The sequence below is a fragment of the Chiloscyllium plagiosum genome, unplaced genomic scaffold (assembly GCF_037043375.1).
Source record: "Chiloscyllium plagiosum isolate Xiang-an unplaced genomic scaffold, Cpla_swu_hap1 HiC_scaffold_31, whole genome shotgun sequence".
Lineage (NCBI taxonomy): Eukaryota > Metazoa > Chordata > Chondrichthyes > Orectolobiformes > Hemiscylliidae > Chiloscyllium > Chiloscyllium plagiosum.
In genome coordinates this window covers 11,539,735-11,653,038 of record NW_028270169.1, presented here as the reverse complement: position 1 = coordinate 11,653,038, position 113,304 = coordinate 11,539,735, and the positions used below count along the sequence as shown (strand labels likewise).

The following is a 113,304-nucleotide window of genomic DNA, read 5'->3' as shown; positions in this document are numbered from 1 at the left end:
CACCCTATCTCCTGCATATAAACTTACACTTTCCTAGCTACTATTAGTCTGAGGAAGGGTCACTGAACCCGAATCCTTAACTCTGATTTCTCTCCACAGATGCTGCCAGACCTGCTGAGCTTTTCCAGCAATTTCTGTTTTTGTTTCTGACTTCATTTTCACCAACCCCATCTCCACCACCACCCTCTTTCTCTCCCCCATGCAATAATGTACAGTAATTTTATCTTTCCTTTGGTTTTTAAAGGGGTAAAGTTCCAGTTTAATACATGTGGGACATTGTGGGGGATCACAGCACTGTCTGTTTTTCCACTTGTTGATCTCTTTGCTGACAGGGAAAAGTGGCACTGGGGCGTACCACGGTAAATTCAGCTTTGAAACCTTCAGCCACCGCCGCGCTTGTGTGTTGAAGTCGCTGGGTATGGAGAGAATGAACAGTGTCCGCTACGCACCAGCCACTGATTCCAAACGGAAATGGACCCTTTGGCTGCTGAAGAAACAAAGTTGTAAAATAATGTAACTGACAGTGAATCACAGGCTGCCAAATGAGGGTCAGTGTTTTTGGTTCACTCTCTGGGTGTGGGAATAAACAATATTTTACTAACCATCCCTAGTTAGCTTTGTTAGTGAAAGTAATCTACTGCAAGCTGTTTGAAGTATATTCCCAAAACACACAGGGTTGCCGTTACAATAATGGAATGCTGATCGTGTTTCTCAGTCGGGATTCAGAGATTCCCTACAATGTGGAAGCAGGTCTTTTGGCCCAGCATCCCACCCAGACCCACCTATCCCTGTAACATTGCATTTCCCATTGAGTGTGTTGCTGGAAAAGTACAGCAGGTCAGGCAGCATCCAAGGAGCAGGAGAATCAACGTTTTGGGCCAGAGCCCTTCATCACCAATGCATCTCCCATGGCTAATCCCGCTAACCTGCACATCCCTGAACACTATGGGCAGTTTCCCAAGGCCAGTCCACCGAATCTGCCCATCTTTGGATTGTGTGGGAGGAAACTGGAGCATCCAGAGGAAACCCACGCAGGCACTGGGGAAAATGTGCAAACTCCAGACAGACAGTCACCCAAGGCTGGAATTGACCCAGGTCCCTGATATTTTGAGGCAGCAGTGCTAACCACTGAGCTACCGTGTCTCTTGACGATGATGCTTGACCCTGGAGATTTGTGTTGCCATCTTACCTTTATCCTTCTAGTGAGTAGAGGTCACTGGGTTCTAGTTTTTCTCCATTCATTCATGGAATGTTGGAGTCTCTGGTTGGGCCAGTATTTATTACCTCTCCCACATTGCCTTTGGATGGAACTGAATAGTTGGCTGGAGCCATTTCAGAGAGCAGTCAAGAGTCAACCACACCATTTGTGAATCTGGAGTCACAGATAGGCCAGACCAGGTAAGGATAACCACTTCCTTTCCCTCCGGGACATTAGCAAACCAGATGGGTTTTTACACCAATCGGTAATAGTTTCATGGTGATCACAGAAGAAGGCTATTCAGCCCATCATGCCTGCACTAGCTTGATGACTGAGTCTTGCTGTATCCCCAGTGCTGATCTGCCTTTCCCCATATCCCTACACTCCACTTAGAGTCATAGAGATGTACAGCACAAACAGACCCTTCAGTCCAGTTTGTCCATGCCAACCAAATATCCCAACCCAATCTCATCTCACTTGCCAGCACCTGGCCAATATCCCTCTAAACCCTTCCTATTCATATACCCATACAGATGCCTTTTAAATGTTGTAATTGTACCAGCCTCCACCACTTTCTCTGGCAGCTTGTTCCATACACGCTCCAACCTCTATGAGAAAAAGTTGCCCCTTAGGCCCCTTTTAAATCTTTCCCCTCTCTCCCTAAACCTATGCCCTCTCGTTCTGGATTCACCCACCCCGGGTAAAAGACCTTGGTATAAACCTCTATAAGGTCACCCCTCAGCCTCTGACCATCCAATGCCCTCTTCAATACCTCAATTGAACTTGCCTCCACCACATTTCCAACCTATAGACTTCCAATTCCAGATTTGTTTTTGTTGAAAGTTGCATTTAGAGTTATAGAGATGTACATCATGGAAACAGACCCTTCGGTCCATGCCGACCAGATATCCCAACCCAATCTAGTCCCACCTGCCAGTACCTGGCCCATATCCCACCAAACCCTTCCTATTCATATACCCATCCAAATTCCTCTTAAATGTTGCAATTGTACCAGCCTCCACCACATCCTCTGGCAGCTCATTCCATACACATACCACTCTCTGCGTAAAGTTGCCCCTAACATCTCTTTTATATCTTTTCCCCTCTCACCCTGAACCTATGCCCTCTAGTTCTGGACTCCCCGACCCCAGGGAAAAGACCTTGTCTATTTACCCTATCCATGCCCCTCATAATTTTGTAAACCTCAATAAGGTCACCCCTCAGCCTCCGACGCTCCAGGGAAAACAGCCCCAGCCTGTTCAGCCTCTCCCTGTAGCTTAAATCCTCCAACCCTGGCAACATCCTTGTAAATCTTATCTGAACCTTTTCAAGTTTCACAACATCTTTCCGATAGGAAGGAGACCAGAATTGCACGCAATATTCCAACAGTGGCCTAACCAATGTCCTGTAGAGCCGCAACATAACCTCCCAACTCCTGTACTCAATACTCTGACCAATAAAGGAAAGCATACCAAACACCGCCTTCACTATCCTATCTACCTGCGACTCCACTTTCAGGGAGCTATGAACCTGCACTCTAAGGTCTCGAGATCTGAAACAAAAACAAGAGGACTGCAGAAACTCAGCAGGTCTCCCTCTCACTGGACTCTGTTTCTCTCTCCACAGATGTTGCCAGACCTGCTGAGTTTCTCCTTTTTTTTGTTTTATCTTTGGATTACTAGCCTAGCAACAACATCGCTAGCCCTATCATCTCCCTAATTAAGTTAACAAAGCCTTGGCAAGCTTGAGGTGGCACGGTGGCTCAGTGATTAGCACTGCTGCCTTACAGCACCAGCAACCTGGGTTTGGTTCCTCCACAGTCCAAATACGTGCAGGTCAGGTGGATCGCTCATGGGAACTGGAGGGTTACAGGGATGAGGGAGGATGGGATCCTCTTTTGGAGGGTCAGTCTGGACTCAATGGGTGGAATGGCCTGATTCCACACTGGTTCTAAGTTGCTTCGCTCCATTCTGCAGGTAGTATGCACTGCAATTAAGAAACCTTGCAGACGGGGAAGGAGAGACTGAGTGTCAGGGAAGTGTATTTCTTTGGGGATTGAATGTCCAAGGTTTGCTGATGCTCTAGTGTGAGCCATTGCAAGTCTGAACTCCTGAATGTAGAGCGACAGCTTCAGTTGAGGCCTGAGTCCTAGTGAGAGGCTGTCACATCAATAGCAAGACGAGAGTTTGTGTAGAAAACGGTTTTCTCTCCAATTCTGCATCTTTGTTTCTTCCAGATTTACTGCTTTGAAAGACATTGGAGCTAACACAGTTATGCACTTTGACCTCCTGGACACACCTGTGAGGCTGATTTATTTTTTTCCATGAGCCTTTGATTCACAGAGAATTGGGATAGATTTAAGTTCTCAGAACATTCTGACCAAAGTAATCTTGCAATTCGAGAATACTCCACTCAATAGCAGTGATGTGCCATCATCTTTCATGGGACAATGATGACCCTTGCACCAGCACAAGCACAATGGTCTGCATCAAAATTTATCTGATTCTTTATCTGTAAATATCCTGGGACTAATAATTACTCTGTTTTGAACTGTGGTTTTTATTTTTACAAAGATTTAAACACTGATTCACTTGTGATAAATTTAAGCTGCATTTCATTTGGTCTGTGTGTCTCTGTGTCATCTAGAATGTTTTTGTTTTGTGTGGATTGTGTGCGACCCTCTGTCAAATGTCCTCTAAAATGTTGGGCGAGTGCACCACTTGTGTTTCCTTCTCCATTTGGTGGAATATTCTAGCCAGCAAGCTGGAAGACATGTTGTCCAATTATGTATATGATCAAGTTTAATGGACTGCCTTTCGAATTAGATTTTGAATTAGATTACCTACAGTGTGGAAACAGGCCCTTCGGCCCAATAAGTCCACACCGACCCGCCGAAGCGTAACCCACCCAGACCCATTCTCCTACATTTACCCCTTACCTAACACTACGGGCAATTTAGCGTGGCCAATTCACCTAACCTGCACTTTTTTTTTTTGGATTGTGGGAGGAAACCCGGAGGAAACCCACGCAGTCACGGGGAGAATGTGCAAACTCCACACAGTCAGTCGCCTGAGGCGGGAATTGAACCCGGGTCTCTGGCGCTGTGAGGCTGCAGTGCTAACCACTGTGCCACCATGCCACCCACTTGCTTTTGCTTTTACTGATCTGTATACTTTGTAGCCTTTGGTCCAGGCATCCTGAAGCACTTTTTTTTTAAAGGATGTATCTTTCTTTTAAGTTTTGTTACATCTTCAATAGTTGCCCTTGATGATGGATAAATCTGAAATCAGAATACCTACAGTGCCAAGATCAACTCTTTCTAAACATACTGCAACATTGATAAAGTTGGCTGGTCTTCAAGGTTTGTCAGAAGCAGCTGTTTGAAGTGTCCTCCTGTTTTGAGCGTAGTCTCTGTCTGTGCATACCATAAATCAAACAGACCTATGGTTTTTTTGGGGGGGGGGGCGAGGGGCAGATAAAGACAAAGCAGTTGTTTATCTTTCAGGCTGACTGCATACTCAGCCTCCTGTGTGGCATCTTATTTCTAGTTGTTTTCCCAGTTGTCCTTCAGCTACTTATTGCTGCAGATGCCACACTGAACTTTAGACAGCGGTGTCAGTCTGTGAATAATCTCCAAAGGCTGTGGATCCACTCCAGAGATTTCAGCTCAAAACCAAGCCCAACCATCCCAATGCAGTGCTGAGGGAGTGCAGTGGAACCATATTTTGTTTGCTGTATTAAGCAGATTTGGCTTTTTTTTTTTAAGAACCTCCCATGGTCTTCGCAAGTTTTGTAGCTCAGGTTGAGGTTCTGGATGTAGGTTTGCTTGCTGAGCTGGAAGGTTCATTTCCAGGCATTTCGTCACAATACTAGGTAACATGATTAGATTACCTACAGTGTGGAAACAGGCCCTTCGGCCCAACTAGTCCACACCGACCCTCCGCAGAGTAACAAATCCAGTCCCATTTCCCTCTGCCTAATGCACCTAACACTGCAGGCAATTTAGCGTGGCCCATTCACCGGACCGGCACAGCTTTGGACTGTGGGAGGAAACCGGAGCACCCGAAGGAAACCCACACAGACACGGGGAGAATGTGCAAACTCCACATGGACGGTTGTCCGAGGCTGGAATTGAACCTGGGACCCTGAGGCAGCAGTACTAACCACTGAGCCACCGTGCCACTCGTTTATTACTGCAGCGCACACAATTATTTGTTACTCACTCACAGGATAAGGGCGTCGCTGGATAACCAGCACTTACTGCTGCTAAATCTTACCTAGTTGTTACCTAGTATGGTGATGAAACATCTGGAAATAAACCCTCCAGCTCAGCGAGCAAACCTACATCCAGAACCTCAACCTAAGCTACAAATCTTCTCAAAACTCGCTAAGACCTATGGGCGCAATACGCTAAAAATGGCCCGAAAATGGGAAACGAATGCCATCCGAGAGAGGGCCACCCGTGAACAGCTGTACTTCCTGCACGAATGCCTAAGGAAACAGGTCCTGCCTAAATGTCTTCAATACAAACCTCCCTTTAACACCCCACTCACCATAAGAATAACAGAACAAAATGGCTGCAGAATGCTTAGAGAAATGATCCCACAACAGACTTCGCAACTACAACCGGGAAAGTTTGCACCAAACATCTTTACTGACTCATGCAACAGACAGTGAATGGACAGACACAGTACAACAAGCCATAGATATTAGAACGTACCAAACACAGAAAATGAAAAAAACTAGACCTGCAAAAGAAACTAGACAAACTTACACAAAGTAACAAAAGTGACAATACTGACAACACTTACCTGACCGACCCTTAACAGACACTGAAAAATCCGTCTTAGTAAGAGGATTGCAACTGCCACAATGCGGACAAGAAAGATTTCTTAGCAGCGATAGAAACAACACTAAAAGACAATCAATTCACAGAAGAAACCCAACAAACCACCAGACAGGTAGTCGCACCAACATTAAGCAGAAAACAGAAAGGAGAAACAGTCAATGCACAAGAAAGAAAAGCACTGGAAAGATTTAAAAAAAGATAAAAACATTGTTATCATACCTGTAGACAAAGGACACTTGATAGTCATTCTAAATTGGAGAGACTACATTGAAAAAGTGAACGCACTACTTACAGATACCAACACTTAACAAGTGGTGGTAGACCCAATCCCACAACTAGAATCACAGCCCTACTCAAAGAATTTCAGAAAGCTGGAAAAATAAATAAGACCAACGTCCAAAAAAACGAAACCAGACAGATCCAACACGCCACGCTTCTACGGATTACCCAAAATTCACAAACCAGGAGCCCCCCTCAGACCCATAGTCTTGCTACCTGGAACACCAACTTGCAGATTAGCCAAGGAGCTAAACTAAAGACTAAAATACTTAGTAGAAGACTCACGTCACTCTATCCACTCCACCCAAGAATTCCTGAAGACCATCAAAGACACCAAGATAGAAGAGGATGAAATAATGGTCTCTTTTGATGTAATAGCCCTGTTTACATCAATTAACATTAACCTGGCCAAGGAAAGGCCTGACTACACTATTAGAAGACCCAAAGACACATACACCAAACACCACGAACTCCATCAGCAAGACAGTATCATCAAGCTACTGGACCTATGCCTTACCACACACTTCACCTTCAACAACAAAACCTACAGACAAACCGACGGAACACCCATGGGATCTCCGACATCAGGGTTCTGAGCAGATGCAGTAATGCAGATACTCGAACAAACAGCTCTGCCAACCATTCGACCCAGCATCTACAGGAAAACAACACATACGGACCAAATATTGAACTACAGAAGCAATCATCCCAACATTCACAAAAGAAACTGCATCAGAACATTATTTCAACGAGCCAACACATACTGCAGCATAGGGGAACTATGCAGAGCAGACGAAAATCACCTATACCGTGTATTCAAAAAGAATAGGTACCCAATGAACACAGTCTGCAGATTTCTCAGTAACAAATCCAAACAAGCAAACAAAACGTGTCCAGAAACCCTAGCCACTCTCCCCTACATCAAAGACATCTCAGAAATGACTGCCAGACTACTCAGACCCCTTGGCATCACAAAACCACTAACACCACCAACACACTAAAACAGCAGCTAATGGACTTGAAAGACCCTATACAGACAACAAGCAAAACTAATGTCATTTACAAAATACCTTGCAAGGACTGTAACAAACACTACATTGGACAAACAGGCAGAAAACTAGCCACCAGGATACATGAACACCAACTAGCCACAAAATGACATGACCCTCTCTCACTAGTATCCTCACATACGGATGAGGAAGGACACCACTTCGACTGGGACAATACGTTCATCCTAGGACAAGCCAAACAGAGACACGCATGAGAATTCCTCGAAGCATGGCATTCCAACCGGAACTCTATCAACAAACACATCGAATAAGACCCCATCTACCAACCTCTGAGAAAAAGAACAGGAAATGGCATCACCACAGGAAATGGCATCACCAACCCAAAGAAACCCAAACATATAAATTGGAAGCAGGAATCCTGTACAGTGCTTCACCTGAGGCCCACTGAAGATGTTACCTAGTAAGCTGACGAAACGTCTGGAAATAAACCTTCCAGCTCAGTGAGCAAACCTACATCCAGAACCTCCCATGGTGTTTTTGCTGCAGAAAAGCAGCTGAGATAGCCCTAGTGCTCTGACTAATATTTTTTCATCCATCAACATTGCAAAAACATATTACCTCATTGTTGTGAAGAAATTGATTGCTGTGTTTCATACATTACATCTGTGATTGACTGCAACAAAAATAAATAATTGAAATGCATTCAGAGTGCATTAGGAAGTTGTGATGGGTCCATTAAAAATGTAAGTCTCTGGTTTTGAAACAGCCTAATTCTAAATTCAGTGGGATGTGTTTTACCACCCCCTTCCCCCCAATCTCCCTTGCCTTATACCAATGTAGTTTCCTTTTCTGATCCTGTTCCCAGCCATTTTTGCTTTAAAGCTGTGAGCCAGCCCTTTTTTTTTAAGTAAAAAAGGCTGCATCTGTCACAGACACCCACACAAACACACATGAATAGAGCATTGTACAAACATGTATAAAATCTGTTTTAGTGCTACATCACGACCAAGCAACCAACTGGACAGCTCCCGAAAATCTCTGGCTCTTCTGTAATGACACATGTACCTTTTTCCTTCTACATTGAAAATCAGTTGTACAATTAATATATGTTTGATTTGGAAGTTTGAAGATGGGCTGAACTATGTAATTATCATGATTTTGTAGAATAGAATGAAATAAATAGCATTTATGTTCAGATCAAAGTGATGGTCTTGTGAATTTCACCCCATCCTTTGCACACGTTTCACATCAGGTGAACAGGGTGATCTGATCATCAAGAATCTGATGGATATTAAAGATTGATGAGAGAACACAGGACTGAACCCACACTAAACCTGATATAAGCTGAAACGTTGAGAAAAAATACAAATGTATATTCAATATTTTTTTCGAAAAGCTAGGTAAATGGATTGAGGAGCTTGTTAATTTTTAATTGTTGGAAGATAATGCATCTGATGGGACTGAGATGGTGCAGGAAGTCTGGATGCAGTTGGAAGGTTTTTTTGATTTGATTTATTATTGTCACATGCTCAGATTCAGTGAAAAGTTTTGTTTTGCACGCAGTACATGCAGATCATACCATAATAAGTGTATTAGAGTAACAGACCAGAGCGAGGAATATAATGTTATAGCAGCAGAGAAGGACCAGAAAGAGTGAGATCAACGTTAAATTTAAACTTTGAGTGGTCCATTCAGAAGACTAATAACAGCAGGGAAGAAGCTGTTCCTGAATCTGTTGGTGCATGTGTTTAAACGTTTTTATCTTCTGCCTGATGGAAGAGGGTGGACTAGAGTATAACTGGGGTGGGAGGGGTCTTTGACAATGTTGGTTGTTTACCCAAGGCAGTGGGAAGTATGGATGGAGTCAATGGATGGGAGGCTGGTTTTCGTGACAGACTGGGCTGTGTTCACAACCCTCTGTAGTTTCTTATAGTCTTGAGCAGAGCAGTTGCCGTACCAAGCCGTGATGCATCTGGATAAAGTGCTTTCTGATTTTTTTTCTAAAGGAAAAACAAATACACACAAAAAACAATAAAGAAAACCAAAAAGAACAAATACCCTCTCTGGAAAAAGGATTGGGGAGAAAGAATGAAAATCTCCTGCTCCAAAACACAGAAATGGGCAGCAGGAACACACTGACTGTAACACCAGCCAGCACAGTGTCAGTCCCCTAAACTGAGGGGACTTTAAATCTCCTGGTTTTTTTTTTTCTTTGTTTCTCTTCTTTTTAAAATTCTTTTTTTAAAATACATATATGAGAGGCATAGAGATGTACAGCATGGAAACAGACCCTTCAGTCCAACCCGTCCATGCCGACCAGATATCCCAACCCAATCTAGTCCCACCTGCCAGCACCCGGCGCATATCCCTCCAAACCAATCCTATTCATATACCCATATCTTTTTCTTCTTTACCCCCACGCTACCGCCTAACAGCAGTAGTGCTTATATTTTCCCCAGCACCCATGATGCATCTGTGTAGCTGTGCGACGTAGTGCAAGACAACAGGTGTACAAATCTTTATTCAATTTGCACCACCAGGAAGAAGGGAAAAAGCAGGGTGGCCAGTGACAAGCAATGCCCTTTTTAAAGTGCTTTCTATGGTCCTTCTGTAATAAGAAGGCAGCTAACAATTTTGTTGTCTCTCATTATTCTTTCGTGGGGTGTGCGTGTCGCTGGCAAGGCTGGAGCACTGGGGAGAGTTGAATCTGTACTGTCTACACCTGGACTGTACTGGGTCCAGTGTTTTGGTGAGTCATCTAATAAATGGGATGAGCAACCAAGTTAGGTAGGATAGTAAGTTATGAAGAGAACAGACGGGGTCTGCAACTGGATCAAGATAGGTGAAGAGTGGGTACAAAAATTGGGAGGTAGAGTATACCTTAAGAAAGGATGTAAATGCATACTTAACATAGTGTTGATTGTCTTGTGCGGAAGGGCTGGACAGGATAGACCTGTATCTATTGGAGATCAGGATGGAAGATGATTTTTTAAAAATATTTAAGATCTAACTGGATACATGCTGAAATGATGTGGGAGAGATGAGAATAAGGAACACAAAGTTTATAAATACAGTCAGTTCTATAATGCAGTGGTTCCATTCTCGTGCAACCCCGTGTTATAAGAAAATTGTGTAATAGCAGCACCATTTAAACTAATGGGGGTGGAATTGCGTTATAACCAAGTTACACTTTAAAAGTTCACACTTTAAAAACAGTGTCCCCAATTCATCAATTGCCTTACAGCATTAACGAAATGTGCAGTATAGCAGAACAACCTGTAAATGGTCTCCCATTTAAGATGGAGATGATAAATTCTTTTCATTGATGTTTTTTTTTCTGTGGACCTCTCTCCCCCAGACTTGTGGACGCAGATTTAATGAATATTGTTAAGATGCAGTTAGATATGTTGTCGATCAAAAAGAGAGTCCCAGGTTATTGGGGTAGAGAGAGAGAGAGAGAGAGAGAGTAGCTTTTTATTTGCCATTTCTACCATATACAACTGATACAGTAAAAAAAACAAGACAGCATTCCTCCAGGACCGAGAATGTGGAGATGAGGCCACACCAAATCAGTCAAGATCTTATTGAATGGGAGAGCAGGCTCCAGGGCTGGATCCACCTATTCTTTCACCTATTTAGTTGCATATTTTCACAGCCCTTCTTGAAATAGAGGTGCATCAACACACGATCATAAGAGATATCACTGGGCAGCGTCAGCTTGGACTTTATTTTGTAGGCTCCTTTAAAACTGTAGACACCATTTTTTGATAACCACTGTGCGAGGAGGTTTGTTCCATGTCCATAACCTGCACGCAATGCAGGTCCTTTATTAGGTCTCCAGGAGGTAGTAGTGAGCAGTGTTTTAGATTAGATTTCTTACAGTGTGGAAGCAGGCCCTTCAGCCCAACAAGTCCACACCGACCCTCTGAAGAGCAACCAACCGAGACCCATTCCCCTACACTTACCCCTTCATCTAACACTACGGGCAATTTAGCACTGCCAATTCACCTAACCTGCACATTTTTGGACTGTGGGAGGAAACCGGAGCACCCGAGCAGACACAGGGAGAATGTGCAAACTCCACACAGACAATTGCCTGAGGCGGGAATTGAACCCGGGTCCCTGTGAGGCAGCAGTGCTAACCACTGTGCCACCGTGCCACCCATTTAGACCCTTGTAGGAGTAAAGTTTGATAGTTCTGGATGAGGCAATGATGTGCCTCTAAGTTGGACAAAAAAAATCCGGTAGAGCTTTATTTGTCTTTGTTCCACGATCAACATTTCTAAAATAATAGAGTATTTCTGCTCTTTTTCAATGGTGTTTAGGGGACCATTGTGTGCAATTTGGCTGCTGTAATTCCCAACAGCAAAACAACTTGTATTTATGTAACACCTTTAACAATAAGTGTCAAGAGGCCTCCCAGGGACGTTATCGATCAAATTTTGACACCGAACCACATTAAAGATATTTTAGGACAGATAGGGTTTCAAGGAGCATCTTTAAAGGAAAAGAGTTCAACATCGCGAGGCCCCAGGCTGCCAGTGCTACAGCAATTTAAACATGGGCTGGGGTTGGAGGACTTCAAAACATCAGGTCAGAGGACATTAGAGATAAAGGAAAGGTGAAATCACAGAGGTTGGGAAGCACAGCTGAGAATTTTAAGATCGAGACAACGTTGGACTAAGATCCAGTGAGGACAGGGCTGATGGGTGAATGGGACCCAGATATGAGTTGGAATATTCCAGCAGTGTTTTGCAGAGGGTACATGTTAGGAGGCCAGAGGGAGAGCACTTGTGTCAGTGATAAAAGCTCTGATGAGGAGCTGAGACTGGGTGATGGTACCGAGATGGGAGTAGGCAGCCTCAATGATTTGTTGCCAGACCTGCTGCAACTTCTGATTTTGTTTCTGATTTGCAGCATCTGCAGTTCTTTTGGTTTTTAGTCACCATGATTTAACAGAAATGTGATCAAACGCTCAACTCTTTGTTAAATGCGACACCTTGGCATTTTGTTGATTCCAAAGCAGTTTGAGGTATCTTTAAGTTGTGAAATTATTATTCATGTGTGGAGAGGCTGTGGACCCGGAGCGGGGGTGAAATGGGCTGTGGGTCTGATCTGAATGTGGTTAGAGAGCCCGAAGTATTGGTGAGGGAAGGCCCCCAGCATTTGCAGCTTTGAGAGCAGGGAGCCTGAGGTTTCCCAGAGAGCAGGCCGAAGTGGAGGAGACTGATCCTTTGCAGGGAGTAAACTTCGGAAAGACTGTTGAACTTTTACTTTATTCCTTCATATTTGCATTTAATACCAGGAGGGACTGTAATGTTAACTTTATTTCTCTATTTTTTCACTTCTACTAAGACAAACGGTAATGCTTTACTTTTAACTTTGTCTCTCTGTTACCACTTGTGCCTAAGTTTTATACCTCGTACCTGAGGTGGTGACATTGCAACTTCTCACTGTACGTTTGTATCCCTGTACTGAAGTACACTTGATGATAAAGCAGAAATTGAAAAATGCAACTTGCTGTTTTGCTCTTTTGCAGTAGATGGCAGTATCCACTCAATCTTCTGCTTTATTCCTCACACGCACTTTGGAATATTGTAATTGTAAAGAGTTTAACTTCAACCTATGACCTGCATCAGGTCAAGTAAGGGTTCATTTTCAGGTGTGGGACAAGATAAGACCAGAATTGATGCAAGTATTATCCTCTGATCACAACCAGTTGCTAGAAGGAAGAGTGAATGCCCTGGAGTGAAGGTTTGTGAAAATTTTGAGTTTTGAGACATAATACTAATCTGATCCTGTCAAACCTCTTCGCTACTTTGTTGCAAAGACCAATTAATTTTGAATGGTTTAGGCTTTGTCAAAGTTACCGACCTTTCAACTGACCTTTTTCTCAAAAATCCTCAATTAGAGTTATAAAGTCATAGAAATGTACAGCACGGAATCAGACCCTTCAGTCCAACTCGTCCGTGCTGACCAGATATCCTACCCTAATCTAGTCCCATTTATAGAATCCCTACAGTGTAGAAACAGGCCCTTCAGCCCAACAAGTCCACACCAACTCTCTGAAAAGTATCCCACCCAGACCCATTCCCCTATCCTAATGCTCTATATTTAGTCCTGACTAATGCACCTAACCAACACGTCCCTGAACACTACGGGACAATTTAGTATGGTCAATTCACCCTAACCTGCATACCTTTGGGTGAAACTGGAGCACCTGGAGGAAATCCACACAGGGAGAATGTGCAAACTTGTGTGGCTTAGTATAAGTTTGCTTGCAGCGGAGAGACAGGGTTTCAGGGAAGGGTCTTGAATGTAGGTGCCTCACATCGAGAAGAACACAGAATTACCAGCACTTGGCCCATATCCCCCTGAACCCTTCCTACTCCTTTTAAATGCTGTAATTGCACCAGTCTCCACCACTTCCTCTGGCAGCTCATTCCATACACACACCACCCTCTGCATTAAAAAGGTGCCCCAAGATCCCTTTTGAATCTTTCTCCTCTCACCTTAAACCTAAGCCCTCTAGTTTTAGACTCCCCACCCTGGGAAAAAGACCTTGGTTATTCACCCTATCCATGCCAGTCATGATTTTATAAACCTCTATAATGTCACCCTTCAGCATCCATCGCTCCAAGGGAAACTAGCCCCAGCCTATTCAGCATCTCCCTATAGCCCAAAACCAAGAGTCACCGAGTCTGAAATGTAAACTCTGATTTCTCTTCATTGATGCTGCCAGATCTGCTGAGCTTTTCCAGCAATTTCTGTTTTTGTTTCTGATTTATAGCATCAACAGTTCTTTCAGTTTTTATTCCCTATAGCTCAAATCCTCCAACCCTGGCAACATCCTTGTAAATCTGTTCTGAGTCCTTTCAAGTTTCGCAACGTCCTATAGAAGAGAGAACAGAATTGCATGCAGTATTCCAAAAGTGGCCTAACCAATGTCCTGTACAGCTGCAACATGACCTCCCAATTCCTATAATCAATGCTCTGACCAATACAGGCAAGCATACCAAATGCCTTCTTCACTATCCGATCTACCTGCGACTCCACTTTCAAGGAGCTATGAACCCGCACTCCAAGGTCTCTTCATTCAGCAACACTCCCTAGGACCTTACGATGAAGTGGATAAGTCCTGCCTTGATTTGCCTTTCCAAAATGTAGCACCTCACATTTTTCTAAACTCCCATCTGCCACTCATCGGCCCATCTGATCAAAGTCCCATTGTATTCTGAGATAGCCTTCTTTGCTGTCCACTACACCTCAAATTTTGGTGTCATCTGCAAACTTACTAACCATACCTCCTATGCTCACATCCAAATCATTTATATAAATGACAAAAAGTAGAGGACCCAGCACCAATCCTTGTGGCACTACACTGGTCACAGGCCTCCAGTCTGAATAGAACCCTCCACCACCACCTTTTTACCTTTGAGCCAGTTCTGTATCCAAATGGTTAGTTCTCCCTGTATTCCGTGATATCTAAGCTGAAAATGTGTTGCTGGAAAAGCGCAGCAGGTCAGGTAGCATCCAGGGAACAGGAGAATCGACGTTTCGGGCATAAGCCCTTCTTCAGGAATGAGGAAAGTTTGTCCAGCAGGCTAAGATAAAAGGTAGGGAGGAGGGACTTGGGGGAGGGGCGTCGGAAATGTGATAGGTGGAAAGACGTCAAGGTGAGGGTGATAGGTCAGACTGGGGTGGGGGCGGAGAGGTCGGGAAGAAGATTGCAGGTTAGGAAGGCGGTGCTGAATTCGATGGATTTGACTGAGACAGGGTGGGGGGAGGGGAAATGAGGAAACTGGTGAAATCCCGACCCATTGTCTCCTGCCCCACCGAACTCATCTCCGCGTACCTTGACACCGTCCTGTCCCCCTTAGTCCAAGAACTCCCCACCTACGTTCGGGACACCACCCATGCCCTCCACCTGCTCCATGATTTTCGCTTCCCCGGTCCCCAACGCCTTATTTTCACCATGGACATCCAGTCCCTGTACACCTCCATTCCCCATCACGAAGGACTCAAAGCCCTCCGCTTCTTTCTTTCCCGCTGTACCGACCAGTACCCTTCCACTGACACCCTCCTTCGACTGACTGAACTGGTCCTCACACTGAACAACTTCTCTTTCCAATCCTCCCACTTCCTCCAAACGAAAGGAGTAGCCATGGGCACCCGCATGGGCCCCAGCTATGCCTGCCTCTTCGTAGGATATGTGGAACAATCCATCTTCCGCAACTACACTGGCCCCACCCCCCACCTTTTCCTCCGCTACATCGATGACTGTATCGGCGCCGCCTCATGCTCCCACGAGGAGGTTGAACAGTTCATCCACTTCACCAACACCTTCCACCCCGACCTCAAATTCACCTGGACAGTCTCAGATTCCTCCCTCCCCTTCCTCGACCTTTCTATTTCTATCTCAGGCGACCGAATCAACACGGACATCTACTACAAACCGACCGACTCCCACAGCTACCTGGACTACACCTCCTCCCATCCTGCCCCCTGTAAAAACACCATCCCATTCTCCCAATTCCTTTGACTCTGCCGCATCTGCTCCCAGGAGGACCAGTTCCAAAAACGCACAACCCAGATGGTCTCCTTCTTCAAGGACCGCAATTTCCCCCCCGACGTGGTCGACGATGCCCTCCACCGCATCTCTTCCACTTCTCGCTCCTCCGCTCTTGAACCCCGCCCCTCCAACCGCCACCAGGACAGAACCCCACTGGTCCTCACCTACCACCCCACCAATCTCCATGTACAGCGCATCATCCGCCGTCATTTCCGCCAGCTCCAAACGGACCCCACCACCAAGGATATATTTCCCTCCCCTCCCCTATCAGCATTCCGTAAAGACCACTCCCTCCGTGACTCCCTCGTCAGATCCACACCCCCCACCAACCCAACCTCCACTCCCGGCACCTTCCCCTGCAACCGCAGGAGGTGCAAGACTTGCGCCCACACCACCCCCCTCACCTCCCTCCAAGGCCCCAAAGGAAACTTCCATATTCGCCACAGATTCACCTGCACCTCCACACACATTATCTATTGCATCCTCTGCACCCGATGTGGCCTCCTCTATATTGGGGAGACAGGCCGGCTACTTGCGGAGCGTTTCAGAGAACACCTCTGGGACTCCCGGACCAACCAACCCAACCACCCTGTGGCTCAACATTTCAATTCCCCCTCCCACTCCACAAAGGATATGCAGGTCTTTGGACTCCTCCATCGTCAGACCACAACAAAACGACGGTTGGAGGAAGAACGCCTCATCTTCCGCCTAGGAACCCTCCAACCACAAGGGATGAACTCGGATTTCACCAGTTTCCTCATTTCCCCTCCCCCCACCCTGTCTCAGTCAAATCCATCGAATTCAGCACCGCCTTCCTAACCTGCAATCTTCTTCCCGACCTCTCCGCCCCCACCCCAGTCTGACCTATCACCCTCACCTTGACCTCTTTCCACCTATCACATTTCCGACGCCCCTCCCCCAAGTCCCTCCTCCCTACCTTTTATCTTAGCCTGCTGGACAAACTTTCCTCATTCCTGAAGAAGGGCTTATGCCCGAAACGTCGATTCTCCTGTTCCCTGGATGCTGCCTGACCTGCTGCGCTTTTCCAGCAACACATTTTCAGCTCTGATCTCCAGCATCTGCAGACCTCACTTTCTCCTTCCGTGATATCTAACCTTGCTAACCTGTATCCCATGAGAAACCTTGTCAAACACCTTACTGAAATCCATATAGAAAACGTCCACCTCTGTGCCTTCATCAATCCCCTTCATCACTTCTTCAAAAAAATGAAGCTAGTGAGACATGGTTTCCCAAGCATAAAGACTTGTTGACTATCACTAATCAGTCCTTGCCTTTCCCAATACAAATTGTTAGATGGAATGTCCCAAAACTGCTTACAGTCAAAGAAATATATTTTTCAAAGTCTGGTTACTGTTGTAATGTAGGCAATGAATTTAAGTGTAAACTCCTTCAACAAGCAATGAAGTGAATGACCAGATGATCTGTTTTTTTGTTGCACATGTTTGGGAATCAATAAGTATTTGGCCAATATGTTTTACCGCACAGCTTCATCCTTCTGAAGGCAGTTCAAGCTTGGGCAGTTAATGTAGGCAGTGTAGATTTCGGCAGTGGCTAATGCTGAGATTTCAACGTAGCATTGATGCTGAGCGTGAATACCAATCTAGTTCCCAATGCTCAGTTTCCTGATTAGCAATTGTACTTCAATACAATACAAATGATGGGAACTGAAAATTAATCTCATCCTCTTTTTCATTTATTTTCAGCCTCTGATCAATTCATTCTATTGAATTATTTATTTACTTTGGCTATTCCCTGTGCCCCCCTCTGAGGTTTTTTAATATTCACTCGCGCCTCCACACGTATCCTGCTGCTGCAAGTCCGTGGATGCTCGTGACTGTTGAAGCCAATCAAACTGTGAAGGTTTGGAGAGGTTTTTTATTTATTTCAAAAATACATTTTATTCATAAAAATAGCTTTGTATACATAAAGGTCACTATATCAGTTCGGTTCAGTCCAGCAGCAGATTGAAGAAACAAACATCAAAGTTTGACTCTACCCAGGAAACAAACCCCAAGACATTTGTTACTTAAACCAGACCAATATTTATATGTATTTGAGACACTGGGAGGGTCTGAAAACTGAATGGTCCTTCAGCAGGAAGACCTCAGAAGGTGGTCTTTCCGCACTGTGCCTTGTCAGCAGCTGCTCCAGGCTTTAGTGCATCCCTCAGCACATAGTCCTGGAGCTCGGAATGTGCCAGTCTGCAACACTCGGTCAGGGTCAACTCCTTGCTCTGGAAGACCAATAAGGTTCGGGCAGAACAAGGAGCGTCTTCCATCAAGGTGATGGTCCTCCAGGCACAGTCGATGTTTGTCTTGGTGTGTGTCCCAGGTAACAGCCCGTAGAGCACAGAGCTGTTTGGGATGAACATCGACACAAATCACTGCATCTTCCTCCAGGCTTCCTTCACAAAGGCACATTCCAGCAGGAACTGGGTGACAGTCTGTACCCCGTCCCCACCCAGCAGCTACCTCAAGACCGACTGGGCCTACATGAAGGGTCTCACAGGGAGTGCCCTTCTCACCACCAGCCAAGGATGTCTTGGTGCTTGTTGGAAAGTTCTGGAGGTGAGGCGTTTTGCCAAAAGACTTTGACAGTCTGCTCAGGGAACAACCTGACAGGATCCACCCTCTCCTTTCCCAGCAGGGTCTTGGTGACCTTACATGCTGACCACTTCCTGATGGACTTGTGGTCAAAGGTGTTTCTCTTTGCAAATGTCTCCGTGGGGAACAGGTGATATAGAACAGTCCAACTACTTGAAACAGCAACGAGGCCAGACCCATCCTTCACAACACTAGGGACAGGTAGATCCTCAGTACAGAGTGACACCTGGTGTTTGTGTACCGAGGGTCAACGCACAGCTTGATGCAGCCACAAAGGTAGCCATCAGGATGAAGGCTGTGTTGGGTACGTTCATCATCCCCTCTCCAGTTATCCAGAGTTTTGTACATGGTGTCCCTGCAGACCCAGTCGATCTTCGACCTCCAGATGAAATGGAAGATGGCTTGGGTGACTGCAGTAGTGCAGTTTGCACGAATTGGCCAAAGTTGCGCCACATACAACAATAGAGAGAATACCTCACACATGATGATCAGTGCAGAGAGTGTCCCACAGTTCACCCAAATTATAGGGATGCAGGGGGCTCCCTCAGTGACAAGACAGTGGGTGAACAAACATTGGGTAATTCTATAAACTCTCGAATTGGGTTTTAAAATTGCCAGTATTAACGTGTGTAGCATTAAATCTACTGTGATGTGACAAGTCTCCACATTGGCTTATCTGGCCGTTACCAGAGCAGACCTTCCTGTTTCTGCAGGAGTGTGGGATACCACACCTCAGCAATTACCGGAGATGGTCGAGGTTATGGTGAAGGTCTTGAGATACATGGGGTACCTCTGGGCCAAACACTCCAGGTTTGGATTCCACTTTTGAGGGCTTTCTTGCCAAGGAAGGAGCATTCACAACATGGCCAGTCAGGTTGATATGTAAATTCCACCGATGGTTGGTGGTAAGGGTGGGACAATCTCCTGGTGAGTTGTCCTGCATCACATTACCTAGCAGTATGTCTGACCCAATGGAAGTCCAACCCTCGGAAATGAGGACAGGAATTTAAAAATGGAGTCTGATGTTACTGTTCTGTTCTCCCGAGCCTGGGGCTCGTTCACTCCTTCCACTTCTCTTTTTTTTCATAGTTCATAGAGTTATATAGATGTACAGCACGGAAACAGACCCTTCGGTCCAACTCATCCATGCTGACCACATATCTTAACCTAATCTAGTTCCATTTGCCAGCACTTGGCCCATATCCCTCTAAACCCTTCCTATTCATATACCCATCCAATTACAGTCTTTTAAATGCTGTAATTGTACCAGCCTCCATCACTTTCTCTGACAGCTCATTCCATACATGCTTTCTGTGAAAAGCTTGCCCCTTAGGTCCCTTTTATATCCTTCCCCTCTCACCTAAGCCTATGCCCTGTAGTTCTGGACTCCCCGACTCCAGGGAAAAGACCTTGTCTATTTACCCTTTCCTGCCTCTCTTTAAGGTCACCCCTCCAATTGGTTCTTACTTTCTCTTTTCTTTTTTGTTTTTGCTCCTGCTTACCTTCCGGGGAAGAGCTCAGTCACAGCAGGATCGGCATCAACCAGGAAGGCAGTAGAGAGGTGTCTCCATTGGGGTTCGGAGCATGGCAGCTCTGAGTGGGACCCCGGGACCCGGGCGGAGGGTATCAAGGAGGCAGCAGGCAGAGGGGTGATCTGCAGGACCCAATATCATTGGCACAGGCGATGATGGCGAGGTAGGCCAAGCGATCGCCTGAGGAACAGTGATTTCGACTTTGTTTGGCAGCGATGGTGGAAGAGTTACAGACTGTCTTTAAACTATGTCTTTTTATTTTATCATTCTTGAACTATATCTGGGTTTTTTTACAATTCAAAATGGCACCGGATCAGAGCAACAGTTGAAACTTTTCACTGTAAAATACACTTGACAATAAAATCTTTCATTCATCCAAAAAGCCTGTTGGTGAACAATAGAATTGGAACCTGTGTTCAAACACATCCGTATTTGTTTAGAGTTACACGTTGCATGCATACATCACCCACCCCAATATTTTTTATTCGTTTCTAAGAGTTCAAGAAAATCTCCAGTTAATGCCTACCACCTACACACAATTAAATCCAATGAACAGGTGAACCAAGCAACAGGGGATCCATTTTGGCTCACAGCACACAACTGAGCAAGGGCTGTATTGTCAGAGATATCTTTCTGTTGAGATGTTAAGCCGAGACACTGACTGTCCTTTCAGGTGGCTGTATAAGGTCCCATGGCCTTACTCCAAAAACGAGCAGCTAAGCTCTCCTTGGGATCCCAGCCAGTCATTATCCCTTGATCTCCTACTTTATTGCAGTCCTTTGGAGTGAGGAGCAATGGTTGTCATGGAGTCCCAGAGTACAGAGAGGGCAGGAGAGGCTGTAAGAGACAGGGGTAAGGTCAGGGAGAGATCTAAGAAGTGGGAAAAGGAAAGTAAAACAAAAACAGGCAGAAATAGCACAAAAAACTTCAAACTCCACATCGACAGTCACTCATGAGTCACGCTCTTGTTCAGTCTGTGGTCAATGAGGTGCCACTTGCCTTCACCAGCTTTCCTCTTGCTCTCGCCCCTTTGGCCTTTGTCACCCACCTGCTTCAAAACCAGCTCCACCTCGGTGACGTGAGACTCACTATGAAGGGCGGTCCAGCACACCTTCTTCCCAAAGGTCAGGATCAAAGCCAACTTCCCACTCGGCAGCTTCCAGGGTACTGTTGAAGCATTGCCTCAGCCTGCCCCGTCAACATTGACCAGCCATGAGCGAGAGGGTAGAGCGGGCACACTTGGAAAGCAAGTGTTTAGCCGTCAGGTGCAGAGGCCTGTCCAGTGCAGTTAGTGTGCGGGAATGGTCACCACCATGGCAAGGACCAGCGATCAACAGCTATGAAACCGGGGAGACGGTGTGTGATTCCGTCAATAAACATCACGGGAGGGAAACACGGATTATCTGATCGTTAGCACATTGCTGGGATCTTGCAGTGCACTATTTGGCTGCTGCATTTCAGACATTACCACAGTGAATACCCTTCGAAAAGGTCCATTGTTGGATGTGAGCTGCTATGGGAAATTGTGAAAGGTGCGTCTCCATATCAGTCAGTCCTTCCTCTATGACCTTGAAGAATAAAGGCTTTATCATGTGTTTCCTCAGAATCCTCTCTCCCAGGTTTGAGGGTGCTGAGAGCCATCTGTTTGTTCCAGCGTTGGCACGCACCAAAGAATGAACAGTCAGATGGGTTGTCGGAACGGTACCCAATACCCACTTACTGCATAAGGCAGGGAATGGAGAGGGAAGAATGCACAAAAATCAAATTTCCTCGTTTTTAAATTGCACTTTTCATCTTCATGTGGCAAAACAGAGACCATTCGGCCTATCGCGTCAATACCTGCTGCGTTAGCTGCACAGCCCTGCTCTTTCGCAATACCTGGAAGCTGAGTAAACAGACTGCTGGGAGGATGGGAGTGACTGATTGACTAGAAAACACTGGCTGACCTAATACTGTCTGCTCTCAATGTTGTGCAGCTTACGTTGCAACAACTGGCGTCATACCGCACAGCTATTTGAAACTCCAATATCCTTCTGTTACCACAGATAACTGTACCAGCACCCAATCTCATACAGCAGACACACACAATCTCAGCTCAATCTGACACACATTCAAACTGCCAGCATTCTTTTCCCCCTGCTTCCTAAAACAAAATCAAGACCATCTCCTGACTCAGGCAGGGGCTCAGTTACCTTCCGTACCCCACCCCAGTGAAATCAGAGTCACAGAGTCATACAGCATGGAAACAGACCCTTCGGTCCAACCAGTCCATGCTGACCATAATCCCAAACCAAACCAGTCCCACCTGCCTGCTCCTGACCCATATCCTTTCCTATTCATGTACTTATCGAAGTGTCTCTTATAGCCACATTCACCATCTCCCCTTGAAGTCCACTCCACACATGAACCACCCTCTGTGTGAAAAGGTCGCCCCTCATGTCTTATTTAAACCTTTCTCCTCTCACCTTAAAAATATGCCCCTTGTCTTGAAATCCCCCACCCTCGGGAAAAGACTGACTGTTTACCTTATGTATACTCCTCATGATTTTATAAACCTCTACAAAATCACCCCTCAACTTTCAACGCTCCAGCCAATCCGGCCTCTCCTTATAACTCAAACCCGCCATTCCCAGCAACATCCTGATAAATTTTTACTGAACCCTCTCCAATTTAATAATATCCTTCCTATAGCAGGGTGACCAGAACTGAACACAGTATTCCAGAAGAGGCCTCACCAATGTCCTGTACACCCTCAACATGATTTGCCAACTGCTGTACTCAAAGGTCTGAGCAATGAAGGCAAGTGTGCAAAAGGCATTCTTAACCACCCTGTCTACATGTGACGCAAACTTCAAAGAATGATGTACCTGAACCCCTCGGCCCCCTCTCTTCGACACCACTACCGAAGGCTCTACTTGCTTTGTCATGACTGTTTGATTGAGGCTCATACTGTTCCTCACACAGGATTCAAGGGATGGCGACAACCAACAGTCAGAACCATTCCACCTCACCCTTGCCCCCAATAGTCAGAACTATCCCACCGCACCCCTGCCCCAACAGTTAGAACCATCCCACTACACCCCTGCCCCAACAGTTAGAACCATCCCACTGCACTCCTGCTCAACAGTTAGAACCATCCACTGCACCCCTGCTCCAACAATCAGAACCATCCCACGGCACCCCTGCTCCAACAATCAGAACTATCCCACCGCACCCCTGCCCCAACAGTTAGAACCATCCCACTGCACCCCTGCTCCAACAATCAGAACTATCCCACTGCACCCCTGCTCCAACAATCAGAACCATCCCACTGCAGCCCTGCTCCAACAATGAGAAACATCTCACCTCACCACTGCTCCAATATTCAGAAACATCTCACCTCACCCCTGCTCCAAAAATCAGAACCATCCCAATGCACCCCTGCTCCAACAATCAGAACCATGCCACTGCACCCCTGCCCCAACAGTTAGAACCATCCCACTGCACCCCTGCCCCAACAGTTAGAACCATCGCACCGCACCCCTGCCCCAACAATTATATCCATCCCACCACAGCCCTTCTGCAACAATCAGAAGCATCCAGTGCACCCTGCTCCAACAATCAGAACCATCCCACCACAGCCCTTCTGCAACAATCAGAAGCATCCAGTGCACCCTGCTCCAACAGTCAGAAACATCCAATGCACCCATGCTCCAACAATCAGAACAAACCATTGCACACCGCCCCAAAAGTCAGAACCATCCCACGGCACCCCTGCTCCAACAATCAGAACCATCCACTGCACCCTGCTCCAACAGTCAGAAACATCCCAATGCACCCATGCTCCAACAATCAGAACCATCCCACTGCACCCCTGCTCCAACAATCAGAAACATCTCACCTCACCCCTGCTCCAACAATCAGAACCATCCACTGCACCCCTACTCCAACAATCAGAACCCTCCCACTGCACCCCTGCTCCAACAATCAGAACCATCCCACTGCACCCCTGCTCCAACAATCAGAACCATCCCACTGCACCCCTACTCCAACAATCAGAACCATCACACTGCACCCCTGCTCTAACAATCAGAACCATCCACTGCACCCTGCTCCAACAGTCAGAAACATCCCACTGCACCCCTGCTCCAACAATCAGAACCATCCCACTGCAGCCCTGCTCCAACAATCAGAACCATCCCACTGCACCCCTGCTCCAACAATCAGAACCATCCCACTGCACCCCTGCTCCAACAATCAGAACCATCCCACTGCACCCCTGCTCCAACAATCAGAAACATCTCACCTCACCCCTGCTCCAACAATCTGAACCATCCACAGCACCCCTGCTCCAACAATCAGAACCATCCCACTGCACACCTGCTCCAACAGTCAGAAACATCTCATCGCCCCCCTGCTCCAACGATCAGAACCATCCACTTCACCCCTGTTCCAACAGTCGGAACCATCCCACTGCACCCCTACTCCAACAATCAGAACTATCCCACTGCACCCCTCCTCCAGCAATCAGAACCATCCCACTGCACCCCTGTTCCCACAGACAGAACCATCCCACCGCACCCTGCTCCAACAAACAGACCCATCCAACTGCACCCCTGCTCCAAAAAACAGAACCATCCCACTGCACCCCTGCTCCAACAATCAGAACCATCAAACAGCACCCCTGCCCTACCAATCAGAACTATCCCACTGCACCCCTGCTCCAACAGTTAGAACCATCCCACCACACCCCTGCTCCAACAATCAGAACCATCCCACCGCAACCTTGCTCCAACAATCAGAACCATCCCACTGCTCCCCTACTCCAACAAACAGAACCATTGCACTGCACCCCTGCTCCAACAATCAGAACCATCCACTGCAGCCCTGTTCCAACAATCAGAACCATCCCACTGCACCCCTGCACCAACAATCAGAACCATCCCACTGCGCCCCTGCTCCAACAGTCGGAACCATCCGACTGCACCCCTGTTCCAACAGTCAGAACCATCACACTGTACCCCTGCTCCAACAGTCAGAAACATCTCACCACACCCCTGCTCCAATTCAAACCATCCACTGCACCCCTGCTCCAACAGTCGGAACCATCCCACTGCACCCGCACACCAGCAATCAGAACAATCCCACCGCACCTCTGTTCCAACAATCAGAACCATCCCACTGCACCCCTGCTCCAACAATCAGAACCATGAACTGCACCCCTGCCCCACCAATCAGAACATTCCCACTGCACCCCTGCCCCAACAATCAGAACATCCCACAGCACCCCTGCTCCACCAATCAGAACCATCCCACTGTATCACTGCTCCAACAATCAGAACCATCCAATGCACCACTGCCCCAACAATCAGGTCCATCCCACTGCACCCCTGCTCCAACAAACAGAACCATCCCACTGCACCCCTGCTCCAACAATCAGAACCATCCACTGCACCCCTGCTCCAACACTCAGAACCATCCCCCTGCACCACTGCTCCAACAATCAGAACCATCCCACTGCACCCCTGCTCCAACAATCAGAACCATCCCACTGTATCACTGCTCCAACAATCAGAACCATCCAATGCACCACTGCCACCGGCAATCAGAACTATCCCATTGCACCCCTGCTCCAACAATCAGAACCAACCCACCGCACCCCTGCTCCAACAATCAGAACCATCCAATGCACCACTGCCCCACCAATCAGAACTATCCCATTGCACCCGCACACCAGCAATCAGAACCATCCCACTGCACCCCTGCTCAAACACTCAGAACCATCCCACTGCACCCATGCTCCAACAATCAGAACCATCACACTGCACCCCTGCTCCAACAGTCAGAACCATTGGACAGCACCCCTGCTCCAACAATCAGAACCATCCCACTGCTCCCCTGCACCAACAATCAGAACCATCCACTGCACCCCTGCACCGACAATCAGAACTATCCCATTGCACCCGCACACCAACAATCAGAACCATCCCACTGCCACCATGCTCCAACAATCAGAACCATCCCACTGCACCCCGGCTCCAACACTCAGAACCATCCACTGCACTCCTGCTCCAACAATCAGATCCATCCCACCGCACCCCTGCTCCAACAATCAGAACCATCACACTGCATGCCTGCTCCAACAATCAGAACCATCCCACAGCACCCCTGCTCCAACAATCAGAACCATCCCACTGCACCCCTGCTCCAACAATCAGAACCATGAACTGCATCCCTGCACCAGCAGTCATAAACACACCACTGCACCCCTGCTCCAACAATCAGAACCATCCCACTGCACCCCTGCTCCAACAAACAGAACCATCCCACTGCTCCCCTGCTCCAACAATCAGAACCATCCACTGCACCCCTGCTCCAACAATCAGAACCATCCCACTGCACCCCTGCTCCAACAATCAGAACCATCCCACTGCACCCCTGCTCCAACAAACAGAACCATCCCACTGCTCCCCTGCTCCAAAAATCAGAACCATCCACTGCACCCCTGCTCCAACAATCAGAACCATCCCACTGCACCCCTGCTCCAACAATCAGAACCATCCCACTGCATCACTGCTCCAACAATCAGAACCATGAACTGCACCCCTGCTCCAACAATCAGAACCATCCCACTGCACCCCTGCTCCAACAGTCATAACCACCCCACTGCACCCCTGCTCCAACAATCAGAACCAACCCACTGCACCCCTGCTCCCAAATTCAGAACCATCCCACTGCAACCCTGCTCCAACAGTCAGAACCATCCCAATGCATGCCTGCTCTAAAAATCAGAACCATCCCACTGCTCCCCTGCACCAACAATCAGAACCATCCACTGCACCCCTGCACCGACAATCAGAACTATCCCATTGCACCCGCACACCAGCAATCAGAACCATCCCACTGCACCCCTGCTCCAACAATCAGGACCATCCAATGCACCACTGCCCCACCAATCAGAACCATCCCACTGCACCCCTGCTCCCAAATTCAGAACCATCCCACTGCAACCCTGCTCCAACAGTCAGAACCATCCCAATGCATGCCTGCTCTAAAAATCAGAAACATCCCACTGCACCTCTGCTCCAACCGTCGGAACCATCCCACTGCTCCCCTGCTCCAACAATCAGAACCATCCACTGCAGCCCTGCACCGACAATCAGAACTATCCCATTGCACCCGCACACCAGCAATCAGAACCATCCCACAGCACCCCTGCTCCAACAAACAGAACCATCCCACTGCTCCCCTGCTCCAACAATCAGAACCATCACACTGCTCCCCTGCTCCAACAATCAGAACCATCCACTGCACCCCTGCTCCAACAATCAGAACCATCCACCGCACCCCTGCTCCAACAATCAGAACCATCCACTGCACCCCTGCTCCAACAGTCAAAACCACCCCAATACAACCCTGCTCCAACAATCAGAACCATGAACTGCATCCCTGCACCAGCAGTCATAAACACACCACTGCACCCCTGCTCCAACAATCAGAACCATCCCACTGCACCCCTGCTCCAACAAACAGAACCATCCCACTGCTCCCCTGCTCCAACAATCAGAACCATCCACTGCACCCCTGCTCCAACAATCAGAACCATCCCACTGCACCCCTGCTCCAACAATCAGAACCATCCCACTGCACCCCTGCTCCAACAAACAGAACCATCCCACTGCACCCCTGCTCCAACAAACAGAACCATCCCACTGCACCCCTGCTCCAACAAACAGAACCATCCCACTGCACCCCTGCTCCAACAATCAGAACCATCCCACTGCATCACTGCTCCAACAATCAGAACCATGAACTGCACCCCTGCTCCAACAAACAGAACCATCCCACTGCACCCCTGCTCCAACAGTCATAACCACCCCACTGCACCCCTGCTCCAACAATCAGAACCAACCCACTGCACCCCTGCTCCCAAATTCAGAACCATCCCACTGCAACCCTGCTCCAACAGTCAGAACCATCCCAATGCATGCCTGCTCTAAAAATCAGAACCATCCCACTGCTCCCCTGCTCCAACAATCAGAACCATCCACTGCACCCCTGCACCGACAATCAGAACTATCCCATTGCACCCGCACACCAACAATCAGAACCATCCCACTGCACCCATGCTCCAACAATCAGAACCATCCCACTGCACCCCTGCTCCAACAATCAGGACCATCCAATGCACCACTGCCCCACCAATCAGAACCATCCCACTGCACCCCTGCTCCCAAATTCAGAACCATCCCACTGCAACCCTGCTCCAACAGTCAGAACCATCCCAATGCATGCCTGCTCTAAAAATCAGAAACATCCCACTGCACCTCTGCTCCAACAGTCAGAACCATCGGACTGCACCCCTGCTCCAACCGTCGGAACCATCCCACTGCTCCCCTGCACCGACAATCAGAACTATCCCATTGCACCCGCACACCAGCAATCAGAACCATCCCACAGCACCCCTGCTCCAACAAACAGAACCATCCCACTGCTCCCCTGCTCCAACAATCAGAACCATCACACTGCTCCCCTGCTCCAACAATCAGAACCATCCACTGCACCCCTGCTCCAACAATCAGAACCATCACACTGCACCCCTGCTCCAACAATCAGAACCATCCACCGCACCCCTGCTCCAACAATCAGAACCATCCACTGCACCCCTGCTCCAACAGTCAAAACCACCCCAATACAACCCTGCTCCAACAATCAGAACCATCCCACTGCACCCCTGCTCCAACAATCAGAACCATCCCACTGCACCCCTGCTCCAACAATCAGAACCATCCCACTGCACCCCTGCTCCTACAATCAGAAACATCTCACGGCACCCCTGCTCCAACAATCAGAACCATCCCAATGCAACCATGATCCAACAGTCAGAAACATCCAACTACAGTCCTGCTCCAACACTCAGAACCATCACACTGCACCCCTGCTCCAACAGTCAGAACCATTCCACTGCACACCGGCCACACCAAACAGAACAATCCACTGCACCCCTGCACCAACAATCAGAACCATTCCACTGCATCCCTGCTCCAAAAGTTAGAACCATCAGACTGCACCCCTGTTCCAACAGTCAGAACCATCCACTGCACCCCTGTTCCAACAGTCGGAACCATCCCACTGCACACCGGCCACACCAAACAGAACAATCCACTGCACCCCTGCTCCAACAATCAGAACCATCCCACTACACCCCTGCTCCAACAGTCAGAAACATCTCACCGCGCCCCTGCTCCAACGATCAGAACCATCCACTGCACCCCTGTTCCAACAGTCGGAACCATCCCACTGCACCCCTACTCCAACATTCAGAACCATCCCACCGCACCCCTGCTCCAACAGTCAGAACCAACCCACTGCACCCCTCCTCCAGCAATCAGAACCATCACACTGCACCACTGTTCCCACAGACAGAACCATCCCACCGCACCCCTGCTCCAACAAACAGACCCATCCAACTGCACCCCTGCTCCAAAATACAGAACCATCCCACTGCACCCCTGCTCCAACAATCAGAACCATCCCACTGCACTCCTGCTCCAACAAACAGAACCATCCCACTGCTCCCCTGCTCCAATAATCAGAACCATCCACTGCACCCCTGCTCCAACAATCAGAACCATCCCACTGCACCCCTGCTCCAACAATCAGAACCATCCCACTGCACCCCTGCTCCAACAATCAGAACCATCACACTGCACCCCTGCTCCAACAGTCAGAACCATTGGACAGCACCCCTGCTCCAACAATCAGAAACATCCCACTGCATCACTGCTCCAACAATCAGAACCATGAACTGCACCCCTGCACCAGCAATCAGAACCATCCCACTGCACCCCTGCTCCACCAGTCATAACCACCCCACTGCACCCCTGCTCCAACAATCTGAACCATCCAATGCACCACTGCCCCACCAATCAGACCCATCCCACTGCACCCCTGCTCTCAAATTCAGAACCATCCCACTGCAACCCTGCTCCAACGGTCAGAACCATCCCAATGCATGCCTGCTCTAAAAATCAGAAACATCCCACTGCACCTCTGCTCCAACAGTCAGAACCATCGGACTGCACCGCTGCTCCAACCGTCGGAACCATCCCACTGCTCCCCTGCTCCAACAATCAGAACCATCCCACTGCACCCCTGCACCGACAATCAGAACTATCCCATTGCACCCGCACACCAGCAATCAGAACCATCCCACTGCACCCCTGCTCCAACAAACAGAACCATCCCACTGCTCCCCTGCTCCAACAATCAGAACCATCACACTGCTCCCCTGCTCCAACAATCAGAACCATCCACTGCACCCCTGCTCCAACAATCAGAACCATCCCACTGCACCCCTGCTCCAACAATCAGAACCATCCCACAGCACCCCCTTGCTCCAACAAACAGAACCATCCCACTGATCTGCTGCTCCAACAATCAGAACCATCCCACTGCACCCCTGCTCCAACAATCAGAACCATCCCACAGCACCCCCTTGCTCCAACAAACAGAACCATCCCACTGATCTGCAGCTCCAACAATCAGAACCATCCCACTGCACCCCTGCTCCAACAATCAGGACCATCCAATGCACCACTGCCCCACCAATCAGAACCATCCCACTGCACCCCTGCTCCCAAATTCAGAACCATCCCACTGCAACCCTGCTCCAACAGTCAGAACCATCCCAATGCATGCCTGCTCTAAAAATCAGAAACATCCCACTGCACCTCTGCTCCAACCGTCGGAACCATCCCACTGCACCTCTGCTCCAACAGTCAGAACCATCGGACTGCTCCCCTGCTCCAACAATCAGAACCATCCACTGCAGCCCTGCACCGACAATCAGAACTATCCCATTGCACCCGCACACCAGCAATCAGAACCATCCCACAGCACCCCTGCTCCAACAAACAGAACCATCCCACTGCTCCCCTGCTCCAACAATCAGAACCATCACACTGCTCCCCTGCTCCAACAATCAGAACCATCCACTGCACCCCTGCTCCAACAATCAGAACCATCCACCGCACCCCTGCTCCAACAATCAGAACCATCCACTGCACCCCTGCTCCAACAGTCAAAACCACCCCAATACAACCCTGCTCCAACAATCAGAACCATCCCACTGCACCCCTGCTCCAACAATCAGAACCATCCCACTGCACCCCTGCTCCAACAATCAGAACCATCCCACTGCACCCCTGCTCCTACAATCAGAAACATCTCACGGCACCCCTGCTCCAACAATCAGAACCATCCCAATGCAACCATGATCCAACAATCAGAAACATCCAACTACAGTCCTGCTCCAACACTCAGAACCATCACACTGCACCCCTGCTCCAACAGTCAGAACCATTCCACTGCACACCGGCCACACCAAACAGAACAATCCACTGCACCCCTGCACCAACAATCAGAACCATTCCACTGCATCCCTGCTCCAAAAGTCAGAACCATCAGACTGCACCCCTGTTCCAACAGTCAGAACCATCCACTGCACCCCTGTTCCAACAGTCGGAACCATCCCACTGCACACCGGCCACACCAAACAGAACCATCACACTGCTCCCCTGCTCCAACAATCAGAACCATCCCACTACAACCCTGCTCCAACAGTCAGAAACATCTCACCGCGCCCCTGCTCCAACGATCAGAACCATCCACTGCACCCCTGTTCCAACAGTCGGAACCATCCCACTGCACCCCTACTCCAACATTCAGAACCATCCCACCGCACCCCTGCTCCAACAGTCAGAACCAACCCACTGCACCCCTCCTCCAGCAATCAGAACCATCCCACTGCACCACTGTTCCCACAGACAGAACCATCCCACCGCACCCCTGCTCCAACAAACAGACCCATCCAACTGCACCCCTGCTCCAAAATACAGAACCATCCCACTGCACCCCTGCTCCAACAATCAGAACCATCCCACTGCACTCCTGCTCCAACAAACAGAACCATCCCACTGCTCCCCTGCTCCAATAATCAGAACCATCCACTGCACCCCTGCTCCAACAATCAGAACCATCCCACTGCACCCCTGCTCCAACAATCAGAACCATCCCACTGCACCCCTGCTCCAACAATCAGAACCATCACACTGCACCCCTGCTCCAACAGTCAGAACCATTGGACAGCACCCCTGCTCCAACAATCAGAACCATGAACTGCACCCCTGCACCAGCAATCAGAACCATCCCACTGCACCCCTGCTCCACCAGTCATAACCACCCCACTGCACCCCTGCTCCAACAATCTGAACCATCCAATGCACCACTGCCCCACCAATCAGACCCATCCCACTGCACCCCTGCTCCCAAATTCAGAACCATCCCACTGCAACCCTGCTCCAACGGTCAGAACCATCCCAATGCATGCCTGCTCTAAAAATCAGAAACATCCCACTACACCTCTGCTCCAACAGTCAGAACCATCGGACTGCACCGCTGCTCCAACCGTCGGAACCATCCCACTGCTCCCCTGCTCCAACAATCAGAACCATCCCCTGCACCCCTGCTCCAACAATCAGAACCATCCACTGCACCCCTGCTCCAACAATCAGAACCATCCCACTGCACCCCTGCTCCAACAATCAGAACCATCCCACTGCACCCCCTTGCTCCAACAAACAGAACCATCCCACTGATCTGCTGCTCCAACAATCAGAACCATCCACTGCACCGCAGCTCCAACAATCAGAACCATCCCACTGCACCCCTGCTCCAACAGTCAGAACCATCACACTGCACCCCTGCTTCAACAGTCAGAACCATTGGACAGCACCCCTGCTCCAACAATCAGAACCATCCCACTGCACCCCTGCTCCAACAATCAGAACCATCCACTGCACCCCTGCTCCAACAATCAGAACCATCCCACTGCAGCCCTGCTCCAACAATCAGAACCATCCCACTGCTCCCCTGCTCCAACAATCAGAACCATCCACTGCACCCCTGCTCCAACACTCAAAACCATCCCACTGCACTCCTGCTCCAACAATCAGAACCATCCCACTGCACTCCTGCTCCAACAATCAGAACCATCCCACTGCACCCCTGCTCCAACAATCAGAACCATCCCACTGCATCACTGCTCCAACAATCAGAACCATGAACTGCACCCCTGGACCAGCAATCAGAACCATCCAATGCACCACTGCCCCACCAATCAGAACCATCCCAATGCAACCATGATCCAACAGTCAGAAACATCCAACTACAGTCCTGCTCCAACACTCAGAACCATCACACTGCACCCCTGCTCCAACAGTCAGAACCATTCCACTGCACACCGGCCACACCAAACAGAACAATCCACTGCACCCCTGCTCCAACAATCAGAACCATCCCACTACACCCCTGCTCCAACAGTCAGAAACATCTCACCGCGCCCCTGCTCCAACGATCAGAACCATCCACTGCACCCCTGTTCCAACAGTCGGAACCATCCCACTGCACCCCTACTCCAACATTCAGAACCATCCCACCGCACCCCTGCTCCAACAGTCAGAACCAACCCACTGCACCCCTCCTCCAGCAATCAGAACCATCCCACTGCACCACTGTTCCCACAGACAGAACCATCCCACCGCACCCCTGCTCCAACAAACAGACCCATCCAACTGCACCCCTGCTCCAAAATACAGAACCATCCCACTGCACCCCTGCTCCAACAATCAGAACCATCCCACTGCACTCCTGCTCCAACAAACAGAACCATCCCACTGCTCCCCTGCTCCAATAATCAGAACCATCCACTGCACCCCTGCTCCAACAATCAGAACCATCCCACTGCACCCCTGCTCCAACAATCAGAACCATCCCACTGCACCCCTGCTCCAACAATCAGAACCATCACACTGCACCCCTGCTCCAACAGTCAGAACCATTGGACAGCACCCCTGCTCCAACAATCAGAAACATCCCACTGCATCACTGCTCCAACAATCAGAACCATGAACTGCACCCCTGCACCAGCAATCAGAACCATCCCACTGCACCCCTGCTCCACCAGTCATAACCACCCCACTGCACCCCTGCTCCAACAATCTGAACCATCCAATGCACCACTGCCCCACCAATCAGACCCATCCCACTGCACCCCTGCTCCCAAATTCAGAACCATCCCACTGCAACCCTGCTCCAACGGTCAGAACCATCCCAATGCATGCCTGCTCTAAAAATCAGAAACATCCCACTACACCTCTGCTCCAACAGTCAGAACCATCGGACTGCACCGCTGCTCCAACCGTCGGAACCATCCCACTGCTCCCCTGCTCCAACAATCAGAACCATCCACTGCACCCCTGCTCCAACAATCAGAACCATCCACTGCACCCCTGCTCCAACAATCAGAACCATCCCACTGCACCCCTGCTCCAACAATCAGAACCATCCCACTGCACCCCCTTGCTCCAACAAACAGAACCATCCCACTGATCTGCTGCTCCAACAATCAGAACCATCCACTGCACCGCAGCTCCAACAATCAGAACCATCCCACTGCACCCCTGCTCCAACAGTCAGAACCATCACACTGCACCCCTGCTTCAACAGTCAGAACCATTGGACAGCACCCCTGCTCCAACAATCAGAACCATCCCACTGCACCCCTGCTCCAACAATCAGAACCATCCACTGCACCCCTGCTCCAACAATCAGAACCATCCCACTGCAGCCCTGCTCCAACAATCAGAACCATCCCACTGCTCCCCTGCTCCAACAATCAGAACCATCCACTGCACCCCTGCTCCAACACTCAAAACCATCCCACTGCACTCCTGCTCCAACAATCAGAACCATCCCACTGCACTCCTGCTCCAACAATCAGAACCATCCCACTGCACCCCTGCTCCAACAATCAGAACCATCACACTGCACCCCTGCTCCAACAGTCAGAATCATTGGTCAGCACCCCTGCTCCAACAATCAGAACCATCCCACTGCATCACTGCTCCAACAATCAGAACCATGAACTGCACCCCTGGACCAGCAATCAGAACCATCCAATGCACCACTGCCCCACCAATCAGAACTATCCCATTGCACCCCTGCTCCAACAATCAGAACCAACCCACCGCACTCCTGCTCCAACAATCAGAACCATCCAATGCACCACTGCCCCACCAATCAGAACTATCCCATTGCACCCGCACACCAGCAATCAGAACCATCCCAATGCACCCCTGCTCCAACAAAATGAACCATCCCACTGCACCCCTGCTCAAACACTCAGAACCATCCATTGCACCCCTGCACAGACAATCAGAACTATCCCATTGCAGCCGCACACCAGCAATCAGAACCATCCCACTGCACTCCTGCTCCAACAAACAGAACCATCCCACTGTTCCCCTGCTCCAACAATCAGAACCATCACACTGCTCCCCTGCTCCAACAATCAGAACCATCCACTGCACCCCTGCTCCAACAATCAGAACCATCCTACTGCACCCCTGCTCCAACAATCAGAACCATCCCACTGCACCCCTGCTCCAACAATCAGAACCATCACACTGCACCCCTGCTCCAACAGTCAGAACCATTGGACAGCACCCCTGCTCCAACAATCAGAACCATCCCACTGCTCCCCTGCTCCAACAATCAGAACCATCCACTGCACCCCTGCACCGACAATCAGAACTATCCCATTGCACCCGCACACCAACAATCAGAACCATCCGACTGCACCCCTGCTCCAACAATCAGAACCATCCCACTGCACCCCTGCTCCAACAATCAGAACCATCCCACTGCACCCCTGCTCCAACAATCAGAACCATCCCACTGCACCCCGGCTCCAACAGTTGGCACCATCCCACTGCACCCCTGCTCCAACAGTTGGAACCATCCCACTGCACCCCTGCTCCATCAATTAGAACCACCCACTGCATCCCTGCTACAACAACCTGAACCATCCCACTCTACCCCTGTTCCAACAGTCAGAGCCGTCCCACTGCACCCTCGTGCTCCAACAATCAGAACCATCCCACGGCACCCCTGCTCCAACAATCAGAACCATCCATTGCACCCCTGCTCCTCCAATCTCAACCATCCACTGCACGCCTGCTCCAACAATCAGAACCATCCAATGCACCCCTGCTCCAACAAACAGATCCATCCCACTGCACCCCTGCTCCAACATTCAGAACCATCCACTGCACACCTGCTCCAACAATCAGAACCATCCAATGCACCCCTGCTCCAACAATCAGAATCATCCCACTGCATGCCTGCTCCATCAATCAGAACCATCCCACCGCACCCCTGCCATAACATTGCCCAGGTACCTAGGCCAGTTCCCAGCCCTTGCATTGACCAGGACTAACCAACACAATTCAGGTCAGCAATCAAGCCCAGCATCTATGGTTCGGTGGTGCACCAAGTGATATTTTAGTTCGAAAAACCATTTGTTGAGTTGTGTTCTTTAGTCCTGGTTGCTGGTTGGTGCTCCTTCCCAATAGTGACGTGGGTAAGCTCACTGTGGGGGTGCTGGTTTACAGAGGTGACAACCTCCCAGAAATCAGACCCCACCCTGAATTCCAACTCTGTAGCTTCTCCCTTATTCATCCTTAACCAGGTGCATTCCCTATCCTTCTGACAACACCACGCTTTGTTCTCCAGTAGATGCCAAGATTTGTTTCATAAAATCATTGAGTCATAGAATCATAGAGATGTACAGCACGGAAACAGACCCTTCGATCCAACTCGTCCATGCTGACCAGATATCCCAACCTAATCTCGTCCCATTTGCCAGCACTTGGCATATATCGCTCCAAACCCTTCCTATTCATATACCCATACAGATGCCTTTTAAATGTTGTAATTGTACCAGCCTCTACCACTTCCTCTGGCAGCTCATTCCATACACACACCACCCTCTGTGTGAAAACATTCCCTCTTATATCCCTTTTCCATCTTTCCCCTCTCACCCTAAACCTATGCTCTCTAGTTCTGGACGCCCCCACCTCAGGGAAAAGACTTTGTCTATTTATCCTAATCTATGCCCCTCATGATTTTGTAAACTTCTGTAAGGTCACCCCTCAGCCTCCGACGCTCCAGGGAAAACAGCTCCAGCCGATTCAACATCTCCTTATAGCTTAAACCCTCCAACCCTGGCAACATCCTTGTAAATCCTTTCTGAACCCTTTCAAGTTTCACAACATCTTTCCGATAGGAAGGAGACCAGAATTGCACGCAATATTCCAACAGTGACCTAAGCAATGTCCTGTACAGCAGCAACATGACCTCCCAACTCCGTAGTCAATACTCTGACCAATAAAGGACAGCATACCAAACACCTTCTTCACTATCCTATCTACCTGCGACTCCACTTTCAAGGGGCTATGAACCTGCACTCCAAGGTCTCTTTGTTCAGCAACACTCCCTAGGACATTACCATTAAGTGTATAAGTCCTGCTAAGATTTGCTTTCCCAAAATGCAGCACCTTGCATTTATCTAAATTAAACTCCATCTGCCACTTCTCAGCCCATTGGCCCATCTGGTCCAGATCTTGTTGTAATCTGAGGTAACGTTCTTCAATGTCCACTACACCCCCAAGTCATAGAATCCCTAGAGTGTGGAAGCAGGCCATTCAGCCCATCAAATTCACACTGACCCTCTGAAGAGCATCCCACCCAGCCCCCCAACCCCTTTAACCCAGCATTATCAATGACTCATCCAACTATTCTGTATATCTCTGAACACTATGGATAATTTCCTATAGCCAATCCAATTGACCTGCACATCTTTGGACTGTGGGAGGAAAGTGGAGTACCTGGAGTAAACCCAAGCAGACACTGGGAGATTGTGCAAACTTGACACAGATGGGTATCCAAGAATGGTGTCAAACGCAGGTCCCTGGTACTGTGAGGCAGCAGTGCTTACCACTGAGCCACAGTGCTGGTGTACAGATCAAGGTTGTACAGACCTTCTTCCTGACCATTTTAAATTGCCATCAACACCTCCCCTGCTCAGCTAACCCATCCTAGACCCCTCAAGAAAACATCTCCCACTATCAGGTTTAGTAGTTGAGTCCCATATTTGGCCTTACAGACTCCTGGCGAAGGGGTGAAGTGGACTAAACTCATCCCAAATGGCCTATTTCTTCAAAGACCGCAATTTCCCCTCCTGTGTGGTCGATGATGCCCTCCAGGACATATTCTCCACTAGCTGCACCTCTGCCCTTGAACCCCACACTTCCAATCACAACAATCACCAACCTCTGGATACATTGCATCATCCTCTGCTACTTCCACCACCGATAAACGGACCCCACCACTAGGGATATATTTCCCTCCCCATCCCTATCAGTGTTTTGGAGAGACCATTCCCATGTCAGACCTATGTCCCCACCAGCCCAGACTCCACTCCCTGCACCCACACCTCCCCCCTCACCTCCATCCAAGGACCCAAAGGATCCTTCCACATCAGACAGAGATTTACCTGCACCTCCACCCATGTTATCTACTGTACCTATTGCACCTGATGTGGTCTCCTCTACAGCGGGGAGACAGGACACCAACTTGCGCCAACATGTTTCATAGAGCATCTCTGGTACACCCACACCAACCAACCCCACTGCCCCTTGGCCAAACACTTCAACTCCCCCTCCCACTCCCCCCCAAAGGACCTCATCCACTGCCAAACCCTAACACCCGCTGCCTTGGGACCCTGCAACCACATGGGATCAATGTGGATTTCAACAGTTTCTTCATTTCCCCTCCTCTCCCATTATCCCAGTCCCAAGCCTCCATCTTGGCACCGCCCTCTTGACTTGTCCATCACCTATCCGCTCCACCCTCCCCTCTGACCTATCACCTCCCCCCCACCTTCATCTACCTATCACATTCTCAGCTACTTTGCCCCCAGCCCCACCCCCCCTCCCATTTATCTCTCAGCCCTCTTGACCCACAAGTCTCATTCCTGATGAAGGGTTTATGCCCAAAACATTGATTCTCCTGCTCCCCCCACTTATCTGTCAGCCCTGACCCACGAGCCTCATGGTGGCTCAGTGGTTAGCAGTGCTGCCTCACAGCACCAGGTCCCAGGTTCAATTCCAGCCTCGGGTGACTGTCTGTGTGGAGTTTGCACATTCTCCCCGTGTCTGCGTGGGTTTCCTCCGGGTGCTCTGGTTTCCTCCCACAGTTACAAAGATGTGCAGGTCAGGTGGATTGGCCATGCTAAATTGCACATAAAGTTCGGTGCATTAGTCAGAGGGAAATGGGTCTGGATGGGTTCCTCTTTGGAGGGTCAGTGCGGACTTGTTGGGCCGAAGGGCCTGTTTCCACACTGTAGGGAATCTAATCATTCCTGATGAAGGGCTTATGTCCAAAATGTCGATTCTCCAGCAGCACACTCTCTACTCTGATCTCCAGCATCTGCAGTCCTCACACTCTCCGTGGAATAAACTCACGCTGACGATCTCCAGGTTAGTTCTGTAGGTAATCGTGCAATAGCCAGGCCCTTAACTGCATGACGTGGGACCATCATGTTTTACTTTGTGGGGACAGAGCTGGTTCCTTCCTGAACTGCAGTAATGCTCCCAAGAGGAGCTGGTGATAAATTTATTCATGTGGTTGCAATGCCAGATTCCATTAGCAGCAGCCAAGTAGTGCATCTGGCGGAAAGAAAGAGTCAGAAGCAGCAGGAGGAGAGGCGAACAAAACAGAAGAATTGCTTTTCCAATGAATTAACAGTGAACTCAACACAGCTTCAAAAACAAAACAGCGAATTGACCATCTGCACAGTTCATTATACTGTGGTATTTTATCAGCCAGAATCGATAATCTTTTGAGTGCTGGTCTGATAACACTTATCTCGCAGCCCATGCATCTTAAGCTGCTAAGCTTCAGAGACGATTTTTATAGAAGGTAATGGATATGTGGAGAGGAGACTACATCCAGCTAACATGCACTCTGGAGACCGACACAAAGCAATATAACACACTGACGGGTTGAAATGATGTCTGCATTGTGCCTGGGATCTCAACCCAAAGATTTATTATTGCGCCATTGCACAGAATTTAGAAAGCGCTATTATTTATAGTACCAGGATTTCCCAGCACTTCAATTTTCTCTCCTCGTTTCATGAGTAGGTCTATGGGCATGGGCCCCATTCATGTTGTTGGTGTGTGGGTCCTGACAGTGAACGTGAAAGCAGGCAGGTGGTATCTTAGTTACACACCACACTCCTATAATCCCACGTGCAAAAGCAAAAAGGCACACACTCATACATACAGACATAATGCAAACAGTCTCAGTTGCAAAACCAACAGATGTAGAAGTCACACACACAATCGAGTGTCAGCCACTGGGAAGCAATCAGGAGTAGGATTCCTAACTGATTCTCCCATTCCTAGTTCTATCAGTCTTACAAAAGCTCCAACTGAGATCCATTAACTCAGCTCAGACCAGGCATGACCAGCTCCTGAGTATGACACCAGGCAATGTGTATTCACCCATTATTCTGTTTGAACAATCTCACTGCAATGCTCTTGCATGGGACAAAGACTCACAGTCAGCATCATGCAAGAACACAAGAAGTAGGAAGATGAGGAGACCATTCGACCCATCAAGCCTGCTCCATCATTCAATATAATTGTGGCTAACCTTCAGGGTCAATTTGAACTCCCTGCCCACTCCCTACTATCCCTCAATTACCTGAGACACCAAAGATCTGTCTATCCCAGAGTCATGGAGACATAGTGGAAGGTCCTTTAACCCATCACGTCCGCACCAGTCAGAAACCACCACATTCCATTTCTACATTGGAGTTTCCACATTCCAAAGATTCTCAAAGATTGAGCGAAATAATTTCTCCTCCTCTCAGTCCAAAATGATAGGCCCCTTATCCACAAAGTTTTAGATTCCCTAACCAGGAGAATGAGTTTTGATGAGGTCATGTCTCATTCTTCAATGGATTTAATTTGCTCAGCTTCTCCTCTCAGAAGGTTCCAGTCTCGCCAATATCGTGCAATTCCTTTATAATTCCGTTATAATTCGATACACCACAAATTCTTTTGTAGTGCAAAGGTCTCAAAATTTCCAAATGCGGTAAATCTTTATTTCATAAGTTTAAAAAAAAGGAGACATTTAGGTTTTTCTCATTAACGCAGTCCAGCTGTAACGCGGTTTCACTTTCTGGACCCCAGCAATCACAATAGATTTTTATTGCATGTCATTCCTTAAATACACAGACCAAAACTGCACACTGTACTCCAGATGTGGTCTCACCAATGCAGTGTATGTACAATTGGATCAAGACAGTTTTTCTCCCTATACTTTGATTCTTTTGTGATAATGGCCAACATGTCAGCTCCCTTCCTCATTACTTGGTGACCCTTCCTTAACCCCACCTCCTGGCTCCTCATCTGATTTCAGGGAGGGTACAAAGTCAAAAACGTAAGATGCTTTAATAAAAATGAGGTTAACTTATTCTCTCTCCATCCAATGAAGCACAATTTAGAGCCATAGAGTCATAGAGATGTACAGCACAGAATCAGACCCTTCGGTTCGACTAGTCCATGCCAACCAGATATCCCAACCTAATCTAGTCCCATTTCCCAGCACTTGGCCCATATCCCTCTAAACCCTTCCTACTCAAATGCCCACCCAGATGCCTTTTAAATGTTGCAATTGTACAAGCCGCTACCACTTCCTCTGGCAGCTCATTCCACACATGTGTCACCCTCTGGTGAAAAAGTTGCCCCTTAGGTCCCTTTTATATCTTTCAAACCTCTCATTCTAAACCTATGCCCTCTAGTTCTGGACTCCCCCAACCCAGGAAAAGACTTTGCCTATTTACCCTATCCATGCCCCTCATGATTTTATAAACCTCTATAAGGTCACCCCTCAGCCTCCGACGCTCCAGGGAGAACAGCTCCAGCCTATTCAGTCTCTCCCTACACCTTAAATCCTCCAACCCTGGCAACATCCTTGTAAATCTTTTCTGAACCCTTTCAAGTTTCATAACATCCTTCCGATAGGAGGGAGACCAGAATTGCACACAGGATTCCAAAACTTTCCATCCTTTTCCAATTTAATTTCCAAAGCAGCTGCCCAAAAGTCTGGCTGCAGGAGTGGAAACTGCTGGGAGTAGCCCAGGGTGTGGACTGACCCAACCATGAAGCTCTATGATTCGTCAAACAAATGAAGGTTCCTTGCTGGTTATATGTGGTGGGTATTATTCAATAGCAGCCAGCAGCTACTCCATTGCCTTGTCAGCTCTGGCTCAAAGGGTAGCAATGTTGTAATTGTACAGCCTCTACCACTTCCTGTGTTGTAATTGTACAGCGTCTACCACTTCCTGTGTTGTAACTGGACCCGCCTCTACCACGTCCTCATGCACACATTACCCTCTGTGTGGAAAAGTTACCCCCCTAGGTGTTTTTTAAATCTTTCCCCTCTCACCTTAAACCTATGCTCTATAATCTTGGAATACCCTATCCTGGGAAAAAGACCTTGGCTATTCGCCCTATCCCTTGTCCCTCATGATTTTATAAACCTGTATAAGGTCATCCCTCAGCCTCTGATGCTTGTGGGAAAACAGCCCCAGCCTGTTCAGCCTCTCCTAATAACTCAAACGTCTCTTTAATTCAGGGCTAAATGGAGGAATAAAGAGAGTTGTGAAACATGTTATGATTTCTGAGTGAAAACAAGCCAGATTGGCTTGGTTACTATGGGAACACAGCAGTCCAGGTTGATTTGCTGGGAAATTTGCTGGTCTTCAGTTCAGAACATTTCTGAAAACTGTCTTTCGATGGCCACTCGATTTTACAAGAGTGAATGCATCAGAAGTTGGGAGTGATGTTCCTGTGAAATTGATTGTTCTGTGAAAACAGCTGTACATAATAAAAGCAAAGTCACCATCGTCTTACTGAACCATAGTTCTGCCCTTGCACGAGGGAGAGGTTGATGTCTGGTGGCAAGCAACTCTTTGTAGCAGAATAGATTAGTACAAGCCCAGACACTGAAGTTCCTCTGACTGCAACATACCTACATACCAGGAACTGTAATAAATATTTGTTGAATCATTCAGCACCATGTTACTCACATCGAATGCTACAGGGGCTAACATAGGGCATCATCAGGTATGAATAAACACCCTGATGAAGACAAAAGCCTGCCATCGGGTAGGAGATCTCTTGTATGTATCTTGCCCCATAGTCACACATTTCAGGTCAATAGCATAAGTGGAGAGCTGTGAATGGCATCCCTTTGGAGGGGAACAGGTGTATGGAGGCAATTTGAAATATTGAGAAAGTTCTGTAATGTCCTTTTACAAATCCTACGATTTGGGTAAGACAGTAACTTGCACTGACCATCATTCAACAGGGACTCCATTCAAAAATCAGGAGAAAGAAATATAGAAAGATTACTGGTTTTAAATTGTGGCTTTCTGACCTCGAGAGTGCCTTGCTACCAATGACCTCGGATAAAAGTGCCAAAGAAATTCCACTCCCTGCAAAATCTGTTGTAAAGAGATTGTCAAAGCCAGACCAAAGCAGACACCATCTGGCAGCTCTTTCCTTGCTTTTAGACAAAATAACTACACCCTACACATGGAAATAATTAGCGATGGAAAGAAAAACGCTGCATCCTATCCGCTGCTGCACCAACTGCCCCTTTAAAGTAAGGAAGTCTCTCTCTCTCTCTCTCCAAACAGTACGTAACAGGGTCCTCCCCATTCTTAATGAATTGCAGTTGTTCTGGCCCAGCTCAGGGAATTCTTGTATGTCTGCCTTTAACCTTTGGGATTTATTTAGCCGATGGGGTCACGTCATGTTGTGCAACAGCTGTGATGTAAAAGAAAAAGATTAATTTGGAAAGTGGAGCTTTTTAAAGTCAGGTTTGGAGAGAGCAGACTGCTCTTTGCGTTTCGGACTGATAGGGAGGGTCCTCAAAAGGAAATTACAGACTTCTTTTACTTTATTTAAAAAAAAACAAACAGTGAGTGTTTGAAGAACGTAAAGATGATGTTTTCTTGGTTTAGATTTTTACTGTGTAGCCTGGATTTCGTCAGCACAGCAGCAGCAGTAGCTAGCTTCGATACTGGGCATATAATGCCAATTGAAAGCAACACTCTGACCAGAGAGCTCCATGTCCCTGACCTCGATGAGTATGACTACACTGAGCTTGAAGACTATGGCGATGATGAAGACAACTATGGCTTCGTAGAAGACATGTTTGTAAACAAGAAGCCATTTGCAGCACCCCAGAGCCCAGAGTCCATACGTAAGAAATTCAGGGGTAAATCTCGGATCCAACGCCTGTCCTTGGTCAACACCAATTTTGCATTTAACTTCTACAGGGCCTTGCTGAGGTCCCAGCCAGCTTCCAAGAACGTGGTCTTCTCTCCTTTCGGGCTCTCCAGCATGATGGCAATGGTCATGGTAGGAACTTCCAACAGGACACAGGAACAGATCTCCCAAGTTCTGGGCTTTGACCATTTTGTCACCTCCAAGCCAGGGGTTACAGGAAATGAGGTGCTGCAAGACATCTTCCATAAGCTCATCCACAGGCTCTTCAAGCACGATTTTGGATACACGCTAAAAGATTTCTCTGGCATCTTCGTCAGGGAAGGGCTGAAGATTCGGAAACCCTTCAGGGAGTGGTTGAAGAATTACTACGGGGCACACACACAGTCTGTGGACTTTTCGGACCCCCAGGCTCTCACCAAGCTCAATCAGCTGATTGTGAAGACCACCAAGGGGAAGCTTCAAGACGTGGTGGGAGACATTGACCCCCAGACTGTGATGCTCATTTATCAAGCATTACACTTCAAAGGTCAGTGTTGCAGGATAAATGGTTATTTAACCACTGATTCAGGTATATTTGCATAGATAGATATTGGGCCAGAATTGGCTGTCAAAATAACATTACGATTAATATTGCACCCTTGTATTTGTGTAAATAACTTCTGATCAGGGTTGAGTGCACTATAGAAAGTGTGTCTCCAATGCTTAATGTCTGTGTTATACTACACTGCTGTTAGCTTGCCATTACACTCTTTGTCTCTGAAATGTATCGAATGGAATTCAGCTGTTGCACTCTGTGGTAGACGTGAATTATTCCTGCTCCAGAAAGTTAAGTATTGTCCATTCCAGGGTAAGTACTTTTTAACAACGTGACAAGCGTTAATTGCTTTCAAACAACCTCCCTGGCACTGCAAATGATCTATTACATTCACGGAGTTGGATCTTTTAGGTTTTAATTATTGGGTATTTTAAACATGTCAAACTCTTAAAATTTCTATTATGTCTTTTTTCTCCCCTGTCTCTTGTAATCCAATCTTTCTTTCTCTCTCCATTTTTATTCCTGCATCTGATTTGACATTGAATTCATCCACTTTAATTTACACTTTCCTCTAGCTCTTGCACTATTAATTTACAATCCTTCAATCTTGATTACGGAGGTACAATTACTCACACTGATCACTCAGCTCTCCAGTTTCTGGCAGTGTTATGTTATCGGCTCTGACTTTCAGGAACTTGCCTTAAATGTACCCAGTCAACACTAAAATCCAGCAGACACTACAGCATGCCTAGCCACTGCACATGACTGTTAACAGGGTAGTGAGGGTACCTTTTCCTATATTGAGATTGTAGTAAGTGCACTGTAGAATGTAAAGTGCAACAATTCCCAGGCAGTATGACAGTTTAATAGCGTGAATCTATCATAGTACAAGGGATTCTATGTTTTTAAAATTATTTCATGGTGCCATATTGCTATTTGCTCATTAGAGAGAGAGAGCTGACTGGCAGTGGTCTAACCTAGGGGTCACCACCTTTCACTGATGATAAAGTACTAACTTCTAGTCCGTTTCCAAATTGAGAACATGCCCACTGGGCTTCAGAACACCAGGTCTTGCTGACTCTGCATGCTGGCGTCCGTCCGGGACACTTTCTGCTCCCCGCTCTGGGATCCTGCTCCAGGACTCACTCTGCTCCCTGCTCCGGGATTCTGTCTGTTCCCCCGCTCCAGGACTCTCTCTGCTCCCTGCTCCGGGACTCACTCTGTTCCCCGTTCCGGGACTCTCTCTGCTCCCCACTCAGGGACTCTCTCTGCTCCCCGTTCCGGGACTCTCTCTGCTCCCTGCTCCAGGACTCTCTCCGTTCCCCACTCCTGGTCTCTCTATGTTCCCCACTCCGGGACTCTCTCTGCTCCCCGCTCCGGGACTCTCTCTGCTCCCCGCTCCGGAACTCTCTCTGCTCCCCACTCCGGGACTTTCTCTGCTCCGGGACTTTCTCTGCTCCCTGCTCCAGGTCTCTCCTGTTCCCCACCCCGGGACTCACTCTGTTCCCCACTCCGGGTCTCTCTCTGCTCCCCGCTCCAGGACGTTCTTTGCTCCCTGCTCCAGGACTCTCATGTTCCCTACCCCGTGACTCTCTCTGTTCCCCGCTCCGGGACTCTCTCTGTTTCCTGCTCCGGGACTGACTCTGCTCCCCAGCTCCGGGACTCTCTCTGCTCCCGCTCCTAAACTCTCTCTGTTCCCCGTTCCGGGACTCACTCTGTTCCCCGCTCCGGGACTCTCCTGTTCCCCACCCCGGGACTCTCTCTGCTCCCCACTCTGAGACTCTCTCTGCTCCCCTCTCCGAGACTATCTCTGTTCCCCGCTCCGGGACTCTCCTGTTCCCCACTCCTGGTCTCTCTATGTTCCCCGCTGCGGGGCTCACTCGGCTCCCTGCTCTGCAACTGACTCTGTTCCCCGGTCCGGGATTGACTCTGTTTCCTGCTCCAGGACTCTCTCTGCTCCCTGCTCCGGGACTCTCTCTGCTCCCCGCTCCAGGATTCTCTATGTTCCCCGCTCCAGGACTCTCTCTGTTCCCCGCTCCAGGACTCACTCTGCTCCCCGCTCCAGGATTCTCTCTGTTCCCCGCTCCAGGACTCACTCTGCTCCCCGCTCCAGGATTCTCTCTGCTCCCCGCTCCAGGACTCTCTCTGCTCCCCGCTCCGGGACTCTCTCTGCTCCCCGCTCCGGGACTCACTCTGCTCCCCGCTCCAGGATTCTCTCTGTTCCCCGCTCCAGGATTCTCTCTGTTCCCCGCTCCAGGATTCTCTCTGTTCCCCGCTCCGGGACTCTCTCTGTTCCCCGCCCCAGGACTCTCTCTGCTCCCCGCTCCAGGATTCTCTCTTTTCCCCGCTCCAGGACTCTCTCTGCTCCCCGCCCCAGGACTCTCTCTGCTCCCCGCTCCGGGACTCACTCTGCTCCCCGCTCCAGGATTCTCTCTGTTCCCCGCTCCAGGATTCTCTCTGTTCCCCGCTCCAGGATTCTCTCTGTTCCCCGCTCCGGGACTCTCTCTGTTCCCCGCTCCGGGACTCTCTCTGCTCCCCGCTCCGGGACTCTCTCTGCTCCCCGCTCCGGGACACTCTCTGCTCCCCGCTCCGGGACTGTCTCTGCTCCCCGCTCCGGGACTGTCTCTGCTCCCCGCTCCGGGACTGTCTCTGCTCTCCGCTCCGGAACTCTCTCTGTTCCATGCTCCGGGACTCTCTCTGTTCCATGCTCCGGGACTCTCTCTGTTCCCCGCTCCGGGACACTGTCTGTTCCTCGCTCTGGGACTCTCTCTGCTCCCCGCTCCGGGACTCTCTCTGCTCCCCGCTCCGGGACTCTCTCTGCTCCCTGCTCCGGGACTCTCTCTGCTCCCCGCTCCGGGACTCTCTCTGTTCCCCGCTCCGGGATTCTCTCTGTTCCCCGCTCCGGGACTCTCTCTGCTCCCCGCTCCGGGACTCTCTCTGCTTCCCGCTCCGGGACACTCTCTATTACCCGCTCCAGGACTCTCTCTGCTCCCCGCTCCAGGGCTCTCTCTGCTCCCCGCTCCAGGATTCTCTCTGTTCCCCGCTCCAGGATTCTCTCTGTTCCCCGCTCCGGGATTCTCTCTGATCCCTGCTCCGGGACTCTCTCTGTTCCCCGCTCCGGGACTCTCTCTGCTCCCCGCTCCGGGACTCTCTCTGTTCCCCGCTCCAGGACACTCTCTGCTCCCGCTCCGGGACTGTCTCTGCTCCCCGCTCCGGGACTCTTTCTGCTCCCCGCTCCGGGACTCACTCTGTTCCCTGCTCCAGGACTCTCTCTGTTCCCTGCTCCGGGAATCTCTCTGTTCCCCGCTCCGGGACTCTCTCTGTTCCCCGCTCCGGGACTCTCTCTGTTCCCCACTCCGGGACTCTCTCTGTTCTCAATTCCAGGTTTCTCTCTGTTCCCCGCTCCGGGACTCTCTCTGCTCCCCACTCCGGGACTCTTTCTGCTCCCCGCTCCGGGACTCACTCTGTTCCCTGCTCCAGGACTCTCTCTGTTCCCTGCTCCGGGAATCTCTCTGTTCCCCGCTCCGGGACTCTCTCTGTTCCCCGCTCCGGGACTCTCTCTGTTCCCCACTCCGGGACTCTCTCTGTTCTCAATTCCAGGTTTCTCTCTGTTCCCCGCTCCGGGACTCTCTCTGTTCCCCGCTCCGGGACTCTCTCTGCTCCCCACTCCGGGACTCTCTCTGTTCCCCATTCCAGGTTTCTCTCTGTTCCCCGCTCCGGGACTCTCTCTGCTCCCCACTCCAGGACTCTCTCTGTTCCCCGCTCCGGGACTCTCTCTGTTCCCCATTCCAGGTTTCTCTCTGTTCCCCACTCCGGGACTCTCTCTGCTCCCCGCTCCGCGACTCTCTCTGCTCCCCGCTCCGCGACTCTCTCTGTTCCCCCCTCCGGGACTCGCTCTGCACCCTGCTCCGGGACTCTCTCTGCTCCCTGCTCCGGGACTCTCTCTACTCCCCGTTCCACGACTCTCTCTGTTCCCCGCTCCGGGACTCTCTCTGTTCCCCATTCCAGGTTTCTCTCTGTTCCCCGCTCCGGGACTCTCTCTGCACCCCGCTCCGGGACTCTCTCTGTTCCCCATTCCAGGTTTCTCTCTGTTCCCCACTCCGGGACTCTCTCTGCTCCCCGCTCCGCGACTCTCTCTGCTCCCCGCTCCGCGACTCTCTCTGCTCCCCATTCCGCGACTCTCTCTGCTCCCCGCTCCGGGACTCTCTCTGTTCCCCGCTCCGGGACTCTCTCTGCTCCCCACTCCAGGACTCTCTCTGTTCCCCGCTCCGGGACTCTCTCTGTTCCCCATTCCAGGTTTCTCTCTGTTCCCCGCTCCGGGACTCTCTCTGCTCCCCGCTCCGGGACTCTCTCTGCTCCCCGCTCCGGGACTCTCTCTGCTCCCCGCTCCGGAACTCGCTCTCTTCCCTGCTCCAGGACTCTCTCTGCTCCCCACTCCGGGACTGACTCTGTTCCCCGCTCCACGACTGACTGTGTTCCCTGCTCCGGGACTCTCTCTGCTCCCTGCTCCGGGACTCTCTCTGTTCCCCATTCCAGGTTTCTCTCTGTTCCCCGCTCCGGGACTCTCTCTGCTCCCCACTCCAGGACTCTCTCTGTTCCCCGCTCCGGGACTCTCTCTGTTCCCCATTCCAGGTTTCTCTCTGTTCCCCGCTCCGGGACTCTCTCTGCTCCCCACTCCAGGACTCTCTCTGTTCCCCGCTCCGGGACTCTCTCTGTTCCCCATTCCAGGTTTCTCTCTGTTCCCCACTCCGGGACTCTCTCTGCTCCCCGCTCCGCGACTCTCTCTGTTCCCCATTCCAGGTTTCTCTCTGTTCCCCACTCCAGGACTCTCTCTGCTCCCCGCTCCGGGACTCTCTCTGTTCCCCACTCCAGGACTCTCTCTGCTCCCCGCTCCGGGACTCTCTCTGCTCCCCGCTCCGGGACTCTCTCTGCTCCCCGCTCCAGGGCTCTCTCTGTTCCCCGCTCCGGGACTCTCTCTGTTCCCCGCTCCGGGACTCTCTCTGTTCCCTGCTCCGGGACACTCTCTGCTCCCCGCTCCGGGACTCTCTCTACTCCCCGCTCCAGGACTCACTCTGTTCCCCGCTCCGGGACTCTCTCTGCTCCCCGCTCCGGGACACTCTCTGCTCCCCGCTCCGGGACTCTCTCTACTCCCCGCTCCGGGACTCTCTCTACTCCCCGCTCCAGGACTCACTCTGTTCCCCGCTCCGGGACTCTCTCTGCTCCCCGCTCCAGGACTCTCTCTGTTCCCCACCCCGGACACACTCTGTTCTCTGCTCCTGGACTGACTGTGCACCCCGCTCCAGGACTCAGTCTGTTCCGTGCTCCGGGACTCTCTCTGCTTCAGGTTCCGGGACTGACCCTGCTCCCCCCTCCGGGACTAACTCTGCTCCCCCCTCCGGGACTCGCTCTGCTCCCCGCACCCGGACTCTCTCTGTTCCCCGCTCCGGGACTCTCTCTGTTCCCCGCTCCGGGACTCACTCTGCTCTCCGCTCCGGGACTCTCTCTGTTCCCCGCTCCGGGACTCTCTCTGTTCCCCGCTCCGGGACTCTCTCTGTTCCCCGCTCCGGGACACACTCTGCTCTCCGCTCCGGGACTCTCTCTGTTCCCCGCTCTGGGACTCTCTCTGTTCCCCGCTCCGGGACTCTCTCTGCTCCCCGCTCCGGGACTCTCTCTGTTCCCCGCTCCGGGACTCTCTCTGTTTCCCGCTCCGGGACTCACTCTGCTCTCCGCTCCGGGACTCTCTCTGCTCTCCGCTCCGGGACTCTCTCTGTTTCCCGCTCCAGGACTCTCTCTGTTCCCCACCCCGGACACACTCTGTTCTCTGCTCCTGGACTGACTGTGCACCCCGCTCCAGGACTCAGTCTGTTCCGTGCTCCGGGACTCTCTCTGCTCCAGGTTCCGGGACTGACCCTGCTCCCCCCTCCGGGACTAACTCTGCTCCCCCCTCCGGGACTCGCTCTGCTCCCCGCACCCGGACTCTCTCTGTTCCCCGCTCCGGGACTCTCTCGGTTCCCCGCTCCGGGACTCACTCTGCTCTCCGCTCCGGGACTCTCTCTGTTTCCCGCTCCGGGACTCTCTCTGCTCCCCGCTCCGGGACTCTCTCTGTTCCCCGCTCCGGGACTCTCTCTGTTTCCCGCTCCGGGACTCACTCTGCTCTCCGCTCCGGGACTCTCTCTGCTCTCCGCTCCGGGACTCTCTCTGTTTCCCGCTCCGGGACTCTCTCTGTTCCCCACTCCGGGACTCTCTCTGTTTCCCCGCTCCGGGACTCTCTCTATTCCCCGCTCCGGGACTGACTCTGCTCCCCGCTCTGGGACACTCTCTGCTCCCCGCTCCGGGACTCTCTCTCCTCTCTGCTCCAGGACTCTCCCTGCTCCCTGCTCCAGGAGTCTCTCTGTTCCCCCTCCCCCCGGGACTGACTCTGTTCCCCGCTCCGGGACACCTCTTTTCCCCGCTCCGGGACTCTCTCTGTTTCCCCGCTCCGGGACTCTCTCTATTCCCCGCTCCGGGACTCTCTCTGCTCCCCGCTCCGGGACACTCTCTGCTCCTCGCTCCGGGACACTCTCTGCTCCCCGCTCCGGGACTGACTGTGCACCCCGCTCCGGGACTCTCTCTGTTTCCCCGCTCCGGGACTCTCTCTATTCCCCGCTCCGGGACTCTCTCTGCTCCTCGCTCCGGGACACTCTCTGCTCCCCGCTCCGGGACTGACTGTGCACCCCGCTCCAGGACTCAGTCTGTTCCGTGCTCCGGGACTCTCTCTGCTCCACGCTCCGGGACTAACTCTGCTCCCCCCTCCGGGACTCGATCTGCTCCCCGCTCCAGGACTCTCTCTGCTCCCCGCTCCGGGACTCTCTCTACTCCCCGCTCCAGGACTCTCTCTGTTCTCCGCTCCGGGACTCTCTCTGCTCCCCGCTCCGGGACTCTCGCCGCTCCTCGCTCTGGGACTCTCTCTGCTCCCCGCACCCGGACTCTCTCTACTCCCCGCTCCGGGACTCTCTCTGCTCTCCGCTCCGGGACTCTCTCTGCTCCCCGCTCCGGGACTCTCTCTGTTCCCCGCTCCGGGACTCTCTCTGTTTCCCGCTCCGGGACTCTCTCTGTTCCCCGCTCCGGGACTCTCTCTGTTTCCCGCTCCGGGACTCTCTCTGTTCCCCGCTCCGGGACTCTCTCTGCTCCCCGCTCCGGGACTCTCTCTGTTCCCCGCTCTGGGACTGACTCTGCTCCCCGCTCCGGGACTCTCTCTGTTCCCCGCTCCGGGTCTCTCTCTGCTCCCCGCTCCGGGACTCTCTCTGTTTCCCGCTCCGGGACTCTCTCTATTCCCCGCTCCGGGACTCACTCTCCTCCCCGCCCTAGGACTCTCTCTGCTCCCCGCTCCAGGACTCTCTCTGTTCCCCACCCCGGACACACTCTGTTCTCTGCTCCGGTACTCACCTTGTTGCCCGCTCCGGGACTGACTCCGTTCCCCGCTCCGGAACTCTCTCTGCTCCCCGCTCCTGGACTCCTCTGTACCCCACTCCGGGTCTCTCTCTGTTCCCCGCTCCGGGACTCTCTCTGTTCCCGGCTTCTGGACTGTCTGTGTTCCCCGCTCTGGGATTCTCTCTGTTCCCCGATCCGGGACTCCTCTGTACCACGCTCCGGGACTCTCTCTGCTCCCCGTTCCGGGTCTCTCTCTGTTCTCCGCTCCAGGACTCTCTCTGTTCTCCGCTCCAGGACTCTCTCTGTTCCTCGCTCCGGGACTTTCTCTGCTCCCTGCTCCAGGACTCTCTCTGCTCCCCGCTCCATGACTCACTGTTCCCCGCTCCGGGGCTGGCTCTGCTCCCTGCTCCGGGACTCTCTCTGTTTCCCGCTCCGGGAATCTCTCTGCTCCCAGCTCCGGGACTTGCTCTGCTCCCTGATCCGGGACTCTCTCTGTTTCCCGCTCCGGGAATCTCTCTGCTCCCAGCTCCGGGACTTGCCCTGCTCCCTGCTCCAGGACTCTCTCTGCTCCCCGCTCCGGGACTGACCGTGTTCCTCGCTCCGGGACTCGCTCTGCTCCCTGCTCCAGGACTCTCGCTGCTCCTCGCTCTGGGACACTCTCTGCTCTCCGCTCCTGGACTGACTGTGCACCCCGCTCCAGGACTCAGTCTGTTCCGTGCTCCGGAACTCTCTCTGCTCCCCGCACCCGGACTCTCTCTACTCCCCGCCCCGGGACTCTCTCTGCTCCCCGCTCCGGGACTCTCTCTGCTCTCCGCTCCGGGACTCTCTCTGCTCCCCGCACCCGGACTCTCTCTGTTCCCCGCTCCGGGACTCTCTCTGTTCCCCGCTCCGGGACTCACTCTGCTCTCCGCTCCGGGACTCTCTCTGTTCCCCGCTCCGGGACTCTCTCTGTTTCCCGCTCCGGGACTCACTCTGCTCTCCGCTCCGGGACTCTCTCTGTTTCCCGCTCCGGGACTCTCTCTGTTCCCCACTCCGGGACTCTCTCTGTTTCCCCGCTCCGGGACTCTCTCTATTCCCCGCTCCGGGACTGACTCTGCTCCCCGCTCTGGGACACTCTCTGTTCCCCGCTCCGGGACTCTCTCTCCTCTCTGCTCCAGGACTCTCCCTGCTCCCTGCTCCAGGAGTCTCTCTGTTCCCCCTCCCCCCGGGACTGACTCTGTTCCCCGCTCCGGAACACTCTCTGCTCCTCGCTCCGGGACACTCTCTGCTCCCCGCTCCGGGACTGACTGTGCACCCCGCTCCAGGACTCAGTCTGTTCCGTGCTCCGGGACTCTCTCTGCTCCAGGTTCCGGGACTGACTCTGCTCCACGCTCCGGGACTAACTCTGCTCCCCCCTCCGGGACTCGATCTGCTCCCCGCTCCAGGACTCTCTCTGCTCCCCGCTCCGGGACTGACTGTGCACCCCGCTCCAGGACTCAGTCTGTTTCCCGCTTACGGAATCCTCTTCTCCCCGCTCCGGCTCTCTCTCTGCTCTCCGCTCCGGGACTCACTCAGCTCTCCGCTCCGGGACTCTCTCTGTTTCCCGCTCCGGGACTCTCTCTGTTCCCCGCTCCGGCTCTCTCTCTGTTCCCCGCTCCGGGACTCACTCAGCTCTCCGCTCCGGCTCTCTCTCTGTTCCCCGCTCCGGGACTCACTCAGCTCTCTGCTCCGGAACTCTCTCTGTTTCCCGCTCCGGGACTCTCTCTGCTCTCCGCTCCGGGACTCTCTCTGCTCTCCGCTCCGGGACTCTCTCTATTCCCCGCTCCGGGACTCTCTCTATTCCCCGCTCCGGGACTCTCTCTATTCCCCGCTCCGGGACTCACTCTGTTCTCTGCTCCAGTACTCACCTTGTTGCCCGCTCCGGGACAGACTCTGCTCCCCGCTCTGGGACACTCTCTGTTCCCCGCTCTGGGACTCTCTCTGTTCCCGGCTCCTGGACTGTCTGTGTTCCCCGCTCCGGGATTCTCTCTGTTACCCGCTCTGGGACTCCTCTGTTCCCCGCTCCGGGACTCTCTCTGTTCCCCGCTCCGGGACTCTCTCTGCTCCCCGCTCCTGGACTGACTGTGCACCCCGCTCCGGGACTCTCTCTGCTTCCCACTCCGGGACTGACTGTGCACCCCGCTCCAGGACTCAGTCTGTTCCGTGCTCCGGGACTCGCTCTGCTCCCCGCTCCAGGACTCTCTCTGCTCCCTGCTCCGGGACTCACTCTGTTTCCCACTCCAGGACTGACTCTGTTCCCCGCTTACGGAATCCTCTTTTCCCCGCTCCGGGACTGACTCTGCTCCCCGGTCCAGGACTTACTCATTTCCCCGCCTTCTCTCTCTGTTCCCCACTCCGGGACTCACTCTGCTCCCCGCTCCCAGACTCTCTCTGCTCCCCGCCCCCGGACTCTCTCTACTCCCCACTCCGGGACTCTCTCTGCTCCCCACTCCAGGATTCTTTCTGCTCCCCACTCCGGGACACTCTGCTCCCCGCTCTGGGACACTCTCTGCTCCCCGCTCCGGGACTCTCTCTCCTCTCTGCTCCAGGACTCACCCTGCTCCCTGCTCCAGGAGTCTCTCTGTTCCCCCTCCCCCCGGGACTGACTCTGTTCCCCACTCCGGGACACCTCTTTTCCCCGCTCCGGGACTCTCTCTGCTCCCCGCTCCGGGACACTCTCTGCTCCTCGCTCTGGGACACTCTCTGCTCCCCGCTCCGGGACTGACTGTGCACCCCGCTCCAGGACTCAGTCTGTTCCGTGCTCCGGGACTCTCTCTGCTCCAGGTTCCGGGACTGACCCTGCTCCCCCCTCCGGGACTCGATCTGCTCCCTGCTCCAGGACTCTCTCTGCTCCCTGCTCCGGGACTCACTCTGTTTCCCACTCCAGGACTGACTCTGTTCCCCGCTTACGGAATCCTCTTTTCCCCGCTCCGGGACTGACTCTGCTTCCCGGTCCAGGACTCACTCATTTCCCCGCCTTCTCTCTCTGCTCCCTCCTCCGGGACTCTCTCTACTCCCCACTCCGGGACCGACCATGTTCCCCACTCCGGGACTCTCTCTGCTCCCCGCTCCGGGACCGACCGTGTTCCCCGCTCCGGGACTCTCTCTGTTCCCCGCTCCGGGACTCTCTCTGCTCCCCGCTCCAGGACTCTCTCTGTTCCCCTCTCCAGGATTCTCTCTGCTCCCCGCTCCAGGACTCTCTCTGCTCCCCGCTCCAGGACTCTCTCTGCTCCCCGCTCCAGGACTCTCTCTGTTCCTCGCTCCGGCTCTCTGTGCTCCCCTCTCCGGGACTCTCTCTGTTCCCCTCTCCGGGACTCTCTCTGTTCCCCGCTCCAGGACTCTCTCTGTTCCCCGCTCCAGGACTCTCTCTGCTCTCCGCTCCGGGACTCTCTCTGCTCCCTCCTCCGGCACTCTCTCTGCTCCCCGCCCCCGGACTCTCTCTACTCCCCACTCCGGGACTCTCTCTGCTCCCCGCTCCGGGACCGACCGTGTTCCCCGCTCCGGGACTCTCTCTGTTCCCCGCTCCGGGACTCTCTCTGCTCCCCGCTCCGGGACTCTCTCTGTTCCCCGCTCCGGGACTCTCTCTGTTCCCCGCTCCGGGACTCTCTCTGTTCCCCGCTCCAGGACTCTCTCTGTTCCCCTCTCCGGGGCTCTCTCTGTTCCCCTCTCCGGGACTTTCTCTGCTCCCTGCTCCAGGACTGACTCTGTTCCCCACTCTGGGACCCCTCTTTTCCCCGCTCCGGGGCTGGCTCTGCTCCCTGCTCCTGGACTCTCTCTGTTTCCCGCTCCGGGAATCTCTCTGCTCCTCGCTCCAGGACTCTCTCTGCTCCCCGCTCCAGGACTCTCTCTGCTCTCCGCTCCAGGACTCACTGTTCCCCGCTCCGGGACTCGCTCTGCTCCCAGCTCCGGGACTTGCTCTGCTCCCTGCTCCGGGACTGACTCTGTTACCCGCTCCGGGAATCTCTCTGCTCCCAGCTCCGGGACTTGCTCTGCTCCCTGCTCCGGGACTCTCTCTGTTTCCCGCTCCGGGACTCTCTCTGCTTCCCGCTCCGGGACTCTCTCTGCTCCCCGCTCCGGGACTCTCTCTATTCCCCGCTCCGGGACTCTCTATTCCCCGCTCCGGGACTCACTCTCCTTCCCGCCCCAGGACTCTCTCTGTTCCTCGCTCCAGGACTCTCTCTGCTCCCCGCTCCGGGACTCTCTCTGTTCCCCGCTCCGGGACTCTCTCTGTTCCCCGCTCCGGGACTCTCTCTACTCCCCGCTCCAGGAGTCTCTCTGCTCCCCGCTCCGGGACTCTCTCTGTTCCCCGCTCTGGGACTCTCTCTACTCCCCGCTCCAGGACTCTCTCTGCTCCCGCTCCAGGACTCTCTCTGTTCCCCGCTCTGGGACTCTCTCTACTCCCCGCTCCAGGACTCTCTCTGCTCCCGCTCCAGGACTCTCTCTGTTCCCCGCTCCGGGACTCTCTCTGTTCCCCGCTCCGGGACTCTCTCTGTTCCCCGCTCTGGGACTCTCTCTACTCCCCGCTCCAGGACTCTCTCTGCTCCCGCTCCAGGACTCTCTCTGTTCCCCGCTCCGGGACTCTCTCTGTTCCCCGCTCCGGGACTCTCTCTGTTCCCCGCTCTGGGACTCTCTCTACTCCCCGCTCCGGGACTCTCTCTGTTCCCCGCTCCGGGACTCTCTCTGTTCCCCGCTCCGGGACTCTCTCTGCTCCCCGCTCCGGGACTGACTGTGCACCCCGCTCCAGGATTCTCTCTGCTCCCCGCTCCAGGATTCTCTCTGCTCCCCGCTCCGGGACTCTCTCTCCTCTCTGCTCCAGGACTCTCCCTGCTCCCTGCTCCAGGGGTCTCTCTGTTCCCCCTCCCCCCGGGACTGACTCTGTTCCCCGCTCCGGGACCCCTCTTTTCCCCGCTCCGGGGCTGGCTCTGCTCCCTGCTCCTGGACTCTCTCTGTTTCCCGCTCCGGGAATCTCTCTGCTCCCAGCTCCGGGACGTGCTCTGCTCCCTGCTCCAGGACTCTCTCTGCTTCCCGCTCCAGGACTGACCGTGTTCCTCGCTCCGGGACTCGCTCTGCTCCCTGCTCCAGGACTCACGCTGCTCCTCGCTCCAGGACTCTCTCTGCTCCCGCTCCGGGACTCTCTCTGTTCCCCGCTCCGGGACTCTCTCTGTTCCCCGCTCCAGGACTCTCTCTGCTCCCGCTCCGGGACTCTCTCTGTTCCCCGCTCCGGGACTCTCTCTGTTCCCCGCTCCAGGACTCTCTCTGTTCCCCGCTCCGGGACTCTCTCTGTTCCCCGCTCCGGGACTCTCTCTGTTCCCCGCTCTGGGACTCTCTCTACTCCCCGCTCCAGGACTCTCTCTGCTCCCGCTCCAGGACTCTCTCTGTTCCCCGCTCTGGGACTCTCTCTACTCCCCGCTCCGGGACTCTCTCTGTTCCCCGCTCCGGGACTCTCTCTGCTCCCAGCTCTGGGACTCTCTCTACTCCCCGCTCCGGGACTCTCTCTGTTCCCCGCTCCGGGACTCTCTCTGTTCCCCGCTCCGGGACTCTCTCTGCTCCCCGCTCTGGGACTCTCTCTACTCCCTGCTCCGGGACGTGCTCTGCTCCCTGCTCCAGGACTCTCTCTGCTTCCCGCTCCGGGACTGACTCTGTTCCCCGCTTACGGAATCCTCTTTTCCCCGCTCCAGGACTCTCTCTGCTCCCCGCTCTGGGACTGACTCTGCTCCCCGCTCCAGGACTCACTCTGCTCCCCACTCCGGGACTCACTATGCTCCCCGCTCCGGGACTCTCTCTGCTCCCCGCTCCAGGATTCTCTCTGCTCCCCGCTCCGGGACTCTCTCTCCTCTCTGCTCCAGGACTCTCCCTGCTCCCTGCTCCATGGGTCTCTCTGTTACCCCTCCCCCCGGGACTGACTCTGTTCCCCACTCCGGGACACCTCTTTTCCCCACTCCGGGACTCTCTCTGCTCCTCGCTCCGGGACACTCTCTGCTCCTCGCTCTGGGACTCTCTCTGCTCCCCGCTCCGGGACTGACTGTGCACCCCGCTCCAGGACTCAGTCTGTTCCGTGCTCCGGGACTCTCTCTGCTCCAGGTTCCGGGACTGACTCTGCTCCATGCTCCGGGACTAACTCTGCTCCCTGCTCCAGGACTCGATCTGCTCCCCGCTCCAGGACTCTCTCTGCTCCCCGCTCCGGGACTGACCGTGTTCCTCGCTCCGGGACTCGCTCTGCTCCCTGCTCCAGGACTCTCTCTGCTCCCTGCTCCAGGACTCTCTCTGCTCCTCGCTCCAGGACTCACTCTGCTCCTCGCTCCAGGACTCACTCTGCTCCTCGCTCCAGGACTCACTGATCCCCACTCCGGGACTGACTCTGTTACCCGCTCCGGGGATCTCTCTGCTCCCCCCTCCGGAACTCACTCTGCTCCCTGCTCCAGGACTCTCTCTGTTCCCCGCTCCGGGACTCTCTCTGTTCCCCGCTCTGGGACTCTCTCTACTCCCCGCTCCAGGACTCTCTCTGCTCCCCGCTCCGGGACTCTCTCTGTTCCCCGCTCCGGGACTCTCTCTGTTCCCCGCTCCAGGACTCACTCTGCTCCCCGCTCCGGGACTCTCTCTGTTCCCCGCTCCGGGACTCTCTCTGTTCCCCGCTCTGGGACTCTCTCTACTCCCCGCTCCAGGACTCTCTCTGCTCCCCGCTCCGGGACTCTCTCTGTTCCCCGCTCCGGGACTCTCTCTGTTCCCCGCTCCAGGACTCTCTCTGCTCCCCGCTCCGGGACTCTCTCTGTTCCCCGCTCCGGGACTCTCTCTGTTCCCCGCTCTGGGACTCTCTCTACTCCCCGCTCCAGGACTCTCTCTGCTCCCGCTCCAGGACTCTCTCTGTTCCCCGCTCTGGGACTCTCTCTACTCCCCGCTCCGGGACTCTCTCTGTTCCCAGCTCCGGGACTCTCTCTGTTCCCCGCTCCGGGACTGACTCTGTTCCCCGCTCCGGGACTCTCTCTGCTCCCCGCTCCGGGACTGACTGTGCACCCCGCTCCAGGATTCTCTCTGCTCCCCGCTCCGGGACTCTCTCTCCTCTCTGCTCCAGGACTCTCCCTGCTCCCTGCTCCAGGGGTCTCTCTGTTCCCCCTCCCCCCGGGACTGACTCTGTTCCCCGCTCCGGGACCCCTCTTTTCCCCGCTCCAGGGCTGGCTCTGCTCCCTGCTCCTGGACTCTCTCTGTTTCCCGCTCCGGGAATCTCTCTGCTCCCAGCTCCGGGACGTGCTCTGCTCCCTGCTCCAGGACTCTCTCTGCTTCCCGCTCCGGGACTGACCGTGTTCCTCGCTCCGGGACTCGCTCTGCTCCCTGCTCCAGGACTCTCTCTGTTCCCCGCTCCGGGACTCTCTCTGTTCCCCGCTCCAGGACTCACTCTGCTCCCCGCTCCGGGACTCTCTCTACTCCCCGCTCCGGGACTCTCTCTGCTCCCGCTCCGGGACTCTCTCTGCTCCCCGCTCCGGGACTCTCTCTGCTCCCCGCTCCAGGACTCACTCTGCTCCCCACTCCGGGACTCACTATGCTCCCCGCTCCAGGATTCTCTCTGCTCCCCGCTCCGGGACTCTCTCTCCTCTCTGCTCCAGGACTCTCCCTGCTCCCTGCTCCATGGGTCTCTCTGTTCCCCCTCCCCCCGGGACTGACTCTGTTCCCCGCTCCGGGACACCTCTTTTCCCCACTCCGGGACTCTCTCTGCTCCTCGCTCCGGGACACTCTCTGCTCCCCGCTCCGGGACTGACTGTGCACCCCGCTCCAGGACTCAGTCTGTTCCGTGCTCCGGGACTCTCTCTGCTCCAGGTTCCGGGACTGACTCTGCTCCATGCTCCGGGACTAACTCTGCTCCCTGCTCCAGGACTCTCTCTGCTTCCCCCTCCGGGACTGACCGTGTTCCTCGCTCCGGGACTCGCTCTGCTCCCCGCTCCAGGACTCTCTCTGCTCCCTGCTCCAGGACTCTCTCTGCTCCTCGCTCCAGGACTCACTGATCCCCACTCCGGGTCTGACTCTGTTACCCGCTCCGGGGATCTCTCTGCTCCCCCCTCCGGAACTCACTCTGCTCCCTGCTCCAGGTCTCTCTCTGTTCCCCGCTCCGGGACTGACTCTGTTCCCCGCTCCGGGGTTGGCTCTGTTCCCTGCTCCGGGACACTCTCTGTTCCCCGCTCCGGGAATCTCTCTGCTCCCAGCTCCGGGACTTGCTCTGCTCCCTGCTCCAGGACTCTCTCTGCTCCCTGCTCCGGGACTCTCTCTGCTCCCTGCTCCAGGATTCTCTCTGCTCCCCGCTCCAGGATTTTCTTTGTACTCCGCTCCGGGACTCTCTCTCCTCTCTGCTCCAGGACTCTCCCTGCTCCCTGCTCCAGGAGTCTCTCTGTTCCCCCTCCCCCCGGGACTGACTCTGTTCCCCGCTCCGGGACACCTCTTTTCCCCACTCCGGGACTCTCTCTGCTCCTCGCTCTGGGACACTCTCTGCTCCCCGCTCCGGGACTGACTGTGCACCCCGCTCCAGGACTCAGTCTGTTCCGTGCTCCGGGACTCTCTCTGCTCCAGGTTCCGGGACTGACTCTGCTCCACGCTCCGGGACTAACTCTGCTCCCCCCTCCGGGACTCGATCTGCTCCTTGCTCCAGGACTCTCTCTGCTCCCTGCTCCGGGACTCACTCTGTTTCCCACTCCAGGACTGACTCTGTTCCCCGCTTACGGAATGCTCTTTTCCCCGCTCCGGGACTGACTCTGGTCCCCGGTCGAGGACTCACTCATTTCCCTGCCTTCTCTCTCTGCTCCCTCCTCCGGGACTCACTCTGCTCCCCGCTCCGGGACTCACTCTGCTCCCCACTCCAGGACTCACTCTGTTTCCCGCTCCAGGACTCACCATGCTCCCCGTTCCGGGACTCTCTCTATTCCTCGTTCCGGGACTCTCTCTATTCCCCGCTCCGGGACTCACTCTCCTCCCCGCCCTAGGACTCTCTCTGTTCCTCGCTCTGGGACTCTCTCTGTTCCCCACCCCGGACACACTCTGTTCTCTGCTCCAGTACTCACCTTGTTGCCCGCTCCGGGACAGACTCTGCTCCCCGCTCTGGGACTCTCTCTGTTCCCCGCTCTGGGACTCTCTCTGTTCCCGGCTCCTGGACTGTCTGTGTTCCCCGCTCCGGGATTCTCTCTGTTACCCAATCCGGGACTCCTCTGTTCCCCGCTCCGGGACTCTCTCTATTTCCCGCTCCGGGTCTTTCTCTGCTCCCTGCTGCAGGACTGACTCTGTTCCCCGCTCCGGGACCCCTCTTTTCCCCGCTCCGGGGCTGACTCTGCTCCCTGCTCCAGGACTCTCTCTGCTTCCCGCTCCGGGACTGACTGTGCCCCCCGCTCCAGGACTCAGTCTGTTCCGTGCTCCGGGACTCTCTCTGCTCCCCGTTCCGGGACTGACTCTGCTCCACGCTCCGGGACTAACTCTGCTCCCCCCTCTGGGACTCGCTCTGCTCCCTGCTCAGGGACTCACTCTGTTTCCCACTCCAGGACTGACTCTGTTCCCCGCTTACGGAATCCTCTTTTCCCCGCTCCAGGACTCTCTCTGCTCCCCGCTCCGGGACTCTCTCTGCTCCCCGCTCCGGGACTGACTCTGCTCCCCGCTCCGGGACTCTCTCTGCTCCACGCTCCGGGACTAACTCTGCTCCCCGCTCCAGATCTCGCTCTGCTCTCCCCTCCAGGACTCGCTGTGCTCCCTGCTCCAGGACTCTCTCTGCTCCCTGCTCCGGGACTGACTCTGCTCCCCGCTCCGGGACTGATTCAGTTCCCCACCGCGGGACTCCTCTTTTCCAATCTCCGGGACTGACTCTGATCCCCGCTCCTGGACTGACTCTGCTCCCCGCTCCGGGATTCCACTGTTCCCCGCTCTGGGATTCACTCTGTTCCCCGTTCCGGGACTCACTCTGTTCCCCGTTCCGGGACTCTCTCTGTTCCCTGCTCTGGGACTCTCTCTGTTCCCTGCTCCGGGACTCTCTCTGTTTCCTGCTCCGGGACTTTCTCTGTTCCCCGCTCCTGGACTCACTCTGTTCCCCGCTCCTGGACTCACTCTGTTCCCCGCTCTGGGACTCTCTGTTCCCCGCTCCTGGACTCTCTCTGTTCCCCGCTCCGGGACTCTCTCTGTTCCCCGCTCCGGGACTCTCTCTGTTCTCCGCTCCGGGACTCTCTCTGTTCTCCGCTCTGGGACTCTCTCTGTTCCCTGCTCCGGGACTCTCTCTGCTCCCCGCTCTGGGACTCTCTCTGTTCCCCGCTCCTGGACTCACTCTGTTCCCCGCTCCTGGACTCTCTCTGCTCCCCCCTCCGGGACTCTCTCTGTTCTCCGCTCCGGGACTGACTCTGCTCCCCGCTCTGGGACTCCTCTGTACCCCGCTCCGGGTCTCTCTCTGTTCCCCGCTCCGGTTCTGACTCTGCTCCCCGCTCCGGGATTCTCTCTATTCCTCGCTCCGGGACTCACTCTGTTCCTCGCTCCGGGACTCACTCTGTTTCCCATCTGGGATTCACTCTGTTCCCCGCTCCGGAACTCCGTCCATGAATTACAGGGAAGGGAAATATTTAGAAAAGCTTGGAAAGTTTGAATTGTATATCGAATGAGCTGCCAGAGGAAGTGGTGGAGGCTGGTACAATAGCAACATTTAAGAGGCATTTGGATGGGTATATGAATAGGAAGGGTTTGGAGGGATATGGGCCGGGTGCTGGCAGGTGGAACTAGATTGGGTTTGGATATCTGGTCGGCATGGACGGGTTGGACCGAAGGGTCTGTTTCCATGCTGTACATCTCTATGACTCTATCACTCCTTGGCAGGGTCCATACAGGGTTCACTGATTTGTATATTAACTTACTGTCTCGCAGGCTGCAGGTTGGAGGTGAAGTGAGTGCTGTACTGAGGAAACGTTGCCCTGTCAGAGGCACAGGCATTAGCTCCTGCCTGCTGTATCCCATAGCACTGCAGTGAAAAAGGGTAAGGCAATTAGCCAGCCTGACTTAGTATTTACCCGTTCAGTAAAAACTGTATATCTGCTCTTTATCAAGTCCCTCCCTGTGGGATCTTGTTGTGTACATGTTACCCACTGTGTTTCCTACATCACAACAGTTAGAAACACTCCTGAACTGATTTATTAGCCATAACGTATTTTTGAATGCAGACATTGTAAAAATAGAACATAGAACATTACAGTGCAGTACAGGCCCTTCGACCCTCATGTAGCTCCGACCTGTGGAACCAATCTGAAGCCCATCAACCTACACTATTCCATTTTCATCCATATGTCTATCCAATGACCATTTAAATGCCCTTAAAGTTGGCGAGTCTGCGGCTATTGCAGACAGTGCGTTCAGTAATTGTAGTAGACTACGTAAATACTAGTCTTGCAGGTTAGGTGGATTGGCCACACTAAATTGCCCATAAGTATCCAGGGATGTGCAGGCTCGGTGGATTAGCCATAGGGAATACAGGGTTACAGGGATACAGGGTAATGGGGTGGGTCTGGATGGGATGCTCTTCAGAAGGTCGGTGGGGACTTGATGGGCTGAATGGCCTGCTTCTACACTGTAGAGATTCCATGATTCTTTCTTAAAAGAAGCTCCCTCTTCAGAAGGCACAGTTCAGTAAGCTGCAGTAGCTCTAGTAACACAGTGTGTATTTTGTAGTCCTCCATTGGTAGCACACTTGTCTATGACTCTGTCGGTTCAAATGCGGGTTTTGCAAATATCTATGCTTGCATGAACATTTGTTATATTGTACTCCCCCAGCAGGTACCATCTAAATGCCAGAAAGAGAAGGAATCCGAATCCTTATTTTATTTCTCTTTCCCCAGTACGATTCTGATTCCCATTCTGAATGGTTAGCTCAGAACAGACCAGGGATCAAACCTCAGCCCCTTACATTTACAGGCTACCTCAGATGATGACTTGATACAGGAATATCATTTTCATTTCCTTCTTGATATTAAGGTCTGCAATAGTTTTGTTTGCTCATGCAAATATTAGCATCAAGGACTGTAGCATTTCACCTTCGAACAAACACTTAGTGGAGAATAGGTATTTGTAACGCATCTAAAGCACAGCCCCAGAGGAGATGCTTTGACAGATCAGATGATTCAACTTCCCACATAGAGGGATGCGGGTTGCTTGAATTCCGACCCCTTGAAGTTGTGCTGTGTGAATATTAGCTGCCACAAGTAAAACACATTCATATGCAGTTCCCTCGCTTGTTTTAACAGAAGCTTCAGCCTCTGAAAGAATAGTAGGATTGCCTGGGATCACCTTAAGCATTAATAATCTCACAGAGTAATTTCTAGGCATGAATGTTTTAAAGCAAGAAGAGATTTAAAATCAGCAAGGTAGGGGTCAGGAAACAGCCTGCAGAGTGCACTCTGCGAGCAATGAATTTTGTTGAAAGCTTGGTTGGCAAATTCCTTTAAAGCACGTATCCCAGTACAGTGGTCCCTGCTTTAATTGGATATAAACTAGCGATAGGTTCAATTTGCCCTTTACTCCAAGAAAACCTTTTCAAAACATTTATGCACTTTCAGACCCTCCTCGACTCATGGAATGTAACAGCAGGGAACAAGGCCATTAGGCCCATTTATCTATGCTAGCTCTTTGTCTAATTAGTCTCCTTCTCCCATAACCCAGTAATTCTTATCTTTTGAAGTATGCATCAAATTCCCTTTGCCAATTACTACTGAATCTGCTTCCAGTGCCCTTTCAAGCAGCGCATTCCAGAGCATTAACAAGTCATTGTTAATCTGATTCTTTTTGCCAATTATTTTCAAATCTGTATCCCCTGGTTACAAACTCTCCCCCCACTGGAAATATTTCTCCTTATTTGCACAAGCTTGAACACCTCTACTCAATCTTCAGGTCCTAGAACAGTCACAGCTTCTCACATAATTGGAGCTCCTCTTCCCTCTTACAATTCTGGCAATTCTTCCGTTGACCCCCTCTCCAAAACTCCTCCAATATTTGTTAGCAACTTTCAAAACAAAACCCCACCCTCACTGCCCATTATGTAAACATTTGAAGAAACAACTCTCTGCACATTAATCACGCCGATTTGCAGCAAAGAAATGTTTGTATGCCAGGAACCGCAGAATATTTCTGGAACAATTTCTTGTTAAAATGAGTGTGTTTTTAGTCTCCTTCATTAATGATTCAGTTGGCTGACCAAGGAAAATGCAAGACCAGAGGAGGTCCCAAAGCATTTCTGGCCTGTGACGCAGTGTTTGAAGTCTCGCTGCTGTGGTAATGGTGGAAACACAATATGCAATTTGTAGGCAGCAAGATCCCATTAACAGAAAATGTAACGATGACTAGATAATTTTGTTTTTTTTTAAAGGAACGCAATGGATTCTACTATGTTCACCTCTGAGAACAAACAAGCCTTGGTTTACACTAAAAAAACCTTAAATTTAGATTTCTTAAAATTTATGATGGGACATTTGCAGATAGATTAAATAATATTCTAAAAGTAGATAAGACATCAGTAACTCCTTCAAGCAAGCGGAAAATTCTTCTGTCATAAGGGCATGTTTTTAAAGTGAGAGGAGAAAAATTTAAAGATTTAAAAAAGACATGGGGGCAATTTTTTTACACAGAGTGGTTTGTGTGTGGAATGATCTTCCAGAGGAAATTGTAGGTGCAGGTACAATTACAATGTTTGAAAGACACTTAGATAAGTACATGAATAGGAAAGGTTTGGAAGGATATGGGCCAAGCGTAGGCAGGTGGGACTGGTTTAGTTTGAGATTATGATTGGCATGGACTTGTTCGACCGAAGGGTCTGTTCCTGTGCTGGATGACACCATGACTCAATCTTCCAAATTCTCCCCCACAAAGATCACTGTTGGTTGGATCATTGCATGTAATTATTCCGAGTTGACTCCTGATTGATAATGGAGTCAAACGTCACCTGGAGGGGGAGCAACAGGAAATTGGAAATAAGGCCATAATCGGATAAGCCACCAGTTTGTTGAATGGCAGAGCAGGCTTGAGGGGCCAAATGGCCTATTTCTTATTTTCGCATCTGAATGACAGCATCTCTGACAGTGCTGCACTCCGTCAGCACTGCAATGGAGTATCAGTCCAGATGAGAACATAGGAACTAGGAGCAGGAGGAGGCCATTTGGCCCCTTGAGCCTGTTCTGCCATTCAATAAGATAATGGCTGATCTTTTCACAGACTCAGCTCCACTTACCACCCACCCACCTTAACCCTTAATTCCTTTACTGTTCAAATATCAATTGACCTTTTGCATTAAAAACATTTAGTGAGGTAACATCAACTGGTTCACTGGGCAGGGAATTCCACAGATTCACAACCGTCTGGGTGAAGAAGTTCCTCCTCAACTCAGTCCTAAACCTGCTCCTCCTTATTTTGAGGCTCTGCCCCCTAGGTCTAGTTTCACCCGCCAGTGGAACCAACCTCTCTGCTTCGATCTTATCGATTCCCTTCATAATTTTATCTGTTTCTATAAGATCCCCCCTGTATTCTTCTAATCCAATGAGCATAGTCCCAGTTCACTCAATCTCTCTTCATAAACTAATCCTCTCAACTTCGGAATCAATCTCGTGAACCTCCTCTGCACCCTCGATAAAGCCTCGAGTGAAATTTGCTTTGTTATATAGATGTTCCAGGAATGAGTGAAGGGCCAGGGAGATGGTCTCTGCCATGGCCCTGTTGCAATGATTAGCAAATTGTAGTGGATCATGGCAGTCTGGGAGGCTGGTGTTGATGTGTGCCATTACTAACCTTGCAAAGCACTTCATAATGGTCGATGACTCTATGTTGTTAAAGGCAAAGCCACTAACTCAGACACACTGCCCCAGTAAAGTGCATGAGTGTGGCCTCAAGTTCCACCTGCTCCAGAGGTGTGTAATATCTCAGAACAGGTGGATTCAAAAATGTCTAAAAAGTGCTTGAGGCTTGGCAAAGATCTTCCACCTCGGAACCCTTCAACCCCAGGGCATCCATATGGACTTCACCAATTTCCTCATTTCCCCTCCCCCCACCTTACCCCAGTTCCAAACTTCCAGCTCAGCACCATCCTCATGACCTGTCCCACCTGTCAATCTTCCTTCCCAAATATCCACTCCACCCGCCTCTCTGATCTATCGCTTTTACCCCATCCTCCATCCATCTAGTGCACTCCCAGCTACCTTCTCCCCAGCCCCACCCCTGCCCATTTATCTCTCCAGCCTCATTCCTGAAACATTGATTTTCCTGCTCCTCGGATGCTGCCTGATCTGCTGTGCTTTTCCAGCACCACTCTAATCTTGACTCTAATCTCCAGCATCTGCAGTCCTCACTTTCGCCTAAAGACTGGATCTGCAGACATTGTAGGAACTGCAGGCCTCACTTCCTCCTTGCAGGAAACATTGGCATGTACCACAGAATGAGACCCTTCAGCTCATTATATGCATGTCTAGTCTGTGGTAAAGACACCAATTAGTTCCATTCTTCTGTTGCAGCCAATTTGCCAGTCTTGGCAAGCACCAAACACAGATTCTTTAAATCAGCATGGTCAGAGATGTTGTGACACACCTTCAGAGCAGGTGGGACTTGAGCCTGCTGCCTCTGAGGTAGGGACACTGCCACTTCAGCACAAGAACACCTTGTCTTGCCACTGCTCTTTGTCCAGAGTCCTTCTTTAAAATTCTAAGCAAAATCACCACGGAGGTTGTTCTAAGTAGTCAGGAAAGATTCTGAAAATGTAAATATTCTGGAGTAGGTTTTGTATCACAAATGCTTGTGACCTCCCGTTGTTTGGTTAAAAAATGAATGCACTGGGAGACGTCTCTACTATTATTTGGATCATTGCAGTAACTAATGCAATCATTTTCCAGAGTGTTATCATCCTTGTCACTGTCATCAATCTCAGCTCACAGTGCATTGGTACAAGACTTTGTTATTACTTTGCAAATCCCTTCTATTTGCAGGCTCGTGGGAGCATAAATTTATTAAAAGCAAAACCGCCATGCTCCAGTTCCACACTGGCAAGGCGACAGTGGTGAAGGTGCCAATGATGTACGTCAGAGCGACCATGCAGGCCACCACGGATCATACCCATGAGTGTGACGTTATCAGCCTGCCATACAGTGCCAACGCCAGCATGCTGCTTGTAGTTCCATATAAAACCTTCGGCCTGAGGCACATTGAGAGAGAACTCAGCTGGGAAATGGTTGACAACTGGCTCAAGGAGATGACCAACAGGTAGATTGGCAGCATTAACCATTGCATTTGAAGTGTATTCTTCCTAAAATCATTGAATCACAGAATATGTACTGTGCTCCATTGAGGCCACATGGACCATCCAGAAAGCATTCCACCCACACCCGCTTCCCAGCACCCCCCACCTCCACCCACTCCTCGCCAACTCTATCCTGATAACCTTGCATTTTCCATGGCCAACCCACCTAGTTTGCACATCCCTGAACACTATGGACAATTTAATATGGCCAATCCACATCTTTTAGACTATGGGGGGAATCCAAAGCACCCGGAGGAAACCCATGCAGACTCAAGGAGAACATGCAAAACTCCACATAGAAAGTCGGCCTGAGGGTGAAATAGAACCCAGGTCCCTGGCAAAATAATCCCATCAATTGCCTCTTCCCCAAAATGATCCACTTAAACACTGAGAAGATCTAATACTTACGCGTGTGTGTTTCTGCACATTTGTATTGCTCTGGTAACTTTGGAAATGATTTGGTTCCCCCCCCCCAACCCCAAGAGGATGGTGTAAATTTTGGAATTCATAAACAGAGCGCTGTGAATGCTGGGGAAGGTAAAATAGTTCATGTTTTGAATCCTTCCTCCAGTTCAAGTGAAGTCCCCTTTACTCTCTCAGGTTGACCTGAACTAAAAGACACCATTTGAGGCTTCTTGTGATACGGTGGTAGCATCCCTATCTCTGAGCCAGGAGGCCTGGGTTCAAACTTACCGCCTACTCCAAAGCTGTATCCCTCAACAGGTGGATTAAGGGGGAAAAACATCTAAAGGGAACTATTTTTAAGAAATGCAGACGTGTTAACTCCAGAGATGTGGGGTCAATACTCATTACTCAGCCAAGACTGATATTGCCATTACCATTTCTCCCCTTGTGGTAACCAACTATGTGCAAACAGGTTACGGTGCTCTCTTTATTACAACACTGACTACACTTCCCAAAGTACTCCCGTGGCTGGAAAGTACTTTAGGATGTTCTGGCTTTGTGAAAGGCATGGAGTTAATCGTTTGAATCCGGTATGATTCCTCTAAGAACAGAGTCAATTCTGAGGAGGAGTCATTCTGAAATATTAACTCCGTTTTGGCCTCTCCACAGGTGATGCCAGACCTGCTGAGTTTCTCCAGCATTCTCCCGGTTTGTTTCAGATTTCCAACATCTGCAGTATTCTGCTTGCAAGACTCTCTTCCCACCTCATCTCTGTTTTTGACACCAGTCATCCCCATGGACTCTGAGTGAAATGCCCAATCCTGATTAATTTTAACCACCTAGGAACTGACCAAATTCATGCACATAAGCACCTTCCAGCTTTTGACATGTGTCGTGCATTTCATGTGCCCTAGCTCACTTTGAGCACAAATCCCAGTGGTGATTTTCACTTAACACTAGCATTAGATTTGAAATGCTAAGCCCTATCATTGCCAACTCCCTCCAGTCACAATACCAGTAAAATCCAGCCTGATAACAGCTCATTCCTAACCTTTAAAAGGCAGTTTGAACTATTTTGCTGTCCAATCCTCACACTCATTATCCTTACAATCTCTCAATGATACTGGAAGGTTGGTGCCGTGCGTTTGCTGTTAATAATGAGCTTGCCTTACCAAGAGACAGAAGGGCAAAGGCAATAGAGGGATGGGGTAAGTAGGTTATTAAAAGGGCTTTGATAGTCAAGCTGAAGTACTTGTTCGGGATATTATAAAGGTGACCTGATGACAAGCCAGGAGTTAAGGAGTTTTATGACCTTAATCAAGAACATTTTGTAGTGAATTGTAGTCACTTCTCTGAAAATGCACTTCGTTTGTTATGCATCTTTTTCCCTTCCCCCACACTTCTTGTCCGTTCTGCCAATGTGAATATTCCTCTTCAGTTAAAAGCAAATTACTGCGGATGCTGGAATCTGAAACCAAAAGAAAAAATGCTGGAAAATCTCAGCAGGTCTGACAGCATCTGTAAGGAGAGAAAAGAGCTGACGTTTCGAGTCCAACTGACCCTTTGTCAATTCCTCTTCAGTTTTCAGTTTGTAACCATCTCTGTGGTGCACCCTGAACCAAACCAAGCATTGGGTTTAGTTGAGATGCAGGCAGTTGGCATAACGATTACTGAAAGATGAGAGACGGGAGGGTGGGAGAGTCCAGGTCAAAGACAGAGAATGTTAAAGTTAGATCGAGCAGGATCTTAAAATCCTCACTCGGGGTGATGTCAGGAAGCACAAAGTGTGTAATGCAAAATCCTGAACTATTGTCCTGCAAAACACTGCTGACGCCAGTCTTAATAATCTGGGTTCAATTCCCGCCTCAGGCGACTGTCTGTGTGGAGTTTGCACATTCTCCCCGTGTCTATGTGGATTTCCTCCGGGTGCTCCGATTTCCTCCCACAATCCAAAAATGTGCAGGTTAGGTGAATTGGCCCCGCTAAATTGCCCGTAGTGTTAGGTGAAGGGGTAAATGTAGGGGAATGGGTCTGGGTGGGTTGCGCTTCGTCGGGTCAGTGTGAACTTGTTGGGCCGAAGGGCCTGTTTCCATACTGTGAGTATGTAATCTAATCTAAATTTAAAAATTAGCATCATACAATCCCTACAGTGCAGAAAGAGGCCATTCAGCCCATCTGTACTGACCCACTGAAGAATATTCCACACAGACCCACAATGCCACAATTCCCATCAAAAGAAAAAATGCTGGAAAATCTCAGCAGGTCTAGCAGCATCTGTAAGGAGAGAAAAGAGCTGACGTTTTGAGTCTAACTGACCCTTTGTCAAAGCTGTCAAAATTTGCTTTTACCCACAATTCCCATGACTAACCCACCTAACCTGCACATCTTTGGACTGTGGGAGGAACTGCGAGCAGCTGGAGGAAACCCACACAGACACGGGGAAAATGTACAAATGGACAGTCACCCAATGTTGGAATCAAACCCTGGCATTGTGAGGCAGCAGGCTAATCACTGAGCCACCATGCTGCCAATGAATTGATTTTGGCAAGGGATCTATTTATGAAGGACTTCAGAACCACAGTGGATAGCTGATGTGCAGATTCAGAGACAATGTAATTGAATGGCAGAGCAAACCTGAGGGAGTGAATAGACTGATCCTGTTCTTTTGCTCCTTGATTTCACTGTAATTGCTTAGTTCAACCAAATGTCCTTGGTTAAAGAGGTGGGAGGGGAATCCTCTCCTTTTCAATATCCAAGGACTACACAAAGAGTTCGTATGTGTGGATCTGAGCTAAATCCAGGGGTGATTTTTACTTGGACAATCTTGTCTTTTGATAGTCTGTCATAGAGTCACAGAGTCATAGAGATATACAGCATGGAAATAGGCCCTTCGGTCCAACCCATCCATGCCGACCAGATATCCCAACCCAATCTAGTCCCACCTGTCAGCACCCAATCCATATCCCTCTAAACCCTTCCTATTCATATATCCATCCAGATGTCTTTTAAATGTTGCAATTGTACCAGCCTCCACCACTTCCTCTGGCAGCTCATTCCATACACGTACCACCCTCTCCGAGAAAAAGTTGCTTCGAAGGTCTCTTTTATATCTTTCCCCTCTCAGCCTTAACCTATGCCCCTCTAGTTCTGGACTCTGTCAATTACACAAGAAAGCAAGACGCGGATCTGAAGCTCAATCTTTTTTGGATGGTTTTAGATGGTGAGTAAAGAGGCGCAGAATTTACTTCCAAAGTTAGTGACTAAGGCAGACACAAAGCTTGCTCACATCATGAATTTGGATCTGTCACTGAAAGGAAAAGGGATTGAAGGGACACGGGAACAGGGTGATTGGATCCGTTTGCAGCTAGGCGGGCTGGATGGACCGACTGGGCCAAAAGGCTTGTTTCCTTTGTGTCGTGATGAATCCCTACGAGGCATCATTTCCAGGAGAGGATGTGAGAAAAGTGACACAGAGTTAAAGAATTCCTCATAAGCTGACTGTTCATTTGCAAGGTAGTTTGCAGCTGGTCCCTGCGGGTGAATCAATAAAAAATTTATAATTTTAGCATTTAAAATTTAGTGTAGTCAATTGAAATTTAAAACCCAATTAACATTTACAACCTACATTAAAATGGTACATATAGGACTCAACCTAATAGGATAACATCAAGCTGCTAGGAGCCAGTATCTTATTACACATTTTTTATAAAAAAAGGAGAGTGATAGAGAGATAATTCATCTTATGTTTACAGGCTATTTTATTCTTTACTTCATTTCCCTGAACTGTTTAAAAAAAAACACTTTGGCTATTAAATTGTGATTGGCTGGCTAGGCCATTATGTGTTTCCTTCCACAGTCTCCCCCATCTCCAAGACAACAACTGATGTGAAGTTCGAAGAATGAACTACATTTATGTAGTGCCTCTCTCCATCTGGGGATGTCCCAAAATGCTTCACAACTGATCTGATCAGGCTCCACTGTCTGCCATAGATGCAGTGCTTGACTTTAAACCACAGAGTATTCATACCTGATGAGGTGATACTTAGCGTTAGCTCCCGTGATATAAGAATTAGGCCTGACTGACATGGTACTGAAAGATTCCGCAGACATTTAATGCAGTTCCTGGTATTTCCATATATTACAATTTGTAGATAGGTAACATCAGTGTCATTTCAGTTGCTGGGCTAATGCAAAACAAGTTGGGTATCTCACTTCCCTCAGCATGTCATGTTCGAAGTGACCCCCAGTAAGGTGGAGCCTGAGACTTTAATACCACCAGGCCACATCATGAGACAGTGATAATATCATGAGTATGCCTTTTAGAGGTATATTGCAGACGTGCCTGGAGGGCAAACACAGCAACAGCCAATAAACTATTGTTGTTAAATAGGAAAACATGGGGTTTCACCAAAAGCAAGTTAAATGATAGGATGATTTGAGGGACAAATGTTGACCTCTGAAGAACTCCTCAGAGACCAGACCTTGCTTTAATGTCTCATTTGACAGCTGGTACCTTACAGTTTACAACACTTCCTCAGTACTGCACTGAGACGTAGTCTAGATTATGTGGTCTGGTCCTGTACCAGGACTTGACCTTTCAGACTCAGTGGTTGGGGTACAATTACCAAACCAATACCGAATCAGTCTGGCACTTAATCCTGTGAGCTCTCTGATACCCCTCTCACGTAGCTATTCTTTACCTGTGGTGTGAGGCAGTGAATTAGTTGTAGTGTAATTAAACCTTGGACCTTCTGCCCATGCAAAGTTAGTGTCTGATCATGCGATGAAGATAAGTGGGAATCATAAAGTTTATTCTTTCCAACATTTCATGACGTTCCGTCCTTCTTCTAGAAGAAGGATTTCATTGGTTTGCTGAAGTTTGCAACATAAAATATAGCTGATGGATGTGTCGTACCAAGTTGTCTTTATTGTGACGATCTTGTAATCTGTTACCGACAGCAGGTAGGCCCATAATGCCCGGATCACAGTTGATAATTGACCAGCCAACCTGGCTCACTTGGAATGACAGAGAGGGCACTGAGAGTTGGAATGCTTCCCATTGCTGTCGAGATACCATTCAGAACAATTCATAAGTTGATGGAGTGACCTCAGTTTGCCATCAGGAAGCTCACCCTTTCCTGACTTTATAGTCCAACAGTTTATTTGAAATCACAAGCTGCCCCTTCTTCACACAAAGGAACAGGGCTCTGAAAGCTTGTGATTTCAAATAAACCCTTTGGACTATAACCTGGTGTTGTGTGACTTGTGACCTTGTCCACGCCAGTTCAATACTGGCACCATCACATCCCAATTCTATAGAATTGTAGAGTCATACAGCACAGAAACAGACCCTTTGGTCCAACTCATCCATGCCAACCATGTTTCCCAAACTAAACTAGTCCCATTGTATGTATTTGGCCCATATCCTTCTAAATTCTTTTCTATTCATGTACCTGTCCAAATGTCTTTTAAATGTTGTGATTGTACCTGCCTCAACTACTTTCTCTTTATCTTGAAATATTCAAACAGCATCTTTAGAAACACTTGGGATTTTTGTTATCCAAACTCTTTGGATTAAGGTCAGTGATGTGTGTCTTAATTGTGAGAAAATGTGCACCAAAATCAGACAAGCAGTCATTTTACATGTGCTGATGCCTCAGCAGCTTTGTTTGCAGATGCTTCATCACGTTAATGGGTTTCCATTTTCATTAGATGCGCAGATGATCAAAAAGTAAATTCTCCTTTTTAAGTGCATTCAGCAGAGAGACTAATTATTCCCCTGGGGTTCCTGCAGTCCAAGCCAGTCCAGGCACAAAGCAGGTGCTGGAGGGCGGGGGGGGGGGGGGGGGGGGGGGGGGGGGGGGGGAAGGGGGGTGGCGCTAGGGAAATGGAGCATCGGACTTTGTATATTTTCTGGTGGAAAGTTGTCCACTTTGCCTTGATCACACAACTCAGATGGAGTTTCAGCATTACTGGTCCCGTAGCTATGAATCCAAACCCGAACCTCATACGCAGCCCAGGATTCCACTATTTTCAACAATTATCTGGAAAATGATCATTCATTGCAATGATTCACATATTAACCAGGTGCAACACCGTGGAATGCACGCTGAATTCTTCACTTCAGTACAGAAACTGCTAGAGGAATTCAGCAGAACAACAGAGACCAATTGGACACTTTCTAATTTTATTTCCAGTCTCCAGCAGTATTTTGCTTTTGCATGCCTTATATACAATCATAGAGCTGTCCAGCACAGAAACTGACCCTTCAGTCCAACTCACCCATGCCAACAAGATATCCTAAGCTAATCTAGTCCCATTTGCCAGCACTTGGCTCATATCTCTCTAGCCCCTCTTCCTATTCAGATATCCAGCCAGATGTCTTTTAAATGTTGTAATTGTACCAGCCTCCACCACCTCCTCTGACAGCTCATTCCATACATGCACCATCCTCTTTGTGAAAAAAGTTGCACCTGAGGTCCCTTTTATATATTTCCCCTCTCACCCTAAACCTATGCCCGTCACATGGGAAAAAGACCTTGTTTATTTCTCCTATTCATGCCCTAATGATTTTATAAACTTCTCTAAGGTTTAGGTTTCAGCCTCCAAAGATTCAGGAAAAACAGCCCCAGCATATTCAGCCTCTCCCTATAGCTCAATCCCTCCAATCCTGGCAATATCTTTGTAAATCTTTTCTCCACCCTTTCCCTGTGGCAGGGAGACCATGTTAAGTTACAGATTTGCGTCTAGCTAGGTACCTTCTTTGAATCAATAGTCACTGCCAAATCATGAAAACTGACACAGACAGCTAATGTTTGTAAAAGTTCACTCACCCTGTGCTCTATGTACTTGTGTGATCAATAATGTAAGACAGAGATATAATATTAGCGTCCCCTTGTGATCTGGACTGGATACACATGTATTGTGTGTGAATTTTTCCAATCTTTCATAAAGGTGAATCACTTGGTAAGAGATGGTGTGAAACGAGTCATTAAACTGCTTTATTGCACTTCATATGAACGCAAAGTTCTGAGCAAATTCACTTACTTCAATCGAAACAGCTTGGCTTTTTTTGCAAAATGAAGCAAACATGCTTCACTTATCTCTCATCGCTGGGACACTTTATTTAACTTTCTCTTCTTGTTCTTCACTTGACTGAGTGTGTCAGCATTCCATTATAAAAACCTCTCATTCCGTTTTATCTTCCCCTCCCTACAGAGATTAAGGAAATTTCCAACGCAGCAAATAAGAAGGGCTTCTTTTTTATGATCGTTTGAGTGATTGTTGTGATGAAAACAACTTTAATGTGTTTATGTTATTTAGCTCTTGGTCAGAATCCATTGGTGAGCCCCCCCCCCCCCCCCCCCCCCCCCGCCCCCCCTGGTGGTGGCAAGGAGAGATAATGGGGTGAGCTGCGTCTGGAGAAATACTTGCTCCTTACATTTAGGATTTAGATTAGATTAGATTCCCTACAGTGTGGAAACAGGCCCTTTGGCCCAACAAGTCCACACTGACCCTCCGAAGAGTAACACACCCAGACCCATTTCCCTCTTGACTAATGCACCTAACTCTATGGGCAATTTAGCATGGCCAATTCACCTTACCTGCACATCTTTGGACTGTGGGAGGAAACTGGAGCACCCGGAGGAAACCCACGCAGACACGGGGAGAATATGCAAACGCCACACAGACAGTTGCCCGAGGCTGGAATCAAACCTGGGATGCTGGTGGTGTAAAGCAGCAGCGCTAACCACTGGAGCCAATTTACTCAAACCTGCACCAGTTAAGGCTGGCCAGTGCTCAATTAACAGCTATTTAAGGACCTCAACTTGCCCATTCTCCAATTAGCTGCCCGCTTTGCAGATGAGAAAGATGGCTGGGGTGCTGAAATGGGAAGCCAGGGGACAACTATCTGCCAGGCTGAGGAAAGGGGTCTTTATTTGCCTCAATATTGGGGCAATCAGAGGTACAAATGGCAGGCAAGGAAGTGGCTTCTAAAATCCACCCCTCTGCCCTTACTGTTGACCCTCCAGCATCCTCTCTCCCCAAGATAAAATGGTGTCAATGTCCTTAACTGATCGGCTAGTGGAGCACAGATAATAAGCCTGAAAGCTTATGTGCATTAACTTATCAGGAACATGAGGGAATTGCTAAAGCCATTAGCATATGTACATCGCAGCAGGAAACTGGTTAATCTAAATGGTCTGCCAATGTTACACCTCCACTTTAGTGTCTTGTTTCCCAAAGTACAAGACAAAGAATTATTTCAATAAAGTGGTGGCCTGAAGACACTACTTGCGCTCTTAATATTCTGGTCTGTCTTAAGTGCCTTATGAAAAAAGCTTAATACCAACATTTTGCACAAGGGGCCTCTGATTTCACATGGCTATCATTAAAAAGAGATTAAAGACTGACCCTATTAGCTGTAGTGTCCGAGCTGCTAGCTGTGGCAAGGGTTATGTAGATCACAATGAATTAAAAACAGCTGCGACTGCTCCATTATAACAAATCTCTGACGATTGTACAGTGAATTTCTAATGCTCTAAATTATGTGATAGAATCAAAGAAAGGACACAACAAGGGAAAGGAAATGGTGGCAACGATGTATCATAGAAACTAATCCAGTTAGTTCCTATTTTAATTTTCTAATGTATGTGAGGACCCCTGGGAAAGTGAGCCTTTGTTACCAACCCTTATTGCTGTCAAGAGTAGCTCAGGGTCTACTAGAAAGCTCTGTGGCTAGAATCACATGTAGGCCACACTGAATAAGAATAACATGTTTGCTTCCTTAAAGGAACCAGATGGATTTTTCCAACAGTCGGTGGTGGCCTCGTTGTCCCCATTATTGAGATTAGCTTCCGGTTCATTGATATTCAATTCTACCAGCTGTCATGAATGGGATTTGAACCCATGTCTCTACAGAAGGAATTTTATCCTCCATTCCTGTGAGACCACCGTTCCATCCCCTACCCTTTACCCATGGCCTTGCAAATGTTCCCTCTTCGAGTATTTCCAATTCCCTCAGAAATTAATTATGGAATCAGCCTCCAAGCCCCTTTCAGGCAGCGTACTCTCACAAGTTACTACTTCTGAAAAGCTCTCCTTGCTTGCCTCTGGTCCTTCTGAAAATTATTTTTTCAACTTTTCCTCAGCATTACTGGCTCTTCTGCCACAGTAAGCAGTTTATCCTTAACAATTAGATTTTAAAAATCTTCATGATTTTGAACACATTGCCAGAATCTCCCCTCAACCTTCTCTGCTAAGGAGATCAATTGAGAGTTCTCTAGTCTCACAACGTAATGGAAGTCTCAAAACCCTGAAATCATCCAAATGAACCTGCTCTGCACCCACTAACAAGGGCAGAGCCTATTGGGCAAAAACAGAGTGCAAGTGGTGACGTTGTGATAACCCAGCAACCCAGGCTTATGTGCGAGGGACATGGGTTCAAGTCCTACCATGGCAGATATTGAAACTTGAATTCAATTATAAAAATCTAAAATTGAAAGATAGCATGATGGTGACTGTATAAATGTTGATTGTTATAAAATTCCCTTTTAGTTCACTAATGTCCTTCAAGGAAGGAAATTGCTGTCCTTACCTGGTCTGGCTGATGTGTGACTCTAGATTCTAGACTTTTAATTGCTTTCTGACAATAAGGGATGGTCAGTAACTGTTGGCCTAGCTAGTGACACTCACTGTCCATGAACAAATAAAAACATTTGAATGATTCTCTTGGTCCCCAACAAAAAAGTAGCCCTCCACATTCTTGAACCTTTGATTGCCATTCACAATCATAGACAAATTGGTTTCTTGGTGACTGCAGACTGAACATACAGTGTGCTCATAGTGTACAAATAAGACAGTGAACATGAATTTTCATATTCTAATACTGGGGCAGCTATCTTAAATGCTTGATATTTTATCTCTGTAACCAACTAACAGCATATGCAATTGTTAAATATGGCACAATTTCTTCTCAATAAGGAGTCACCAGAGGCTGACAGATTTGTCCAGTGATGAGTTTGCCTATATATTGGTGACAAGTCGTCAAAGTAACTCATGACGTGAAATACTTTGAGACGTTTTTTAAAAATGCAAGCTTTTCTTTTGACTTTATTTATAGCTGAGTTCTGCTGCCTGGTTCACGAAATCGACTCACATAAGATCAAAGACTGGATTACTCCCGCACTAGTCTCTGTCAAGAAAGTGAAATGCAGGCACCAGCTCATTAAAATTTGATACTGAAAATGGAAATACAAAAGAAAAGAAGCATTAGAAGTCTGAAAATAGTATTTTTGAACATCATGGCTTTTAATTTACCCTGCAGTATATCAAGTTTATACTTACTTCATATGTTTGACTTGCAATGCACATTGGCGAACAGAACTCATGGATTCAGACATACATCTGACATCAAAAGGTTGAGACATTAGGCAATAGTTCTGGTTTGGCTGACATATTCAAGTTTTTTTTTAAAGTCTGAAAACTTACAGAACACTTCACTTGACAGGTGCCACATGTTGCTGTATTCACTGGAGTACTGGGGCTGTGACATCAACAGAGTGCACTACATAACTCACCAAGACTGCTCCAGAGATGTACAAACCAAGGAAGATGAGAGTGGCTACGATGTAAAAGTCACATTGATAGTGATGGAAGGAAGAGACAGCCACCTTAGCATTGCCTGGTCAACAAGCTGAAAATCTCCAACAACCAATGCCAAATGGACTGCAGCAATTCAGGGAGAAAGGCCACCATCACATTCCCAGGGCACCAAGAAAGGGGCAATAAATTTCAGCCTTACCAGTTCCACACAAACATTAATAACTCACATTTTTAAAAAGCTGCTTTAAATAATTACATTATTGCAAAGCAAATAATGAGGTATTGTACCTGCTACTAATACCTCTGTCTTCAAACATACGATATTAATAGTGACATCTTTTTTTGTAAGAGATGGTTTACATTGTGATGGTTAACTGTGCGCTAAGCTTGTCTCCTGTGTTGTGTTCATGCTCTGTGATGAAACTAGAATGTCCTCCCTGGGACACAAGCCTGGGCAAAAATGATGAAGACCCTGTGTTGCCCAAAATGTCCATCTTGACCTCCTCAGTTGAGTTCAAAGGTGAAGCATTAAGTTTGGCACCAGCTTGATTGCAAGAATTGCTGAAAATGTGACATTTTCATACATTCCTTCAACTTTAAAACTCCACTTTAGCTATTTTTGTGGAGTTTGTTTCTTCAACTTTCTATTTTCCCAAGGTATCCACTAAATGAACCCACATCCAGAAGACATTTCGCTCAGCACTAGGCTGTGTCCACATGTCCATGAGCCTGCACTGAATGCCTGGTGGACAAACCTCCTCTAGCTTTCCCTGAAGCTTTGGCCTAAGGGGAAGAGGCGATGGTACAGGAGATGCATTTTTATATGTCACTATGAGGAGGCATGGGTGAGACCAATGTTTGAATGTTCATGAACTGCTTTTTAAATAATTCGTTTATGGAATGTGTGCATCACTGGCTAGGCTAGCACTTATTGCCCATCCCTAATTATGCAGGGGGCAGTTAAGAGTCAATCACATCGCTGTGGGCCTGGGGTCACATGTAGGTTCGACCAGGGTAAAGATGGTAGTTTCCTTCCCTAAAGCGCATTAGTAAACCAGTTGGGTTTTACCTGATAATCAACAATGGTTTCTTGGTCATCAGTAGATTCTTGAATTCTAGACTTTTCTTTTAAAATTGGACTCAACTTCCATCATCTGCTGTGGCAGGATTCAATCCCCAGAACACTAGCTGAGTTTCTGCATTAATAGTGTATTGATAATGCCAGTAAGCCATTTTCTCCCCATGATTGGCTCTCTAGGCGATTTCAGAGGACAGTTAAGAGTCAACCACATCGCTGTGGGTCTGGAGTCATGTCCATTCAGATTGAGTAAGAGATGGCAGATTTCCTTTCCTGAAGAACATTAGTGACCAGATAAGTTTCCATTAACAATTGATGGTAGTTTTATGGTTACCATCACAGACACTAGATTTATTTCAGACATTTTTAAACAAATTCGTATCGGAAAGATGTTGTGAAACTTGAAAGGGTTCAAAAAAGATTTACAAGGATGTTGGCAGGGTTGGAGGATTTGAGTTATAGGGAAAGGTTGAATAGGCTAAGGCTGTTTTCCCTAGAGTGTCAGAGGCTGAGGGGTGACCTTATAGAGGTTTATAAAATCATGAGGGGCATGGATAGGATAAATAAGTCTTTTCCTGGAGTGGGGGAGTCCAGAACTAGAGGGCATAGGTTTAGGGTGAGAGGACAAAGATATAAAAGAGACCTAAGGGGCATCTTTTTCATGCAGAGGGTGGTACGTGTATGGAACAAGCTGCCAGAGGAAGTGGTGGAGGCGAGTACGATTGCAGCATTTAAAAGGCATATGGCTGGGTATATGAATTGGAAGGATATGGGCCGGGTACTGGCAGTTGGGACTAGATTGGGTTGGGATATCTGGTCAACATGGACAAGTTGGACTGAAGGGTCTGTTTCCGTGCTGTACACCTCAATGACTCTATAATTGAATTGAAATGCCAACAGTTACCGTGGTGGGATCTGAACCCATGCTCCCAGACAATTAACCTTGCTCTCTAGATTACTAGTCCAGTGACATTACCACTGAACCACCATATCTCCAAAGTGGCTTGCCAATGGACAGGCTGACAGGGAGGCACTTATATGTTTGGCTTCCTGTAACATACTGGTGTTAGTCAGTGGTAGACGTTGAAAATGTGAAACAAATCAGCACATAAAAGTGGACAATGTACAATCTATCTTCACCCATGTACAAATTTAAGGCTGAGAACAGGGGGAATTTCTTTTCTCAGAGGGTTGTGGGTCTTTAGAACTCCTTACTACAGAGACCAAAGTCATGCATATTTAAGACTGAGAGAGATATATGGAAAGGGCAGTAAAGTGGGTGAGGAATATCAGATCAGTCATGATTCTATTGAATTGCAAAGCAAGCTGGAGGGCCGAATGGATTAATCCTGTTCCTATTTCTTATGGTTTTATCTCATATCAACATATAGACATTGTGAAAGATTAACACAATATATATCTGACCCATGGCTTTTTGTTAGATGTTCCTGTATAACCACTCATTCTTGGCTGAGACACCAGTGGGTGGCACGATGGCACAGTGGTTAGCACTGCTGCCTCACAGCGCCAGAGACCTGGTTTCAATTCCCGCCTTGGGCAACTATCTGTGTGGAGTTTGCATATTCTCCCCATGTCTGTGTGGGTTTCCTCCGGGTGCTCCGGTTTCCTCCCACAGTCCAAAAATGTGCAGGTTAGGTGAATTGGCCATGCTAAATTGCACGTAGTGTCAGGTGAAGGGGTAAATGTCGAGGGATGGGTTGCTCTTTAGAGGGTCGGTGTGGATTTGTTGGGCCGAAGGGCCTGTTTCCACACTGTAGGGAATCTAGTCAAACCACTCATTCTTGGCTGAGACACCATTTAATAAACCTTCTTTTCGATCTCTATCAATACCTCTGTCACAGATATATTGATCTGTAAAAATATAGAAAACCTTGCTAATGCTGTAGGCTCCATAATACTGGATACGTGTAAGTTTGAAAAGGAGGTGAAGTAAATCAGGAAGTTAGGGGGATGTCATACTAGAGCGAATTAATACTTCATAGATTATACCGGAAGTCATTCTGAAGGGACATAAAGAATTTCACAGGTTTGAAGCCCTGGAAAAGAACTTGTTCAGGATGTTTCGATTTTTACTTTGCGCTGATGTCAGGCAGTGTAACTGCCACAATTGATCTTGGTCCCTGGATTGTGAAATCAGAGAAATAACAGTCCGGGTTCCAGCTTTTAATTGCTCCTCAGTAACCCTCCTTTGAAGGTGTACATGTCTGATAGGAACCAGTTTGCACATGGTTTATATATGAGATTCCCTCTTTCATTGCCATCTGCCATCAATGCTGCTCTCAACAATGGTTCAGAAAGGGCCTGATGCTGTTACAATTTTATTCTGAGTAAGGAGTCAGTGCATAAAAGCAAATTACTGCGGATGCTGGAATCTGAAACCAAATCTCAGCAGGTCTGGCAGCATCTGTCAGGAGAGAAAAGAGCTGACGTTTTGAGTCTAACTGACCCTTTGTCAGACCTGCTGAGATTAGATTTTTAGATTAGATTACATTACAGTGTAGAAACAGGCCCTTCGGCCCAACAAGTCCACACCGACCCACCGAAGCGAAACCCACCCATACCCCTACATTTACCTTACCTAACACTACGGGCAATTTAGCATGGCCAATTCACCTGACCCTGCACATCTTTTGGACTGTGGGAGGAAACCGGAGCACCCGGAGGAAACCCACGCAGACACGGGGAGAACGTGCAAACTCCACACAGTCAGTCGCCTGAGGCGGGAATTGAACCCGGGTCTCAGGCGCTGTGAGGCAGCAGTGCTAACCACTGTGCCACCGTGCCGCCCACGATTTTCCAGCATTTTCTCTTTTGGTAAGGAGTCAGTGTGTTTGCACTGAGGAAGATGGAAGGAACGATTGACAATGATGAACAGAGAACAACGGAGAAACTGAAAACGTATGAGATAATGTGATGCTGATCAAAGGTCCAGATACAAATTAAAATTTTATGGCATACCTTTCCCTTTAAATATTTTAATTGAACACATAGATTCTAGTTGAGTGTTGGATGTCTTAGTGATTTATGTCTGTTCTTTCACAGGACAAGGGAGGTCTATATTCCAAAGTTCACTCTACATGGCAACTATGATTTAATTGAAATGTTTGAAGGTCTGGGCGTGACTGATCTCTTCCACAACAAAGCAGATCTGTCTGGTATTTGTGAACACAGAAATTTGTATGTTAACTCGGTGAGTAATTCAGTTGTGTTTTCACTACACACTCCAAGAAGACAAACATTCCACATTAATTCTACCAAGTCCCACAGAATCACAGAATTGTGACGAATTATTATTGACCCATCTGATGGCTCAATTATGTCGTCCAGCTTTTTTACCGACAGCCAATCCCTTTTCACCATATCCCTACATACCATTACCCATCTGAATGTCTCAACTGAACCTGCCTCCATCACAATTCCAGAGGAAATGCATTCCAGACCCTAACTGTGTGAAAACGTTTTATTTCCTCACATTTTCGTTTGCACGTCAATTTAAATCTATATCCTTTTGTTCTTGTTTCTTTTACAAGCAGAAATAATTTCTTCCCCCTATCTATTCTGTTAAGCCCACTCATTATTTTGAAAACCTCTATCAGATCGTATCTCAGCCTTCTTCTCTCCAAGGAGAATGCTCTCAACTTCTTCAATCTCTCCTCATAGCTGAAGAAGATGAAGTAGGATAGTGATTGGCCAACTCCGATATAGGTTACCGTAACTAAGTTGTTAAGACCCTATCAGGACAACAAGAGAAATTTATCAAATCAGAAATAAAAAGTTAGTATCAAAAATGGTGACTGTAAAACTAATCGTTAATGTTAAAAATCCATCTGGTGCCCTTTGGTGTTGATCTTGCTTATATATGACTCCAGACCAAAATAAAATGCTCATTCCTAATTGCCCTCTGCAAGCTAATTAGTTGGATTAAAATAGACATGACAAATTGCACTTGTTTAAGAAGGTTCATTGCCTTCTTTTCAAGGGTACTCAGGATAGGCAATAAATGTTGGCCTTGCCAGGGATTCCCACACTCTGAATAAATAAATAGAGCTAGAAAAACTACAGATAGCCACAACTCATGTTGTCCCAGGATGCGTAATAGTAGAAAACCAACTGTGATCTAGTTAATGGTGCAGCAAGTTCAAGCGACCAATTGGCCCAGTCATGCTCCTATTTCCATGGTCCAATAAGATGCACCACGTTGATGTGCACCCCAACTTTGCCTGCAAGACAAAGTTCTGATCTGTGCTGAGATCAGACTACTACACACTACCGTGCCCAAGAAATCAGCCTTCATTTATGGACTTAGATGATGTGTTGGGACTTTACATAGCTGAAAGAAGGTGGGGGTTGTTATTGGTGACTTACAACCAAGTCTGATTCTATCCTTATCTGCTTCTCAAATGCTGGCAGCTCACCAACTAACAAGATACTGGCAGGAGGATCAGTAACCAGAGGGCACGGATTTCACATAATCACCAAAACGGTGGGAGTAATAAGGAGATTTTGTGTTTTACACACATTCAGGACACATTGTTGAAATGGTGCTGGTGGGAGCAGATTCAACAGCAATTTGCACAAAGGAACTAAATCTCTATTAAAAAAGATGGCGAGTCTTCATGACCAGATCTGGAAAGAGCAAGGTAGTAGGACTGAAACAGAAATTGCTGGAAAAGCTCAGCAGGTCTTGCAGCATCTATGGAAAGCAATCAGAGTTAACCTTTTGGACCCAGTGACCCTTCCTCAGAATTGAAATGTTAACTCTGAAAATATTAAATCTGATTTCTCTCCATGGATGCTGCGAGACCTGCTGAGCTTTTCCAGCAATTTCTGCTTTTGTTCCTGAGTTCCAGAATCTGCAGTTATTTCGGTTTTTGTTATGGTAGTAGGACTAATTGGTCATTCTTTCAAGAAAACCAGTACATGTTGACTAGGCTGAAATCTCCTTCTGTGATGTATAATTCCATGACGACGAAGATGAATCTTGTTAATTTTATTTCACCTTAGGCTCTGAGTCCTGTTGCTATCCAAACTGAGATTAGATAATTCAGAAGAACTAATTTAGAAACAAGCTCCTGATAGATATAACTCAGTTCCTCGCTAGATTGTGGCGTGCACCAACAGAGCTACTCAGTGAATTATGTGAATGAATGTCGAATATTTACTGATTTTACCAATACTCACATCCTTTTATTTCCTTCTGTCCCACAGCTGAAGCAACATGTTGCACTGAAGGTGGATGAGGAAGGAAGTGAAGTTGCTGCTGTCTCTCTTTCTGGTTTCATGCCTCTCTCTTCACAGGCCAAATTTATGGCCAATCGCCCATTCCTATTCCTTATCCTTGAGCATCACACCCAATCACTGCTGTTCATGGGGCGAGTAATGAACCCTTTAAACCAATAGATGGAAGGCAATAGGCATGGCCATGGAAAGTCTGGCAGACGTAAAGGTATATTATGTTAAATGTAGAGGCCAGAGAATTCCCAAACTAACCACTGCATAGCTTAATTATTCACTTTACGTTGTCTGTTCTTACATGGTACGACAATTTGCTGAAGATTATTAGTTTCTAAGCCCTGTTGGAAGTATTTTCTTCAGAAAAATAATGTGGTTGGAAAGTCAAAATGAGGGGACAACAAAATCTGCATCCCAGAATCTCGGAACAGGACAATGCTGGTGTGTAGTTATACTCCATTGTGTCCCTAAATGCACTGCATTTATACTTACGTTTGGACATTTCCCCTTCACTTTGCAGAGTACGCTGGCTTATTTGATGTTTTTTGCCTCCCCCAGGAGATCACAAAGTTTCAGCTGGGGTTATTGGATTGACACAAGATATCAATTGCACAGGACAAGCTGGGTGAATCAGAGGGTGTTGTCCATTATTGTCCATCTTTCTGCTCAATCAGTCCCTACTAAGCTTTCTGGCCTTAGCTAGGAAGCAGTTAAGAAGCTACAATTGGCCTCAGCACTGCATAATAAATGTGATAAACTGCGTAAAAAAGGTAATAAATGATGGGGTTCCCTTCTTCTTATTGCTATCCTTGTGTGTATGTAAATGACAGGTGAGGAAAGGATCAAGCTTACCCGTGATGCCTTCCAAGACTGAACAACCTGCTGACAGTCTCTGCACAGACAGAGAATGTCCATTCAGGTAAAGAATGGAGTGAGATATTGGCTGACTCACAACCATAACCGTTCAAGTTAAGACTCCTATTTTTATCAAATAGTTGGGCACGTGTTTGGAGCAAGTGAGTATGAATTAAACTGGAAAATAATTTGGTTTTAGGCAGGGGATATTATATATTGAAGAATATCCTTTCTATCTTCTTCAGTTCTTTGCCCAAAAACAGGTAAAACTCACAGCACCTCAATCACCATCACAGGTTAGGGCAAGGACGTAGGTCCCAAATCCATGCTAACCAGATCATCCATCTGATCTACACCGGTCATCCAGATCCCTAAAGAATTCACACTGCCATGGCAACATTCACATTCTTGTCTACAGCAATGAATAGTTTATTCAGTTCACATGGCTCTTCCTCCTTCCAATTGGCATGTTTGGTAGGATTTGCAAGTCAATCCTCAACCTGTTTGGCCATATTATGAAGACACCTTCCGTGACCATCGTATCCTGGAGTTGAGACTCGAACCCAGAGTTTCTGAATTAGTGACGCATACCACTGCACTACAAGACTTCTATTCCCTCTGTATCATGCTCCTTACAAAACAATTATAATAATTTCAATTTGTGAATTTCTTATGCTTTAGTAGTAGACATTGATTTCAAATAATTCTCAATATGTTTGGCCATCTTTTAAATGGTTATGGCTATGTAGTGGTAAGGGTACCAGACTAGCAAATCCCAAAACATCAAGTGATAAAATAGAAATAAATTCAATAAATCTGCTGATTTGTGGGTGAGCAGCAGGAAAAGAATTGTGAAAATTGTTGAGGAGACTCAACTTCTTCACTCATATCTTTCAGATAAAGGAATCTGCCACCCACAAGCAGCATGATCTCTACCATCCCATACTCTGTGGTTGACTTGTAATGCCCTCCAAACTGGCATAACTGAACATGTTAATCAGTGGTTCATCTACCTTCTCAGGGTAACCATGGAGATGATTTTGTTTGCCTGCATCACCTACATCCCTGATTGTCAACTAGACTTTTCAGATATTTATTATACTTTGTGATGAAGACAAATGTGTCTTTCCAGGAGAGACTGGCATTGCCCACACAGATTGTGCTCTGCAACAGTGATTGTAAAACCTTTCCAGAAAACAACAGTTTGAAATTAAAGCCCATTGCTTTGTATGGTCCAAAAATATATACAGTTTAAGTTTAAAACATATATATTACAGCAGACATGAATATATTTCAGATTGTTTGGTCAACATTAATGTTCAAGTTGATATTTCCGGTACTTTTGGTTTACTTTTTTTTGGACAAAGACCATATGATTCAGTTAACTTCTTTGGTCACTAAACCAATCATGGTTGAGGCTGTATTTGTTTTGCTTGATGAGGACTTATTTGGAACTTACTTTCATGTGTGTTTTGCATAAGTTTTAAAATAGAAAAATACTACAAATGATAGCAGCGATGATTTCGGTGCCTGCTTCCCCTAATTTGCTGTGTGAAAGATTTGGTATCAAATCCTGACGATTCTGCAATAAGAATCAATCACTCTATTTAAATCAATTGAGTCAGTTTCATTGTTAACTCACATTTAATCTGATCAATAAATACAATAATGAGAAATTTTAGCCTGTTTATGTGCACTTGATGTTTTGACTCAATGGATAATATTTTGGCAATAGATGTCAAGCTTGAATAATTGTGTTCTTTCTGGGTCTATGTGTGGGCAGGACCTTCATAGTGAACTCTTATTTAACAAAGAAGGACGCTTACTTTTGTCTGGACAGGGTTCAATGGTCCACTATCATGCCTCAAGTCATGGCAATTTGGGTCACAAAGCAAAGACAATGCAGTTCAGTTTGCAACTACACTCAACACAGACTTGTCTGGATTTAATCGAGTACCTGGAGGTTGAGGAAATGCTGTTCTTATTGTTACTGTCCTGTTGGTGAATAATTTCTCATTTAGAACACTAAACTTTGTTATTATCTGCAATATGTGCAAATTAACACAAATATTGTTTCAAACTAAATTTGGAGTCCCAAGGCTCCACTTTAGGCAACACAGTCTTTACCCATTTCAATGTCATTTTGAAATGCTCTCCATAAATACTGCACATGGTTATAACTCCCTCTCTCAACCTTCAAAAACCTCTTCAAAATCATGCTCTCTAATCTTGATTTAGCTGATCATCCTTAATTCATTTGCCTCCACCATTCATTGTCTGACTATTCTTGCTGATGTGAAGTGCTTTGCAAGTGCCAACATGAACTGGAGGAGTCAAAAAGGACTGTAAATCTATTCAAGTTCTGATCGTTGCTTTTGCTGGAATTATGCTTTCCCTTGCTGTCAATTTATTGAGTCTTCCATAATGTATGTGATTTGGGCAAGATTTTCAGAGATGTGTTCACGGCATCTCAGAGGTGATGTCAAACATTGTCTGCATGAAGGACCCTCAGAAACAGTAATGTGAAAGAGCTTTCTCATGCTTGGTTATGCTCCTTCACCCAACCAGAGAGCCCCTTGTGCCAAATTGTTTACTCTAATTATTTTTCTGGGCAGGGAGTCCAGATATCCATTATTCTCTTGAAACACCTGAGCCTCAGCTTGAATGACAACTCTGACTATTTGGTCTTGATTATCAATATAACAACATCCATTTACGTCAAGGTTTCAGGTTCAGCTATTGAAACGTTAAAGGTTCTGGATGAATAACACTTTTATTAGCATATAGTGAAAAGAGGTTTCTTGAATAAAATGGAAAATTTTCAATGAATGACTATTTGTTCAAGCTTTTTAAACACATTTAGCTCTCACTATAGAGCTCCCTGCTTCTAACAAAGTATGCATTGGATGAGTGGGCACGGAAATGCCATAGTCTGGCATGGAGGGGGCATGATGAGTGTGTGGGGCGGGGTGGGAGGGGGGGAACTGAAGCCCTCTGTTTTAATTCTAACAGAGGTAAAGTCCCACAGCAATTGAGATGAGCCTTTTAAACAGCCTGATTGTACATCTAGCCACTGCTGTGACCGCCTCCAAGCTCCTCTCCAGCTGAGCTGCCATGTCGTACGATACCTCACACACTGAGAATCAACATATCACTGGCATTTTCTCCTGAAATGGTCTGAACCCATTCAAGGAATTTTCCTGAATCCCATGAGGAAGACAATCCAAACCTTAAGGTACAAAAGCAACACAGCTATGCTAAAGTTTTGTCTGTCTCTGGTTATGAACACGGGAACATAAGGAATAGGTACAGGAATAGACCATTCAACGCCTTGAACTTGTTCTGCCATTCAATGGATGGTGAAAGAAAATGAGATCATCCTCTCCCACACTATCCTCATATCCATTGATTTCCTCAAAACCCAAAACTCCAAACTGATCTAAACCTAGACCTCACCAAAAGAACTACTTCCAGTTAGGGCACTGCACTACAGTGGAAAGGTGCCAAAAATGCATCAGAAATTTATTAGAATGGGTGCAAGGGTGAGGGGATTCCAATTATCTGGAGAGACCAGAACAACTGGATTGTTTGATTTGGAATAGTGCTTATAGAAACATTGAAAATAGGAGAAACACCAGGCCGTTTGACTCCTCAAACCGGCACTACCATTCATCATGAACACATTCCCCAAATAAATTGTTTTCACTCTTCCCCATTCCCTTTGATCCCTTTAGCCCCGAGTGTTATATCCAACTCCTTCATGAAATCATTCAATATTTTCATCTTGACTGCTTCCCGCAAGAGCAACTGTCCACTCTCAGTGTTAAATTATTTATCCCATAGCCTTAGACTGTGATGCCCTGGTTGGATTCCCCCTGTCTTGTTAGAATTTGATAGGTTTCTATGAGATTCTCCCCACATTCTTCTGAACCCCAGCTAATATAGTCCAAATCAATTCAACAACTTCTCATACAGAAGTGCTGCCAGCCCAGGAATCAGTCTGGGAAACTTTTGCTGCACTTCCTCTATGGCAAGAATATCCTTCCCCAGATAATGAGACCAAAACTGCAGACAGTATTCCAGGTGTGGCCTCACCAATGGCCTGTACAATTGCAGCAAGACATCCCTGTGCCTGTACATGAATCCTCTCACAATGAAGGCCTTCTTTACCACCTGCTGCACACCTTTGGAGTCTGGTGTACAGGGACACCCAGGTCTCATTCCCCTCTCATAATTTATAGGCAGTTTTTAAATTCAAAATTGTTATTGAATTCAAATTTTACAATCTGCTAGTAGGATTTGAACCCATGAACCTCCCACAACTTGACAGTACACCAGTCTGGGATCCATTTTGACTAGTCTAGTGATGTTACCATTATGCCACTGCCTCTCTTAAAAAGAAGCAATGTTTTCAGTGGTTTCTATAACATGAAATATCTAAGAGGATTGTGGATGAAGGTTTAATAGCAACATGCAAAAGGGAACTGGACGTCCACTTAAGGAAATGCAGAAAGAGCAGGTGTGTGAAACTAATTGGGAACTCCTACAGGGATTGTCACAGTCACAATAGGCTGAATGGCTTGCTTCAGTGTTGTCTAATTCAATAAACTAAAATAATCATAAACATATATTTGGAAGAAAATGAAGATTTCTGATCATCACTTTCTATGACCTGTTCGCTGAACCAACAATAAAAAATGAAGTTCCTTATTCACTGGTCCAATAACTGAAGCCAACATCATTCCATTGAGACTCGTTTATAAAATAGAAGAGCCTCTCATAGGCAGCCACTCACATTATTCTTTCCATCCTCCAAATAATTCCTTCATTCCAATTGAGTTTGTATTTTGGCAACACAGGAATTAAAGAAAAAAGATCAGATTTGAGAAAGCGTGTTTGAGTGCATGTCTGCACAAAGAAGCTATGTGGATACATTTAAAATGTAAAACATTCTTCAAAGCATTAAAAATTATTGTGCACGGACGTTTCTGCATCTTGTATGAGGACTACAGTTGGCACTGCCATAAATCAAAAAACATCAGCTTTAATACAACTTTTAATCCAGAAAGAGCCTCTCACAGAAAACACATACATTTACAGAGAGAGCAAACACACACACATGCTTACAAATAAGAAATGCATAACAGATGCCAGTGTAAGCATTCACATAACAAAAGAGAAACATCACATAAATTGATGAACACAAACGTAAGAGATCGCTTGTCATTTATGACATGGGAGAACAACCCTGTTCTAGGCAAGGGGTGGGGTAGAGATAAGTCATAAATCATTCGTTGACCTTGGAGTTTTGGCAATCAAAACAACCATTTGGAAAATGCCACCACACAACATCTGCCACTGAGAGCTGAGAGGCCCTTATGTGTCAATGACATCCAGAAACACGACACAAACTCAAACAGTTTATGGATTTACTTTTGACAAAAACTGTGAATTTGGTTAAGCAAAACCAGTGTCAACAATTTTTAATTGAGACCATATTTGACTGTGGGCTTAACAAAAAAATGCTACTACTGCGGGAAGGGTCAGAGACATAAAAAAGCCCACAAATCACTTTGAACAAAGGCACAGACGATTGGAGTGTTAACGTGTTGAGCAGTGAGTGAGTTAGTCATATATACAATTTCCATTGTGTGTACGTTGAGGAGGTAGAGAGAAGTTATTGGGAAGTAGGTAGGATAAAGGAGGAATGTAGCTTTCTCCCCAATGACCACTCTGGGTAGGTCTTAGTACTTTAGCCGCCTTTACCAGTTGTGGTTCTTTTGGAGGCTGTACACTGTCATCAACCTTCCTTTGCTTCAGGCCAACCTAGTGGTTAGTGGGAGTAGATACACTATCATAGAGTATCTTCAGAAAAGGAACCATTGTTAGATAACAAGATTTATTGCATAATTTGGTCGGATGTAGTGACATGGAGCTGGTACAGATACATCTGCCCTGCCTGAGAACGGGAGCAAAATTCCTGGTCTCCACCCACAAACTGTGCATGACAACTAAAGGATGGGTGGAGCCAATCTAACATGAACATTAACCCCTTCAGAGCCATTTCTTTATCCATCACTTGTCCCCAAGCTTTCTGTTCTATAGTTAGAATTTTACAATTTTGTATCCAATTATATTTCATTTATCATTACCGCAGCTCCGTCAAGCCTCTGATTTCACCATTGCAGACAGTCTGGATGTTTGAAGTGCATGTTCACTGGCCTTGGAAGAATGGTACATCATTTGCTTGAATTCTGATCTGTCGATCATTTCACTTTTGGAGGATCTTTTATCACTTGGATATCTTGAGAGGCAGGCATCCTCCATTGTAGACATTGTCTCTGATCCATTTCCTTATTTTGAGGACGTCTTATAGTATCTTGGATTTCTGGATCAAGAAATCACCTTCTAACTGGAAAAGGTTTTTTTGCATGCTGGATGCTTAGACCAGGCAGCTTCTCCTTCTTTTGATCTGGCTGCCACAGTGCAGCTTAACTCCCTTGAGTTGTTAAATAGGCTGGGTGCTATCGGATATCCATTGGGCTTGTTGGTCTGGTGAAGTAAATGTTTTCAGACTTGACTGAAAGATTCCTCCTTAACCAGCACTATCTCTACCACTGGCATTGACTGGCCTTCTTAGCGCAGTAGGCAGCGCGTCAGTCTCATAATCTGAAGATCCTGAGTTCAATCCACTGGCATTGACTGTTGTGTTGTCTGAAGTTCGTCATTGAAAAAGGCTTACATGGGTGCAAGTGGGTAGAGACTGTCATATATTTTCTGGAATGTGCCTTTGCAAAGGAAGTCTGGAGAAAAATGCAGTGGTTTTTGTCAAGGTTCATCCAGAGCAGCCTTATCTCTATGTGCTCTACGGTACATTCCTCGGGATGCACACCAAGACAAACAACTCTGTAAAAGATGCTCTTTGTTCTGCCCGAAACCTGTTGGTCTTCCAGAGCAAGGAGTTGACCCAGACCAAGTGTTGCAAACTGGCACATTCCAAGATCCAGGACTATGTGCTGAGGGACGCACTAAAGCCTCGGGCAGCTGCAGACAAGGCAGAGTGGGGAAAGACCATCAGCTAAGATGTTTCGGCTGAAGTTAAATGGGTCACCATTCAGTTTTCAGATCCTCCTGCTGCCTCAAATATATGTAAATATAATCCTACAATAATAAGAAATTTATCTGGTGTGTTTCTTGGATCGAGTTAAGCTCCAATGTTTGTATGTTTCTTCATATGCTACTGTACAGAACCAAATTAGTTCAGTGACATGTGTATATATCAAGCTATTTCTTAAGAATAAACTATAGTTCTGAAATTTAAAAAAAGCAAGTGGTTTGTGTTGCGCATTCTTGCTCTCGGTATCCACCTCTTGGAGATTTTGCTGAGTTGTAGCTTCTGATCTAACTTCTGCAATGGCAGACCTGACAATCCTGTATAATTGAGAGTGTGGTGCTGGAAAAGCACAGCAGGTCAGGCAGCATTCGAGGAGCAGGAGAATCAAAGTTTCGGGCAAAAGCCCTTCAACAGCCTTTCCCGATGAAGGACTTTTGCCCGAAACGTCGATTTTCCTGCTTTTCGGATGCTGCCTGACCTGTTGTGCTTTTCCAGCGTGACACTCTTGACTCTGATCTCCAGCATCTGCAGTCCTTACTTTTGCCTACTTAATCCTGTGTAATTGCAGATTTCACAACGAGAAGTTTCTCAATCTCTTTTGAGAGCTCTGGCCCCCACACCACTGACAGCCATTGCTGTAAACCTGGCAATCAACCATTGTCTTCTTTCCAATGCATATTCCTGAAGAGAAGCTGGAAATTGGAATAACTTGGGAGATGGTGGTAGTGTGGTAATGTTACTGAACTAATTATCCAGAAGTTCACGCTAATGCTCTAGGGACATTGGTTTCAATCTCATCATAGTGATTGATGGAATTTGAATTCAATTAGAAAACCTGGAATCTAATTAAGCAGTCAGCATGGCTTCATGAAAGGGTAATCATGTCTAATTCATTAAGAGTTTTTCAAGGACGTCTCAATCAGACGGGATAGAGGGGAACTGTTAGATGTGTTGTATTTGGACATTCAGAATATTTTGGACAAGGTACCTCACAAAAGGCTAACTCGTAAGAGCCCATGGTGTTGGAGGGAGAATATTAAAGTGGAGAGAGAATTGGCTAATGGACAGGAAACAGCAAGTGGGGATAAGGAGTTCTTTTTCAGGTTGGCAACTTGTAACCAATGGGGTCCCACAGGGATCAGTGCTGGAACCGCATCTGTTTGCAATATATTTTAATGATTTGGAGGAAGGAAGTGAATGTACTCTAGCCAAATTTGCAGACGACACAAAAATAGATGGAAAGGCAAGTTGGAAGAAAGATACCAAACATTTTACAGAGAGATAGCAATAGGTTAAATATGTGGGCAAAAAAATTTGGCAAATGGAGTATAATATAGGCAAATGGAGTATAATATAGGAAAATGTGAAGTTGTTCATTTTGGAAAGGAAAAACAAAAGAAGAGAATATTATTTAAATGGAGAAAAGCTGCAGAAAGCTGCAACACAAAGGGATTTGGTGGTACTTGTGCATGAAGCACTGAAAGTTAGCACACGTGCAGCAGGTAATCTTAAGGTTAATGTAACACTGGCCCTTATTTCAAGGAGGTTGGAATATAAGAAAAGGGACATCTTACTGCAAATATACTGGGTGTTGGTCAGATCACATCTGGAGTACTGAGAGCAGTTTTGGTTCCTTATTTAAGGAAAGATATCATTTCATTGGAGGTGTTCAGAGAAGGTTCACTGAGGTAATCTCTGGTACAGAGAGATTGTCTTATGAGCAAAAGCTAAATACATTGGGACTCTACTCACTGGAGTTCAGAAGATTGAGAGGTGATCTAATTGAATTCTTAATAGGATTCTTAAGGGGACTTGACAGGGTAAATGAGAATGTTTCATCTCATGGGACCAGAGGGCATAGTCTCAGAATTAAGGGGCACCAAGTTTGAATCATAAAATCACGTCACAAGCTTTCCCAAAGTCCCCGCCAACTTAACTGGTCAATATGATGGACATTGCTGAGGCTCTGCTATTTCAAATTTTCTAAACACCTCTCTCTCTGTCTGTCTTTAGGTTTGAGGAGGGAAGAAGGGAGGGAGGGTAACACTACATGATGTAATGGTTCTTCGTCACTGAGACCTTCATGATCCCCTTTCTTTGTTCAAATTAATACTGAGATAAGGAGGAATGTCTTCTCTGAGAGGATTGTGGGTCTTTGGAACTCCTTGCCACAAGGAGCTTTGTGGATATTTAAGGGTGAGATAGATTGATTCTTGATCAGTCAGGGAAGATGAATGTCTAGTGATATTACCGCTAGACTGTGAATCCAGAAACTCAGCTAATGTTCTGGGGATCAGGTTTCGAATCATGCCATGGCAGATGGTGGAATTTGAATTCCTTTATAACGAAGAGAAATCTGGAATTAAGAATATATTAATGACAGTGAATCCATTACTGATTATCATTTTTTTTTAAAAAACCCCCATGTGGCTCAGTAATGTGCTTTAGGGAAGGAAATTTGCTACATTTATCTCGTCTGGACTGCATGTGACTCTAGACCCACAGCGTTGTGATTGATTCTCAACTGCTCTCTGAAATGTTCTCAGTTCAAGGACAGCTAGGGGTGGGCAATAAATGCTGGCGAGCGATGCCCACATCTCATGATTAGATTAGATTACTTACAGTGTGGAAACATGCCCATCGGCCTAACAAGTCCACACCGCCGAAGCGCAACCCACTCAGACCCATTCCCCTCCATTTACCCCTTCCCCTAACACTATGGGCAATTTAGCATGGCCAATTCACCTCACCTGCACATTTTTTTTGGATTGTGGGAGGAAACGGAGCACCCAGAGGAAACCCACGCAGACACGGGGAGAATGTTCAAACTCCACACAGAATGTTCAAACTCCAAGGAGAGGTGTTGTGGTAATGTCACTGAATTAGCTATCCAGAATACGGGTTTGAAATCCACCAGGGCGGATGATGAAATTTAAATTCAATGAAATCTGGAGTTGAAGAGCTGGCCTAATGGTGACCATTTAGTCACTGTGAATTGTCATTAAAACACATCTGGTTTAATAATGTCCTTTAGGGAAAGAAATCTGCTGTCATGCGACTTCCGACTCACAGCGATGTGTCTGAACAATTATGGATGGGCAATAAATCACCTGGCCAACGATACCCACATCGAATAAAAACTATCATCAATTGTTGCAAAATCCATCCAGTTCACTAATATCGTAGAGGATAGGAAACTGCTGTCCTTACCTGGTCTGACCTACACATGACTGCAGATCTACATCAAAGTGGTTTACTCTTAACTGCCCTTCAATTGCCCTAAAAAGCCATTCAGTTCAAGGGCAATTAGGGATGAGCAACAAATGCTGGCCTTGCCAGCAATGTCCATAATCCATCAAAGAAAACAAAAGCAAGTCTTTTGGTACACTATCAAGTCAACCATAATAGTGAAATGTTGTTGGCACTTAAGTTATGTGTTCTCGGCTAACTCATTGGATCTTTGGTCTAGCATCCTGCAAAACATTACTGTAAACACAAGCACGGTGTTGGTTGCTTTTTTATTGCTGTCACATTAGATTGAGTCTCTCTTGGTTTGCTGGCTGTTCTTTGCTCTTTTTGCCACCATATTTAATCACAATGTGTTTTTTCTTCTTCTTGAGTTCTGCCATGAGTCTCAGAGATCCAGCAAAAGTCTTCTACCTTCTGCCTAACAAATTTGATTCTGGACTACTTGTTTTCTAAAGGGTAGTTGAACTCTTTCTACTCCCTTAAGGAAGCTGAAATTGGGACATGACTAAGCTGAAAAGTAAGTTTGGTTGATTGCAAACAGTGTACACATTTTCAACTCTCTGGTGTAGCGTAATGTGGAATTTCAGACAGTTATTCCACCTACACTACATATCTGCATCACTATAGGCTGTAGCTTCTGCTCCTTCAGCAAAGGTGGCTTGTCTTGTTAGGGCACTGACCCTAGAGCTTGCAATCAAGCTTAAAGTTAACAGGATATCAATTCACCAAAACAAGTTATGTGAAATATGAGCTGTTGGGGTCACAGATATTACTACGATACCTCAGTTATATTTTCTAAAGGAAATTGCTGTACCATATTATGGTTTTTGCACGTGCAACCTCTTCCTTTTCTGCAATTCCATAACTGTCCATCACTGGGCGAATGATAAGATTCTTGGTAGTGTAGATGAGTATTACCTCAGATTACAACATGATCTTGACCAGATGGGCCAATGGGCTGAGAAATGGCAGATGGAGTTTAATTCAGACAAATGAGAGGTGCTGCATTTTGGGAAAGCAAATCCTAGCAGGACTTATATACTTAATGGTAAGGTCCTAGGGAGTGTTGCTGAACAAAGAGATCTTGGAGTGCAGGTTCATAGCTCCTTGAAAGTGGAGTCAGATAGGATAGTGAAGGTAGATAGGATAGTGAAGGAGGCGTTTGGTATGCTTTCCTTTATTGGTCAGAGTAGAGTACAGGAGTTGGGAGGACATTGGTTAGACCACTGTTGGAATATTGTGAGCAATTCTGGTCTCCTTCCTATTGGAAAGATGTTGTGAAACTTGAAAGGGTTCAGAAATGACTTACAAAGATGTTGCCAGGGTTGGAGGATTTGAGCTATAGGGAGAGCCTGAACAGGCTAGGGCTGTTTTTCCTGGAGTGTCAGAGGCTGAGGGGTGACCTTATAGAGGTTTACAAAATTATGAGGAGCATGGATAGGATACATAGACAAGGTCTTTTCCCTGGGGTCAGGGAGTCCAGAACTAGAGGGCATAGGTTTAGGGTGAGAGGGGAAAGATATAAAAGAGACTTAAGGGACAACTTTTTCACGTAGAGGGTGTAATGTGTATGGAATGAGCTGCCAGAGGACATGGTGGAGGCTGGTATAATTGCAACATTTAAAAGGCATCTGGATGGGTATATGAATAGGAAGGATTTGGAGGGATATGGGCCGGGTGCTGGCAGGTGGGATACATTGGGTTGGGATATCTGGTCAGCATGGACGGGTTGGACCGAAGGGTCTGTTTCCGTGCCACCCAGGTTGATAGGGCTATTAAGAAGGCATATGGTTATGAGGTCATGCTGCAGCTGTACAAAATTTGGGTGCGGCCTCACTTGGTGTATTGAGTCCAGTTCTGGTCCCCCCATTATAGGAAGGATGTGGATGCCTTGGAAAGGGTTCAGAGGAGATTTACCAGGATGTTGCGTGGTATGGAGGGAATGTCTTACGATGAAAGGTTGAGAGATTGGAGGCTGTTTTCATTAGAGAGAAGAAGGTTGAGCAGTGACTTAATTAAGACGTATAAAGATCATCAGAGGGTTAGATTGGGTGGACAGTGAGAGTCTTTTTCCTCAGATGGTGATGGCTAGCACGAGGGGACATAGCTTTAAATTGAGCGGTGATAAATATAGGACAGATGTCAAAGGTAGTTTCTTTACTCAGAGAGTAGTAGGGACGTGGAACACACTGCCTGCAACAGTAGTAGACTCACCAACTTTACAGGCATTTAAATGGTCATTGGATAGGCATATGGACAAGAATGGAATAGTGTAGGTTAGATGGGCTTCAGATTAGTTTCACAAGTTGGCGCAACATCGAGGGCCGTTTTATGTTCTATTTACACTCAGTGCTTAATCTTGAAGTAATGCTGAATTTTAAGACGTTGCTAACCAAAGTGCGGTGATGCTGGGACTGTGAGTAAATTTAAGGATGAGTTTTACCAAATTTTAATTGGTAACGGGTTGAAGAGCTATGGGGGGAGGACGGAAAATGGGGTTGAGAAGCATATCAGCTATGATCGAATGGCGGAGCAGACCCAACGGGCCGAATGGCCTAATTCTGCTCCTAACTCTTGTGAACTTAAGAATGGTCACTTTCATGAAATACAATCTTGCATTCTGTATGAGTTTTCTATTGCCTTAAACCTGCAAGAAAGTAGCTTCCCTTTTTTTTCCCATTTCTTAATTAATTTTAAATCCATATCATTTGCCCTCTGCCTTGTAATTCGTCTTCCTTCAGCTTGTATTTACCAATGCTGTTTTAAATTGATTCATAGATCTGATAGAATGTATACCACAATACGGTTGCACTACTTTATTTACTCTTTATAACTTCATATTCCTGTGATAAAAAATGTGCAGTTACAAACAGAAACCCAGAAGCTGCTCTCACTGATTACCTACTCTTCCAAGTGATGTGCTGATGTAGTCAGCACTCTGACAGCAACTTTTAGAAAACATGTAAAAGAAAATGGAGTTACTCATATATGCTGGACTATCACTGTAAAAAGAGGAACAAAATATGAAGTATAATTGGGTTTTACCTTGACTCTAAGTTGTGACCACTGCCAGGTAACCACTCTGCCCCTGAAAGAAGAACAATTTTACATAATTGTGGAATGTTAAATTTTCATATGATAATAAAACTTCAGTTAACATAATAGGTAAAAATATTTTAAAGTGTTTATATTTCAGCTTTACCTTATTCCCCTGAATACGTCCTCATTTTTATCTCAATCATTGTAAAATTTATTAAGATTGAAATATAATTAGTGCTTTGGCTTCTCAGTTTACTGATTGTGATAATAATTCAACATGATTGGCTCCTTTGCCTACCTGTTGTCATTCACAATTGCTGAATGCCTGGATATCCTCTAGACTTATCAGAAATATCAAAGAAATGTCAGGAAAGGCAAATTACACACTATAGCGATCACTCGATCTTTATAGGTAGCTTTCTTTGAAACCATTGCTAGCCACGATTATTTTCTACAGTTGTACAGCTCAATGAAGTTGGTGATATACCATGGTCAACTTTTAATGCAAACTTGTCGGTTCTGGCTCTGCTCCATTACTTGGTGCTTTAATTTGAGATTTTTCCATTAAAAGGGTTGGGAACATGAGATGGATAGCTAAGATAATGACCCAAATCTTCTGTGAAAAGTAACAGTGTGTTAATGACATATAGTGTTATTAATCCTGAGCATATTTTAAGTAGTCTTCAGACTGCTGATTGTAGCTTGGTGCAAAATACTAAACAACACTGAGCTGGGTAGTGAAATAAATTAGAACATGTCATTTCATCTCAGTGACCGGAATTTGAATTTGGCCATTTTTAGCATATATTTTAAAAAACCTAACTGTTGTTCTAAGCATCAATTTGAAACAACATCCATCTCCAGTGCACAACCAGAGACATATCAACGTGGTGTGGTAGGAGCGGAAATGATTTATAAATCACACATTAGCTTACAAAATTTGTAAAGATTTTTCAAAAAGGTTTCAATAAGGTACCTTTTATCACCAGGTGCCAAAAGGTGAGTTTTTTTAAATCCCTCAGTCAGTTATGCAACAAAGATTTCAAATTCTTTTTTGGCATACAGCTACATCTCACAACTGGAACATTGTACTAATCAGAATTAAGGAGCCAATTAAAAGATTAACTTGAGTAAAAGAAACAGAAATTTTATTACTTACTAGCCCCAAGAAAAATAATAAAATATGACATCAGACATATACCTAACCTCAGAAACAAAGTTTAAAAGGGGTCAGTGTCTAGTATAATGGGATGACAAAGAATACAAAGTTTAAAAAGCCTATAGTATTCTTGAGTTGTCATAGTTGAACCCGAGAGCATGGCATTTAGTTGATGTCTTGTATCCTTGGCAAGAATGAAATTTGTAGAATCCTGTGTACTTGCTGAATGCATGGTTCTTCAATTTGTTCTATCACTGGCTGCTTTCGAGATGATGAGCAGGAAATAGAGAGAGAGAGAGAGAGAGTCTTCCTATTACCAATTCATTTTCATTTCTCTCTGACTGCTGCTCCAAGCAGCTACTGAAATATGCTTCATTTGTGTATTCCTGAATCTCTCCAAGCTGAATAGATGCAACCTTTTCATGCTCAGTATGTGCAGCTTCTCATACAAGTGTAAGTTAAAACAGGGAGATGTGAGTTTTTTAACACCAGACTTGGTTGACTGGTTTCTAGGTCTTCAGATAAAACGGTAATTTAAGTTCAAATCATTTTGTTCATTTCCCATTGGCTCCCCAAACCTGACTCTATCTGTGACCAGATGTTCAACCATTTTAGGCTTTTCCTCGTTAGGAAACATTTTACTCCATGAAGGTTTTAGGTATTAAAGTTAGATGATAGAAGTTGAAAATTGATGGCCCATATTTTACCATTACGTGACAAGCCACGAAGAAACACAAAATAATGGGGCATGGGGTGAGGGCGATAGATTAGCATGGGCATAGAGTTAGTTAAAGATCCAAAGAGAGAGAGAAAGATGGTTCATAATTAGATTGGCAGACTCTTATTAGCAGAATACATGGCCTAGTGATATTGTTGCAGCACTGTTAATCCACAGACTGGGGACCTGAATTTGAATCCTACCAAGGCAGCTGGTGAAATTTGAATTCAATTAAAGAAAACTGGAATTAAGGCTCTAATGATGACCATGAATTCATTGTCGATTGTTGGGGAAAAACCCATCTGGTTCACTAATGTCCTTTAGGGGAGGAAACTGCCATCCTTACCTGGTCTGGACTACATGTGACTCCAGACTCACAGCAATGTGGTTGACTCTTAACTGCCCTCCCAATAAATGCTGGCCAGTGCTGCCCTTATCCTATGAACGAATAAATAAAAAATATTTAAAGCTGCAATCGATTGACATTTGGATTCCAGGGAGCATTGGCCAGGATCAGCTGTAATTTTATTAATGGAAGATAAAGCTCAATGGCTCAGTGACCCTACTCTTGCTTCTATTTCTTAGGAATTTCTACTAGCAACAAGTGATTCAATGCCCAGTTGCTTTTTCTATACAGGAAATTTGATGGTTATTGTATCTGAACACAAAGAAATTTATAAAATCTATGAAACATCTGGTTCAGATAAAAGCTACATCTGCTTTCCTTCCTTCATCTTGTCAGATCACTTTCATCAGAAAGTGATTTACTGAAATCCATCCCAGACATATGGCGTCCATTTGGGACCATTTGAAATAATGCTCAAATAGAAAGAATATTGGCAAAAATTCAACCTACACAAAATAAGGTACCATGGATATCCCTCCTCTTGTGCATAGAATACCAACAAAAATGTCTAATTTTAAGGGTTCTTTGCTTTGCTTTGCTTTGTGAAGAAAGGCCAAGATAACTTAAATAAAAAGCTGCAGATACTGAACAGGTCCAGTAGCATCTATGGAGAGAGAGAGATACTTAAAACTTTAATTCTGTATCCTATCATCAGAACTGGGAAGAGTTAGACATGCAAGCAAATTTTAAGAGGTATTTGAGCAAACACAAGAGAGGAACAGAAAACAACAACGGTGAGAAGGTTAAAAAAGATGAGCTGAAATTCTGTCAGAGAGAACAGCGAATTTATTTCGAGGAGGTCACTTCTGAAAGAGAACTGGCAGTTTCAGAATTAACATTTCAACCAGTGACTTTTCATCTGAACTGAAATATGTTGAAATTGCAAGCAAGCTTTACGCATGGCAATCAATTCTGCTTGCTATTTGTAGTCTCCTCCTGGCACCATTTTCTATTGTCAGTCTTCTGTTAAATGGTGGGTCACTGGTTTAATTCTTGGTTCATGCTGAGCTAGCTAATCTCAGTTGGCCTCAGCATTCTTTGACTAAGGAACAAAGAGAGAAAATCTGCCGGATTTTCAGGTGTAGCCTGATCCTTCATGGAACAGAGTGAGCGAATGCAAGTGCAGTCGTGACTCATTTGGATAGCGCGTGCTGGAAATCAAGCCACTATTACCAAAGTCATCACAAAAGTTAAGGTTTTTAAAAGAACTATGCAAAATGACCAAACTATCTGATTTTCAGGTATCCAGGTGGATAGAAAGTATAGATTAGGTTTCTGTGCTGAACAAGAAATATCAATTTATGGCAGGTTAATAGATTCGAGCTGCATAATTAAATTAAGTAAATTCCACAAATTATAACTCTAAACACTTTTAAACTCCCTTTACATATTCATACATAGACAAACAAAATAGGGAGAAAAAAAAACATAGGGCAGAAGGAAAACAGTTATGTAGTTTTTATTCACAAAATCTGTTGGGTTGGTTCCTGCTGGTCTGAAGGTTTATCTTTAACCTACCTCTTTCTGGATGCTTGCACTGGTTGCAAGAGGCACAAGGTGTCCATTTCACTTATGAAAGGCTTCTGACTTATTTGAATTCAAAGTCACAAATTGCAGCATCTGCCGAAGGAAAGAGAAGATTTTATTTCAGGTTAAAGTGGCTTACTGCAGAGAAGTGACTTTTTGACAGCTGCAAATCTGCTGGCTTTTTTTCTGGTCTGATGATGTTCTCACTATTTTGCTCACAGCCCAAGCTGTTCAGCTACCCAAAAACAAATCACATAGCTGTTGGCAGGCAGAGGATCTTTCCCATTGATAATTAGTCCCTTGTCCATGAACTAATCTGCTTCACTTGTAAACAATCCCTTGGTTCCAGTTCATCTGCCCCCAACTACAGTGTGTTCAGAAAAGGTGTCAAAATCCTGGCTTTCAAAACATGCAGCCTTCCTTGCAAATTCCTGGGTTTCAAAATATTTTTTTCTTGTTTCAGTCCACCGTGGGTGGCACGGTGGCTCAGTGGTTAGCACTGCTGCCTCAGAGCGCCAAGAACCTGGGTTTGATTCCTGCCTCAGGCAACTGTCTGTGTGGAGTTTGCACATACTCCCCATATCTGCGTGGGTTTCCTCCGGGTGCTCCGGTTTCCTCCCACAGTCCAAAGATGTGTATGTTAGGTGAATTGGCCATGCTAAATTGCCCATAGTGGTAGGTGCATTAGTCAGGAGTAAATGTAGGGGAATGGGTTTGGGTGGGTTACTCTTCCGAGGGGCAGTGTGGACTTGTTGGGCCGAAGGGCCTGTTTCTACACTGTAGGGAATCTAATCTAATCTAATTCCAAAAATCATTAAAATACACAACCTTTCCAGAGTACGCATCCCAACTTCACATGAGGACACATCTAGGCTTACACATTAGTAAAGATCCTTTGGGCACGATACTGGAAGGTGTCTCAGCTGGAGTAATATGTCCCAGCAAAGAACTAATATATTCAAAAGAAAGGGGAAGAAATTTAATGAGAGATGTAGAGAGACAATAAAAAAGTAATTTCAACCTCCTGCCACTCTTTTGAAAATTTGGTGAAATTTATTTATTTTTGAAAGACATTAAATTTTTTTCACTTCCCCTTTTATTGAGATCCCTGATGCCATCCAAGCTGAGTGAACAGAGAGGCAATCAGGCAGCAAATAAAGATTATTTGTCTTTTCAACATGTACATTTGTCATCTGAGTAAATATTGCAGTGTCTCTGTAAATTTGTACAGTGGCTTGTAAGGCTCGAAGCCAGCATTAATTATACAAGGAGGTAACTTCTTTTGTACATTTTCTTTCCTCCTGAAAGCACTGTGGTATATGGAAGCTTGTAGCCCTCACTTACTGAGTTTGAGTGACCAATTTTGCAACTGTAAGTCTCAGCAGCAATTCATGCAGTGTATTTGGCAACTTTAGGTTTTGCAAGTTACACGAAAGCTATTTCTTCTTTTTCTCAAATTAACCATAATTTCAAATAATGTCATCTTTAGACTTGGAAATTGGTTCAAAGTGTAAGGAAGCACCATTTGCTAAGTATTAAACAATGCTGTTAATCTGCTAGTTAGCTTCCAAACCCATCATCATTACCATCTAGAAGGACAAGGGAAGCAGATACATGGGAACATCACCACCTGCTAGTTCCCTCCAAGTCATTCACCATTCTGACTTGGAAGTATATCACTGTTCCTTCAGTGTCGCTGGGTCAAATTCCTGAAATTCCTTCCATAACAGCATTGTGGGTCTACCTATGGCACATGGACTTCAGTGTTTCAAGAAGGCAGCTCTCCACCAGCTTCTTAAGAGCAACTAGGGATGGGCAACAAATGCTGGGCCCAGCCAGCAGCCTCCAAATCTCATGAATGAATAAAAAGTTTCCAAATTGTGGAGGAGGAGAAGTAGGGAAGGCATGGCAAGCAAGTGGGAAATAACACAACTGCAGAAACAAAGGAGTTGAAGCACACGATTATCAGGGTATCAAACATTTTAGCAGGCTAACAAGAACTACCCACAGTTTACAAAGGCTAACAAGAAGAAGAGGGAAAACACTCAGGACAAAAGCACAACTAGAGAGAGAATAGGGCCCCTTAAAGGTCAGCAAGGCTGCCTATGTGTGGAACCACAGGAGATGGGGGAGATACTAAATGAGTAGTTTGCATCATTGTTTACAGTGGAAAAGGATATGGAAGATAGAGAACATGGAGAAATAAACTGCAACCTCTCGAATAATGTCCATCTTACAGAGAAGGAGGTGCTGGACATCTTAAAATGCATCAAGGTGGATAAATCCTTGGGACCTGATCAGGTGTACCCTCAATCTCTAAAAGAATCTACAGAATGATTGCTGGGCCCCTTGCTGAGATATTTGTATCATTGATAGCCACAGGTGAGGTGCCGGATGACTGGAGGTTGGTTAATGTGGTGCCATTATTTAAGAAAGGTGGTAAGGAAAAGCCAGCGAACTATAGACCAGTAAGCCTGATATCGGAGGTGGGCAAGTTGTTGGAAAGAATCCCGAGGGACAGGATTTACACATATTTGGAAAGGCAAGGACGATTAGGGATAGTCAACATGGTTTTGTGTCTCACGAACTTGACTGAGTTTTTAAAAGAAACAATAAAGAGGATTGATGTGCAGTGGACATGATCCATATGGACTTCAGTAAAGCATTCGACAAGGTTCTGCATGGTAGACTGGTTAGCAAAGTTAGATCATATGGAATAGAGTGAGAACAAGCTATTTGGTAGAGAACTGGCTCGAAAGTAGAAGACAGAGAGTGGTGGTGGAGAGTTACTATTCAGACTGGAGGCCTGTGACCAGTGGAGTGCCACAAGGATTGGTGCTGGGTCCACTGCTTTTCTTCATTTATATAAATGATTTGGATGTGAACATAGGAGGTATAATTAACAGATAACACCAAAATTGGAGGTGTAGTGGACAGTGAAGAATGTTAACTCAGAGTACAACAGAGTCTTCATCAGGTGGGCCAATGGGCCAAAAACTGGCAGATGGAATTTAATTTAGATAAATATGAGATGCTGCGTTTTGGAAAGGCAAATCAGGGCAGGACTTATACACTTAAAGATAAGGTCCTGGGGAGTGGTGCCGATAAAAGAGACCTTAGAGTGCAGGTTCATAGTTCCTTGAAAGTGGAGTCATAAGCAAACAGGATAGTGAAGAAGGCATTTGGTACGCTTGCAAAACTAGAAGGTGTGAGGGGAAAGATGTAAAAGGGACTGAAGGGGTAACGCAGACGGTGGTGTGTATATGGAACAAGCTGCCAGAGGAAGTGGTGAAAGCTGGTACGATTGCAACATTTATTAGGCATCTGGATGAGTTTATGAATAGGAAGGGTTTAGAGGAAGATGAGCCAAATGCTGGCTGGTGGGGCTAGATTCATTTCGGATATCTGGTGGGCATGGACAAGTTGGACTGAAGGGTCTGTTTCTGTGCTGTATATCCCTATGAATCTATGACTCTACAACTCTATTGCAGTAAAATCTTGCAATATATTCAGTGTTTCAAGATGGCCCCAGAGCATGGCAACACTTTGTGTTTTGCATGCAACAAAGCACTATTCACTGTATTTTTATATCCATCTGACAATAAATCTAAATCTAAAACCTAATCTAAATCTACTTGTGACTAATTTTCTTTTCCAGTGTTTATCTACACCGCTCCCCCCCCTTAACTGTTGCGATTGATTCAGCAGTAATCGCAACTTTTGATAACATGTCCCATACTTGGAAAAGGATATGCATCAACCTTGCCTTTATATTTTCCTAGTACTAATGCTGACTTTATATATACCACCTTATTATTGAATCACCAATCAGCAAAATTAATCTTATACAACTTTTAAAAATAATTTTTTTGCAACCTGTTGTAGACATGTTCTAATGCACCTTTAAGGCAAAAAGCAGTTAACCTCTGACCTTCTGGTCGGGACACTTGTACCACAAAACCTTCTGTTCCAAATTCTGAACATGCTAAACAGTTTAATCACATCGCCCTTCTCCTCTTCTGCTTGCTGAGAATTTTAGTACTATCTGCTGAATATCTGACTTCCTACAACCAATAATCTTGTCAAAGGATTTTTTTTTAAAGAAAGTGAACATTTGGAGTTTCAAATTGGTTTCATCATAAAACTGATGCTAATCCATTGATGTAAAATAAATCAACACATTAATACCAGGTCGACTGAAAGGAAAGGAATTTGAAAGGAATTCTCCTCAAATTAAACAGCAAAATTACTACGAGAAAAAGTATGTTTATTAATGCCATCCTGAATTGAAAGGTTGTAGCTGGCCACAATATGTAAAAAGATACATTCCCGTCCCCATCCCCATCTGCATTCTGTAGAGATCATTTCCTCCGCGACATCCTTGTTAGGTCCACCAACCCACCCTCCACTCCCAACACCTTCCCTTGCCACTGCAAGAGGTGTAAAACCTGCGCCCACACCTTCCCTCTCACCTCCATCCAAGGCCCCAGAGGATTCTTCCACAACCGGCAGAGATTTTCCTGCACATCCATACATGTCATCTGCTGTGTCCGTTGGGAGACAGGACGCCAACTCATGGAATTTCAGGGAACATCTCTGGGATACATGCATCAAATAACCCCACTGCTCTGTAGCCCATCACTACAACTCATCCTCCCATTCTGCCAAGGACATGCAAGTTCTGGGCCTCCTCCACTGACAAATCCAAGCCACCTGACGGCTGGAGGAAGAACACCTCATCTTCCGACTTGAGACATTCCAACCACACAGCATCAACGTCGACTTCACCAATTTCCTCATCACCCCTCCCCACACTTCGTCCTAGATCCAACCCTCCAACTCAGCATCGCCTTGCTGTGGTTCTGTTCGCCGAGCTGGAAGTTTTTGTTGCAAACGTTTCGTCCCCTGGCTAGGCGACATCATCAGTGCTTGGGAGCCTCCTGCGAAGCGCTTCTTTGATGTTTCCTCCGGTGTTTATAGTGGTCTGTCCCTGCCGCTTCCGGTTGTCAGTTTCAGCTGTCCGCTGTAGTGGTTGGTATATTGGGTCCAGGTCGATGTGTTTGTTGATGGAGTTTGTGGATGAATGCCATGCCTCTAGGAATTCCCTGACTGTTCTCTGTCTGGCTTGCCCTTCAGCATCGCCTTCTTGAAGTGCCCTACCTGTCCACCTTCTAACCCACCTATCCGCTCCTCCGACCTTTCACCATCAAACCCCACCTGCATCTACCTATTGCCTTCCCAGCTACCTTCATCCCAACTCCACCCTCCTATTTATCTCTCAGCCCCCTTACCCCTCTTCACCACATTCCTGATGAAGGGCTTACGTCTGAAACAGCGACTCTCCTGGTCCTCGGAAGTTGCCTGACCTGCTGTGCTTTTCCAGCACCACATTTTTCGACAATATGTGAAGGTTACAATCTCTGAATGTAGCTCGTTTGGAACAAATAAATAAAACATACTGTAGTGATTGGAATGAGGCTGATCAGGTGGATCTCACTGAGTAGGAGTTTCTTGATTGGAGCTGTTAACCTCGCTAATTTGGTTCCTACTTACACTGACAGATAGGAAAGCATTTCTTCTGCACTGCACCAAAACCACGAATCAAAACAGCTTTAAAGAACGCCCACACTTCACCATCATTATATTTCCATTTCCACCCTTAGCAACTTGGTGTTGTTTTAAAGTTTACAGCAAAGTTATTGCTAGATTTGTACCATGACCAGATTCTTTCAGAAATTGGATGTGATAAACCAAAACTCATATCACACAGCAAAGATGTTTGCAGCCAATTTAAAGACATGACTTTTTGAACATCCCTGTCCTGGATGTGAAAAGGTAGCTCTCCAACTTATTAACCCAGCCAGCTCCATTTCCTTCAAGCAATAATTTAAAAGAAGGGTTATTAAAACATTAATGTGTAACACTCACAGAGGTAGGTTCAAGAGTGACACAGAGAAAATAGGCTTTGCAAAATGTTGTTTGTGTTAATGCAACAACACAAAAAAAAGCATTGCCAATCATTTGAAACACATCTGTTCATTGATCGCTGGTTGCTCACATTGACAAGAGGTCAATGAGCTTATTTTGGTAATTAAGCATCCATTACTGAAAGCTGTAATTTTCCAAAACTGCAAACATCAAAAATCATTTTGTGTTTCCTCATTGGTCTGGAAAATAAAGTTGCATTTTAAGTTTTTTAAAAACACTTCCCCAAAAATGATGTATAAATGTTAATTTATTTTTCTTATGCTTCATCAGCATGCTGTATAGCAACAGCTCTCTGTAATTAGGAGACTGTATGAATTTTAACATGAATACAGTTGTTTAATGATGATTGAAGTTTTAATTGATTTCATTAGTATCAGCATTGATTTCCTGTGGTGTTACTAAGGGAAGTGGGAAAAATGTCTTTTTTAGTGTTTGTCTCCTACTTGTTCATTCTGTCTCCTATTCTCTCCATGTCATCCACCTTTTTATTCTGTCTCAAGATATAAATCTGATGCTTTTTTCATTGTCATATGTTTCTATACAATTTACACACAGTCTTTCTTTAAAAGAAACAATCTTCAATGCATTATTTATGGAAACTAATACTGTCACTTACATGATGTTTAAAATGCATCATAACAGTTTTACGAATTAAATGAACATCTTTAAATACCATCAGAGTGGCAGTCAAAGCTAAATTCTTACACTGAATTGAGCATAATATTGAATTTTTTAGGATAGCTTTCAATCCTTTTCAAATTATCACACAGGATAAAATAAAGGGAAAGTAGTTATAATCAACAGTTCAATCTGACATGGATATGAGTTGGATGTTATTCCAAAGACTTTGCAGCTGTGTCAGAGCAGCCTATGTGCTTCATGAAGCTTTTCTTTTTTTCTTTCCCTCAACTACATCTTAGTGCAGCCACAGGGTCTGGCACTGGGATGGAGGGGAGGGAGCCTGCTCTGCAGTGGATCCCATTGGCCTTGGAAGTTTGGTCAGACATCCCTGGATGTGCTTGTGTCTAGAGGGCCAAGGTGTACTGCACCTGTCCTCCCAGAGGCAAATTCACCCTCCTCAGCTTGAACTCCCATAAGGCTGAGGGTGGAGTTGGAAGCCTGGACACCTCTCAATTCTTGAGAATAGACTCCTGGATGGGGAGACTTTGGAGGGGGTGAGAACAAGGGTTGCATTCTGTCTGTGGCTCCTCCTCCAGCTATGTGCCTACTGACTTTGCATTGTCTCCTTGGGAGGAAGGTGTGCCTTTAGAGAGGGTCAAAGCCCCACATTTCCCCCCTCCAGCCCTGTCTCCATGCAGTTGATGCTGATCACCATTGGCTAGAGAAATAGAGTTCAGATCTGTGCATATATCCAGCTGATTCTGAGTGTGCTGGACCTGGGTCTCCATGGCAGCCACCAACCTGTTCATGGAAGAAGCCAGATGCTTGCAAGCCTGGTTCTTTGTATCAGGATGCCCAGTATCCCCAACTGCTCCTGTGTCCATTTGTGCATTTGGATGACGTCTCCTACTGGTAACACTGTGGGGTCCTCTCTCTAGGGCGGAGTGATACCAAGACTCTGGAAGTCCTAAGAGTGCCAGTGGCCTGGGCTACTTCTTTCTCAACCAGCTGTGGAGATGTGGTGCTGAAGTGTTCACCAGCAGGTGCTCCAATACCTAAAATACCCAACAAGGTGCCAATTTCAGACTGGGTAGTGGGTGCAGGGGATAGCATTGCTGGTGCTTCCTCTGAGACATCTGTGCTTTTATCCTTTGAGGTGGAGGGGATGTTTGTGAGGCCACCCTCTTGACTGCAGAGACTATGGACATGCTAGTCATACCTGCGATAGACAAAAGAAAGAAGGATATTATTAAATTGGAAAAGGTGCAGAAAAGGTTTATCATGATGTAACTGGGATCGGAGGGTTTGAGATATAAAAAGAGGCTGGATAGGCTGGGACTTTTTTCCCTGGAGGGTAGGAGAATGAAGGGTGCCCTTACAGAGGTTTATAACATCATGAGAGGCATAGATAACGTGAATAGCCAAGGTCATTTCCCTAGAGTAGGGTAGGTTCAAAACTAGAGGGCATAGGATTAAGGTGAGAGTGGAAAGATTTAAAAAGGATTTGAGGGGCAACTTTTCCACACAGAGGATAGTGAGTATATGGAATGAATTGCCAGAGGAAGTGATAGCTGCAGGTACAGTTACAAAGTTTAAAAAACAATTGGACAGGTACATGAATAGGAAAGGTTTAAACAGATATGGGTTAAACACAGGCAAATGAGACTAGTTTAGTTCAGGAAACATGGTCAGCACGGACAAGTTGGACTGAAGGTTCTCCTTCTGTGCTGTATGATTCTACGACCTCATCTACAATTTGTCATACAGAAATCAGTTTTTTTCTTGAAACCAAAATCAAAAATACTTGCCACCTAGTGGAAGAAGTAAGTCAAGCATCTCTAGCTGATGGGCTTTTGTTTTAATCAATCCAATTAGTGATATTACTACATACCTCTGGAGCAGGTGCGACTTGAACCTAGACCTCCTAGCTCAAAAGCTAGGGGACACTACCATTGTGTACAAGAGCCCTCGGGCTGATGGGAAGGTTGGGTTTGATGTCACTCACAGATATGTTAATTGTTTTAACCCTTGTGCTTTTTAATTAAGTTGTTTATATTCAATTTAGACTACATGTAGTTCTTCTATAACGCAATGGTTGCATTCTTGTACAACCTTGCATTACAGAAAAATCGAGCTTTAGAAACAGCACTTAAAATGTTGCCGATGTAATCACATTACAGTTAGCACACGTTTTAAGCATTTGCACTTTAGAAACAGTATCCCCAATTCATCAATCGTGATAATGTGTGTTATAGTAGTACGACCTGTATTTTCTAATCAATGTCATTATGTATCTGAAATAGCTGCACAGAGGCCAGTTACCATCACCAAGTCACTGTTTATTTACTAGTGCTCAGTATACTGGCAGTGGCCAGCCAGCCCAGAGTCAGTCTCACACTGAGGAAATCCTAATCTCCTGGTTATGTTGGCCAGCCAAGGATTTCCTGATTGGCCCAGGTTAACAACCCCAATCAAGATCCCCGTAGTCAATGAGATCCACCAGGTTCCAATCACTGCAGTATGAAAATAGAAATTCCTGGAAAAACTCAGCTGATCTGGCAACATCCATGGAGAAAGATCAGAGTTAACGATTCAGGTCCAGTGACTCTGCTAAAGAAGGATCACTGGATCTAAAACATTAACTCTGATTTCTACAGATGCTGCCAAACCCATTGAGTTTTTCCACAACTTCTGTTTTTGTTTCTGATTTCCTGCATCGGAAGTTATTTTGGTTCACGATTA

At 47.7% G+C, this 113,304-nt stretch overlaps 2 protein-coding genes across 4 annotated transcripts in view; both read left to right on the top strand.

The window, feature by feature from the left end:
- LOC122563925 (aldehyde dehydrogenase family 3 member A2-like) overlaps positions 1-3,815 on the top strand; it is a 56,361-nt gene extending 52,546 nt beyond the window's left edge. For all 3 annotated transcript variants that reach the window (XM_043718179.2, XM_043718176.2, XM_043718177.2), the window contains 2 exons: positions 333-548; positions 3,435-3,815. In XM_043718179.2, coding sequence (XP_043574114.2) covers positions 333-517 — 185 coding nt within the window. In that variant the 3' untranslated portion in view covers positions 518-548; positions 3,435-3,815. The remainder of the gene's footprint in view (positions 1-332; positions 549-3,434) is intronic.
- Positions 3,816-43,793: 39,978 nt separating this feature from the next.
- LOC122563923 (heparin cofactor 2-like) lies at positions 43,794-88,417 on the top strand. Its single transcript, XM_043718172.2, has 4 exons — positions 43,794-44,841; positions 68,235-68,508; positions 83,697-83,844; positions 85,863-88,417. The coding sequence occupies exons 1-4, from the start codon at positions 44,028-44,030 to the stop codon at positions 86,052-86,054; spliced, it is 1,428 nt and encodes a 475-aa protein (XP_043574107.1). The 5' UTR covers positions 43,794-44,027; the 3' UTR covers positions 86,055-88,417.
- The last annotated feature ends 24,887 nt before the right edge of the window (positions 88,418-113,304 follow it).

Excerpts from the sequence above, each read along its gene's own strand:
- LOC122563923 (XM_043718172.2), top strand. The coding sequence starts at position 44,028 with ATGATGTTTTCTTGGTTTAGATTTTTACTGTGTAGCCTGGATTTCGTC. Across the intron at positions 68,509-83,696 it reads CTCAAGGAGATGACCAACAG|GACAAGGGAGGTCTATATTC; the intron begins GTAGATTGGCAG and ends GTTCTTTCACAG. Across the intron at positions 83,845-85,862 it reads GAAATTTGTATGTTAACTCG|CTGAAGCAACATGTTGCACT; the intron begins GTGAGTAATTCA and ends TCTGTCCCACAG.